This window comes from Oryctolagus cuniculus, chromosome 10 (genome assembly GCF_964237555.1).
Source record: "Oryctolagus cuniculus chromosome 10, mOryCun1.1, whole genome shotgun sequence".
In the NCBI taxonomy this organism is placed as follows: domain Eukaryota; kingdom Metazoa; phylum Chordata; class Mammalia; order Lagomorpha; family Leporidae; genus Oryctolagus; species Oryctolagus cuniculus.
In genome coordinates this window covers 98,678,187-98,800,082 of record NC_091441.1, presented here as the reverse complement: position 1 = coordinate 98,800,082, position 121,896 = coordinate 98,678,187, and the positions used below count along the sequence as shown (strand labels likewise).

Sequence of the window (121,896 nt, the reverse complement as noted above, 5' to 3'; positions counted from 1 at the left end):
AACGATTTTCTCTTTTCCCATTTACTAAACATTGATTTCCCCCCTCCTGCGCCTCTAATAGAGCAGAAACCAATACGTCTTTGTTTGCTTTTCTCGCGCGTTCGGGGTGCGGGCGGCGGCGGGGAGCGCAGGCTGCGGAGCGGGGCCGGGCCGCCGCTCGCTCGGCGCATGCGCGTCCGTGCAGGTGCCCCCACCCCTCGCGCCCTGCCCTTAGCCGCCGGGTCCGGAGGCCGGCGCCGCCAGGGACGTCCGGACAGGAAGTACAAGGGCTTCTGCATGAGGTGCCGGAGAGCACCTGAGGCTACATTCGGAAGAGGCCAGGTGGGGCTGGCACATGCATTCAGCCACCAAACCTGTCAGATCACCTGATGGGGAGGAGAGGAATGCAAGACAGGTGACTGTCCCTGCTCCAGGGTCTCTGACACAGCTCCCTTGCTGCTTTCTTCTCAGAAGGGGAGGGGGTGGAGGTAATCCTCAGCCTAGGGCTCACCCTCCTCCTGGGGCAGGAGCTCTCACAGGGGTGCGAAGAGCCCTGGGCTCAACACTGCCTCGGCTAAAAGCTTCAGGCTGCCCAGCTGTGAAGCAGGGTTGTAACAGCTCCTCCTGAATAGGGTGACTTTAGGGATCAAGTGTGGCCTGGACTAGCACTGAGGCTGCACAGTGTCACTAAAAGTCCCTTCCTGGCTGGCGCTGTGGTGTAGCAGATAAAGCCGCCGCCTGCAGTGCTGGCATCCCATATGGGTGCCGGTTCGAGTCCTGGCTGCTCCACTTATGAACCAGCTCTCTGCTATGGCCTGGGAAAGCAGTAGAAGATGGCCCAAGTCCTTGGGCCCCTGCACCCGCGTGGGAGACCCAGAAGAAGCTCCTGGTTCTTGGCTTCAGATCAATGCAGCTCTGGCCGTTGTGGCCACCTGGGGAGTGAACCAGCAGATGGAAGACCTCTCTCTCTCTCTCTCTCTCTCTCTCTCTCTCCCTCTCTTCTCTCTGTGTAACTCTGACTTTCAAATAAATAAGTAAATCTAAAAAAAAAAAAGTCCCTTCCCATCCTGGCCCTGCCTCCTCCTTGCCCTGCTGAACCCAGACCCGGGCAAGGGGGAAGGTAACTGCTGGTGGGAGGACCTCTGCTGCCTGTGACCAGAGAGGGACCGCACATTTTCCTGGCTGGCCAGTAGTGTAGTCTCCCCCTGCCGTATGGGATCCCATCTCCACCACCACCCCAACCAGAGTCCCAGCAAATGAAGCCCACGGTAGATCAGAATTCAATGTGACCACCGAGTCCCTAAAACCCAGTGAGGACTCCAGGATCAGAATGTAGAGGATTCAGAGGGGGGAGGGGCTGCCCAGGTGGGAGGCCCCAAAGGATGGGTAACCACAATGGCCCCTGGTTTTGTGGTTCCGTGTCCTTCCAGAACCCAGAACAGTGACGGGCCAGGCAGAAACTCATCTGTTTCTATTTAGAGATGAGAAAAGCAAGAGCCCCGAGCAGGGAAGGAGGTTGCCCGAGTCACACAGCAAGATGGAGGCAGAACTCAGAAGAAGGCCCTGGCCTTCTGACTCCGGGCAGGGATGGCTGCTGGTTGGGCACAAGGGCCTGGAGACAGGGATGTGTTTGCCATGGGCTGGGGCAGTGGAGGTCAGGACGTGGCCCCGGCGTGTTTGTGACCAAGTGAGATGCAGGAGAGGCCTCAGGGCAGACACCAAGGGAAAAGCTGAGGTTAGGGCAGATGCAAGAGGGGCCAGGGCACAGAAGGGCAGACAAAGAGACCCACAGACAGATGGGTGGCTGATGGACACATGGATAGACAAATGGACAGCCAGTTCCAACAGAGAGCAACGAATAGGAGTCAGCAGAGCCAAAGAAACAGGAGCACGTGTGTGTGAGCAAAGGCTCAGAGGTGAGTGTGGTTGAGTGTGACTTCTGCACTGGGGGCAGTGGCCACAGGAGGCTGGTGTCCTGTTATAGCAAATCTCAGAGGCCCAAGGCCATCAGCAAAGCAGGGCCAGGGTCCTGCACAGAAAAGGGGCCATTTTCAAATGGGTCCAGTCTTTCACATCCCCAAGGATGCCACCCCCCTGTACAGCCAGTGCCCAGCGTGTGCTTACAGGAAGGACCTGGATCCCGGTGCGTTCGCTGTGCAGGGGCTAAGTGTGTGGCTGACAAGACTCCAGGATAAGACTGTGGCCAAAGGGGCCAGACCCAGGGCAGGGGGCAGGCAGGTCTCAGCCAGCCAGGAGTTAGCCAGCCACAGCTCCACGCACAAGGAGCCTCACTCAGCAGGGCCTGGGCCAATTAGGAAGGAAGGGGAGGCAGCAATAATTAAAAATTAAAAGGCAACAAGACAGCAGTTTAAAAATGGAAGGAGTGAGGAAAAACAATTAGCAGACAGGAGGCAACGGGGCGGGCGTGATACAAATGGAGCCGGTCACCAAGCACTAATGGCATCGGGAAAGCTCATTTTGAGGGTGTCAGGACTGTGATTGAAGCGCAGGGTCTGCTCCCCTGAACCAGGTTGCGTGCTTGTCTGAGGGCGGCGGGACCTGGTCTCCCTCCATGCATCTCAGTGGGGCCAGGAGGCTGAGGATAGATGCCTGTGTGAGAGACTCAGAGGCTGGATGATCCAGGGGGTGTTGGGGGTGCAGAGCTGAGAGCCGGGGAAACTGAGGCAGGAACTGTCCCCCACCCCAAGTGTCCCCACCGAAGGCGGCTGCAGTGCTGAAGTCACAGTCTTCCAGTCACACGCACCGGTTGCCGCGGAGACCAGGGACCCTCCTGGCAGAGGGAGGCTGAGTCAGTTTGAGTAATGGCGGGGAGCGGTGCCGCTGATGGGGAAAAATACATCTTCATAACAGGGGGAACCTTTTGGAAAATGGAATAAGTAAAATAATTGAGAGAAAGAAAATTGAGTTTTTATTGCTTTTTAAGTGTTTAAGTGGCGGTTTCATTTAGGGAAATTATCGCTGCTTTTATTTTTAGCTGCCCTGTGGGGTGGGGAGGGGTCTGGGGGAGGCATTAATTTAGGGCGGGGCTCCAGTGTCCTGCCCCTCCCCCTAGGAGCTGCAGAGCACCCCCATTGCACAGAAGAGGGAAGGAGAGACCTCACCTCAGCCGAGGTGCTGCAAGAGGCCATGGTGCCACCGTGCTTCCTGGTGCCCCTTGCCGCCCTTCCAGGCTGGCCGCTGTGCGGCCTCTCGCTCTGCCCAGGGCCCACCCTGACCCACCTCCATGTCTTTGCCCACACAGGGACCTCCACTAGGAATGACCCCCAACCTGGCCCACCCTTGCTGTCCGGTGTGGGATGAGCGGAGGCCTCCCCAGGCTCTCCTGCTCCCCTGAGCCTCCGTGTGTTCCATCCTGCCCACCCCTACTGCTCCTGTGTCTCAGTCCCCAGCCCAGCCCCACAGCATGGTGGGGTGAGAAGGGGTCCCAGCAAACCTTGCTGATCAGCAGCCTACTGCCCCTGGGGTAGGGAGTCCTCAGACGCTCCAAGGGCCACATCCAGGTAGTGCCGGCTGAGCCGAGTTTACAGCCTCAACCACACTGCTCACCACCACACTCCCTGGCCCAGCCCTGGTGGTTACCTTTCCCCACCACAGGAATGGCTCAGGGCAAGGCCATTTGCCGGCAGCTCCCAAGTGGCCGAGGCGGCCTGCCTCCCCCTGTACCGGGCCCAGCTGCCCTGCAGGGCCGTCCTGGGTCTACTCTCCCATACTACCTTTTCCCCTTCTGGGTTTAGCCTCTCCCCAAGATATCCCAGACTCCCCACTGAGCCCCAGAAGGCGCCTCCTGGTACCAATCCTCCTCACTCCTCACAGGCCCCTCCTTCCACCCCAGCGCCCCCTTGCTCGGTTCCATCCCTGATCCATTTGCTCCCAGACCCCCTCGTCTCTGAGACAGACCTCCAGAAGCTCCCTACCCTGCTGCCTCCACTGAGCTCCCTGCCCCAGCAGTGTCTCAGTTCCTCAACAGCAGCATGGTTTTCTTGGCCCCAGGGCCTTTGTTTATGCTGTCCTCTCCAGGCACTTTCTGCCCTCAGGTCATGAATCAAGATGCAGAAACCGTGAAGTGGGTTGAGAGAAGTCCCAGAAGCTCAGTAACCTGACCAGTGGCTCCTGTATACCCGGAGAGGACCCCAGGAGACTGAGAAGGCACAAGCCCACCTTCCTGGCTGCCTTCATTTTTGCCCTCCTCCTCCTCCTCTCTGCCACCACCCACTCCCACCCTGGCCCCCTTGCTTATTGGCCTTGGCCAAGGCTCCTTTCCTCTCCCTTCCATTCTGGCCCCCTCCCCATGCATATCCCACTGCCGTCCTGGGCAGCCACCCTCCCATCTTTCCCTGCCAGCGCCCCACCTGCTCCCCGCTCAGCCTCTGTCCCTGGCAGCCCTGTCTCGCGGCTGCCACAGCTGCTTTGCTCTCCGAAGCTAAGTTGAATGGATCTGCTCTTTAATGGCCTCATGTGTTCATTACCTTGGGCAGAGGCGGGTGAGGTGGCTGGCAGGTGGACAGCTGGGACAGCTCAGCACCTTCTCACCTGAGAGTGCAGCAGTGCAGGTGAGCTTCCCAGGGGGTCGGGGAGGCAGGAGAGGCGATACACAGCTGCCCACACATGCATTCACACACACACACACACACACACACACACACACACATCTTGTTGTGTTTCTATATGTATAACATAGCCATGCCCCCACATCTCACTTGGCCAGTGGGGCATGCATATACACACAGGCATGTCCATGTGCACACACGTGCCCCATTGTCTCTCACACACAGGCTGTCCATACCCTCACAGCTGGAAGTACCTCCTCTGTCCTGGGCCCAACATACAAGGCCTCTGATCAACCTCAGCAGACGACTCCAGCCGCCCCTCCTTGAGGTGTCCCTGGATACGCTGGGGGCAGAGCAGCCTCGAGGCAGCCTCTACAGGCCCAGCCAGAAGAGGGCAGGCTCTCTGTGGCTGTCCGTCTGGCTGTGGAGGTTTCTGGCACCCTGGGGCAGAGGCTCTGAGCTCCCCTCTACAAACCTTGCTGATCCCGAGAGGGCATGTAGGGCTGGGCCAGGCCTGGCACTCACCCATCACCTCCCCTCTGCTGCTACCCTGGCTCTGGGCAGCACCTGGACTCCCACCCACACCTGAGCTGATCCCAGCCCTGGGGAAGGCAGGAGAGGGCAGAACTGAGAGGAAAACAAGCCCTCCCTGAGCACCTGCGTGTGCTGGTGCTTCCCGGCCACTGCTGCACCTGCTCCTCCCATCACCCTGTCCTCTGCCCACAGGTCCCCTCAAGCTCCCGAGGGGGCACCTTTTCCGTGTCACACACAGCCTGGTGGACCGTCCCCAGTGTTCCTGGGCTGTTTTCCCAAGGGCAGGGGTAAGTCTGAATTGGGTCTCTGTGGGTGTGTGGGGGACCCATTTTACAGATGAGGAAAAGTCAAGACTTTGGGAGTGCAAATAACTGTGAACTGAGGGCTCACAGATAGGAAGAAGCTGTGGCAGGAAGTGACCTTGGGTCAGGTTGCTGCCTGGGGTGGGCTGACCCCCACACCCTCCACACAGGTCAGGGGAGGGGTTAAAGCCCTGAGGTCAAGAAAGGAAGGCGCGCAGTGACCCTGAGCCCTGGAGGTCTTGTGCAGCCCACCTCCCTTCTCCCCTAAGGGACTCGTGAGACAGGTGTCCTGCTTGTGGGGTGGGGGTGTCAGTGATGATCCAGGGAGGAACCTAGCCCACTGCCCTGGTTTATTAGCATGAGCTCACACCCCCTTCCCCACCTGATCACGGGTCTCTGCAACCACCCACACCTTTCACAGTCTTGGCCCGAGAAAGGACCCAGAGAAGACCTAAAATAATGCAATTTTCCCTGGGTCTTTGTGTCCTGTAAAACTTAGGTAAAATAAAGGTATGCTTTTCTCTTACTCAGCTGTCTTTCGTTTTAGGGGGGTCGGCCATGGCCCTTGCACTGGGGAAGAGAAGACGCTGCCTTTTCTCCCCTGCTGCGTCCTTTCTGGAACCCGAGGCCAAAGCTCTCTCTGGACTGTCAGGGCCGGGAGCGGACCCTTGCAGACCGCAGCTGCGTCTGCATTTGGTGAACAACCCCCCACCCCTCCTGGCCTTCTATGTGTGGCAAGGAAACCACCGCCGGGGCCTCTTTCTGTCTGAGGTCAGCAGCGGCAGATTGGGATGTGGAAGGAAGTGGTCAAAGGGATTTTTGTCCAGCGGGCCTGACCTTGGACGAGTGAGCGCAGTGGCTGCTGTGCGTGGCCCCCCAGCGCCTCTCTCTCCTGGGAGGGCATTGGGAAGGAGAGGCAGGCAGAGAAGAGGGAAAAGGGAGGGCAGGGGAGGAAGGTGAAGGGGGTGGGGGAGGACACCCACCTGACCTGCGGGGAGGCTGCAGGGAGGGGGAGCCTGAGCCGCAGGGGAGCCCTGCAGGGCTGCAGGAGACAGATAAGGCTGGGGAGAGAGAGCAGCGGCTGAAGGGAGTGCAGGGATTAGGGGCTCCCAGGGACTGTCCTGGATTGCGGGTGGATCCCAGGGAGAGGGGAGGCTGGAGGAGAGCAGAGGGAGGTTCCCCTACCCCCTGCCATGGGGGAGCAGTAAGAAAGCCCCAGCACACTCCACCTCTGCCTCCCAGAGAGACGTCTCAGCACTGCAGCATACCCTGAACTCAGGGCTCCTCCCATCACAGACAAATCACCACCGTGGTCCAGCCCCCAGGGGTCTTGCTTATTCGCATCCTGATGCACTGACAGCCCAGGTATCAGCCTGGGGGGGGGGGGGGCCTGCCCTCACACAGGCGTCCTGTGCAGCTGTGTCCTGACCGGCTCACAGCCACACACCTAGCCTTGGAGCCCTCCTGCCTGGGGCTTCCTACCTGACCCACAACAGCCAGGGTAGGGCTTGGTGCCAGGGTAGGGAGAACCCTGTGCTGGGTGCCTCAATCTCAGGGCCAGATTTTCACCTCATCCTCACCCCGAGTGCTGCCTCCTGAGTCCAGGGCCCCAGGCCATCAGCTTGAGACGCTAGCACTGGCCACAAGGCTGGGCCTGGGGAGCACAGCTCTGTGTGGGACCCTGCTCTTGCTCCCCTGCTCACCGTGCCCAGCACGTAGTGGGCAAGTGGCAGGCATGCACAGATGTCTGCGGTGGGTGGAGCCTTAAGGGTTAGAAGCTGGCTGTCCCAAGGGCTTGATGGGAAGGCCCCTTGGAAGGCCCCTCAGGCCCGGGCAGCACTGGGCAGGGACCTGCCAGGTTTGATATTTCCGGGTATCTAACCGATGAGCTGCATGGAGGAAGGGCCACCCAGCCCCAGCCCCGCGGGCTGGGAGCAGCTGAGGGAGATAAATGGCTCCTGTCCCAGGTGGGGGTCAGGGCCAGGGCCAGGGCCAGGGGAGGTGGCCTTGGGCCTAATAGATGACTCCAGCTGGGCCAGGAAGTCCAGGAGACCTCCAGCAGTGGATCTGCCTGGGCGGCATGGACCCAGCCATGCATAGCCTGTCCTGGTGCCCTCCCTAAGGGCTGAGAGCATGGGCAGGGGCCGAGCAGGCCCAACCTGTCCCAGGAGAGGACACTTAGCCCTGCTGGGCTCTCACCTGCAGGAGAAGGAAGGTGTGGGCTTTCCCAGGTGTATTTGCCAACTCGAGGTGAGGGCGGGGCCTTCAGAGGGCCCAGGTCCAAGGCTGTGTTCATTCATTCGTTCATTTCCCTGCCAGCCCCTGCTGTCCTTTCTGGTCTGTGAGGAGCCCCTCTCCACCCAGCGAGGCCCAGCCCCCCTCCCTAGCACCTCCTTGTTCATTCTGCTCCCGTGCATCCACTCTTTTCTGGGCTGTGTCTCCAAGAGACCCCTGCTCCCTTACTTTGGCTGGCTTTTTTGTCCTCTGGGCCCCTCCTGCCCAGGTCCCTGCAAGGCTAGCAGCTCTGGCCACCAGGGTCTCAGCCCAGTGCCGCAGTGCCTTCCCTCCTTGGCCACCCAGGAGAAGATGTACCCCTCGGGTTTTACTTCCACGGGGTCCTGGTTTGTTTCTTTCAGAGTTTGCAAGCGTCTTGCTGATTGGTTCACCTGTTTCTAATCTGGCCTCCCAAGGCCCTGGCCAGGCCTCCTGAGAAGCCAAGATCTCAGCTGCTTTCCCTCTGGCCTTGAGTGCCCAGGTCTCCAGGACCACTTGGGTCTGGGCTGCTGCAGACTGCTAACTAGAGGACTGTGCCCAGAGCAACGGGCTGCCTGTGTCTGAGGGGCTTATGGCTTCAGATCCAGGCTGTCAGAAGGAAGCTAGACAGCCAGGATCTGGGGACCCCACACACCCAGAAAGCAGGTTCCCCAAGCCATGCCCTGGCTGGATCCTGCAGCTGGAGCCCAGAGAGTACACACGTGGACGTTGGCATCAAATCAGGGCACCTCCGCCCCTGACATGATGGAGACAAATGAGAGGTGTCTGGTGCTGTCGTGGGTGACAAGCCGGCTGGCGCGGCCTGATTGATGCAGGGCTTGAGAGGGAGACAAGATGCTGGGAGGATCCACAGAGGCTTTAGGGCACTGCCCCGTGGGGGGAGGGATGGGCAAGGCCATGTTCCACAGGTGGGAGAGGTGGCCCTGGGGTCCAGCTCAGCTTCAGCCCCTGCAGGGGCAGCACCAGAGCCTTTGGCATCACCTGCATGCCAAGCCCTGAGTGCAGAGCCAGGGGGCAGTGTAGGAGCCTCGGCCACCAGTTCTGGCTCCCCTCCCCACACACTCCACCCTCTTCCTCTTCCTCTGTGGCTCCAGGAAGGGTCCTCTCTGGCTGCCATCTGGGAATCAGCAGGTCTGGTCAGTGTGGGCATCTTGGTGGCCAAGCTCCTAAGACCCTGTTGCTTTCTGTGTGGTTCCTCCAGTCCAGCCGATTCCCTGAATGCTGGTGCTGGAGAGGAGCCACGGCCACAGGCTCCTGAGATGGAAGGTGGTCCTATGTCTCACAGGGGTGTAGCCCCATCATTCCTCAACTCCTTTTGGGTCCAAGGCTACCAGATAACCTCAGGATCTCTTTAGAGGTCAAATCCAGCACTCCAGAGAAGGGATGCAGTGAGGTGCAGTATGGCGTTCACTTCTGCCACCTGGTGGCTGAAAGAGGCAAAGTACGTAAATTGCCGCCTCCAATTCCAGTGGCCTCCTGGTCGGGGGGAGGAGGGAGCAGAGGGATGTGGGGTGCAATGAGGGGAGCCTCCACTGTAGTGAAGGGGAACCAAGGGCCAAACTAGAAAGAGGAATGGAGATAGGGAAGCAGGGAGAAGCTTGGGCTGGGATGTGGTGCAGCAAGCCAGGCCCTGCTGTCCTGCCCGTGCCTTGCTCACAGACGCAACTGGTCCTGTCTTTGCAGGAAGCTCGATGGGGCTCGCCACGGCACACTGTCACCACTGATGTGTGTCACCATACAGCTCGCCCTGCTCTGGAGCAGCTCTGGGGTCAGGGACAAGGGCAGCTTGCTCAGGACCCTCAACTGAACCCAGCAGAGAGTCCTCAGGAAAACACAGACTTCCTTTCCTGCCCACCCCTCAACTGCCCACCACTCTGCCTGCATTGCATCAAGGTTATGTCAAGGTCATGAAATCCATGGAAGGACTTTCAGTGTAGCACCCGAGTTAAACGTGGGTACCAAAAATGGCTGCTCCTGGATTCCCAAGGGGCTTTCCCTGCCCTTTCCTCAGCCTCCAGGAGGCACAGCCCGCCTTCTGCAGCTGCTCTCCTGCCTGCCAGACAAGGAGCCCTGCTATTCCTCCAGTTGTCCATCTCCCGGCACCTCAGCAATTCTGACAAGAATAACCTACAGAAATCACTGGATGATCATCTGGAGTCGGGGGAGTGAACTGGATCCCTACCTCACATCACAAAGCAAAAGCCGATTCCAGTTGGTGCGAGGACTAGAGGGACTAAAGACGGATGAAAAAAAATTCCCAGCAGATGACAAGGGAGCTTTTACACAGATTTGATGTGGTACAGCCTTTATAAAGCACAACAAAAACCAGAAAAGCCATGGAGAAAAAAAATGGATGTGTCTGACTACATAAAAATCAAACATTTCCATGTGGAAAATATATCAAAGTTTAAAGACAAGCAGCAAGCTGAAGGGGAAATTGCAAATTTCATAACATTTAAAGGGCTCCATAAGCCTTTTAAGGGAAGGAAAAGATCAACAATCCCGTGGAAAAATGGGCCAAGCAGACAGGCACAGGCACAGGTCAGACAAAAGGAAACTCAATCATCGCAACCAGGCTCAACTCACTCCTCTAAGAGAGAGAAGATTAAACAGGCAAAGCTGAGAACGGTTGATGCGCTTGCTGGTGACTCTGGGGAAAGCGGAAACTCAGAGCTGCCGGTGAGAAAGTCAATTGTGCAGGCTGCACGAGGGCATCAGCGGCGAGAAGGGTGGTCCTGTGTAGTCCCTTGGCGCCCCCCCAGTCCATCCTCCACCCGAGATGGCCACATCCCTCCCTGTTCAAAGCACTCTGCCGCTCCCTGCTGTGCACTAGATGGAGGTCACATCCCCCACACAGCTTTTATTTTGCTCTTTTTAAAATTTGTATTTATTCATTTATTTGAAAAGCGAAGAGATATAGAGAGGGGAAAAGAGAAAGATCTCCTGTCTGCTGGTTTACTTCCCCAAAGCCCCCCAACAGCCAGGACTGGACCAGGAGGAAGCCAAGGACCAGGAGCTGGGAAGCCCACCCAGTTCTCCCATTGGATGGCAGGACTCCACACACTTGAATCATTACCTGCTCCCCCCCACCCCAGGGTACACGTTGGCAGGAAGCTACAATCGGGAGCAGAAGAAGAACAAGAACTGAAACGCAGACCCCCGGTTTGGGGTACAGGTGTCCCAACTGGCATCTTAATCTCTTTGTTGAATACCCCCCAATTGGCTAAGTTTTTAAAAGATTTATTTATTTGAAAGGCTGAGTTACAGAGAGAGAGGGAGAGGGAGAGAGAAAGACAGACGGCATCCATCCACTTGTTCACTCCCCAAATGGCCACATTGGCTGGAGCTAGGCCAGACCAAAGCCAGTAGCTTCTTCTGGGTCTCCCACATGGGTGCAGGGGCCCAAGGACTTGGGCCATCTTCTACTGTTCTCCCAGGCACATTAGCAGGTAGCTGGATTGGAAGTGGAGCAGCCAGGACTTGAACCAGCGCCCTATGGAATGCTGCTGTTGCAGGCAGCAGCTTAACTCATCACACCACGATGCCATCCCCAGCCCCAGCCATTGGCTTTTGAGGGTCTGTTCCTGGCAGCCACACATTCTGTAAACTCTGACTTCTACCAAACCTCTGGTCTCAGTACAGTTCCCTCTGCCTGCACCCCTTCTCCCAACCCAGGGGCAGCCTCACAGGGCCTCCTTGTCCTGTCTGGCTACTGTGCTCCTGCCCTCACAGTGTCAGCCCTAGTGTAGTGCCTGCCTCGGGGCTGGGCTCTGCCAGAAGCCCACCCCACCCCAGTGCTCCTGGAATGCAGAATTTGGCCACATGGACAGAGGGAGGTTCCCAGGGCTCTTGGACTCTGAGACCCTCTGGGGGTCTCTGCTGCAGAACCCTGGAAGGCTAGATCAAAGCCAGCCAAGGAGGGCCCAGGGCACTGGTGCCTGGAGACCAAGGAGGAAGATCTGTGGCTGTGTGGAGTCAGCAAGAAGCTGTGTTTGAAAAAACAACACTGCTGTCAGTGGCGGTGAAACAATATAACAAATATGAGAAATAAACCTCGTTACCATGTAATGAGCTGCCTTATTAATGTGTTAAACTTGTAAGAAATGCTTAAGTGTTTAATTGGCACCTAATGAGGGTGCCAATTAGGGATCATTATACATTTCTTTAAAAACCCTCATTGGCAGGGGGCATTTCAATCAATGCCACAGGGCTGGTTCCAGGGGACCCTGTCCTTGCAGCCCATCTGCCTCTGGAGCCCACAGCCAGGTCAGGGCCACTTGGGTTGCAGTTGACCCCAAACCCACCAGTACCAGGACTCAGTTTCCCCTCTGCACCCTGATAATCAAAGTCTGAAAATGGACTTCTGAAATGGACTTCTGTGGGGCGGCTGCCCACTCCCCCCACCGGACGTGGCCTGTCCCGAGGCTTGGGAGGCTGGGGACGCCCCGAGGACCCAGGGCCCAGCTCCAGGCCCAGGAGCCTGGGTGGGCAGGTGTTTCCAGAGGCCGAGTGAAGGCCTGGCTGGGCTGAGGCTGCTGTGCAGGTGCGAAGTTCTTGGGGCTGGAGAAAGGCTGGGAGGCTGTGCTGCAGTGCATCCTGGGATACTCTCGGGGTCTCCCAGAGGCAGATCTGGGTCTCTGTCAGCTAAATCCCCTCCTGGCCACCCTGCCGAGTAGCCCTGGTGTGCCCAGCACCCTTAGTGATGGGGCTCTGGGTAGATTTGGGTCCTTGAGCAGAAAGCCAAGCAGGTGTGTTTTCCAGGCCAGGCCAGAAGAGGCACGTTCAGAGCGGCAGGAACATGATTAATCACCAAACTAACTGCCAAATTAATCACCTGGGTAATTGCCAGAGAGCTGGGAGGGGAGCAGCAAGGGAGGCTGCCGCCCACCATGGGCCGAGCACAGGCATGGGACCCTGGCACGGGCACGGGGCAAGAGGGCAGAGGCAGGAGGCTGGCTCTGCCCGAACAAATGGCTTGGGTCCAAGGGAGGTAGCAGGCTGAGGGCCTTGGAGGCCAGACTGGGGCCTTCTGGAGTGTTCCACAGAAGCCTTGCAGGCCATGAGTGGAGGGATGCGGGGGCAGTGGCAAGTGGGGCATGGTGGGGAGGCCCAGAAAAAGGCAGCAGGTGGTCCTTACGGTCATGGGGGCATGGCGGTGACCAGCCTGGGGGCTGGGGGTTGGGGCAAAGCCCTGGTTTCTGGCTTGGAGACTGAGAGGGCAGTGGGTGCCCCGAGTCAGCAGAGAATGAGTCAGGGCAAGAGACCGACCCCTCTCCTGCTGCTGGGTCCTGAGACTTCTTTGGGTGCCGCGCTAGGAGTGACTGGGTAGCAGCCGGAGAGTCTGTGCCATCCACGGGCTTTCAGAAGTCGCAGGAAGCTGAGGGACCCCACCCTTCCCAGCGGAAAAACCTCCCCTGGCCTTGTGCCGCAGGCTGCAGCTGGGAGCCAGATCAGAGGGCTCAGACCCCGCCAGCCTCCTCCCCTGCTCTAGCTGTCCTCACTCCTCCCTCCCAGATGGGATCCCAGCACCTGGACTCCGTGCCCAGGAGGCAGAGATCCAGCCAGGTTTGGAGCAGGGGACTGTCTCGTGGCTCTGACAGTGGACGATTCTGCTGGCCAGCGGCAACTTGAGAAGTTAGGCCACTGGGGAGGGTAAGAACAGAGGCTAAGCCAGGAGGTGTGGCCTGGAACCAGGCAGAGCTGGGACCCCTGTGTGCCCGGGGTTGCCTGAGGCTGAGTCTATGCATGGCTCAAAGTCCCCCTGCTGAGGCCCCGTGCCCCTGGGTCACCCTTTCGATGTTTACTGTGTGACTTATTTAGCAGGCATCAGCCTGGTGTTGCTGCTTGTCAGACACTGTTCTGGGCCCTAGAAATAGGGGCTCTTTTAATCCTCTTAAGTAGGGAACACCTACCCCACGTTGCAGGTGAGGAAGCTGCGGTGAGAGGTTCAGAGACTTGCCTGGGGCTGCAGGGTGGCTGATACCGGGCCTCGAGTGCTGGGGGCACTTACCCTGGGGTCCTTGGGCAGGGGTCTCTGGAACAACTGGCACAGCACCTCCAGGGGAAAGCAACACTGACCAGCCGTTGTCCTGCCTCAGACAGAACGTGGGGCCAGTCCCACCCCCCAACCCCCCGCCCCCCGCTGCACTTGACCACTAGTGGTTACTGCAGGAGCTGTGTGTTTCCTGCTGTCCGCCTTGTTGGAGGTGATGAGTGAGGAGGAGGTAGCTCAGCTCCCGCCCTCCCCAGTGGGCCTGCTGTGGAGACAGCAAATACCCCACCTCGCTTGTTCATGGTAGGGATGAAGGATCCCAAAGGAGGCGGCCCTCAGAGACGCAGGAGTAGAACCAGAGCCCAGGCCCTATATCCACCATGAGGGACGCAGGCATAACCCAGACCCATAAGACCTGGCCTCGGAGCCTAGCAGAGCGGAGTTCAAGTCGTGTGAGATGACAAGTCACAGAGCCTTGGCTCCTGGTGATGGTCTCACGAGGACTCAGTGGAAGGAAGCTGCCTCCCAGCGGGGTGGGGAAGGAGGTGGCAGTGAGCAGTTGCCCATCCTTCTGGGCAGATGCCCTGGGTGTGCACTGAAAGGCAAGGACAAGACTGGCATTTACAGCAGGGGTCCCAGGTGGGTAGAGGTGTGCAGCGAGAGGGGCCCTGTGTGGGGCTGGGGGATCCAGCCAATTCTGTGACCACCAAGGGAGGTGTGGTCCTCCAGCCAGGGGAGCCTGCCAGGAGCCAGTGCTGACAGGGACAGCAGGAGGCTGCTTGGTGGGGTCTCTTGGGGCCCAGTCCCCGTAACAACCTCAGCAACCCCCAACAGGCACCTGCTGTGCCCCAACCGCCCACCCACCATGGCTGCTGCATAAACTGGGTAGGCCTTGGGGTCTGCTCTTTGTCCCCCATGGAGAGAGGCCATCCACATCCCAGGTGAGGCCCACAGAGCAGACTCCCATGGCCCAGTGCGGGTAGGGGCCTCGGGGGTCCCTGTCCGCATTCCCAGAAGGCCACCCTCCATGACTGCAGCACAGTGACAGCATGCGTCTAGTGAAGGCTCTCCAAGAGCTTTGAATATGGCAGCTTGCTATGCTTCGAAAAGGGTGTGGCTCCTGCCAGACTGCCGGGACCACCCCACTGGGGACAGTGAGCCAAAGCAAACCTCTTCCTTCCTAAGAGACTCCTCCTGGTGTCTTGGTTAAAATGAAAGCAAGTGGGGGCTGGCGCCTGGCATAGTAGCTCAAGCATCTGCCTACAGCGCCAGCATCTCACATGGGCACAAGTTCAAGTCCCGGCTGCTCCTCTTCCAATCCAGTTCTCTGCTATGGCCTGGGAAAGCAGTAGAAGATGGCCCAAGTCCTTGGGCCCCTGCACCCATGTGGGAGACCCGGAAGAAGCTTCTGGCTTCTGGTTTCAGGCTGGCCCAGCTGCGGCTTTTGAGGCCATTTGGGGGGTGAACCAGCAGATGAAGACCTCTCTCTCTGTCTCTCCTTCTCTCTGTCTGTAACTCTACCTCTCAGATAAATAAATAAATCTTAAAAAAAAAAAAAAAGGCAAGCAAACACCCAGCTCATTTAATTCTCATCTGTTCAATCCTCCCTTCAATAAGGGACCTTGAACACCTACTATGTGCCAGGTTCCATTTTAGAGGCTCAGGCCACCGCGGTGAGCTGACTCCCGTACTCAGCTCATACGGGACCTGCTTCTTGTAGGAGGAAGCAAACAACTCCAGTGCAGGTGCCGCACAGAACCCCTAGACTGGCGGAAATTAAAGTCCCAAAGCCAAATTGCCTTCCAGGCCCCCGTCGGTCACCCGCCAGGCACACCCACCCAATAATCTGGGCCGGCACCGCCATCTGGTGGTCACAGTGGGAATGGCCCAAAGCGCCTCAGTCTGGCAAAGGAACTTAAGTCCACCGTACCTGGCTGGGAGAGACCTCTTATAGGGGGCTGGGAACAGGCCTTCTGGGCTCCTTTGGAGGGAGTGTGGATGGGTGTGGTCTCCCCGGGGGCATCGCAGAGCCGCACCCCACCAGCGCCAAAGGAGGAAGACAGGCGGTCCGTTTGCAGGGCTCACCTGGTGAGTGCTAGGCCGCCAGCACCCTGGCTGTGGAAAGTCCGGCCTCCCTTACCCCTTGCTCCCTGCCCCGAAACGTCGCCGTCACTTACACCAAATCCAGCGCAGGGCCCTGCCCTCCGGTCAGGGGAGACGGCTCCCCTTCTGAAGTCTCCTGTCCCCTCAGCCGGTGAGGGAGGATGTGTCACTGCCGTGGGTGCTGCTGTCACTCGGAGGCGGACTCTCCCGAGGCCGGCCCGCCGTCGGGGCGTCCTGGGCGCCAGAGCGCCGCAGAGGGGCTGACTGGAAAAGTTGGGACGGTTTGAAGAGAATGAGTCGGGGGCGGGAGCTCCAGCATGAGGGAATTCTTCCCTTCCTTGAGTCTTGGGAGGGAGCCCCGGGGTTCAATAGCCGGCGGTTCTGGGCCTGGGTTCCCCCAGCTGGAACAAGGAGGCACGAGGGGCGCCCACTCTGTGGTTGCTGGGGCGGGAAGCGGGCCCCGGTTCTGCCGGTGAGCGCCCGAAGAGGTTCACACCGGGGATTTGCGGCCGGGACCCCCGCTCCTGCTTCGCCAGCCTTCCGAGCGTCCTGGTGTCGCCTCCCTGTGGAGATCCTGCTGGTTCCTGGGTTCTCTCCCAGCTGCTCGTCGCCTCGGGAACTGGGCCCGCAAGGAGCTCTGGCCAGGGCGAGGCTTGTCCACACCGTTGCCGATGGGGCCTTCAGGAGAGACCGGGGCGAGGGTGAGGCGGGTGCGGCGCCGGCGCCGGCGCAGGTCGGGAGAGAGCAGCGCCAGCACCTGGGGGCGGCTGCGCCTTTCCACTCGAACCTCAGGCCCCTCGCTCCTCTCACCTCGTCCGGGTCCCGCCAGGTGAGCCCCCACCTCAGGCCTGTGTGGGGGCTGCTGTCCACACCGCGTCGGGGAGCGCCTGAGGGCAGCGGAGAACCCCTGGGCCGCCAGACTGGTGACCTGGCTAGGGGCAGCAGTGCCAGGAGCAGCCAGCGGGTGGCAGCATGGGCTGGCGTTGGAGGCCGGCAGGCAGGAGAGCCAAGAGGGCCCATCCGGCCCCCACTCCTCTGTCCCTGGGGCTTGTCTGAGGCGCCTTCCCAGAGCAGTGTGGAAGGGCCCAGCCCCTGGCTCTGAGCCCGAGGACTCTGGGTGGCTTCCGGAGGGGCCACTGAGGTCAAGCGGGATGCAGCAGGTTGCACCAGTCACAGATGACGGCAACTGGGACCAGGTTCTGGCCCTCGGTGTAGTCCAAGACCCGTCCTGCGCTCTCCTGTGAGGATGCCTGTGGATGGTGTTCCAGGGCCCGGCTCGTGCGGGGATGCCGATCCACGCACGTCTCTGGCTTGTGGCGTGCGCTCAACACATCACACTCCTGTGATTACTCTGATCTTGTCCTTGTTATCAACCCCAAGCCCTTTACAACTCTCCCACAACCCCAGCAAATGGAACCCAGCTCCCCTAGCCCAGGCCCAGGTCTCTAGGCCTCCAATAGAAGAGCACCCAGAGCCAGGTGGACAGGAAAGGCGAGATAGGCCCAAGCTCTCATTTCCTGTCTGACCAGTGACTGGAGGACAGGGGCCTGTGAGCCCCACGGGCTGAGGCATCTGCTGTCCCCTAAATGCAATGGGAGGGACACAACCCACCTTTAGCCACTGTGGGCATCAAAGATGGTGCAGCTGAGTCCTGGCCTGGAGCCTGGCTCCGGGTCCACACAGACAAGCCTGTGGTGTGCAACTCCTGCTGCAGGGGCTTGGGAAGGGCTATGGACACCCCGGGGGGCTGGGGGAAGCTGAGCAGCCAGTTCTGCACCCCTGTGCTTGTCCTGGCCCACACAGAGGCCCTGCCCACTGACTTGTCAGCGAGCGGAGCAGATGGGCCCAGCTAGTCTGGAGACACTGGCCAGGGGGTGGGGAGGAAGCAGCTGCCCCGACCAGCTGAGTGGCCACTGCCCATGGGAAAGCCCCCAGCTGCAGGAGGCTCAAGACATCCACCCAGGCCGCAGGACAGTGCCAGTAGCTCCAGCCACGGAGGAGGCTCAGTGGAGCAGGTGCAGGAGGAAGTTCAGGTAGAGACTCACAGACTGGCTTGGGGTGGAGAGAGAAGGTGGGAGGGTGCCCCTGGCAGTGGAGTGGGGCACAGGACCCCTTTGCAACATGAGCCCATGCTCCAGGTGAGGGCTGCTCTAGCTAGGTAGGTAAAATTCACACCTGGAAGAGTTGGCTCTAGGGGAGGGCCCACACCTGTGTCCCCTCCAAGTGGGAAAGCCAGTTAACATCCGCTGTGCCTACCTGACTTGGTGGGGCCAGGGAGCAGACTCGCTGTCCGAATTTCTGCCCAGCCAGTGCCACTACTGGCTGGGGACATGGAAGGGGCGCCCAGCCGCCTCACAGGCCAGAGAATGGGAGGCAGGCAGAGCTGGACTGAGCCCTCCAGCCAGCTGCCACCTCACTGGCCACACAAGTCCAGGAGCGAGACTTGGGGAACCACAGTCAGCAGGAAACCATGGGGGGCTTGTGGGCCCCGAGATCAGGTGAGCGGTGAGCAGGGTGGCCTCTGTTACTTGCTGCAGGGGGGTCCGGTTTGCTCTGTGCCTCTCCCTCCCCATTTGGACTGGGGGTGGGGCTCCTGTCTCTTCCATAGGCATCCCCACAAGCAAGGCTGCCTGGTCAGAAAGTGGCCTGGGGAGGTTGTGAATCACTTTCCAGGGTGCAGCTGTGTACTGGGAGCCAGCCCGGCTATGCCCTCCCGACCCTGCCATCCCTGCCTCCCAGCTGTGTGACTCCAGGGTAGGCCCACTGCCTCTCTGAGCCACCCTGTGCTTTCTCTTTCTAATGTTTGTCACAGGGATTATGTTAGATGGTGGGAGGCTGCCACACCCTGACCTGCAACCCTGGCCCTGGTGAGTCAGGCAGAAAGGGGAGGCAGCTGGTACCTTCCCCTCTGCCTCTTCCAGGCAGCCTTCCCTGGCTGGAACTCTTTGAGCTATTCAGACCCAGCACACTTGGTCCTGGAGGGCAAGATGTGCACCCAGGGCTTCTGAGCCTGGGGTCTGGGTAGCCCAAGAAGAGAAGGATGCCAGATCTCAGCATTATACCCTAAATACTCGGGCTGCAGGCCACAGCCCAGCGGGACTGATGGGACAGGGGTGGAGGCAACAAGAGGTCCAGTTGAAGGGAACCCAGCCTTCGACATGACTGCCGCCAGGACTCGGTCCCTGGGGATGGCACAGGATTCTGTCTTCGGTGGGCAGGATGTCAGGAAGGCTGTCTGGGGTGTGGAGAGGTCAGACCTGAAACCCTGGCACTGCCTTCAGACTTACCAGCGCTGTCTGATGTAGAGGAGAAAGGTGCAAATGCATCCCTGGTCCTGGCAAGGACTGGCACTGATGGAGGCAGCTGGTGTCTGACCTGCAGACCCGCCAGTCCTGGTCTGGGCCTGGCCAAGGCTGCAGTATGGAATCCTGAACCTGAGACCGCCAGCAAGGTGCCCAGGGCCTTGGGTGAAGCCTTGCCCAGGGATACAGGTCGTAGGGCTCTGCTCCCTCCAGGAGACAAGAGGCCTCCAGGCCTCTGAGCGAGCTCTCTGCCACCCACCAGACTAGGTCTCAGCCCTGGCCATGCCCTCAATGACCCAGGAACTGGCCTATCCACGTATCTCCCTGCCCCTTGGTGAATGTCAGCTGCTGTCACCTTGTAGGCCACGGTGGACACTGTGTGGGCCCACAGGAGCTCTCAGGAGCTCCTCTGGTGCTAAGAAGTTCACAAGTAAGGGGCCTCTGAGAAGCTTACAGGACTCTCGGGCTCAACAGTGGCTTCAGCCACTTTACCCCAGCACCCAGCAACCTCGCGCTATGTGACTCTCACTTGGCTTTCATGTTGAAGGTGGCTCCCTGGATTCTGTCCTAAATGTATGCAGCCCACCCATTAGAGCTGACCTGGCTCATCGTGGACGTGGCCTCCAACCTTGGAATAGAGGCTGTGTCTCCCCTGTTCTCAGAGAAACATCTGCAGACAAAGACCTGGCTCCCAGGAGGGGGTGTCTCCTCTCTCCTAATGACTGCCCTGAGCCCACACAGGAACAGGGCCACCACACTCACCCCCTCCCATCAAGTTCCCGAGGTCACCTTGCCAGCTAAACCCTGGGAGGGTGGCTCTTCAGAGCTGAGGGAGATCTGAGAAGCAGGCCGGCCCCTTGACAGGCTTCCCCCTACCAGGGCCTGGGAACTGGGAACCCTGCTCCCAGACAGGTCTCAGTCCCACCCACTCCTCTGCCCCTCCCATGGACCCTCTCAGAACTGAAGGCTCTGGGCCTGGGGCTTTCTCTGGGATGAGTGATCCCGACTTATTCCTCAGTCCTCCCTGCATGCCTGCTGTGTGTTCCCTGGTACCCTCAGGGATGTGTGTGTGGGGTTGGGGGTTGGGGGCAGGTGTCCCTGGGGAGCACTGCCAAGAAGCTCTGGCAGGGCAGGGGGTGAGAGCGAGCACCAAAGCAGACCCAGGCCCAGGTGGGATGCCACCCTGGTCACCTGCTGTGTCCCATCCGGGGCATCGCCACGCTTCCTCCCCTGTCTGCACATTGCTGCTCGCTTCTCAGCTTCCCTGGCCTGTGAAGGGTATGCTCCCAGTGACCACATTTGTCCTCAAACGCCAGGATCCCCCAGGGCTCTCCAGATTTCTTCAGCCGGCCTAGGGGTGCAGCTGCACTTGGTAGGGGTGTGTGTCCCCAACCTCTGGACACTCAGACCCCGCCCTGCCTTCTCAAACATCCGGCCACAGATATGAAGACAGAGACGTGGTAGGTACATGCGTGTGTGTGTGTCATGGGAGTACACACAGGGCCACCCCTTGTTTCCTATGTGACATCTTCCTCCTCCTCCTGGGCTGGACTTGCGGAGCCTGGGTAGGTTTGCCAGTGGGCGCTGGGCTCAGGACAGGGGCTGGGTCCTGCTTCTGGAAGGCGTGCACAGCAAGGGCAGCCCGCTTGCCAGCATTTCTCTCTCCCCCACGGAGGTTTCCTCTGCATTCCAAAGGCGTCCCCAGCGTCTGCCCGCAGCAGGCTCTAAGGTGCGCTACACTTCATTAAGCAAGGGGACTGCTTCCTTCGGAGGCGCCCATCCACATCCACCCTGGTGCACTCTCTGCCAGCGCCGCAGCTGCCAACCCCAAGGCCTGCTCGCTCTTCACCAGGAAGGATCACTGATGGGATCACATAGGTGTCGGACGAGGCAGCATTCCTAAAGGACCCTAACAGTCAACTGCAGGAGCCAGGGGCAAGTGGGCACCTCCATCCCACCCTGGGTGACGGGCTGGGGCAGCGAGGAGGGCACCAGTCAGCCACCAGCAGGACATGCAACAGGGCCCGTTCACCTCCACCTGCCCAGCTCCCACCCTTGGTGGAGGCTCCAGGACACGCTGGGGAACTGGTTTCCTCCAGGGCTGTGAGGAAGAGCTGGGGAGTGGGAGAAGGTGGGTGAGGGGATGAGGAGGGGACTGTGGGGGCACGAGAGATGAGAAAGCAGCCTGTCTGTCACCCAGGCAGGCCCACCCGTCAGGAGAGAAAAGGACAGGGGTCTCCCCGGAGCCTCTGCCCAGCCCTGGTCCTTAGGGGCCGGCCTCGCTCCACAGGCCCTGTTTCTGCAGTCCCTCGAGACCTGGAGCCGAGGGGCTCTACAATCAGGCAGAACACCTAGCCCGCCCACTGCTTCTCTCACCCCAGGCCCTTCAGGAATCCTCTGGTCTGCTAAGGGAAGGAGGCCCCTTCCCAAGACCAAGGTCATCTGCACCAGGCCTGGCCTTGACGCATGTGGGTGGCCCCTGGAGTACCTGCTGCTCAGCCTTCCCTCAGGGCCTGTCCTGCAGCCCCCACCTCCAGCCCAGCCCTCCACTGTGGAACCGGGGCCTTGCCCCTTCTTCCCTCCCATCATGCTAGCCTGAATGCTCCGCTGTCTGGGGAAGGGCACTCTTCAGTCCAGGCCTGTGGGACATTCACTGCGAAGACTGGGACAGTCCTGGGAAAACCACACGGTCACTCTGGGGTCACTCTTCCCCAGCCCTTCTGAATGCTGCAGATGGCCTGTGCTCCGGGAAAGGCTGCGTTGTCTTGTTCCTTTTTGTGTTTCAGATCCAGTTCCCTGAGGCACAAGATCACCCCCGGCCCCGGGGGCTCAAGTCCCCTCTTTCCCCATCCCACAAGGCCTTGTCTGCTTGGCCAGGGAGTGGCAGGCCTGCTGACCCATTCCACAGTTAAGACATGAGGCCCCCAAGCAGTCTGGACCTCGGGCCAGAGGCACTTCCTCAGTTCCATCAGGGCTGGGCTGCCACCTCCCAGCTGCCCTTCTTCCACACCCCCACTGCCACCCCCTGCAGCTCTCCGGTCCCCCCTGGGGTTTCACACCCTGAGTGCCACAGGCTACACTCTCCTCGTGTAAACATCTTAATTACATCTTTAATGTTCTCACATAGAGATGCTGTGAGTTAAATTACAGCTTTGTGCATCCCAAATTACCCACAGCCCTCCAGTTAGTGCAAGTACCAAAGTATTTATAGCATCTAGAGGAGGGAATAAATCCAGAACCTTCCCCATGGGGCCTCCTGGGCCCTCACCCCCTGACATGAGGTATTTGCCCAATGGAGGATCCACACATGCCCTCCCCGGGATCCCTGGCCAACCAAAGACAGTGATGTGACCAGACCACTACGCATGGCTGCGTGCATATGCATAGCCAGTGTAGCCCTTGGGGTCTGTCTCTGCCCAGTGCCTTGCCCTTGGCATTGGTCCCCAGCCTCCAGGGCTTAGTAGGAGGCCGGGTACAGAGGATCTTCTTCCTCACTGCATCAACACAGGGAGACTTTCCACAGATGGGGTGGAGGTGGAGAATTTAAACACAGACCAGATTTCCTAAGTCTTTGCAAGGAGCATCCCCCCCCCCCCCCAACCTTTCAAGCAGTCAGAGCTGCCTCCACTACTCTGTGGCCTGCAACTACCACCCTCAAACCAAGTCTCCAAGCCTAGGTCCTTAATGTAGTCCAGGACAAGAAGCCAGATGGAAGTGGATTGGCCTGCCTTCTGGAGCCCGCAAAGAAACAGAATGGACAGCAGGACCTCACCTTGCTTCCCTCTCCCTGTGGTCTCTGAACATTGAGGGCAGAGAAGGTGGCCTACCCCGATGCTCCACTTCATGCCATGGGGGTGGGGTAGACTCGCAGGTGGGGTCAGTGCAGTTTCCATGCTGCCCTGTGCTGGGATGGGCACACATCTGCCTGTGAATGCGCTCATGCACGTGCCTGGGTCCTTTCTGCAGACCTGATGGGCTGTATCCTCCCCATCTGAACCGCTACTTCCTTTTCCCTGAGCTCCCTCTGGGTCTGGCGAGCCGCTGGCTGTGGGAGTTGGGTGGCTGGGGCAGCTCAGGGCCATGCGGGTGGAATGGGCAGCCCTGCTCCTGACATCCTGCCTTTTGTGCAGTTTCAGCGCCATCCCCAGGCCTCTCCCAGTCTGTCACAGATGCTGGCCCTGGGACCCACATGGCTGCCTCTCCCCAGCCCAGAGAAGGCTCCAGATTTTAAAGCACAAGTCTCTCCCTGATACTGGGGAACCTCCAATTTCTTCCACCTCCTCTCTCACCCATGTCTCCCCTCCATTTCCTCCATGCCAGAGATGCAGACCTGGATATAAGCAGCCTGGACACGAGAAGAGGAAGCCAGCAGTGCCTCACAACCTTCCTGGCTTGAGGGAGGCCCTCCATGCCAGGGCCCGCAGGGCAGGAGAGGTCCATGGCCAGATTCCCAGCCTGGCCAGAGCCCCGGAGATTCAGCAGATGGGTCTGTAGAGCAGCTGGGGCCTGGTCTGGCCCTTTCCTGACTTGGCAGGGCAGGTCCTGAGAACAGATCTTGACAATCAGCGAGCAGGCAGCCCTACGGGCACCACGGTGGACGTCTGTCAGAGTTCCAGGCCTGTCCCCAGGCCACTCATGCTTGGATGGCGTTGGCTACGTCGGTAAACACCAGCCGGCTGGGCCTCTGCAGAGGGCCCTGGGAGGGGACAGTGGTCTGCAGTGAGAGAGGCAGGGACATCAGAGAACTCAACCAAAGCCGTGTCCTTTCTGACCTCCCCACCTGGCTTCCTGGTGCCTGCTTGTGCCTGACACCAGCGATGCCTTCTGCCTGAAAACTCATGCTAGAAACATGACCTGGCTCAAATGACTCCGCCCCAGCAGCTGTCCCCAGCTGGCTCTGTTACCTCCACAGCACTTGCGGTCTCAGGCAAGTCCAATCAACTGAAGCATGCATCGCTTTCTCCCAGCAGGGGGGCTCGGCTCTGGACCCCTGGACCCCAGCACGAGGGAGGTGCCCGGCAACAACTGTCAAATGATCAGTAGCCCCAGAGGTTGGGTGGACCAAGGTTCTTAGTGTGGGTTCCAGAGCAACCCAAGGGGATCCAGGTGACTCAAAAGTGGCAGAAAACCAAGGGGTCTCCAGACTCTCAGCCTGGAAACTTCCCAAATCCAGGCTGGGCAGGGCGGGGGTGGGGGACTCTGCATGATGCTCTTGGGGATTTGGGGCAATGGTGTCCAGGATGACCACACAGGTCCTCACCCCTTGGACACAGGAAGAGAATTTGGCTGGGGTCCCCATCTGCCTGGTATCTGTCAGTGACGAGGAGTGCTCCAGCCCATTCCAGCCCGAGTCTGACCCTGTCCATAACCCACTCAGGCCTGTGGACCCTGGAAGCAGAGGAATTTAGCTCTGACATGTCTCCCACCAGTCTTCTACTACTTTCCCAGACAGGATATGGGGGTACACAGGGCAAGAATTGGGACTTTGATTTGTGGGTAAGAGAATTGAGGCTCTAAGATACCAAGGAGCTTCCAAGATCAGCAGGCTATTGGGGCAGAAGCAGGCTGGAGCGTGGGGCTGCCCCTGGCCTGGCCTCACACAGAAAGTTTGTGCAAGGCCAGGGAGCAATTCTCAGCTTCTGAATAAACTGGGCCAAGCCCATATACCCAAGAGCTGCCCGCTGACCACCTGGCAGGTGTGGGCAAGCGGCATGGGAAAGGAGGGAAGCACGGGTGAGGGAGACATGAAGGGCTGCAGGCTGGGTTGGGGAGCCTGGCTGGTGCCCACCTTGCCCTGTACAGCCTGTGCAGAGGCGGCAGCCTGCATGGAGGCTGCGTCCCGCCCGTGTTCCAGCAGCTCCTGCTCCAGTTCGTCTTGTTCCTCCGTGGGGTCGAAGTTGTACATAGGCATGAGCTGGTGGCGTAGCTTCTCCAGCCTGGGGGTGGGGGCAGAGGCTGCTGGGGACAGGACACACCCTTCCCTCCCCCTAGCCCTCCAGACCTTGCCTGCTGTCAGCTGAGCCATTGCACACAGCCTTGTTTTGGGTCCTATGATTTCCCCTGGGACTAAATGACAGACTTTTTGCACTTGCTTTACCTGCTCTATCCCTCAGGAGGGTGACCTGGGAAGAAGCAATTACCCAGTCCTGGGACTGATTGGGGCCTTGGGCCACACAGCTGTCATCCATGGGGTCCATAAGGACTGCCTAGGCCAAGGCCTTGCTATAATTCAGGTTCTGGGGGATGTGGCAGGGGGTGGTCAGGGGCAGTCAGAGCAGGGCAGCAGGGCAAGGGTAGCTGGGCAGTCAGGTGGGGGTGTGTCCAGCCTACTTCTCCTTCTCCTTCCCCTTACCACCCTTCCCAGTCCCACAGTAATCCCTGGCTGGCTGGAATCTGCACCTGCCTGTCCTGTCTGTGAGGTCCTGGTGGAGCTCCAACCTCCCCAAGGGAAAGTAGTCACCCCCAACCCAGGGACAGCAGGATAAGCAGCCCCAGTGGTGGTGGCCTCTGTCTCCCTTCCCACTTGCACATGCTCCTGGAGCCCAGCCCAGCCCTGCCTATGGGCTGAGTGTTAGGTGGCAGCTGGGAATTACCTCTTCTTCTTCCTGATGTACAAAACCTGCAAGAGAAAGGGCAGTGTCAAATGGCAAAGCAGGGAAGCCCTAATCAACCCAGTGGTCCCTCTGGTTGGGGGATCCATTGAGGCTGAAGAATGGGAGATTTGTGGGTGTCCCCATACTCAGGGTCCCCAGCCTACACTCATGCCTCCCTTGGGTGTATTTAGATGCTGACAGCACCCAGACTGGGCCTGGGGTCTCAGAGGTAGGGACCAGCCTGCCCTCGAGCAGCCTGGCCCGGGAAGACCACACAGGTGGTGGGCTCCATTGTGCCGATATAGCCCCTGGAGCCTGCCTGTGACTCCTAACAGCCAAAGGGGCAGGAGAAGACACACAGCACCCCACCCCCAACTTTCTCCTGGCCCAAAGCCATGTATAGGTCAAAAAGAGCAGGAGAGAGGGGGAAAAAAAAAAGAGCAGGAGCTAGGGGGTGGTCAGATTTTGCAGGGCTGAGGCTTAGGCAAGGGGCTGGGCTGGGTGCTGGGCTCCTAGGAACTTGACGGCCCACAGTAGACAGAGGCAGGAGGTGGGGCCTGAGCCCCTGGATGCAAGCCCAGGCTAACCCCTGAGAACTCAGAAGCCCCTGAGCCCTTCCTCTGTGTGCAGGCTTCCAGGTGAAGGAGCGGGCAGGCAGAGAGGACATCTACAAGCTTCAGGGGGAGCAGGAGCGCGGACAAAGCACTGAGAGAGAGAAGAGAGGGTGAGACTTGGGCAGCCACATCGGGCAGGGATTCTAGGGACCACTGCCACTACCTGCCCTTCCCCAAACTGGCAGCTTCAGGGAAAGCCACATCCCTAGAGCCTATCCCAAACTCTCTGTGGCTCCAACACTCTCTGTAGTCCATTCACAGCTTCTATCTGGTTTGGCTTCCAGCTGGCCCAGAACTCTTCCTGGGACCCCGAAATTGGGAAAGAAAGTAGGGGATCCTTTTCTCGCCCATCCTCTCCAGGCAGCCCCATGTGGGGGTGCCCCTTGCTTTCCTGTGGGTGGGAAGATCTCTGGGGTCTTCTGGCCCAGTCCCAGCACCTTGTGTGTTGCTGCCCCCTCCTCAAAGCCCCTCCCTCTCCTGTGACCTTGGGTTCAGAAGGCTCCATGGGAAAGGCCAGGATCTGCACCAGCCTCCAGGCCTTTGCCCCTCTGCTCCGACTGCTGGCACTCGCCCCACATCTGCTTCTCCAAACCTTCCTTCCCCCACTTCTCACTGTCCATCTGCAGCCCCTCCTCCTCCAGGAAGTCCTCCTCCACTGATCCTGCCCACACCAAGCACTTTGCCTTCTGTGCAAAGCACACAGCCTAGCACTGCTTTGCTCCTCCTGGCTAGTGTGAGGGGAGAGGAAGTAGCAGTCAGTGAACATCTCCAGACTTGGTCCCCGTGTCCAGGAGTTTTTCCTGACCGTGACCCCCTACCCCAGCCTTTGTCCCACAACTTACCTACCTCTCCACCTGTGGCAAGCAGGCTAACCCCAGGGCCCCTGAATGTGCCTCTAAAACAAAGAGCAAGGAGCAATCCCAAGCTGCAGGGATGAAACCTTTCACAGAGAGTAAGGAGGGCAGGTTCCAGGTTCTGCTAGGGCCCTGAGGTTAGGGGACCTGGGTTTGCTTTACCAGTACATGACGCCAGGGCAAGCTCTGGCATTCCGCCTCCCCACCCCAGGAGACCTCTCGGGCCAGGCTTCAGCCTCCGTATGCCATGTCCAGGCCCTGCCTTCTGGCCGGCAGTTGGTCCTTGGCAGCCATCCCGAGCCTGCAGGGCCCATATGGTGATCCTGGTTTACCAGAGGCTCCAGCCAGGCCATGGATGCACTCTCCCCAGCTCTATCTGCAGGGTAACATGCTCCTGAGCCTGCGAGGTCCCCTGGGAGACCACCAGCACACTGCCCTCCCCCCATCTCAGTCTGCACAAGCTCCCGTGGTCCCTCAGTGACACTCTGAGTGTCTGTGTGTCCCCTGAAAGGATGAGACCACATCCTCAGGGCTGACAGCAGCTGGAAGAGCCCCCTCCTCCCCACAGTCCCTGGACGCTTTCTGCAGGCTCCTGGGTTTTTAAAATCTGTTTGCTGCTCACATTTCTCATAAGAACCTGTCTCTCCAGCCCCTGTGGGCTCCTAAAGGCCTGGTCCAGGGCAGGTACCCGTTAACTTATCACCACGAGAATAAATGAACACTGCTGCCAACAGTCCAACAGGGGCTGAGTCTGCCACCCAGACTCCACAGCCCACAGCCCAGCCTGGCCCTCTCCTGCCCTCTACTTCTGCTGCAGCCCCACAGCCCTGTGCCTCCTGCCTGCTGCTCACAGGAGCTCCCTCCGGCCTCCAAGACTCGGACCCGCCAGCACCCTCCATGGCGAACAGCCGCCTCCCCAACTCCTAGGAGGCCTCATGACCCAGCTCAAACACAGATCTTTTCCAATTGTTGCAGTCAGATGAATTACCCCTCTCAGCGGACAAATCTCTGGGGAAAGGGAGGACTGTGTTGTCATTAGCAGACAACTGCCTCCAGACTGGCGTCTCTGCAGTTCCAAACACTGACCCTCACCCCCCGACTAGGGGCCTCCTGGCCAGCCCCGGCCAGCCCCAGCCCACCCCGGCCCGCCCCAGCTCTCACCACCGCCACAGCCAGGCCAATCACCGTGATGACCCCAAAGGACAACAGCATGGTGCCCACGCCGGCTGCGCCATTGGCCACGTCAGGGACTCTGGTGTCATTAAAGCTGGTGGCTTCTGGGCTGAGGGTGGTGGTCTCAGAGGCTGGCCCACCTGAGGCAGGTGCCAGGCCAGGTTCAGAAGTGGGTGGGCGGCTGCTGAGCCAAACCCTAGCAGAAGGGATCCTGGAGTTCATGCTGGCGTGGAGGGGCCCTGACCGAGAGACTGCCCGTCACCAGTCAATTGGTCCACTCGCCTCGGACATCGGCGCACCCTAGCCGGGGCTTCTGCCACCCGTAGTGGCCACCTGCAGGGCCACCTCGTGGGTAAAGGGAGCTCCCTGCCTCCCTGCGAGCTGGAAAGAAAAGAATAAAAACATGTGAGGCTAAGGATGGGGCCTGGTGCTGAGAGGGGAAGTCCCTCTAGCTCGGAAGCTCCTGGGGGAGATAAAGGTTCAAGGGCAGGGTGTGGATACATTCAGAGGCCATCAGGACACAAGCTGGATGCAGTGGCAGTTCCTGTGCGGATTTAGGCACAGGGAAATGAAGCCTTGCCACCCCTGTTTGTAGGGAAGGAGATCCCAGTGATCACACCTGGAAGATAAAAAAGGGAGTGGGGAAGTTTGAAAGAGAAAGCCCCTCCCCTGTGTGATAAGTCCCCCACTCCCACCTCCTGACTCCCTGCCCCCCACAACCCTCATCCTGCTCAGGGAAAAAAAGTGCTGCAGAATTTTCCCTTTCCTGGATGGAAACACTTGCCTGAGAGTCAGGCCAGCCTGTCTTTGAATTCCAGCTCGGGCACCTAACGGGATGGCTCAAGGCAAGTCCCTCCGCCTCTGCCTCTCCGGGTCCCAGTTTTCCCTTCTAAGGTGGGGCTATTGGGATAGTGGGAGCAGCCCACAGGATCACAGAAGCACAAATGTGGGAATGAACAGCTTCCTAGAAAAGACTTGGCTCAGCACAAGCCCTCTCCCTAGTGAGCACCCAATAAGTGTTAGATCTGCTCTCAGGCCAAGCCAGTTAGAGAAGGGGGAGTCACAGGAGTCTCTGGGCCCAGTGCACCGTGTGGTCCTGGGGTGGAGAGACCAAAGACAGAAGGCGGAGAGGCTAAAGGTGGTCCTCCCACAGGACTTCTCTGCAGGCTCCTGGGGTCATTGGAGCTCTGACCCCTTCCCCTGTGGGAAGTTGGGGGCTTCTAGGGACAAGAGAAAGGTAAAGGAAGTGCCTTCCCACTTTGAGGTGACTTCTCCTTCCCTGAGGGGTGGAGGGGTAAGACAGGGTGGGAAGGGAACCTGGCTGAGCTACAGATGGACAGACCCACAGAGTAGAGGGCTTCGTAGTTCATGGCTGCACACGTACTGCACCCGTGCAGGTGCATGAATGTGTGTGTGTGAGGCAGGTGCACACACATCCATGGTGGCAGGGCAGGCAGAGGGACCGGAGGTAGGTGTAGGCTCTCCCTCAGACTACTCTAGGTCAGGGGGCCCAGGTTCTTTCCTTGGCTCTACCACTGACCCCAAGCATGACCTTGGGACAGACTCTTAACTCTTGCTCTGGGGCTCTACTGACTTGTCCACCCAAAGGAGCGAAGGAGCCCTGCTGACCACTCTCGGGGCCTGCGTGGGGGCCCGCAGGAGAAGGCAGGGAAAGTGGTGAAGGGGCTCGGCAGCGCGCCCTTTGAGAACCCGCATGCCGTTCTCCACCGGGTCCTGCAGTCCTCCCTGTCCCGATCCCCACGCCCGCCTCCGCGGCTCTGTGATGCCTCCATTTTTGCACAGAAGCAGCGACCTCAGCACTTACTTAATCCTCTCCGGGGCGCCGAGCTGTCAGAGAGTGTAAGAGTGGTGGCGACCGGCAGGAGGCCGGAGCGGGGCGAGGGGGAAACCCTCAGGTTCTGCAACCCTCAGGGCTGCAGGTACGACCTGAGGTCAGCGCTCGCGGCACACTCCGAGCCGCGGGCCGGGGCAGGTACCGCGCAGCGGCCGTAGCCGCAGCTGCAGCGGGTAGCGCCGGCTTTTCCAGCCTGGACTGCGGTGGGCAGGGCCAGAGTGGGCAGGGCCTGAGCGTCCGGCGGGGGCGAGGCCGCGCCGAGCAGCCTCGGGGGAGCCCCGAAGCTCCAGCACCTCACCTCCCGGCCGCTCCGCGCCCCCAGGCCTCGATTGGCTACCAGCTCTAGAGCCCGCCCGGTATTGGCCCGCTAGCCTGTCGCTCGGCTCCGGCCCCGCCCCCAGCAGGAGCCGGGAGCAGGGAGCCTGGATTTTGGAGCTAGGTCTTGGTTCCCCGAGACCACCTTTCCGCCCTGTGGCACGCGCCAAGGTCGGGCGAGGGGCTGTGGGGGGCCAGGCCCTTCTCGGTCCAGGACTCGAGACCAGCCCTGCGCCGCGCAGACTCGCGCTCCCAAAACACAGGCTAACGCGTGAGAGTCTTTCAGCCTAGGCTGAACTCTGGCCCGGCCCTCTGCTGACTTTGTAACCTTGGGCAAGCTCCCTGGCCTCTGCTTCCTACCGTGGTGGCGGGTCTGGTGTGGGGGCCCCTTGGCTAGAAGTGGGGAGTCTTCAGTCCAGAGAGGTTAGGCACGGGATGGTATTGTTATCTGGCTGGTGTCATCACTGGGCACCCCGACCCAGGCAGGCCGACATACAACCAACCCTTCACGATCGCTAACGTCCTTGGCGTGGTCATCTCAACGGCGAAGTCCTCAGAGAGCCTTTAATCCGCAGGTTTTCAAAGGCGCTTATGGGGATTACGGGGTTGCCAGGTAGAGACGCGGCTCTCCGAGGCTCCCCTGGTCCGGGACATAACACGGCGAGCCACGTGTTTAATAGTAGTAAACAGTGTTCTAGTTAATGGTAGATTCTGGTGCTTGGCGGTGACAAGCCACGCTTTGTGGGACGCTGCCATGAATTTTATAAGAGCAGCAACTGAGGCCCCGAGAGGACTAGGTACCTGGACAAGGCCTGGCGACGAGTCTCCAACTTTTAGGATTCGAACTCACGTCTTCGGCATTCGGTTTCCAGTTCCCTGCTCCAAATCCTGATCGGAAGTGAGCGGGTTAAAACCCGCCCCCAACTCGGGAACCCGGCGCACGGCTCGTTCTGTCGCACCGGCTACGCTAGGCCACGCCCCCGACGTCGCGTCCAGGCCCCGGATCGCCGGTCCGTCGGTGACACGCCCCCGTTCCGGCCAGCTATGGGGTTCCGCCAACACACTTCCCCCATCCCTGTACTTTTCGGCTTATGGGTTTACGGGTATGGTGGGCGTGGAGTTCACAGCCTTCCCACCCTCCGCTGGGGTCTCGGGGTGGGTGGGGGGAACAACTCAGCAGCAGTAGGAACCCTGGAGCAGGGAAAACGGGTCTGCCCGAGCCCTTTCTCAGCTTCCCAGCCCGGAAGCGGGGCTTATGAGGGAGCGCCCTGAAGACTACGCACATCCGGGCGCTTATCTCCGGGCCGGATCTCCAGGGCCGGTTCTCCCGGTGGGTGGGTGGGGCAACCCCTTTGACAGGTATGCATTAGAGTTAGGGATTGGGATGAGGGCTCCTAGACTGCAACACCCTTGAGACCTGTCTGGCTTCGTCCTCCACAGTACTGATGGGGAAGCAGCCTCAGAGCGGGGGAGGGGGCGTCCTCTGAGTCAGTGACGGTGCGGTGGCGCCGGGGTGTACAGCTCCGCGTCTGGAGTCAGGCGCACCCGAGTTCGTGTCCTACCTGGGAAGGTTTCTGGCGGGGTGTCCGCAGGCAAGTCGCTTCCCCTCTTGAGCCTTGCTGCCTCTGAGGATGTTGGCGTTTGGCAGGTGCTGCTGGGTAAATGCTGGTTTGGACCCTAGTCTCTCTGGAAGTAACAGGGACCACTGATTTTCAACCTTCAGTTAAACTTACTTGTGACACTTGGATTATAACATTCTCAACTTTTTTAGCTGGCAGTTTATGCCGATATTAGGTTAAGTTAAAGGGAAATTTCCAGCATCCAAACAGTGGCAGTTCATGCAAATGTCTGAAGCAAAGCTCCCCAGAAAGGAGAGCCTCCTGTCTTTTGTAACATTAGTTAAATTAGCAATGTTGAGTCCCTGCTATGTGCGGAGCTGGTTTCCCGGCCCCTGATATTCCTACTTTGCAACATGGCATCGGTGCTATTTCTGTTTCACGAATGAGGAAACAAATACAGCAATAATGGTTTGCCCCAGGTCAAGGTCACTTACACTGGGTCACATGCAGATCTATCCTACCTCCAAACCCATGCCCTGACCCACCACCAGCCTCTTTTTCAGCAGGTATTGAACTAAGGTTCAGTCCTCTTCAACTAAAAACTTGGAGAAAACAGAACTGGCCAAGACAAGAAGAATCAAGCAGATGGGTGAGGATCTGTAAGGAGTCAAGAGGTGACAGAGCAGAAGCGTGCTTGTCCCACACGGCCCAAGTGCTCACCCGCTTCTCCCCTTCATCCCTCCAGGTGGCAGCCGTGGCTGAGGAACAAGCCATTCTGGAGAGCCAGAGCCTGTGACTGCTCCATCCACCCCGCCGGGGCCAGGGGTCACTCTCAGTACTTACCTCAGCAGCTTCTAGCACCAGGGGGTTTCAGAACATGGGGGCACTCAGGAAAGCCCTTTCCTGGGACGTGAAACTTTGGGGCCGAGTGCTGAGGCCCCTGCTGTCCTGCCAAGGCAGGACGGGAGGCTCCCGGGGCAGGACTTGCAGCTCACGGCAACCCCATCCGGCCTTAGCTGGGCTGTTGAGTGCCACAGGGCAGGTCAGCCACTGGACGGAGGTATTTGAGAAGAGAGGCATCCCTGAGGCCCGGGAATCCAGCGAGTACATCGTGGCTCACGTCCTTGGAGCCAAAACAGTTAAGTGCACTGTTGGTAGGAGGGCTTCACTATGTGCTTAGCTGAGACGGGTGGCATTTTCTGAAGGAATGTCAGATATTTATTCAACAAATGAGTCCAGTGTGTGTGTGCCAGGCACCAGGGGTTCAGGAACGGCCAAGGTGACCAGAGCGGGGCCCGTAGGCATTGTCTGCATTCGGAACCTGGGTTGTGGCCTCTGGACCATGGGAGCCAGCAGCTCACCTTCTCTACGGGGATAGTTTCAGAGCCTGAAGCCGGTTCTTTGGACCCAGCCCCTGACCCCTTGGCAACTACAGCGCATCCAGGAGCTGTGTAGCCACCGATTGCAGAGGTGAGCATCCATGGGTCAGACCTGAGGGCTCTGCATGGGGAGCAGAGGCCCAGCCCCCCCCCCCAGCCCCTGCCAAATTCATGGTAAGGGAGGAGGATCATATCCAAGGGTTAGGGAGGTGTTGGGGCAACGAAGTGGCAAGAGGGGGGCCCAGCCTTGGCAGGGGTCTCAAGGCAGTGGGAATGTGGCCTTGCCAGACAACCTGTAGGCACAAATGGTATCCTGGTTCTGGCACTGATGACCACCCGGTTGCCCCTTCTGCAGGATGCCTGTGCAGTACATCCTTGGGGAGTGGGATTTTCAGGGACTCAATCTGAAGATGGCACCCCCAGTGTTCATCCCTCGGCCAGAGACAGAGGTGGGTGTGTCACCATGACGAGGCAGTGTCCTGCCTCAGATTTCCTCCAGGGGGCGCTGGGGCCACATGAGTGCGATTGTCCGACCTGGCTGGGTTGGTGACGCCAAGAGGACAGAGGACTCCTGTGGGGCCCCTTTACCGTCCCAAGTCATGGTCCTACCCCAGGGCTGCGAGTAGCCCAGAGTCAAGTTGTGCCACCTCAGTGTTTAGCTTGTCCTTGGCATTTCCTAGGAACTATACTGGGGGACACCATGGGAAATAATCTGCCCCAGCAACTTCTCAGGGGCATGGGAGGTGGAGAGGACTCCAGCTGGACACCAGCAGGTTGGCTCTGAGTTGTGTGACCTTGGGCAGATCACTGCTCCTCTGCACCCAGATGATGAGGGGGTTGGGCCTACAGACCACGGACTCTGTGATTTGGTGGTCCTCTCAGGCCCACTGGTCAGATAATTGCCTGTGTTGGGTTTCAAATGATTAGCATTGGTGCTGTCCCTTGATGAGACACCCTGATCTTGGGAGAGGCCCTTGTTGCACCTTCCCCTGACCTTACAGATGGCAGAGCTGGGAGCCAGAGAGAGTAGATTGAGGAGAGCATAGCCTGGTGGGCAGGCCAGAGGTGCGATGTTCTGAGACAGGAACCCAGGCACACAAAACACTCCTGGGAAAAGTCAGGTCCAGTCCTCCTGGCCTCGGTTTCTGTCCCCCAGCCAGGAAACCTTCTGACGGCTCTCTGGCCATGGCATGCAGCTGGGAAGCTGGGTCTTTTCCTCACTGCCTGGGGTCAGGACAGGCATCGTAGGGAATCTGAGGCCTTGCTGAAGTCACAGGGCCAGCAAGGAAGGGAACGTGAGGGCAGCACTTGGACTTCCTGTCTCCTGTGCGAGGCTGTGCCATTGAGAACTGGCACGATCTGGGATGCAGTGCAGACTCACAGCAGGATGTGGGCTGCCTCCTGCAGTCTGTTGGGTAGCCACCCTGTGGCTTCCCCAAACGTGCAACCTCTAGCCAGGAAGTCGCTTGTCATCCCCCTGAGACTGCCAAGGGTCATGACGTGGGAAGGCAGTTGTCAGGATGATCTTCAAGTTCCCCTCAGAACTGACCTTGCTTGCACCAGACGTGTGTTCTGGGATTCTGAGTGTCGAGGGTGGGTTCCTAGCTCCCATGTGGCCCCCCCTTTCTTGGACATACTGGGCCAGGAAAGCAGCTTTGCTGCGAAGAGTGGGTTGGGACAGGACTGTGTAGCTGGGAGGCCAGGTCCTCACCTAACTGTACAGACATTTCTGAGAACTCGCCAGGCTTGCTGCAGTGTGAAGCCACGTGGGGAGAGGCTGCCTTACCAAGAACTCAAGAGGACGTGGCCTGTGGCAAGAAGTGGGGAGATGGGGTGCAAGGGAGGGGTTGTGCTGCTGTGATCTCTCCATCCACTGTGAGGTAGTTTCTGATGATGGGTGCAGAAGTCTGATGCAGAGTTGCAGGTGGCACATGGCTTGGAGCATGGAGGTTTTCCTGGGTTGAGAAGGCAGCTCAGCTCTGGCCTGCCAGTGTGTACAGCAGGAAACCCTAGGATGGGGTATGAGCCATTCTGGCGCAGCCTGGTGTGGAGAGGCTATCAGGGTGGGGGTGGGGCCCAGGCTTTTATCTGTGATTGGTTTGGGGAGACACCACCTTCCTGGGGTGCTTCTCCAGGATGTGATCCTAGTCAAGGTGCCTGTGGCACCTAGGTCCGGGCTGACCTATTAAGGGATATGGAGTCCAGGGTGGGGCAGTGGCTCTAGGCAGAGCCAACAACTGCCTGCTCCCCACCTCCTTCTGGTACCTCTTTGTCCCTCCACCCCATCATGTTCTTGGATTCTTTGCATGTTCACCAGGAGGAGATACCTAGGACCTGTGACTAACTTGGTTATTAACTACCCCCAGAGGGCTTACTTATAAGCTGGTGGGGGGCTCTTCATCAGGTGAGGGAAGAAGTTTCTAGACTTCCTGGGGGTCTTCACCCAACCCTTCAGGTCCCACAATCAAGGTCAGCCTCCTGTGGTCTGGAGTGAGAGGTCACTGGTGGGGGCGGGGGAAGGGGAGTGGTCTATCAACCTCACACCTGCCTCAGGTGGGTAGTCTCTGAGACCAGGGGCCTCTCAGGGTGGCTGACCAGTGTGGCCACGGACAGGTCATCTCCAGCCAGAGGAGGTCTGTCTGTGGCCAGAAAACCAAGACTCACACCCTGACAAGTCTCAGTCACCCTGCCAGCCACCGGGCACATGACCTCACCACTGAGACCACAGGGTCTCAACCACAGCTCGGACTGCACACCCTGTGCTGGTCCCAACCCTCGACACCCACTTGCTACAAACCCCAATAGTACCTGGTGGTAGCTGCACAGCAAGCGATTGCATGGGGTTCCTGCAGGTGCCAGGCACCCTCTGCGGCGTGCAGTAGCTTCCAGAGGGTTTTGCATCGGGGAGCACTGGGCCTGCTGGCCAAGTTCTGCCTGCCTTGAACTTGTTACTTTTAGAGTGACTAACTTTGCTACTGGAGTTGGGAGGGCCCAGAAGAATGACATGCTTTCTGGGACTCAGCATGAGGAACTTATATGGAAAATGGGCCAGAGTCACCCAAAACCCTCTGCTCCAAAGCTGATGGCTTTGATGCCTTGTGTGGGCCTGGGAGTGTGAGACTTGGAGGGTTGCTTCCCGATGCCACAGAGAGCTTGTCTAGCCCATGAGAAGTAATCAGGAGGCCCCTCTGTGGGCCAAGCCCTGCAGGTGTGGGCCCATGTGACAGTCAGAATCCAGGTTGTGGACTCCTCCCATTGTGGAGTCTGGTGGGAAAGGCAAGCCCCCTCCCAGACTTTAGACCCCAGGTGGGGAAAGTTGCAGTAGGGCAGGCCTGACAAAGGGGTTGAGGAGGGCTTATGGAGGTGGGCCTCTTTTCAGATGGGAGAAGCACTCACTTGCTCCCCATTCACTCTATTCCCTGAGCCAGTCCTGCCCAGGGGGTGGAATCCCAGGAGTCCTGAGCCTCTGATGAAGCTCCTCTGCCCATGTCCAAAGGGATGGCTTTGGGAAGGGGCCACACTATCCTTTCCCTGCTCCACACGTGGCTACTCGGGCCTCCTCCCCATACTGGCTCCCACGCCCAGAGCCTGCTCCCAACAGATGGGAAGGTGGGACTCAAAACCTTCTTGTTCCTTAGTGACAATGTCTGAAGTGTTCTGCCACCATGGTAGATAGAGTGCAGTTGGGTACTTCCCACTACATCCGTGGTGTTTACTCCATGCTGTGTGTATGCCCAAGCCCCCGTTAGGAATCCCCTCTCACCCATGGAGGGACTTCCCTGTCTCTTTCTTGAGCCTGGGAGCCTCCCTGGGGACTCCCTAGCTCAGTTCTTTGAAAGAGCTTTGGCTGTACCAGTCCCTGATTCTTGGCTACCATGAGTCACAGGCCAGTCTCCATGGGGGCCTTAACCCCTGGGGTGCAGTTTCTTCCTGGGCCAGTTAGGAGGATCCATCAGATGGGACAGGACGAGGAACAGAGGGAGGCGTGGCCAGGTTTATCAGGTGTGGTTCTTAGCATTTCTGTGAGCACAGAGAAGGGTGATGTCTGTAAGGGCTTAGTTTACTGAGCACCCGCCTTGCCACAGGTATGGGGTCAATGCCTCATAAACGTGCTTCTATTTAGTCTTATTTTTTTTCCCCAAAGAAACTTTATATTTAAGGAACACAGACTTCATGCATTTCATAAGAACAACTTTATTAATATAGTGATTCTCCCCACCATACCCTATTTAGTCTTCATGAGTTGGGTTGTCCTCAACTGTGCTCAGTTTTACAGATGGGGAAACTGAGGCATGGGGCGGCAAGGGGACCTGCCCATGGCCCCAGCTGACATGCAGGACAGCCTGACTTTGGCCTCTCTCTACAGCCACACAGGAGCTGACTGTGATCCAGACCCCTCTGTCTTGCAGGAACTGGTTGAGTGGGTGCTGGAGGAGGTGGCCCAGAGGCCTTGTGCAGTGGGAGCCCAAGGCGGCCCCCTCATTCTGGAGGTGGGCTGCGGATCTGGAGCCATCGCCCTTAGCCTGCTGAGCCAGCTCCTGGAGGTGAACCCTGCTGCGCCCCTCTCCCCTACCCTGGCTAGACTGAGACTGACACACTCGCTGGCCTCCCGTTGGCCTTCATCCCCTCCCCTCACTAGGAGCACTTGGGAGAAAAATGACCAGAGAAGGGAGGATAGGGCTGTGCCAGCTTCCCATGGTCACAGCCTCTCCCTGTGCTCCCCATCTGCCTCACTAGACCCTGGCTGTAGAGAGGAAGAGGCTATTGGCTGTCTCCTTCTCCTGGGGAGGGCTGGAGGAGGGTCCCCAGGCCTGACACCCCAAGCACCCTGCCTCCTATGCACCCTCTGTTTCTTCTTGGGGCAGAGCCGAGTCATTGCTGTGGATCGGGAGGAGGCCGCCATCTGTCTGACCCACGAGAATGCTCAGAGGTAGGCAGCTGGGGAGGGGGGGGTGTCAGGTGGGAGAGTTAGACTTTAAGGCCTGGACTTGACCCTTATTCAAGTATCAGATCCATTGGTGTCTGCTTTCATTTCTAATCGGGAAGAAAAGGGAGTGGCCTGGCAGCTGTCCCACAGGGTTATGACAGGGCATGGGTATCTTGCAAGTCTGAGAAGGTTCACTATCCCTTCCAGTCCCTGTGACCAAGAGCAGGGGTCAGTCCCCCATGTTCACCCCACCCCTTCTTTGCAGGCTTCAGTTGCAAGACAGGATTTGGATCGTCCCCCTCGATGTGACCTTAGGTATCACCCTCCCTACCCCTATTGTCCCTGAGATGGGGATCCTGGATGCTGGTGCTGCTGGGTGGGTGCCACACTGGGGACAACAGGAGAACTTCCCGCTGCCCTCCCCACCTGCACATGGATACACACACACACACACACACACACACATGGCATCTGAGAGCAGCCCTGGGTGAGGACAAACAAGTTACTGTTGTTTCCTTGGCTGACCTGACCCAGGAGGGACCCGGCTTCAAGAACTTTCTTACTGTCTGAATTTTCTGTGACCAATGAGTTTCTCTAGGGTTTGCTTGTTGTCAAGAGATAAGCAGATGCTCAACAGGAAGCCTTTAGGACCAGAGTACTTGAGTGCCCGCCCTACCTCCACCTGGCTTGGGAAGGAGTGGCCCAGACACTGCCCCCTCAGCCACAGCCTCTACAGGGTCCTCAGGTTTCCAGCTTCAACACTGGCTCCATCACATCTGCCACAGGATCCTTGAGTTTTGATAGAGCTGGTGTGGCAGCTGGCCCAGGCGGAACCAGTCAGCAGCCATCAGGATCGGCTCACTGAGAGCAGGCCTGCTCTCTGCGCCCTCTCAGACCATGCTCGCTGTAGGGCAGAGAGTAGCAAGGCCAGGGGGATGCAGAGGAGAGAGGCTGTTGTTTTATCAGGTAAAATGAGAGGGCTTCCTGGAGGTGACACAGGAGCCGAGTGTTGCTTAACAAGGAGGTTTTTGGGGCCGGCGCCGCGGCTCACTAGGCTAATCCTCCGCCTAGCGGCGCCGGCACACCGGGTTCTAGTCCCGGTCGGGGCGCCGGATTCTGTCCCGGTTGCCCCTCTTCCAGGCCAGCCCTCTGCTGTGGCCAGGGAGTGCAGTGGAGGATGGCCCAGGTGCTTGGGCCCTGCACCCCATGGGAGACCAGGAAAAGCACCTGGCTCCTGGCTCCTGCCATCGGATCAGCGCGGTGCGCCGGCCGCAGCGCGCCGGCTGCGGCGGCCATTGGAGGGTGAACCAACGGCAAAGGAAGACCTTTCTCTCTGTCTCTCTCTTTCACTATCCACTCTGCCTGTCAAAAAAAAAAAAAAAAAAAAAAAAAAAAAAAAAAAAAGGAGGTTTTTGACAGGAAGAGGAGAGGGCAAGGACATTCTAGGTGCAGGATTGCCCTGTCTGGGAGTGCACAACTGTGGTTAGGCTGGGCACTGATCTGCAAGCATGGCTCATGAGGTCCAGAGACAGGCTTAAGGGGTGGCTTGTGGGGAGGAACTACCCAAGAGACGTGGTAGCCAGCGGAGCTGACACTCTCCCTGCCACTGGACCAGCTTGTGCTATGTGTCTGTTCCTTTGACCACAGAGGGGAGCTGGACACACCTTCTGCCCTGGGGTCCTGTGGACCTGGTCGTCAGCAACCCTCCCTACGTCTTCCACCAGGACATGGAACAGCTGGCCCCAGAGATCCTCAGGTGCTGGGGGTGGGAGGGGGGCAGGCTGGGAAGGCCCAGTGGGGTTGCCCTGTGCTGAAGGACCACACGGTCAGGAGGAGTGGGAGGCAGGAGCTGAAAGCGATAGCAGTATTGAGAGGGTACTTTCCAGAGCCCACAGTCCTGCCTGCATTCAGCTTCTGCCTTCCTGCAGACTGCTGGACAGCCGCTGAGCCTCTCTGAGCCTCTGAAGGGAAGTGGTAGTGCTGTGCAGGGCTGTGGGGAGGTCTCCAATGGCCCTGTAGAATCGGATGCAGGAGGGGCTTACAGATGGGGCATCATTTTACACAAGACTGAGGCTCAGAGAGGGGGGCACCTGTCTCAGGTTGTGTGGGAGCTTCGCTACCCTGCTCCAGCTACTCACTTGGTCATCATGCTATCACACAAGGGCTGAGAGCCAAGGCCTCCAGACAGGGCAGCAGAAGTGTGGGCTGGGGCGTGGGTTCCCACTTCTTGGGCTCTCAGGAGCAGTCAGGGCCAGTTCCAGACCCCTCCAGACCAAGAACCGGAGCAGCCTTGTTTTAGGCAGACATCCTTGCCTTGGGCTGGCAGTGGGATTCAGCAAGCTTGCCTGGCCCTGCCTGATGGGGTACTGCTTGCATGGGTAGGTGGGTAGGAGCTGCCATCTGTTCAGGGACTACCTCCTCTTGGTCCTCAGCCTTGCATCTCAGCCTTGCAGCATAGAGTGCATGTTCTGGGGAGTCCCTCTGGGAGAACCTTGTCTAGCCCCTCCACATTTCAGCTACCCCACACAGGTTCTCATCTCCCACTGTTTTCCTGTGCAGTTATGAAGATGCAGCCGCCCTGGACGGTGGGAAGGAGGGCATGGACCTTATCACGCACATCCTGTCCCTGGCACCCCGGCTCCTGAAGGACTCTGGGTATGGATGGGACAAATCTCCCAATGCGTGCCAGACACACCCCTGACACTCATTCTGCTCTGCCCCTCCTAGCAAACTCAGAAGTGCAGGACCCAGCCCTGCCCAATTTAGCTGACCCATTTCTCTCCCATGCAGAAGCATCTTCTTGGAAGTGGACCCAAGGCATCCAGAGCTTGTCAGCAGCTGGCTTCAGAGCCGGCCTGGCCTGTCCCTCAGTCTCGTGGCTGTGCGCAGGGACTTCTGTGGGAGGTGAGGCTCTACCATCCCCTCTGCCCCCACAGCCACTCAGGCCATCTTCTGCTCCTGCTGCGAGGGGAGTGTGCTGCGCCTGCTCCTTGCTCATCCCCTGGAGCCCAGGATATAGCCAGTTCTTCATTTCTGTCTCCTCAGGCCCAGGTTCCTGCATATCCGGAGATCTGGGCCATAGTGTGGCTGTTCTGCAGATGCCTGGCCATGGTTCTAGGCTGCACGACTGCCTGGCTGGCCCTTATTGGAATGCTGCTCAGGGAGGTGGGTCACTTTCCAGGACTCTGGGTACTTGTGGCATTTCCCATGCTTCTGTGAGTCCTGTGCTCTGTGTTGCTGGGAGGCCTGGGGTAGGAACAAGGCTTGAATGTTCTTCTGTGGTATCAAAGAGCAGGCCCAACCCATGTTTAGCTCAGGAGCTGGGCAGACCCAGGCTTCTGATCTGGCTCCGTGTATGTTAACGTGGCTGAGGGCAGATTCTTAGGGTCTCTGGTGGTGGAATTGCTTTGGGGAATTGGGAAATATGGACAGTAAAATATGGAGAGACTGACAAATGGTGACTGAGTCTCTGTTATTGTGATTTGTGGTTCCCTACCCCTCGCCCTCAGGCAGTGCTGGGGCTGAGAGCTTCCTTCTGCCCAGCAAGGTGGCTGTTAGTGCCCTGCCTGGTGAAGAATGTGGGAGGGAGTGTAGAGGAAGGCACAGGGGAGCTCACTCCAGACCTGGCAACTGTGGGCCTGGTACTGGGCGTCTCACATCCAGAGGCTGCCTTAGCTCCGGACTGCAGGTGTCATTACCTGCCTCATCCCAGGGTACACATTAGTAGGAGGCTGGAATCGGGATCCAGGCTAGGACAGAAACCTTGGTACTCTGATGTGGAATTTTGGCATCTTAGCTGCTATGCCAAACATCTGCCCCCATTTACTTTATAATCTTGTAACTTTAGTTACAACATCCTTCCAAGTTGACCTTGAGGTTTCAGATGATCCACCTGGCCCTGGCTGGGGTGGGGGGTAGTGAGAGGCTAGACAGTGGCTATGATTTTTCCACCCCAGCTATGGTCTTCGCAGACTCTTGGCCACCAGGACACTGAAAGGCACAGCCCTGGCCTCAACAGCAACAGGAAACCGGTACGTCGGTGGGTACTGGTGTGAGTTTGCATTGGCGTGGGGCCTAAGGAGCATGGCAGACCAGACTCATTCTGCCAGATATTGTCCCCTGTCCTGGTTCTTTCAAGGGCCTGACCCAGGGTGCAGCAGCCAGAGGCAGTGTAGTCCAGTGGGTAGCATACTGCGCAGGAGCCAGGAGAGCTGAGACCCAGGGCTGTGTCTTGCCGTGAGAGCTCAGGCAGCTCCTTTCCCTTTGAGAAGCTGGCTCTTTTAAATCCAAGGCCAACACAAAGTGGCAGCCTCGTTTTACTCCCAGTCACCCAAGTATCCTGTGTTTGTTGGCATCTGAATGCCCACTCCTCTCCAGGCAGGGATACCAAGGTGCCTGGCATCCCGTGTTGGGAGGTGGCCAGGAGGAGATAGGAAGGTTGGTCCCTGCTTTTGATGGGTCTGTATCACACCCAGCCTGATCACACAGCCACAGTTGGGGGGTGTTTACACTGGCACAACTATACTGTGGTTCCCAGGACCTGTCATCCTGCCCATACCCAGCCCCTACTGCAGGGACCCTGAGCTGCCCCCAGCTTCCTTTGAGGAGAACCCAGGGGCTTCATCTCTTGGCTGCGTCAGAAGGAAGCTGGGAAGGCAGGACTTGCTGAGACTCCCATGGCCTTAGACCTCTGCTCACCAAGGCCCTCATGGTGCCTGTGCCCTTTGACTCTTGCTGCCTTCAGTGGCATCTCAGGACACCAGTGCTGACCTCAGAGCAGTAAGTGGTCTCTTTGTCCATCAGCTTGGGCTATGCTTAGCCAGTGCTGACCCCTGATGGTTTCAGCCTCCTGGCCTCAGGCCCAGTGCTGAGGGAGGGCTGGTGAGCATGTCAGTGTGGTGCTCAAGAAAGTGTGGTGATGGAGAGTGACAACGTGGGGCAGCCGGGGTCATTGGAGCAGGAGCCACCTCTATGACAACTTCTTTCCAGAAAATGTGGGGCTTGATTCCCCTGGGAAAAAGGCCCCAACCAAGTGGACTGGAGGGCTGAGGCCTCAAGACTGCAACTGCAGGCTGCACTTGGCTGTCTCTGTGGGGCTCACCAGGTTCCTTTATTGACTTTGTTATCCCCCCACGCCCCGCTCCGCCGGGATCTGTGTTGTGCAGCAGTCCTGCTCTGAAGAGGGAAGATGGTGGTAGGAAGGGCTCCGGAGCTGTCGTCAGGACCCAGGGCCCACTGCTGACAGACCTGAGGGCTAGCGGCCCAAGCTGGGGGACCCTGTGACTTCTTTAGACCTGCAAGTTTCCCCAAGCACCCCGGGATGCTTTTCTCTACTGCGTGGACATCAGCCCCCGGACAGGACTCGCCATTCGCCGTACACACCTTCCCTTTGCCCAGGTAGTGCTTCTATGAGGATGCCCTTGCCTGCCACTGCCTGTCTGAGTCATCCCCTCCTTCAGTTTTCAAAGCAAATGCTGCCTCCTCTGGGACACCTGCCCTGACCTCTGTGTTCTCTCCCTGCCTGCCCATAGCCCACATCACTGCCAGCGCCGATGACATTCTGTCCCATGCATTTGCAAACTTTCCCGTCTCCTTCCATCTCTCTGGACACCCTCTGAGTCTGGCATACTCAAGTTCAGTAAATGTCTACTGATATACTAGCGGTATGTTCATACTCTAGAACAGGGCTGGAACTTCCCTGTGGCCCGCATGTGAGTGACCTCGGCTCTCACATATTCTAGTCAGCAGGGTGGGGCAGCCGTTTGAGCTGAGCTGTGGTCACTTCAAGGGCTCCAGTGCACGTGATCCCTGTATGCTACCACTCCAGAACAAGCTGTCCTTGGCAGCAGCAGGGGCAGGCACCAGGTTTCCTGGAGCTCTTGTCAGCTAGCTCCCAGCCAGGGTATTGGCTAGGGCAGTGATCCAGTCCCCCCTCATGAGTCCTCTACCCTGGTCAAGCTCCCTGGACTGGGCTTGGGACTGGCAAAGCAACCTGCCCCCCTGTGGTAGGCAGATAAATGCCTCCCAAAGATGCTCCTGTCCAATCCCTGAACCCGTGACTGAGTTACCTTCTGTGGCAGAAGGGACTTTGCCAACGTGATTGGGATCTTGGGATCGAAAGGTTATCCTGGGTTCTTTGGGTGAACTCAGTGCAATCATAAGCGTCTTTAAAAGAGGGAGGCAGGTGGGTCAGGGAGAGAAGACTGAGGATGGCAGCAGAGGTACCAGGCGTGCAATTGTTGGAGGAGGGATCCTGAGCCAAGAAATGTGGACAGCCACCTCTCCCCTAGAACTTCAGGAAGGAACATGGCCCTGCGACACCTTGATTGTTGAGCCCAGTGACACTGACTTTGGATTCCTGACCTCCAAAACCTAAGATGATAAATTTGTGTGGTTTTCAACCACTACCTGTGTGGTAATTTGTTCCAGCACCCCTAGGAAGCTAAGCCAGGCGTCTGTGCCTGAGGTGGAGTGCTCCTGTAACAAACACTGACAAGTGGGAGTGGCTTTGGAATCGGAATGTGGAAGTGATCAGAGGCTGGAAGGATTTTGAGACACATAATGCAGTGCCTTGAATACTTCTCCCTGGAGGGTGATGTGGCTGGGCGTGGAGGGAGGGGAAGCTGAGTTTGCAGGCCTGGGCTACCCAAGTCCCTCACCTCAAGTCTGACTATATTGCTAGGGAGCTGAACTTCTGGGAGCAAGAGGACTGGAAAACTTACTAGGGTAGACCCCAGAGAGGCTGGCCTAGGCCCTGGGAACAGGTGCAGAATAGAACTGGGCTGAGAAGAGGATGCTCAGTGCTGGCCTCCCTGGCACTCTTCAGTGGCATGGGGACCCCCTAGGCCTTCAGAGAGAACCTCGGAGACTGGCCCATCTGGTCCTGTGCCCCCATGGCTATCCAAGCCACACTGAGTATGTGAGAATGAGCAGGGGTCATGTACCCTCTGGGTTGCGGGTACCATGTCTGTGACATGAGCCCACATCCTTGGCTTTGTTTGGCCTGACCCCTCCATGTAAGCTGCGGAAGGTTGAGCTCCTTCTAGCCACCAGGCAATGCCTAGCTTCTGCCAAGGGATGTGATAGGGCTATGTTACCATTCTTTCACTGAGGTGGATTTGGGTCATCCCTCGGGTTCGTAGCCTCTTGGTCTCCAGAGCTGAACTGGCCAGTTGGTGCTTTTGGCCCTGTCCTTGTCTAGCACCCCTCATTTACCGAGGGGATCTTGGCAGCACCATCTCACCTGGCTGAATCCTGGCACTCATGAAACCTGGCCTCACCCAGGAGTCACAGGGAAAGCTCCTGGGAAGCTGGGCACAGGCCTCATTCTGGATTTGAGTGCCAAGAAGCCAAGGGCCAGCCCATCTGGACTCTTGGGCCCAAGGGTCAGCTTGCCCCAACTACCCCAGATACGCTTTGCATGAAGCCAAGAAGGTCTGTTTGTCCTGGAAGGGGTGGGTCATGCCAAGACTCAGGCCCAATCCCTGATTCGCCCTCTTCCCAAACAGAGGGAAGAGGCTGTTTGAGGTCAAGCCCTTGTCTCAGGACTCCTGGTCCAGTGTTCTCTGCCACCATTATTTCCAAGGGCCCATGGCCATTTCATTAACTGGTACTCAGCAGGCTCTCCATGGAGCTCCTAAACACAGAATTCTGGTCCATGAAGCTCTCAGGTTCATGGCTGAGTTCAGCTGCGTTAGCCCATCAGTGGTCCCTGGGTGTGTGAACAGATCTGGGACCCATTTCAAGCCCTGGTACCTGTAAGAATAAGTGGACATCTCCGTCTTTGAGGAAACTTGCTATGCACCCCAGCCTCCAGCCCTTGGGGGATTCCTGAGGTATCTGGAAGGCTCTTAGGGCATCTTTGGTCTTAGAACCAAAAATCAGAAATGTGACAGCTCCAGGGATTTACTGTTTTCCAAAGATTCCCCCACTTCCTGCCCCTGCCCTGTCCTGCAGGAAGATGGTCGGGCATGGCCAGTTTTACAGTGCACACAGAGAGGGCACAGGGAGCCCAGCTTGACCTCCCTGGGAACCCTAAACGGAGCTCTGCCTCCTCACAGCTGAGATGTGGCCGATGGGGAAGTCAGATATCCCACCCGCTGAGCCCAGGGAGATGATTGCAGCTTGAAGCCCCACAGAGGTCCAGGTGCTGCAGATGAGGAAGCTGAGGCACCACAGGGCGGGTCTCGTCTCTGGCTCCTAGCTAGTAGTCCTTCCTCTGCCAGCTGAAGACCCCCACCCTGTCTTACTTTCCAGGAACAGCCCTGCCTGCTAGGAGAGTCAGCCAAGTCCCTCTGTCCTTCTTGGAAGTCAGCATGAGGCTGAGCTACACGAGCAAACACAGCGAACCCCGAGCTGGCGCTCACAGAGCCTTGCTAGCCTCGGACCTTGCGGCTGGGGAAAGGATTCAGGCTTCCTGCCAGACCTGCCTCCACCTCCCTGCCTCTTGAGCTCCTGCTGGGCACTGGGCTCCAAGCAGCTGCTTTATATTTATGAATTTTATATTGCACGCAGCTGCAGATGGGGTTTTGAATCATCCCCGTGTTGTAGCTGACACCAAGGCTCAGCGGGCTGCATGCATGGTTCAGGTGGCAGAGCTGGACTGGAAGGGAAGACTAGGTAGCCACTGGTGCCCATTTGACTGTCAGAGACACTGAGGCTGGTCCAACTAGTTCCTGTGCTGTCCCCTGCAGAGTTCAGTGCAGAGATCCTGTGCACCCTCAGAGCAGGAGCATGGGTTGCCAGGGATATGCCCAGAGGGCTTTCTAGAAGCCCAGCAGCTTCTCTGATGGGCCCTTCTCCTGAGGCATGTGCAGCACAGGGCCAGGAATACAGATTCACAAGTCCTACTGTGTGCTAGGTTCCAAGGGACAACCAAACAGCAGGGCTTGTAAAATAGGGAACTTGAATAGTGTACCCTGAGCCAAGTGTTTCTAGGATATCCTTTTTTATGCCTTGATTTTTATTTATTTATTTTTGCTTATTTAAAAGGCAACAAGAGTGAGAAGGAGAAAGATAGCTTCTACCTGCTGGTTCACTCAGCAGATGTCCTCAACAGCCAGGCCTGGGACAGGCCAAAGCCAGGATCCTAGAACTCCATCTAGATCTCCCACACGGAGGGCAGGGATCCAATCATTTCAGCCATTGCTTACTGCTTCTTGGGTTACACATCAGCAGGAAGCTAGAATTGAAAGCTGAGATGGGGCTTGAACCGAGACATTCCAGTATAGGATGCTAGCGTCCCAAGTGCTGTCCACAAGCCCACCCCTGGATTATCTTAACCCTCATGACACACAAGATAGAGGCATTGAACCTCTCATTTTACTCATGAGAAAGCTGAAACTGAGAAAGCTAAGGACCTGGCACCCACATGCTGTCTGAGCTGATTCTGGCTCAGGATGAGTGACCAGGGCCTGAGGCCTTGGTCATCACACCAGGCCTGAGGAGGGGAGGATGCAGGATGGGGATGTACCTGGCCACGGGCCTGAGCCTGGAGGCCTGAAGGCAGGGAAACGTAGGGGTATGGTAAGGGTTGGGGTACCCTGGGCTGAAATCTGAATGCAGGTTTTTGCTCCCTTGACCAGGTGGGCACTGAAGGGGTTCTTGCTGGCTGGGGCAGAAGGCTGTACCTATCCAGGTCCTGGAGGTGGCTGGGGACTACACTGGTGACATCAGGCGTTATAGAACAGAATTGACTCATAACCCTTGCTGAAGGTTGGATGTGGGTTGGCCAGGACCCATGATGGGGCCAGGGTTCTGACTGGGACCTAGGTTGCCAGGAACCACTCTGAGCTAGAGACCAGGACACCAGGGACAGTCAGGATGTGAGTTTGGGAGTGAAGGAAGCCCTCAGGACATCCCAGATCCAGATGCATCCATGTGAAGACATAGCCCAAACTGAGCCCTTACGGTCGAGTTGGGAAGACCACCCTCCCAGCTCGGGCACTGGCAACAGCAACCGGATGTCTGCCGTGTGACAATCTCTGCTCACTGCACAGATGAAGAGAGCGAGGCTTAACATACCCCAGGTCACAGGCAGCAAGTGGCCATGCTGTGGTTTGAAGCTAGTCCTCTGACATCCAGCCAAGGAAGGCTGAGCAGGCCACGGAAGCCAACTGCAGCCCAGGACCACGACTTCCAGAGGGGCCCCAGAAGCTGGTTAGGGTGGTCCCAGGGCTGACGTGGGCTTCCAAGACAAAGGGGAATGTAGTGACCCAAACACAAAGTGCCAGACTCAGGTGAGCTTCCTCCCAGCCACCTCTGGGCATCCAACCTTCACATCTTCATGGAGGGGCCAGGCGGAGAACCCTTGGTGTGGGGGAGGGGATGGCAGTGACCGTGGCTGCTGCTGGAAGGAGACTGATGACTCTGAATGTAGGGTGGCCCTGACAGCTGAGGGGGATATGGAGCCTGCATTTCAGGTCCAGAGGTCTGGGGTCTAAGGAGGAGGCACCAGTTAGGTGTGCCTAAAAAACCTTGAAGGCACCCACAGCTCAAGAATTGACCATGGTTCCCCGCTGTCTGCTTGCGCTGAAACCCACTGTCTCTGCCTCATTCTGCCCAGCCCCCTTGCCCCAGCCCCCTAGAGGATGGAGCTTGTTCTTTGAAACCATGTTTCAATGCGGAACTCAGATATGAGGGAACTCAAAAGGTTCTTGGAAAAATGAAGTTGAAAGATAATATACATTTTCCATGAACTTAGATTTTAAAAAGATAAAGGCATCAGCTTATTAATATATTTTACAAGTTCAAATTCTTAGCATAAATCCCATCGAGGCCGACAGCAAGATGAATGTGAACGTTTTACTGGAAGCCAAGCTGAGAGTTGCAGCCTCCCTTGGCCTCAGCATCCAGTCACTTGCAGAGTTTGCTTTTGGCAGCGAGAACCCCGGCTGCATTCTCATAGATCAGTGGTTGCGAGGGCAGCAGTGTTCGTGGATGCACACGCAGTGTCTTTGATGGACAGGGACAGCAGGGACAGCCTTGTTCCGGGCTCAGCAGCAGCCCTGTTCTCTGAGCGTGGGCAGAGGACTCTAATGTGTCATAATTTGGGGCTGTGCCCATTGGAGTCTGGAGTTTTTTCAGTAATTAAAAACATTAAAGAAAAAGAAGGAAAGAAAGAATGGAAAAGAGAAAGGAGAAGAAGGAACTCATGGATGGTGGGGCCCCTGGGCAAACTGAGGCAGCCCCAGGACCACTTGCTCCCTGGAAGCCTGCCCTGCCTGCTCCAGTGCCCTACACGGGACTCTCTCTCGTTGTGTGTGTGTGTTTTGACAGGCAGAGTTAGACAGTGAGAGAGCTGTGCCGATCCGAAGCCAGGGTCCAGGTGCTTCCTCCTAGTCTCCCGTGCGGGTGCAGTATCCAAGCACTTGGGCCATCCTCCACTGCCCTCCTGGGCCACAGCAGAGAGCTGGACTGGAAGAGGGGCAACTGGGACAGAATCTGGTGTGCCCAACCGGGACTAGAACCCTGGGTGCTGGTGCCACAGGTGGAGGATTAGCCAAGTGAGCCACGGCGCCGGCTGGGACTCTCTCTTACCCAGACCTGTCACAGCAAGCACATTTGGTCCACATACCCCTGAAAGGTCCCTGGTCCCACAGCCCCGACCTGGCTCATAGTGGATGCTCCAGGCTGCCAGTCACCCGTCAGAGCAGGGGAGAAGCCCCAAGCAGGAGACGTGGGGCAGGGGCTTCCCCAGACCCCAGGCAGAGCGTCCAAGGGTGGGAAGACAGGAACCCGGTGCCTCTGAAACCCAGAACGTCTCTGGTTCTGGGTACCTTCGTTTCTGGGAACTGACTGTGCTTTGGAAAGAGTGAAATGAGAAGCAAAACCCTCGGGCCCCAGCATCACCCCCCTTCCTGCATTCTGTCTTCCTTCCGCTGAGTCACAGCGAGAGCCGAGCGCTAAAGCTTCACTGAGGGCTACTTGGGTAGGGCAGGACTCAGGGTCAGATGAGGACACAGAATCTAGGATGAGTCCCTGTCTCCTGCCAACATGCTCTATGAGAGGCCCTAGGGTTGCGGAGGGCTGAGACAACCTCCTCAAACTTGTGGAGAGGGTAATCGGAGCCCTCATCTGTCCTGATGCCCCTCCCTTCCCCAGGCGCAGCGTTCACCCACAGTCACTTTCTGAGAACCTGTGGTAATCTAGGCCCGTGCGGTAGATGGTTTGGGGGGGCCTTGCTCTTGGGGAGCCCATGGACTTGGGCATAGATGCCTCCTGATGGGCCCCAGTAAATGGCTAGGTCCTCAGGACTGCATTTGGTCGGTGATGGGATAGCCACAGGGGTCATTTGACGCAGGGGAGGCCAGGCCCCATCATGCATGCATGTCACAGACACCTGCACACCCCTACACTGTCACCCACAAGTCCAGGGTTGTGGGACTTGAGCACTTGGGCTGGTGTCTGTGGTCACAGGCGTCTCTGCAGGGCCTCTTTGATGGGGAGTGCCAGGTCCCGGGAAGAGGTCAGGGCTGTGTGTGTGTGTGTGTGTGTGTGTGCACGTGCGTGCATGTGTTGTCATCACCCTATCTCAGAGGCTCAACCCTGAGCCGAGGGATCTCAACACTGTACTCCTGTTCATGGGACAGAAGGCCTAGAAGGCCGAAGCCCAGAGAAGGCTCATGACTTGCCCAGTGTCACACAGCATGTTGGGGCAGGCCTGGGAGGGGAATGAGCCAGACCCGAGCACCAAATCCATGCCTCTGACCTTTCTGGTTTGGTACCTGGGGCTGGATAGCCCCCAAGGACCATGCTTCATCAACCTCTGGGAGGTAGGGCTGCTGATTCTCCCAGTAAACCCACCGAGTAACCAACCACAGGATACTCTCAAGCCTTACCAACCCCTTCCCAGGATTTTCCACACACCACACCTTTGCTTGGACTGTCCTGGCCACCAGTTTCTCTCTCTCTCTCTCTCTCTCTCTCTCTCTCTCTCTCTCTCTCTCTCTCTTTCTCTCTCTCTCTCTCTCTCTCATCCCTCAAGGCTTTCCAAATTCTACTCAAATGCCTCCACCCTCACTGAGCCCTGAAACTCTCGGGTCTCTTATGTTCCCACGAACTTCTGACCACCTCATTCCTACACTCTGGTCCCTCACTCAGTAAAGTTGCAATTGACCCTTTGAGCTCTGAGCTTGGGCAGAGGATCTTCCAGGCTGGGGAATCTGGAGCCACAGCCAGCCCAGCCCAGCCCTTCAGACTTTACCAGTCACACTAGGGTGAGCCCCGGAAACCTCTGCCCCCCAACTCTGCTCCTGCAAAGGCCCAGCTAGGCCCTCTGCAGCCTCTGAGAGCAGGAGAAACTTGTGGCTGCCAGAGAGGGCAGGGGTGCTGCCACGTAGGCATGGTTTGGGCCGTGATGTTTACTGTTCCAGTTTCATTTATTCCTCATACCATGGCACCCCTCACCTGTATGCCAGGCCTGAACTGCTTGGCAAGGTAAGGGTTGGGGCCAGATAAAGTGTAGAGAACATGCAGGTTTAGTGGCTGTTGCTATGTCTCTAAAAGGTCCCAGACCCAGTTCTCCATTCTTTGCACAGAGTCCTCCCCTTGGAGAGGGGCAGAGGGTTGCCTTTACCTCCTGAGGCTCTGAGCTCCACTGCTGTCTGGCTGCCCTCCGTCCCTGTTCGCCCACCCTCTGCCCTAGTCCTGACCAAACCTGGGAACCTGCTGCCACCACCCTTGACATCACTTTGTCTCAGGGGATGGACCCAGCAGCGCACACTCTGGGATAGCCAGCTTGAGTCCAGCCCATGGCAGAGAGGGGTCAGCTCAAGGAGGGGCATCATCAGGACCTGGCTTGGGTGCCCTGGAGAAGATTAGGGAGGGGGGACGGGAGGGTAAATTTCATAGCCAAGAGGAAGGTGGCTTTCCCTTCCCCACACCTCATTTTCTCCTGGCTATGGCAGGCCCAGGCCTCTGTGAAAAGTGAGCTTTTTCTGCTCATCTAGTCTCAGATTCCTGTTTTGTTTTCTATCACACAGAGAGATGGCCTAACCGGTTCTTGCTGGTGCATGGATGAGCCATGCCATCTGCTGGTTCACTCCCCAAATGGCCCCAACGGCCAGGACTGGGCCAAGCTGAAGCCAGGAACCTTGAGCTCCATCCATGTGTTGCAGGGGCCCAGGGACTTGGACCATCTTCTACTACTTTCCAAGGTACATTAGCAGGGAGCTGGATTGGAACCAGTGCTCCAATATGGGATGCTGGGGTGGCAGGCAGAGGCTTAACCCACTGTACCACAATGCCAGCCCCTTTGTGCATTTATTTTGTATCTGGCTACCTTCTTGGCTTCTGTTACAGGATTTGCTATTTGTTGCTTCTCTTGGACTTTTTTTTATTAACATTTTACCACTGAAAATGACAGAACTGTCTTTTCCTTCGAATTCTTCTCGCTTTTATTTAGTTTCCTTGTTTTATAGCTTGGCTAAGACTTCCAGTATAATATTGAAAAATAATAATAACCAGAGCATTTGTGTCTTGTTCTTTCTCCCTGGCCATGCCCTAATAGCTGCCTATCAAGTGTTCTGGCTGCTAATTTTGGATAGACAGCCATTCTCTAGTTAAAGATGGCTCAGCCTAATCCTGGCTGACTCAGGATTTGTTGGTTTATTTTAGAAGTTTATTTATTTGCATCTTTCTTTTTTTAAAGGCGGACTTTACATGAGTGAGGTAAATTTGTCTCTGGTTGGAAGTTACTTTTTTTTTTTTTAAGCAGAGTTACACAAAGAAAGAAGGAGAGAGGAGAGGCAGAGAGAGAGAGAGAGAGAGAGAGATCTTCCATTCGCTGGTTCACTCCCAGTTGGCCGCAACAGCTGGAGCTGCACCGATGCAAAGCCAGGAACCAGGAGCTTCTTCCAGGTCTCCTACATGGGTGCAGGGGCTCAAGGACTTGGGCCATCTTCTACTGCTTTCCCAGGCCATAGCAAAGAGCTGGATCAGAAGTGGAGCAGTCGGATCTCGAACTGGTGCCCATATGGGATGCCAGCACTGCAGGAGGCAGCTTAACCTGCTACACCACAGTGCTGGCCCATATTTGCATCTTTCATTCATTCATGCAACAACCCTTCAATGAGTGAGGGCTGATTTCCAGGTCTACACTTGGTTCTGGGTGTAAAAAAGAAAATTGACACAGCCTTAGCCCATAAGGAGCTCATAGCTCAGTGGAGCGGAGGCAAGTCAGTAGGCCCTGGACCCGGGGCCGTAGGCATGCATTTGATCACTGTCTGTGAGTACTGTGCCGGGCAGGGGGGATGGGCAGTGTTCAAAGGCCCTGCTGATATGCACCTCACAGTCTGCTAGCATTCAGGTTCCCACACAGCAGCTGTGATGCTCAGCGAGGCAGAGGCCAGGTCAGGAAGTAACCAGAAATGCCAGGGAGCTAACGCCTTGCAGCAGCCCTAAGCCAGTGAGGCCAGGAGGTCTGCGGCTTCGTGTCCCGTGTTCCTCACTGTTCCGGTGGAACAACCCTGATCCTCAGTTGCCTGCAGCGGGAACCCACTCACTAACATGCCTGCTTTGGCTATCTTTCCTTCCTGGTCTCACTTCCTCTCTCCTTTATGTCAACAATGTATGGGCTAAGATTTACCTGATTGCATGCTAACAAGTCAGTCCACCATGGTCTCGAGGATGCTGGCAGAAGGTACAAACTGCCGGTTAAGAAACAAAGAATGGATGGGCATTTGGTATAGCCATCAAGACATTGGGATGCCTGCATCCCTGAGTAGAATCCCATCTCTGCTCCAAATTCCAGCTTCCTGCTAATGTGCAGCAGGTGATGGCTCAAATAGTTGGGTTTCTGCCACCCATGTGGGAGACCTGAGTTAAGTTCCTGTCTCCTGGCTTCAGGGTGGCTCAACCCCAGCTGCTGCAGGCATTTGGAGAGAAAACCAGAGCACAGAACACGTCTCCCTGCCTCTCTGCCTTCCAAATAAAAAAATTTTTTGAAAGTTAAGAAAGGTTGTTTTCGTGGCAACAGCAGTAGCCAATCAGCATTTTCTGCCACCACTTCCCTGCGCCCCATTCCCCAAGGCTGCACTGAAGGCCAGGTGGGTTGCATTCACAGAAGAGCCTTGAGTTTAGGGGACCTGGATCTTTTCTAGTCTCTGCAAGCAGACTTGCCCAGTAGGGAGATGATATCTTAGTGTATTGGACAGTAAACGAATTTGCCCTTTTCCCTGGAGGAAGACACAACATTTATCTTCTTCTTTTAAAAAAAAATTGAGAGGTGGAGAGACAGAGACAGAGACGTCCTCCATATGCGGATTCACTCCCCAAATGCCTACAGCCACCGAAGCTGAAGCTGGGAGCCAGTAACTTAATCCAGTCTGCCATGGGGGTGGCAGAGACCCAAGTGCTTGAGCCCTCACCTGCTGCCTGCCTCCCACCGCTGCACCGGCAGGAAGCTGTAACCAGGAGCCAGGGTTTCAAAGCCTAGTACTTCAGTATGGGATGAGAGCCTCCTAACCTGTGTCTCAACTGCTGGGCCCAACACTCGCCCTGCCTCTGTCCTCCGAGGCTGGTGTCCGTTATAATCACTGTGGTGAATTCTGTTTGGAAGAAGGGCAGTCAGTGCCTCTCCTGGAGGGGGTGCAGAAACGGGAGCGAACCACAGAGCATTCCAACACCCTGCCGGTGCTTCTTGGCGTCACTTCCCAAATAAGCGATTTGCCTTTGAATCCTTGTCTGAGTCTGATTCTGGGAGAAAACTCTCAAAATGGGGAGACAATGCTAAATGGACATCAATGGATTTCTGGAATTTCACCCTCACCAATCCCATCGTCCTGTAAATATGCAGGCAGCCCTGTGAAGGAAGCTGGCACCCAGAACTGTTCCTGCTGTGATGCTTGGGCGAAGGTTTCTAAAGAATGCCTAGGGTTTCCTTTTTAATGTTTAAATATTTGTTCACCTAGAATTTATGGTAGTGGCAGATGTGAGGTAGACACTGGACTTTTTTTTTTTTTTTTTAAGAGTATTTATTTGAAAGGCAGAGTTACAGAGAGAAGGAGAGACAAAAAGATCTTCCATCTGCTGGTTCACTCCCTAAATGGCCTCAATGGTCAGGGCTGGGCCAGGCCAAAGCCAGAAGCCTGAAACTCCATTTCAGCCTCCCCTGTGGGTAGCAGGGGCCCAAGTACTTGGACCATCTTCCACTGTTTTCCCAGGCACATTAGCAGGGAGCTGGGTCAGAAGTGAAGCAGCCGGGACTCGAACTGGCATTCATATGCGATGCTGGTGTTGTAGCCATCAGCTTAATCCACTGTGCCACAACACCAGCCCTGGAGTTTATTTTTTTTCCAAATTGTTTTGGGGTCAGCACTTTGCCGTAGTGGGAAAAGCTGCTGCCTGCAGTGCCAGCATCCCATATGGGCACTGATTCAAGTCCCCAATGCTCCACTTCCGATCCTGCTCTCTGCTATGGCCTGGGAAAGCAGTAGAAGATGGCCCAAGTGCTTGGGCCCCTGCAGCCATGTGGGAAGCCTAGAGGAAGCTCCTAGCACTTGCCTTCAGACCAGTGTAGCTCTGGCTGTTGCAGCTATCTGGGGATTAAAACAGCAGATGGAAGACCTCTGTCTCTCTCTCTCTCTCTCTCTCAAAACAGCAGATGGAAGACCCCCCCACCCCCGCCTCTGCCTCTCTGTAACCCTGCCTTTCAAATAAATGAATAAACCTTTAAAAAAGAATTACTCCAATGCCATGTATTAGAAACTGCGCCTGGGGCCGGCGCTGGAGGTTTGACACTCAGCATCCACTCCGTAATGCTGTGTGGGCCCAGGGAGAAGTGTGGCGGCTGTGCCCCTACTCAGCTGCACAGCAGACAGATCTGCCCCCCCGAGGATTTGACTGTGGATTAGGAAGATTTCTTCCTATGAAAAAATTTAACAACTTTAATAAACATTTCAAAAACTGAAGTCAAATTTCAGTTTTAAATATTTCTAATTTAAATGTTGACAGTTTATTATAAGCTGAAATAGTCTATTTTGTCTGACTTTTTGGAAATGTTTAAAATGCTCATACTTTGAATTTTAAATGTCTTTTGTTTGATTTTTTATTTTAATATTTTAAATATTACCAAGAGAAGAGTAGTTGTGTGAAAATCTTGATTATGATAGCATCATCAATTGTTTAACTGGAATGAAGGCAAGGACAAAGAATGTTACAGAATAAATACAGAATATCTTCTGAATTAGGCCTGTCTCTGTTCTCTTTTTTTTTTCTTAAAGATTTTTATTAATTTATTTGACAGGTAGAGTTACAGACAGTGAGAGAGAGAGAGAGAAAAAAAGATCTTCCTTCCATTAGTTCACTCCCCAAATGGCCGCCATGGCCGCTGCTGCGCCGATCTGAAGCCTGGAGCCAGTGCTTCTTCCTGGTCTCCCATGCATGTGCAGGGCCCAAGCACTTGGGCCATCCTCCACTGCACTCCTGGGCCACAGCAGAGAGCTGGACTGGAAGAGGAGCAACTGGGACTAGAACCTGGCACCCACATGGGATTAACCAAGTGAGCCACGGCGCCGGCCCCTGTCTCCGTTCTCTTAAACCTCAGGCCCATCTCCAAACACATAGACAAAAACAGTCATAATTAAGTTCAGGATTCTTTCATAGTTGCTGGCTTTGAGATATATAAAAACAACAGAATTATAGATGTTTTCTTGCTGTAAAAGTTTATGTGTGAGTAGGAGGAGAAAACATGTTTTATTACAGTTTGATTTATGATTTTTCAATATTTAGATTTTGGTATGTGGGCCTCCACTTGCCTTTCTCCGCAGAGCACTGCCAACATCGGATCGGGGCCTCCGCTCCAACAGGAAGGAATAGCAGCCGTGAGCACAGGTTCTTCCTGCTGCAACAGGAGCCAGAGAAGGAGGGCTCCTGGTGCTCTTGTCCATGTGGGCTCCTGGCGAAGTGGGAGCCAGAGGCGTGGGTGGGGCCCGGAAGAAGCAGCACTCAGCAAGTCTACACACTCACACCTTGTGATTAAGGTAAGCGACACCATCATCCCCACTTCACAGAGTGGGGGTGAGCTCCCAGAGGGCTCATGATTTGCTCGAGATACCATGTAAGTTGTGAGGCTCTGGTACCCCCTGTAACAGGGCATAAGGGTCCTGTGAAAACCCAGTGGATACCACCCAGCCACTCTTTTCACGCTGACTATGTACCAGGGTACCAGGTCAAGTTCTCCCACAGTTGAATTTTCTGCAGCCAAGGCCAGCCTGACCAAGGCTGTAAGTGGCAGAGAATGTGGCATTTCCGTCAGCTGCCCCCAGTAGCCCCTGAGAACTGGCTGCTCCCTGGGCTGCCCCCACTGCCATGCTACAGTGGTCAGAGGACCCCGGTGCCCAGCTGCACCTCCCATCTGTCCTCTGGACAGAGTCCCAGCCTTTCTCTCCAGGACTGGGCCCTGCAGGATGGTGAGCTGGGGATAGGTGGGTGGCAGTGAGGGCCACGGAGTGACCTGAGGGCATGAGCCTGAGTCCCTGCCCGCACCCCTGTCCAGCCTCGGCCAGGGGAATCCTCCTCTACTCCAGGCAGACTGGTGCCGAGTGGTTAAACGGCTGCCCCAAGGCCTCCCAGCAGGACGGAGGCCCTCCCTTCCCTTCTGTGCTGACCTTGACTTGCTCTGCCAGTGCCCCAGCTGATGGTCAGCACACTGACGGCCACCACCTGGGAGAGTGTCCAGACCCTAACCCAGCCCTAGGTCACACCCTCCACAGCCTCCTGGGAGCTCCAGGAGCCAGGCATGGGCTCATTGAAGCCTCCCATCTTCATTCTACAGGTAGAGACACAAAAACTCCCATGGGCATAGCAGGGCCATGGTGCTGGGACTACTCTGGGCAGCTTGATGCTGAACCCGGGGCCGATAGGCCCTGCTGTGGGACAGGGAGTGAGGATAGGGACAAGGCTGGCCTGGAGAGTCAGAGCTGGCTGCCCTTCAGCAAGGGGGCTCAGTGAGCAGGACCTGGCACTGCTGACCCTGCTGACTGTCCTGCCTACTCTCCCTGGGCCACTCAGACTCCAGGTGCTTCCCACTCTGGGGCAGCTCGGTCACACCTAATCTCTCACCACACCCACACACTGCCCCTCACAGGCACCTGCACCCCTTTTTTCTCTACCCACACACCCATTTCTGACTGTCCAGTCTATGTCCCAGCCTGGGCGCTGGGCATTGCAGAGGCTGTGCCAGACCTAGGCCTGCCCTGGCAGAGCCTTTGGAGTGGCTCAGCAGTCCCCAAACTGGGATGGGGGAGTCTCAGGGGGTACCTGCAGTCAGGGAGGGCTTCCTGGAGGTAGAGACCCAAGCTGCGGCCTCAGCACCCTCCCCCACCCCACATCACTGGCCATCCTCGGCGCCTCTCCCTGGAATGGCCAGCAGGTTCCTGGAAGCGTCCCCTGGCCCTGCCGTGCTGGTTCCAAGAACTGCAGCTCTTGGCAGCATTTGCTTGGGATCCTTTCCTGGAACCTAGGCCTTGCCCTGCCGCGGTGGCTGAGGTCGCACAGGGCAGCCAGTGCAAGTCCTGAGGCAGGGAGCAGCTTGGAGGGGCCTCTGGAGGGAGGACACTCCATGGGCCAGACACTGACAGGTGGGTCCAGGACAGGGTGGAGGACGGGAGGTCAGGGAGGTGTAAGTGCTTTGGCCCCCAGTCAGCCATAGGGACAGCCCCATGAGTTCTTGTCCAGAAGGGAGGCCCCTCCCTGGGCCACAAGTGGACTCACCCTCCACCCCCAGCCCTGACACCAGCCTTCATCAGATTAACTCTGGAGGGACAGGCCAGGGGACAAGGGATAGGAGTGGCAGCTTGTGAGCAGGGAGGGGGGATGGGACCCTTGGAAGGTCAGGACACCTGCGTTATTAATCCTGTTATGATTGCACCTTGGGTGAGTACAACAACACTCAGTCACATGCACCCCGCCCCCGCAAGTTAGGTGATTGGGGGCCAGGCCCTGATGAATGGGCAAGGGCAGGGCCCAGCTCCCCTCAAGGTCACCAGGCCTCCTCTTCTGGGGTGTGTTCTCTACCCCCACCACTTCTGATCTGGCACCAGGCCTGCCCACCCGCCTGGGACCTGCCAGATCACGTTGAGCAACCGGTTCCTGAGAAGCAAGGCTGTTTAGTTTAAAATTAACTCCCCCGCTCCCCTCCCTCCTGCGGCCTCCTCTGAGTTCTTGGAAGAGACGCTCAGCTCTTCCTGGGAAGAGGCCTCCAGCCGCAGCAGCTGCCACAATTCTGGCGAAAACACCTCACCCAGGGTGGGGGTGGGGGTGGGGGTGGGGCGGGGGGTGCCCGCACCAGGCCCTCCTGTCCTCTGCCAGGCCCTGGGATCCTCTAGGAGCTCGGCACCCCAGGTTACCCAGTGAGGCTGAGCACAGAAGAGGGGTGATCATGCACACTGGGAGGCGAGGCCATTACCCCTGCTCCCAGCCGCGAAGCCCACGGCTCGCAGCCGGGCACTGCTGGCTTAGAGACCCTGCCTGGGCACCTCTTGGGTAGGAGAGGGAACTGATCCCGTTGGCAGCAAACCCAGGATCTTGTCCTACTCCAGGTGGCTCCAAGAGAGAAAGCAACCTTCCCTGCTTCCCCGGCTTTGTCTGCCTGTGCCCAGCCTGCCCACCCACGAGGTACCCGGCTGACGAGAACCACCTGTCAAGGAGGCCCAGGGCACACGCTGTAGGCCCCCATACACCAGGGTCATGGTGCTGTCTGCCAGAGGTCCCGTCTGCCCTCTCACCCAGACCTGCAACTGCCTTTGGGCTCCATCTCCTTCTGGGTGAGCCTGCGGTTTCTGGAGCTCTTGAGCTTCGTGGCTCTGAGCTGTGGGATGAGTTCGCTGAGAACCCACTCTCCCAGTAGCTCCTCCTACCACATCCCCTGGTAGAAGCTGAGAGAAACAGAGGAATGCTGGCCAAGTGGAAAGGTTAACACACTCAACACACCTGCAGGTGCACACACACACACACACACACTGGGGTGTGCTTGGAGGCAGGGCTGATGGGAGCGGGGAGCTTAGAAGTGCTCAGGGAGGAGGCAGCTTTGGTCACGGGTGCGGGGAGGGTCCCCGGAGCAGGGCTCTGCCCCGGGATACCATTCCCCCTCTGGCCACACCATCAGGGCATCATTGGTACCAGTGTATTCATTGGCAGTGGGGACTGAGTGGGTGGAACAGTCCTGGAGTTGTGGCAACCCCAAGTTTCCTCAGCTTTCCATAGCTGCCCGCTGTGCTCTGGGCCCCGTGTATTTCCACCAGGTCTAGGTCATGGGAGCAACTGTCTTTCCACTGAGCAGAAGCCCTGGAGGAACCAAGAGGTTCCCCCTGCCCTGGGCCTGTCCTTCTCCTGCTCAGATGAGCATCAGCCTCCACTCTGCATCCCCCAAAGCCAGCCCAATCACCTTCCAGCCACCCTGTGGCTCCCATTTGGGGTAGAAGGCAGCCTCCAGGGACTTGGTAGACAGGGGGAGCCCCATGGAGTGACCCCTGCTGTTTCCAGGCCGGCTGGGGAGAGACTTAAATTCCTGGTGCAGCTCAAATCTTTTACATTGAAACTGGTCTAACAGGTCGGGGTGAAAGGGCTGCGTAGGCCTGTCTAGGCTCTGCCTCTCCTGGAGCAGGAGGGCGTTGGGGAGGTCCCTAAGGCCCAGAAGCTCTGTGCACAGCCCCTAAGAAGGCTTCAGGCCCCTCACCCTGTCACTCCCTGCCTGTGAGCAGCCACACAGCGCAGGACTCCACCTAGGATCCAACTCCAATCCCCCTGCCCTTGGCCTGGTGGAAACCTGCAGAGCCCAGCCCCCTTTTCCAGAAAGCTCCCCCTGACCCTCCCCACCCCTCCACGTGGCCCCCGAACCCTGTGCATGCTGTGCCGAAGGTTTAGCGAAACAGTCTGTGGAGGCAGAGAGAGCTGTGGTTACAACAAACAAGATCTGGGCCTGGCTCTGCCTCTTGTAAGCTGTGTGGCTCTGAGCAAGCTGCCACCTACCTCTCTGAGCCTCACCCTCAGCTGTACATGGGGACAAACCCTGGGAGCACAAGCCCCACCAGGGCCCCAAAGCTGTGACCCTCAGCTCCTCTGCTGCTCACTTCACAATAACCCTCCCAACCCTGTACCTCACAACTCTCTGGCCATCTGCCTCCATGTCCTCATGTAACCGTTCCCCCCAGCTGACCAGATGTCCCTTAGGAATGGGCATCAGGTCACGGCTCTCCCTGGCTAAACTCTGCAGGGGTGCCCCTGTCCTGCCCACCCTTCTGAGCAGCTACTGTGGATGCACTGGTGGTCAACTTCAGCTAGGACCCTTCCCCAAGTCACCTGCAGGGCAGCTCCTACTCTATGCCTGGGTCCCTTGGCTCAGGGCCACCTGCTCCAGGGCTTGCCCCACCCCCTGCTTTGGTTGTCCTGTGTACTCATTTGTCCCCTTGTTTACTGTCTCTTGCACTGGCCCCTGAGCCCCATGAGGCTGGGGACTGTCTGCCTTGTTCCCTGACGTGTTTCCAGAGGGAGTCTGGCCCATTTGGTGTCTGAGGAGCGCGGTCAAAGGTCTGTTGTTGTCTATGTGTTGTGCTGGGTCCCATGCACCCAGGTAGTGCTAGCAGGGGGTACCCCTTTTTCTAGTCAGGGATCCCCCGGGGGGAAACATGTTGGCCAGAGGATTTTCACCTTTGTTAGACTGGGTCTCTGACTTGGGCCTGGGCAGAGCTGCCACTGCCCCTGTTCCAGGCAGGCATCACTAACTGGGAAAATGTCAGAAGTCAGATGGAGCATGCAGCCTCTCTCCAGGACAGAGCCGGGCCCTGGCTTGAGCTAGAGCAGAGGTGAGGGGCTGGGACCCCACTGACCAGGCCATTGGCTCCAGAGTTCTCAGCAGGCAGGGAGAGGGAAAGGAAAACCAGCATCCAAAAGCACCTTGCCGGAAGCCATCTCCCTGGCGCCCGCTCCTTCCACCTCCCATAGGGACCCTGGGGTGGGCGGCAGTCAGAAACCCTCAGGGTGAGCTCTGCTTTCTGTCCCGCTTACTAGGTGACCACAGCCAACCTCTTGCCCCTCTGAGCCTCGGGTTCCTCTGCGGAGCGTGGTAGGATTTGGAGCCCACACTCGGTGTGGTGAGTGCCTGGCATGCACCACGTGATGTCCCCTGTGTACGGCGAGGTATTTCCTTGCTACCTCTTGCCATGGCAGCCTTCTGACCAGGCCATAGCACCCAGTGGGGACAGCCTGCCTCTGGCCCCTCTGGGTCCACTACCTGGCCACTAGGACACTCAAATCTAGGAGTGGAGCACACAGAGGGGTCACCTCAGGGAGCCACCAAGGAGCTGATTCAGGACGAAGGAGTAGGGAGCTGTAGACAGCCCTGGCAGGGTCACGGTAACCCCAGGGGGTAGAGTGCCAGGCCCCACAGCCAGCCAAGGGCCCAGGCTGCCACCAGCAGCAGGGACGGTGCCAGGCTGGACATCTTGGCCTGGGCACCACACCAGGAAGGGCAGCCCTCCCACACCAGTCTCCTGCTCACTCTTACCCAGTGGCATTCCCTTTCTTTGCACAACCATCCTCACGGCCTCAGGCCTAGGCTTCTGGAGTCCTGCTGTTGTTCCTTTCCTGCCTTCTCCTGTCACCAGCCAGTGCTCCTCAGCTCTTCCAGCGCTCAGCCCACCAGCAGCTGCTGCTTCTCGTCGGCAGCTTGGGAGGCAGCATGGTGAGAAGTGTCTCCGGAGGCCGGCGCTGGGCTAAGCCTCCGCCTGTGGCGCTGGCATCCCATATGGGCACCAGTTCAAGTTCCGGCTGCTCCTCTTCCCATCTAGCTTTCTTTTATGGCCGGGGAAAACAGTAGAAGATGGCCCAAGTGCTTCGGCCCCTGTACCCACGTGGGAGACCCAGAAGAGGCTCCTGGCTCCTGGCTTTGGATCGGCTCAGCTCCTGCCGATGTGGCCATCTGGAGAGTGAACCAGCAGCTGGAAGGCCTTGCTCTCTGTCTGTAACTCTACCTCTCAAATAGTTAAATAAAATCTTTTTTTTTTTTTTTTTTATAAAGTGTCTCTGAAGGAAGGTTGAGGAGCTATGAACCAGGCCCACGGGTGCTTTCCTGCAGAAGTTCAACACAATACAGGACCCAGCGGGAGCCTATCAGTGAGTGTGTCCCAGAGTCAGGCCATTAACTGGAGGGAGGGGGCAGGCGTCAGGTGCAGGACCCTGAGTGGGAGGATAGGGTCCCCCAGCCCTACCATCCCCATCTGTGGCCAGAACCTATCAGCTCTCTGGCCACCATCCCCAACTCAACTGCACCCCTGCACAGAACGAGCCCTCCCCAGGCCTCCTGGCGTCGGGAATACGAGGTTCCCAGTCATGCCTCAGCACCTTCACCCTCACTGGCCCTGCCTTTGCTGTTAGTTTGCTCAACTCAAGAGACTCTGTCCCCAGGAGTGGACCACAGCACTCGCCCCGCTGGCCCTCTGAACTGGCATTCCCTTGTTTACACACCTGGGTCTGGTGCCCTTCTGGCACCCCACCCCACCCCCACTTGGCAGGGGCCTGGGCAGTGATCCAGCTGGCTTTCACCTCTGCCTCCCATTCCTCACGGGGAACAAGAAGAGGTGAGAGAAGGGCTGCTCCTGTGTCCCACACCCCTGACCCCCCCAGCAGGGACTGCTCAGCCACAGTAAGTCTCTGGGCCTTGGCTAGCCCAGAGGTAAAACGGGGTCAGGATAACAGGATCAAAGGGGAAAAGCCACGGACAGAATTTCAAAGAGGCCCCCGAGGGCTCCATAAATGAAAGGTACAAGTTTATTGTCATTACAGAAAAATCAGTGGAAGAAAAAAAGATCACTAAACTGGTTTTTGTGTCATGATAATTATTTTATAAAGTCTCATCAGTTGCGTATTTCTCTCCCTCTCTCCTGAGCACAAAGCAGGTGCAGCAGCACAGCCCTCGCACCAGCACCCTACTTCCCGACACAACACCCACACCCGCACAGGGCCTGCGCCACAGGAGACCAGCTCTGTGCAGACAGGGCTCTGCCCTGCCCGGGGGTGAGCCAGGGCTCTGCTGGGGACCGAGGCCCTGGCTCCGTTTCCCACATGCCCACCCTCCCAAGACAGGGCTGGGGCGAGAGGGAGAGGACACATTCACAGGTGAGTCAGTGCCAGGACACCCAGGACATGTCTCAGGAGGGGCCTTGTCTGCGGGGAAGAACCAGGAAGCTGGCATGGAGCTGGGGTCTCTGGACCACCTAGGGCTCAGGGCAGAGAGGCAGGGTGGCTCAACCCTGAGACCACCCCCATGGAGAATAAATAAATAAATACTGTTGAATTGTGCAGCCCCTCAGCCTGGCCCACTCCCCGACAAGGGGGACTGTCACTCCCACTGCCCTCCCAGAAGCAGAGGCTGGAGGTCAGTAGGGGCCTGCCCCAGCCTGTGGATTGAGAAACCAGGGCTGGACAAGTCTGCACAGTTCAGGTGGCTGGGGCAGGCCAGTGAGTGGGGGCCTGGGCCTGGTCCACAGGGTGAGACAGGTCCTGCCTGCCTCTCTCCTCTGACACAAGGCTCACCACAGTGGAGCCACAGGGGCCTGGGGATGCCGGCCTCCAAGCTGTGTGACACCTCCCCCCACCCTAGCCCCTGGCTTGCTCCCTGCTGGCTCTTCCTGGTGTAGCTGCCAGATGCACACAGGTACCGGGGGGGCTGGAGAAGGGACAGCAGGAACCCAAGACCAGCTGGGGCCAGTGTCCCCTCCAGCGTTGTGGCCAGGTGGGGCGGGGCAGGTGTGGGCTCAGTCAGAGCCGGAAGGGGTACTGTCGGAGGTAGTCAGCCATGCGCTGGGGCAGCGGCAGGCAGTCCACGTCGGTCACCAGGCGGTTGATGACAAGGCGACAGAGGTGCTGCAGGCTGCGGGCGCTGCTTCTGCGCACAAAGGGCTGCACCAGTTTCAGGTGCACGGCAGTGGCCACGGGGGCAGGCAGCGCAGGGTCACCGGGCGTATCTTCCTTGGGGACAGGCAGGGCTGGGCCGGGAGCAGGATCAGGGCTGTCACTTCGAGTGTCAGCAGCACAGGAGGCCACGTAGTGCTGCACAAGGCTGACCACGTCTGGGAAGGCCAGGATGCGTGGCCTGGACAAGCAGTTCGAGTCCAGGCGGAAGCTGGAGTCGGCATACTCAATGCGCACGTTGGTGGGGCCGCGGGTGGTCTTGACTGACAGCGTGAACAGGTAACTGGGGTGGGTGCTGTCTCGAACTAGGAACGTGCCCTCTGGCATCTTCTGCAGGTGTTGCCGGGCCTCACTGGCCGTAATGGAACCCCAATACCAGCCTGGGCAAGTGGAGAGGAGGAAGAGGGCCTGGTCATGGGAGAAACTAGCTGGGGTACCAGCCCCTCCTCCTTTACACTTCCCTGGAGTGCACTTTACCCCTCCCATCACACATTCCTGGGTAGGGCCATGCCTCCCAAGTCAGCCTCAACAGGCACAGCTTCACGCCCCTCCCAGACCTCCCAGGACTGGCCTGCCTCGCTGGCGACTCACCAGATTCCCGAAGGTAGGAGAAAGTCTTGGCTATGCACATCAGATCCTCCTCAGGGTCCAGCACCTTTGATTCACTCTCTGGCTGGGCTGGGGTCTCCTCTGCCACCTCCTCCAGGAAGGCCACAGCAGGTAAGGGCTGCATGGCTGGTCCGGGCAGCTCCAGGGACCGGGCCCACAGGGGCCGCTGCCCGATCTGCTCCACAGCCAGCAAAGGACAAGGTCTAGAAGGAAACGGCAGCAATGAGTGGAGGCCCCATGCTGCCCCATGTCCAGAGATCCCTAGGGCTGCAGACCAGCTGCACTCCTGTGGCCAGCACTCTCAGCTCCTCTGCATCTATTATTTTTAAAAAAGATTTATTTATTTATTTGAAAGGCAGAGTTACAGAGAGGCAGAGAGAGAGGTCTTCCATCCGCTGGTTCACTCCCCAGGTGGCCACAATGGCTGGAGCTGCGCTGATCCGAAGCCAAGAGCCAGGAGCTTCCTCTGGGTCTCCCACTTGGGTGCAGGGGCCTAAGGACTTGGGCCATCTTCTACTGCTTTCCCAGGCCATAGCAGAGAGCTGGATTGGAAGAGGAGCAGCTGGGACTTGAACCAGCATCCATATGGGAGGCCAGCACTGAAGGCAGCGGCTTTACCCACTATGCCACAGTACTGGCCCCTCCCCTGAACCTATTAAAACACTAATTAATCTCCCTCTATTTTGTATCAAATTAGACCACAGCTTATTCCCTACAGGTACTTCCAATGCCCTGGACATGCTGACCGGGATCACCAGAAGTACTTCACGCTGCCCTCCTGGCCGAGGGAGGCTGATTAAATAGCATGAGTCCTGGCTGAGCCATAGGACGGGCCTGCAGGGAGTCCTCTGGGACGGCCCCAGAATTACAGCAGGAGGCCCGAGGCCACACTCTGCCCACCATGGCCTGGTGTCTGCTGGAGGCACCCAGGACAAGATGCCTTAGAGACTCGAGAACCCTCTAGCCTACAGGTACAGCTCCCAGCCTGGCTCCTGCTTGTCCCAACTGAGGCCTGGGGGGGAGGGGGGTGGCCTCTAAAGGTGCCTCCGAGTCTCACCTCCCATACATATGAACTCGCACCAAAGGGCAGGGTACTCAACCCCCACTCCAGCCCTCCCAGGCTCCCTGACCTTGTACACAGCTTGCTCCTCACCAGGCATTCATACCCAGCCCAGCTGGGTCCCCCAGCTCAGTTCAGGGGCTCGGCAACTCCACATCTTAGATGGCTAGGGCTGGAGAAGCCAAGCTTTCCAAAATCTGAGCAGCAGCTGTCTCCTCCTCGGGGAAGCCCACCAGCACGGTGACCACCTGCAAGTGTTGCAGGGATAGGTCCTGCTTTCCGAGGGAGGGAAATACATCCCAGGCCGGGGCCTAGCCCCTGCCGGGCCTCAGGACCCCTAGATAATCAGCCCAGAAGGAGGGCTGGAGGGAAGCCCCGCAGGCACCGAAACAGCACGGATAAACTGCCAGTACTGCCTGTGGGGCAGCAGGCAGGCGGAGCCAGACCTGACCATGGAGATTACAGGTGACCCTGAGAAGGTGCTCCCAAATCACAGCCCTGTGATCGCTCACAGCGAGGAGGGGCCTGCTGACTCTGGCCCGTACAGCCTGCAGAGGACTTTTCCACACCCGCCCTGGCTGTGCTGAGAGCTCTGGGATACTGCTCAGGGGGCCAGAGGCTGGATTTTTAAACATTAATTTATCTGAATCACTTCTCAGCATAAAAATCAAATTACTTGAGAAGCAGAAACAAAGACAGAGGGTCCATATGCTGGCTCACTCCCTAAATGCTCACAACAGCCAGGGCTGGGCCAAGGCCAAAGCCAGGAGCCAGGAACACTATTCAGGACTCTCCTGTGGGTGGCAGGAACCCAGTTCAACTAACTTAGGCCAGCACTGCTGCCTCCCAAGACCTGTATCAGCAGGAAGCTGGAATCAGGAGCCATAGCCAGAGATCAAACCCTGGTATTCTGATGTGGGATGTGAACATCCCAACTGGTGTTTCAACTGCTGGGCTGCATACTGGCCCCACAGGCCGAGTTTTGAGGTGACCCACCTGGAGCCCAGAGCTTGGCCCAGGCTCCTGTGGTCTGAGAACATGGTAGGTGGCTAACTGCTTGGGCTGCAGCCTCTGGGGGTAGCCATGTTCAGACAGCTCAGCAGGGCCTCTGAAAAAAGTCCCCTGTGTGGGTGTGGGAACCTCTGGGGCCGGTGTGTTGTCTGAGTGTGTGAATGGCTGTTCACCAAAGGCTTCTGGTGAACCACTGTGTATCTGGGTGTGTCCATGGCTGTGTCATCATCAAGGTGGGGGCAGTGGTTGGTGTGTTCCAGGTACATGTGTGTGCCTGCTGTAGAATCCAGCCAGTGAGTCCTGCCTAGAGACACATGCCAGAGGGGTGAACCCAGCCCAGGGGTGGGGGGTTCCCCAGCTGCTCTCCACCCCAGGAGGGCACTAGCTGTCCTGTAGCTGTGTGTGGGTGTGTGTGTGTGTGTGTGTGTGAGAGAGAGAGAGAGAGAGAGAGAGAATGTTAAAAATCTTGCTGACATCCAATACTGGTGCTGAGGTTTACAAGGGGGGCCTCAGCTAGGGGGAAGGGAAAGGGGCTGTGGGACCCCAGGATTGGGGCTAGGGGGCTCCTGAGGAGGAAGGCAGTGGTTGGGGGAGGTGTTCAGCAGCCCCAGAGTCCAGCAGGGAGGAAGGAACACACCCAGGCAGCCAGGGAGAAGCAGAGTTCGTGGCACCTCCACACCCCTTCCCTGGAATGAGGGCTGCTCAGAGCAAGGGGCACTTCAGCCTGGTGCCACCTCTCATCCTTACTTGGCAACATGCCAGTTCTGATAACAGCAGTTACTGGGCCACTCTGCTCACCCTTGGGTGTGGGACACCCAGTGGAGCCGCCCCCTCTCCTTGAAGCCTCCTGAGCTCAGTGTGGAGAGCACCCAGCCCTTTGGCTAAAAGGGGATGCTGAGGGTCAGGCAAGTGGGTGTGTGAAGAGGGCACAGGCCAGCCCAAGACTCTGTCCTATCAGCATCCCCTCTATCGTCCCCCGCCCCAAGTCTATGAGAAACCTGGAGAAGGGAAGTAGAAGCCAAGGTCATTCTCACACTGGGATCCCAAACTGAGCAGAGAGGAGGGGTGAAGCAATTGCAGGGGAGCCCCAGGCAAGACCAAGCCAAACCCAGGCTCTCCAAAGAGCCGCTTGTTCTCAGGAGCCAGCCTGCGGCAAGGATCTCACGCTGGCTCCCCAAGAATTGACAGTTTCGCGGCAGGGAGGGGACACTTAGGCACAGTGGGCAGGGCTCTGGGCTGGCAGGACTAGGGCGCTCTGGGCCCTGGTCTGCGTTGGGAAGCCACGTCTTGGGGGGACCCTGCCGTCTGAGAACCCAGGCTGAGCCCACTGTACTCCTCGGTCGCCAGCCGGCCCCTCCGTTTCCCACCACTGTGTGAGCATAGGGGTGGGGTGGGAGGTCGCGATCCCGACAAGCGCCGCACTCGGCCACCTTCTGCCCCGCCTGGGCCTCCCAGTGCCCGGCAGCTGGCTCTAGGCCCGCGCGATCCGGCGACCCGACGCACACGCCGGGCGGAGACGGAAAGCCGCGCTTACCCCTCAACGCAGAGGACCATGTCCCGGCGGCGGTGGCGGAGCGGCGGCTTGGGAAGGGCTCCGCGGGGCGGTAGCGCGGGCGGGAGCCAGTGGGCGCGGAGCGAGCCCGCGGGGCAGCTCCCGGGTAGACGGCGGCGGGCAGGAGACTGAGCGGCGGCGGAGCAGACGGCCCGGGAGGGCGCCGGGGGAGGGCCAGGCGCGTGGGGCGGGGCGAGCCGCCTCCTAATCTTTTGTCCGCCGAGCCCCAGCCCTTCCCGGAAGCGCCCTCTTCCTAGAACCGCAGGCTGTGCGGTGGGGCCCGGAAGGTGGGGGAAGGGCGCAAAGTGGGGAGGGGGCCGCCGGGACGGGTATCCGGTGCCGGGCGCTGCGAAAGGAAACACCTTTGACTAATTTCCAAGAACTTTCCAGGAAAACGGGGCGGGGCCCCGCGAGGTGACCAATAGCAGAGCAGGGGCGGAGCCGAGTGGCCCGCGCGAGCCAATTGTAGCGCGCACAGCCGGGACTGACGTAGCCGAGAGGGCGGGACCAAGAGAGCCGTAGGAAAGACCCGGTGGGGGAAGTTAAGGAGCGGCCGAAGCTCGGGTTCCCAGAGCCTGCTTTCCCCCTCTCTGGGTTTGGACTCCCTTATCTTGCAGTCGAACAAGTGACAGCTCTGGGCGGGGTTGTGGGCCAGTCCTACTTGCTGGCATCAACTTCCAGGCGGTCTGTGGGGTTGTGCAAGCGCCTCCAGTTGGGCCACGTCTGTACTCCGGGTGTGGGTGTCGTAGGGGGAGGTGGGTGGCCCATGGTGGGGTCTGGAGAGAGACGCAGAGGGGGCAGCGGGATCAGACGATGGCCCCAGAAATAGGCAGGTCAGCTGGGGTCGAGCCTGCGACCACCGAAACCAGAAAGATCCAGGCAAGAACTCTGGAGGAGGCACATCCCAGCCCTTTGTATTCGGCGGGGCCGTGTAGGCTCGGCTCTGCGTTTGGCCTCTGCTGAGGCAGGAGAGGAGCCTCTGCGCCCAGGCGGCTTTGGTGAGCCACAAAAGGTGCTGGGAGAGAGACCAGGAGCTCCTGAGCTCCGGAGATCATCTGGGAGTTGGTGACAGAGGCAGGGGGTGGAGCTGGGACAGCTGACTCCCCACGGTGCTGGCGACATTGGATCCTTGGACAGCTGGTACCGCCACCATTGTGCAGATGAGATGATCGGGCCGGAATCAGATTCCCTTGCCTGTTCCTGGCGAGATGAAGTGGGTTGCTAGGAAAAGACAGAGCCAGAGCTTGACCCTAGCTCACACCCTGACCCCCTCCTGCATTTTTAGTTTACTGGGGAGTACTCTAAGGCACTGTGGGGTCTGTGCAGGCCTCCCCCAACCTCTAGAACCAGGACTGGGAAGGGATGGGACTTGGAGTGGGCTAGGTTGGCTCCCTGGCCCCGTGCCCAGTGTGTGCCCTCAGGTCTCCTTGGAAGGAGGTGAGCTGTGATGTGCAGGGCAGGGATGACAGCCCCGGGCAGTAGTTAGAGGCCTGAGTGGCAGTGTCCGGGCTTTCCCCGGGCAGACAGGGCTCAGCTTGTCCTGTCCAGGCTGGGGCACAGGACAAATGGGACCTTACCACAAAACCCTGTGAAACGGGAAAAAAAATGATGAAGATGAGAAGTTACTCTAGGGGACCTAGTTCTCTGTGATTTTGCTGATGGGAAGCCAAGGGTGCGGTGGGATGGATGCCTCACCCCCGGAGTGGGGCCCTCCCTCTGCAGTGGGAACGGTCCGCTGCCCTACGACTATGAAGTCAAAGGCACTCCACACTTGCTGTGCAGCAGAGCCGTGGGTTTGAACCTGGGTCTTTGTGGGCCAGATCCCCAGCTCCACCCTGGGACTCCACCGTCCCCTCTCTGTGACCGCTTCACTGAACACACTTTCCATGCCAGTCTCACTTCATTGTCGCAGGTACAAGCAAGGGAACTGAGGCTCAGAGAGAGTACAGTGTACCCTGGATCTCACGGCTACTGAGTAGTGGGGTGGCATTAAGCGACCCCCCCCACCCCAGACTTCCTCTCCAGGTGTCCGTGACGTCCCTGCTCCCAGGTATCCTTTAGGTGTCAGCTTTGGGGTCTTCCATGAAGCTTCCCTGGGCGTGACCAGTCAGTGTTGGAGCACCAAAGGTGTCCCCTTGAAAACATCCTCTCCAGGGGGCCGAGGGTAAACCAAAGGGTGCCAGGGGCTTTGGCCTCCATCCATGTTTTGTGACTTTGACACCTGCCTGCTAGGAACAGCGTGCTCCTCTTCTGCCTTAGCTGCCCGCCCGCCGGTCCTGTGCGCCTCTCCTACTGGATCCTTGTCACCTCTTCTGCCCCACCTGTGCCCCGGGAGCTCCCACTCTGACTGCTGGGCCTGCACTGCCACCCTGTGGCACTCCCTCTGGTGGCCTCAGCAGCGGAACCTCCACAGACGGTCTCTTCCAGGAGGACCCCTCTGCACAGCAATGCCTTCCGCATCTGGTCTCTGTCCTCCTGCCAGTGCAGCCCGCCTTCTCTGAAGGGCAGTCCACGTGGATGCATGGGGGGATTCAGCCCCTCATTCTGGGGCTCACTTTCTGGACTCCTTTGTCACTACAAGCTCTTCCAAACACCTTGCTCTTCGTCCCCATGGACACACAGTCATCGTGGAGGCCCGGTGGTGGGATCTGCCACCACGACCCCTCCTTTGCCCAGGCCCAGTTGTCCACGGACAGACTCTTCCACCATTGGGAAGGTGGGTGTGGCAGGGGTTGCTGGGACGTGAGCATGGAGGGGACGCCACATCTGAGTGTCAGTGATGCAGGTGGATGCTGCAAAACAGCCATCTGTGATGGACCCCCGTGAGGACTGTGCGCAGAGGGGCATCTGTCGGCACTGTTTACTTTTTACATTTCTGTGCAGTTTGAGTTGATCACGCCCAGCAAGTTTTACTTATGTGATTACACATTTTAATAAAAAAGAGACTAGCTTAGCAATACAATTATACAGTCTCAAGAGCAGTTGTAATCTAATTCTGCTTTAAAGAAAGAAGACATCTCTGAGCGTGCTCTGAGATGTTCTTGGCTGAGAGAGGGAAACAGCCTCCACCCTCAGCTCCCGAGCTCATCACCTGTGGGACTCTAGCCTCACGTTCGCTGGACTCCAGCCAGCTGTCTCCAAAGGGCAGAGCCTTCTCCAGCCCCCCAGCAGTATGAATGTTTGGGTCACAGGGTTTCCCCCAGAGCCGTGGAATCTAGATCTGATTCTCAGGCAGGGCAAAGGGACACTAATGCTGGGGACAGCTAGGCATAAATGCAAGTGAGAGTGTATGCATGTGTGCGTGGGTGTGTTGTGTCCACGTGTGAGCATATGTGTGCATGCCTGCATGTGTAGATGTGTGTGTGGAGGCAGGGATCAGGCGGGGAGCCCATGGTTTGAGGGTAAGAGCCTGGCCCCGACGTTGTACTTGGGGTTTGGAATGGGGGCACTGTCAGGAAAGCTGCTGATTTCAGGTCTGTCCTCCCTGCTCTGGTCTCAGTGGATTCACGGAGGGTCTCAGCAGAGCCTCTGGTCTGCAAGCAGGGTTCAGTGTGGTCAGCTGAGGCTACTGCCTAGGGTCCCTGGCTTCACAGAACGCTGCTGGCTTGGAGGTTGCCTGCGGGGACCGGCAGGGCCATCAACCCTGCACACCGTGGCTACCCACCAGCAGCGGCTGCTCTTCACTCACTTGCTCATCCCCACACTCAGAGGGGTCATCAGGCACAGGGGAGGCGGTTACCTAGGCAGAAGGGCACCAGGTTCCCACTCACAGCCCGGTCAGAGTGTGTCAGCGTGTGTGTTGGGCGGAGGGCAGGGAGGAAGGCGCCCGTGGATTCGCAATTCTAAAGCTGGTCGAGGACAGGAGACAGACACCTTTGGGTAGAAGTTGCAGTGCGTGCAGTCCTGAGAATGGCCTGTAGATGGCGGCAGAGGCCCGCGCAAAGACCCTGTGCCGAGCGCGTCTCCTCCCTCGGGTTCTCGTCCAGTTTGGGGATTGGGGTGGGAGGTCCTGTACCAAGAGACAACCACAGCCAGGCTCCCTGGGGCTCTAGACAAGATATTTTTCCTCCGGGGGCTTTAGTTTCCTTTGTAAAATGAGCGTTGGTCTGTGTTGAGAACACCTGCTCACAACAGGCCAGGTAGTTTAAGCCGGGATCGGAACGCTGCAGGGCTAGCAGAGAAATCTCTCACGGAGGAGGGGGCGGCGAGCAGGGGTGAAAGGCTGTGGGTCTGAGCAGATGGTAAACCAGGATTTACTGTCCCCAAAGGCCATCGACCGAGGTGGGCCAGGAGCCAAGGGTACGGAAGGGGAGGGTCGCCAGAGCGGGGGGGGGGGCACCTAGGACGAACGAAACAACCAGGCGCTGCCCGCCACTTCGCCGGCGCTTGGTGGAGCCTGGGGAGCTGGGCGCGCCAGCCGCCTGCCCGCCAAGGAGGGCGGAAGCGGCCGGGCCCTGCTGGAGGCCGCCTGGCGGTGTGCAGAGGAAGCACCGGCCCGAGAGAGAAACGAGACGTCCGGCACCGGCCCTTCCTGGGTCTCGGGCAGCCGCGGCGGCCAGCACAGCTGGAAGCGCACGTGCGAAGTTCTTCCTGGACGTCCCGAGGAGGTGGCCGCCCTCCACGGGAAGCCACGCCCTCGCTTTTGTCCCGGCTCCGGGGCGGGGCTCGCCCGGGGACTCCCGCCCCGCCGCGCCCAGCCCCGGCCTGCCTGGCCCTTTAAGGCTGACCTAGCGGGGCCCCAAGTCGGGATGACGCGCGGGGAGGGGGTCACGTGGGTCGCCGGCGGCGCGACTCTCGGCCCAGGGCGCCCCTCGGCCGACCGCTGCCTCTGCCCCTCGCCGGAGCAGCCGCCAGGTGCACCCCCAGCAGGCACGCCCTCGCCAGGTACGACTAGCCTGAGTGCCTCCGCGGCTCGCTCCCGGGACCTCGCGGCCACTTCGGCCGCCCGGCCCCTTCTCTTCCTGACACGTGCCCCGGCGGGACTGAGGAGCCCGGCGGCGCGACCACCGCCCCCTGCCGCACGCCGATCCTCCCAGGCCGAGTGCCCTGCGTCCCCAGCCTGTCCCCCGCCTGCCGCCTTTGCCCGGCTTAGGGGCTCCAGGGCTGGGGTGTGTTGGGAGAGCGTGGGCGGGACTCACTCTTCCCCCTTCCCTCAGGTGCCGCTGGACGGGCCAGGCTGGGGCCGCCTCTGAGCGCCCCGCGGGGGCCATGGAAGTCGAAACCGCAGAGGAGCAGGGGGGTCCTGCGCCCCCGCCAGGTGCGCCCGGCGGACCCGGCCTGGGCGGGGCTCCGGCCCACGGGGGACGGCGGGAACCCAAGAAGTACGCGGTGACGGATGACTACCAGTTGTCCAAGCAGGTGCTGGGCCTGGGTGTGAACGGCAAGGTGCTAGAGTGCTTCCATCGGCGAACGGGGCAGAAGTGTGCCCTGAAGGTCAGTGACCGCTCCCTGAGCCCCGGGGTGACCTGGAGGGCCTGTCAGAGAGGCCTGTGGGGGGCACTGCTAGGGCCAGGGCCCCAGCCAAGCCTCCTGTGCTTAGCGTCCTGTCCCCAGAGTCCGCTATAAGGTCAGGCCGATGACCTTCCCTGCTTTACTGATGGGGAAACTGAGGCTTAGCCTGGCTAAGTGAGAAAGGGGTGGAGCCAGATGGGCAGAGCCGTGGTACCCGGAAGCAGGGGAGGAGTAGCTCCCCGCTCTGTGGTTCTGGCCGGGTCACTGTATTCAGGCAGAGGGTTAGGCTGGGTTGCCCCTTCCACTTCCATCTGGAGCTCCTCTGAGGGGGGTGGGGCTGCTTCCTCCCCGCAGCCCCTGCCTGTCCCGGCTGGAGTGAAGGGAGCCTCCTAGTGCAGGGCATTGCCGATTGCACCTGTGGGCGGGAGGCTGCTCCTGATGAGTCACTGTCCCCATGTAGGAAGGGGCAGGCCCTGCTCCAAACCCCACCCACCCTGCTTCCTGGCCAGAAGGTGGGCCACCCATCCAGCCATGGGGCCTGGCACTCTGACACAGGTGGGATCAGGGGATGGTTTTTGGAGTGGCTGATCTGGCTACCTGATTCTGGCCTCAGGTACACAGTTCAAGGCCCAGGACCCTGCCCCAATACCCAGGATTCCTTGAATCTGTTATCTCAGAGAACTTTACTCACCTGCAGCCTGTGCCAGTGGCTACCTGGATGGAGTGGATCGTGGCAGTGAGAGCGGTTTCTGAAGCCACAAGTGCAGCCAGGGATGTTCCCATTTTACAAGTTGCCATTATGAGGCCCAGTGCAGAGCCCTACTGATGTGCTGTATAGTCTCTGCCCTGTATTTGCCAACTCTGTGACCTTGGACAATATCCTGGATTCTTAAAGCCAAATTTCTGCCTGTGTTCAGAGGAAAAGATGAGTAGCTGATGTGAGCTTGAAGGCAGATGACGTGGGCGGAGGACTTGTGCGGGGCCCGATGCTGGCCTGGAGAGGCTGCAGGACTTGTTTGAGGCACAGGATCTGCAAGTACCCGAGCGGGGACCTGGGCCCAGCTCTCTGCCTTTTCCAGGGCCACTAGGGCTTGTAGAGGTCATATCCCCGGGGGACCCTGCGAGGGACCAAGCAGGTGGGGCTGGAGGAAGATCTGGGCTGGGCTGTAGGGGCGGGGCCCCAGGTGTAGCGTCTGCTTGCTAACTCAGAGTGGAATGGGACTGGGGGTGTTTTTGGAGTCCCGGACAGGAGAGTCTGGGAGCCCTTTAAGGCAAAGGTAGGGGAAGGGGATGAGGAGTGGAGTCGGCCTCTTCCTCCCCAGCTCCGTGCAGCTCTTCCACCTGTGCTGGCTGGAGGGCCTGGTGGGTAAGGGGCTAGCTGAGGCCAGAGAACAGCCTCGCAACCAACGCTTCGGCCGTTTGAGCCAGCTCTGAGCTCTTCCGTGAATGAGGCAGGGATGGTGTGAGACTCGAGTGGTGGGAGGCCCACGCAGCGCCCCTTCCCCCAGGTGCCCTGGCTCATGGGTCACTTGGGGGCACTTCTGATGCGGCAACTTACACAGCACCTCCTCTCAAGTCCAGGACCCCAGTGCTCTCCCTCTTCTGGACTGGGCAGGACCCCAGTGCTCTCCCTCTTCTGGACTGGGCAGGCATGGGCACCTTCCTGTTCTTGGTCCTCCACGCCCCCTTCCTGACCAACCTAGAAGTGTCTGCCCAGGCAGGCAGCCCTCACTGCCGTCGAAGATGGGGCTAGAACAATCACTGGCACAGTCATTGTGCCTGTGAGTGGTGACTGAGGCAAGAGGAGGTGTCCCACCTGCAGCTTCCGCGTCTGCCAGGATGGCCAGGATCCAGGGTCTTCAGTGCAGGGGCAGGCCTGGGCCCAGGGAGCTCAGGCAGCTCATGAATGGGTCCCAGCCTTCTCTCTCTCTCTGATTAACTCCTCCCACCCCCACCGAGCTGCCCTAGCTCTGCCTAGATGAAGGCCATGGGCTCTGTGTCTTTCACTTAACAGGCTGGACTGTTCTTGTCACTGGGACTTGTTCAGTCTGTCTTTGTCCCCCTCACTCCATGCTTGTCTTCTAGCCCTGTCGCCAGAGATGGCAGCCCGTGCTGAGCAGAGTCTGGAATGCAACAGGCACTCTTAAAACAGGAAGAGCTGTGGTCGCCGTCCCTGTAGCTGTTGTGTGAGGGCCAGGGAGCTGGGCCTCTTCCCCTTTCCCGCAGCTCCGATCACCCCACCCGCTTGCCCCAGCTCGGCCTCCCCCACACCCAGCGGCTCCTCCCTGGACCACCGTGTGCTTCTTTGACCCTTTGTTCCACCGCAAGTGTCCCCTGCCGCCCTGCTCTTAGGAACCGGGGAACTGCCTGTCTTCCAGGAGTCCCCGCTCCCTGGGCTTCCTGCTCACCTCTGGCTCATGCCCCCTCCTAAGCCCCTCCTGGCGCCTGTCAGCGCTACCGCTCAGGGGCCAGGCCTGCAGATGTGTCACCCAGCAGTAGCTCCACCACATCCATGACTCTGCCCCCCAAACCTTCTCACATACGTGAAGATCAGAGGCCAGAATTCCCTGCCCTCTTCACTCCCTGTCTGTCCTGCGGTGGCCATCAGCTTCCCGGCAGGCAGAAGTGACCAGAGCATGTAGTACGTCTAAATGAAAAGCCTTGGGGAGACGGGATCTGCACAAAGGAGGAGAGATGGGCTCGTCTTTTCTGCTCCTGTTCTCCGGACTGCAGTCCTGGGGCCCCTTCTCCTCTGGCTGCTGGGCTCTGGTGTCATCTTCATCCCTTCTTTGTCGAGGGGAGTGAATGATAGGGTGGCGTATGTGCATGCCCCCTGGTGGAGCCCCTGCAGTGAGCATCCTCCTCCTGGCCTGCTGGGCTGGATCGGGGGAGGTTGCAGGGGCTGCCTTGCCCAGGGCGGTTCACGTCCGCGTGGTGCCGGCCGACTGCCGTGAGCCAGGCTTCTCTGAGTGGTGTCCTTGGCGTGGCATTGCAGTGATGCCCCGAAGTGCAGCATCTGAACGGTGGGGAGTGGAGCCCTGGTCCCACGGGGCTTGAGGACTTGGCTGAACACATGTCAAGCCTCCAGCAGTGGCATTGGAGGCCTCTGCAGTGCAGCCCACCTGCCTTTTCTACCCCAGGTGATGTCTTTGCTCCTGCACTGCCGAATCCTTCCCATCTGTCAAAATTCAGCCCCAGTGCCACCTCTTCCAGGAAGCTGTCCAGTGTCCCTGGCTTTTGAGCAACTTTTTGGAAAACTCCCTAAAGCCACAATAACCCATTTTGGCTCAGATCTGTACTCAGGGTCTTGCCTACGTTAGGCGCTCTTGATTGGCTCCTCTGAGCTTTGGAAGGAGCAGTAGGAGCGGGACCGTCCCAGGTTCTCCTCCTCCCCAGGAGAGAGTTCTGGCCGTGGGGAAACACTGCTCCCAGAGGCATCTAACAGCTCCTCTGCCTCCAACAGAGCTCCTGCGGAGGGCGTGGGGAGAAGGGCAATGCCTGTTCACGGACCCTCTCTGCCCCACCTGCCGTCCCGAAACACATAGGGAGGCTGTCTCCTGCCAGGATGAGGAGGACGGTAAAATATGAGTCTGTTGCAGAGAGGGGGGCAGTGGACCCAGAACCTGGACCCTGGAGGCCGTGCCCTGCCTTGGTGGGGGACACGGGGCCCCTGGCTCCACGGGCGGGGCCAGCCTGTTGAGACCCGTGCTTCTGAGCTGGGTGTGGGGCCAGGTGGCAGCCGCTGCCGCCGCCTCCCCTCCCGTTTCTAGACCGGTCTGATCAGCTGCTGCGGGGTGCTTGCTACTGAGTCAGCCACTCAAGGGGCGCGTGGGTGAGGGGCTGGCAGCTCTGTGTGGTGGCGCCCCTGGGAGTGGTTTCACGGCGTTCCAGGTTCTCCCCAGGCCATCCCTCACCTGCAAGGAAAGAATCTGCAGAGTGCGAGGGCTGGCACACCGCGGGAGCCTTCTGTGCTGCCAGGCGTGGGCAGTTTGTTTTTCACAAGAAGATCCTGAGGAGGGCATCAAACCCTGTGAAATGCAAACGGTGGAGTTTTAGGTAGAGCTTAGCTGTCTGAGATGCTTCCTACAGTGCCTGGCTGGCCTCCCTGGTGACTTGGAAGCTGAGCGCACAGCCTGCTCCCAGGGTCCTCTCTGCAGGTACTGTCAGGGTCTTCTGCATCCTATCCAGGAGCTGATGCCAGAGATCAGGCCCTGGTGCTGTCCTTCCAGAGTATTCTACGTGGCAGACCCTGTCCCCAGTGTACAGCAGGCGGCATCGCGCCCAACTCTTGCTCTTCTGTCTTTGGACGAGGGCACCGGGGTTCAGAGAGATGGGTGATGTGCCCAAGGTGCACAGCTTGCGGCAGCAGCGCTAGGATGGGAGTGTAGGCGGTGTGATGTCAGTCTCGGCTTCGAGGTCACTCCACCCTTCATGTAAGGCTGCAGGGGTGCGGCAGGGACTTGGGACTTGGCCCCTGGAAGGATGGGCCCCGAGTGATGCCACCAGTGCTGGCTGACACCTCTCCAGTTCTCACCGTGTGGAACTCTGCCTGCGAATGGACAGGGGCTGGCCCCACAGGGTCAGCACACGAGGACCAGCTGTGGTTGTGGGGCTTGGCTGGGGCCTCGTGACTCACACAAGTCCAGCCCAGCAGAGCGCAGAGCAACACAGACAGGAAGTCAGACTGGTGAGTGGGCGGGAGGAAACTGGGCTGGGCCAGCCAGGGGAGCCTTCCTGGAAGAGGCTGCCAGCTCTAGTCCAGACCTCTGGTGTGAGAGGGCTGTGGATGACAGCAGAGAGCACAGTGTGAGTGACAACGAGCCTGGCTTAGACACTTGGCACCTGCTGTGGAGTGCCACTTCCCCAGGTGTAGACTTGTGTCCTGACGGCTGGTGTCAAGTTCCCAACAGGCCCTGGAAACCGTGGAGGGCCTTGCAGGGGAGCGCCCTTGCCAGGGGTGCTGCAGGAGCTCCTGGGTCACCTGAGCTGCTGCGCAGACCACGTGGGGGAGGGCCTGGTCTCCATGACAGCAGAGGTCTCTGTCACATCGCATCGCAGTTTTGTAACGTGGGAAGTGATTTTCCTACTTGGATCCCTTGTCTTTCTCTCCTTGGGCCGTGGGATGTTGTGGGGTATCGGGTGGGGTGGGGGCGGGGAGCACTTGAGTAGCAGCAGCAGTCGGAGCCCTCCTTGATCCCAGCCTGATGGCCGCCTGCATGTGTTCAAGGGTGATGGCCAGCGCAAGAGCTGAGGACGGGTCCTCTCCAGGTGCGGCGGCACGCCAGGCGTACCTGAGGGAAGGACTGTGCACCAAGCGCTTCCCCAGAGCTGACTGCTGCTTCCAGGGCGGCGACACAGTGGCCTGGGTGCTTCCCAGGAGGGCGTTCATTCTGCTGTCCCTGATCCGTCTCTTGGAGAGCTCGTGTGGCCCCAGATGAGACACTGCCATCTGCGAGAAAAGCAGGACTCTGAGCTTAAAAATCCTTCCTGCCGTCTTCTTCCCAAGTGGCTTGGGAATCTTTTTTTTTAAGATTTATTCATTTATCCAAAAGTCAGAGAGAGCTACACAGAGAGAAGAGGGAGGGTTTACTCCTGATCGGCCACAGCGGCCGGATGTGGGCCTATCTGAAGCCAGGAGCCTCTTCCGGGTCTCCCACATGGGTGCAGGGGCCCAAGGATCTGGGCCATCCTCCACTGCTCTCCCAGGCCACAGCAGAGAGCTGGATTGGTTGTGGAGCAGCCGGGTCTCAAACTGGCGCACATATGGGATGCTGGCGCTCCAGGCCAGCGTGTTAACCTGCTGCACCACAGCATCAACCCGGCTTGGGAATCGTGTGCAAAACCATGGTTGTTATGGTGCTGCTCAGCCCAGGCTTGGCTGTGCGGTGGGGAGCAGGCTTCAGTCCGAGCAGCCTGCAGGACTCCCAGAGGGCCATGCTCTCCTTTGGGGTGGCCTGGGTGCATCTTTGGTGACACCTTATTGACCTTTATGAGGACTCACCTGGAGTCACCCTGCACCTGAGCAAGCTCCACCACCCCCCCACCCCCCCCCAGCTGGAGGAAAGAGCCGCTTTCGGGGCTAAGTGGATTAGGCCAGCTGCGTGGGAATGGGGAGGTTTTGCTGAGAGCAGGACTGGGAGGCAGGAGAGGTGCCTGGGGGAGGGGGAGGGGGAGGGGCAGCCTTGGGAGGCCTTGGCAGCGCTGGCCAGGCCCGAGGTGCTGCGAATGTTGACACTGGCACTCGCAGGTTCGCTGTTCTGGCTGCCTTTTCTTTCCTGGGCTTTCTCTCCAGGTGCTGTCTCTGCCTCCCTTTCACGTTCGTTTCTCCTTCCCACCCGCGTTCCCGCTGTCACTTGGTCCATCCTCTCTCTGGCCTTGCCACTCTGCCTGTCTCTTCTCTTTCATCCGAGGCTCTGTCTCTTGACTGCGGCCGGCAGGCAGGGGGCAGATGCTGGGGGCTGATTCTAGTCAGCCTGCTGCTCCCCTGTCCCCAGGGCAGGAGCGCCACCCTCCCGTGTCCCCTGCTGCTGCTGGCCTTGACCAGGTGCCGCACCTTGGCAGTGGAACCAGTGAGTCAGGCGCACTTGGGCTGAGCTGTAACCTGAGACATCCCCTGTGCAGTGTGGGCAGTCGCTTCAGCTGTGATTTGGGTCTGAGACTGTTGCTTGGGACAGTGATATGAAGCTGGGCACTTTATGACCTCCATTTCACAGAGGACAAACACTGAGAGGTGCCCACACCAGCTGGAACGGGCACCCACGCCTCAGGCCTGTGCCCCACACCTGCCGCTCTCAGCTCAGTAAAGCTCAGAGGCTGTTTTCAGGGGCCTAAGGGGTCAAGGCCCTGACTTGCCACAGGCATCGCCCCATTCCTAAAGGTTTGGCCTCCACAAGGCACCTGCAGCTTTCTGCGTGCATTCTCTCCACGCGCAAACGGCCCACCCTGAGCTGTGCAGAGGGCCCGGCAGGTTCTCTCCATGCTCTGGCAGGCAGTGGAACTCTGGCTGAGTGCTCCCTCCATGCTGAGCACAAGCCCAGCAGGACCTGAGAATGGAGTGTCACTCCCATATCGTGGGTGCAGAGACTGAGGTTCAGAATAGCCAAGTAACTCACCCAGGTCCCATTGCAGGGACAACCCCAGGCTGGGCTGGACCCTAGGCCTGGCTGGCAGCCAGGTCTTGGCTTTCTGCCATCCTTCCCTGTGTGCCGGCTCAGCTGGGGATCAGGAACATGCTCTGCCCATCTGTGTACTGGGGGTCGGTGCTCTGCTTGCAAGGAGCCTCCCTTTTGACGGTGCAGATACTCTGGGTTGGCCGTGGCCGTGGAAGTGCTAGGGAGGCAGGCAATGAGACTGCTCCTGCAAGTAGGGCAAGGGTCGGCCTATCTGCAGCCAGGCACAGGTGCTTTGCTGGTAGAACAGGGACCACGGTGACACCACTGCAGGGTCTGCAGTCTGCTCGGGAGAGTTCTTGAACCTGAAGGCTTATGACTCAGGTTTGAGGACTCCTCTCCACCATACCCCATGGCTCAGTTAGACGCTTGCATCAGGCTGAGCTGCTCTCAGAATGTGTCCTTAGCCCAGGGAGGAATGAGAGAGTGGGGCTGAGCTACAGCCCATTCCCACCACAGGGCCGTCCCTCATGGTCAGGGCCATGACCTCTCCTCCTTGTGTCTGGGCCCACGTGGCTCTGTCAGAGTTGAGCAATGTCTTCTAGGGACCAGCTAGGGGCTGGTGCCTTGGGAGCCTTCTGGCTAGACAGGAGCAGGGAAGAGTAGCCTGGGACCTGGGAGCTGCAAGCCTGGACATCTGTTGTCCCTGTTGTCCCAGAGAGGAGCCCAAGGAGAGCAGAGGTTGACTGTGTTCACCCAGGCCTCCGCTGGGGGCTGCAGGGATGTGGATGAAGCCAGGAGTCGAAGAAGAGGTGGTGAGCAGACACAATGGAGGCTTCTGGAAGGGCTGGAGTGGGTGGAGTCTGAAGGATCCCTGGGGTCTCTGTGCCATGCTCTGAGTAGGACTCAGTCCCCCCCCCCCCCCATTTTATTCCTTTGCCATCTCTGTGACATTTCCGGTAGGGGAGAGACACCAGCTATCACTTTTTGGAGAGCTAGAGGGTCTTGGGTCCCTGCCTTCAGAGCTGGCCTGTTGGATTTTATTTGCCCTGGTGGCCCCCTGTGTGGGGAGGGTCCATTCCCCCGGTAACCCATGCCAGCCGCGTGGGCATTGTCATAGCACAGCCGGCTCGTAAGGGCCTGTGGTGCGGTGTCTGCTGGGAGACCCCCACAGGGACTTATTTCCGAGGTTAGGACAAAACGTTGTGTCTGCCAGAGTTTTCCAGCCCTAGGATGGAGACGTCCTACTTTTGCACTGCCACGGGGGCAGTAGAACCAGGATAAGGTTTCACAAATTGTGGAGCTGATTTTGACAGAAGAATCTTCAGGAGGGTAATGGGCCTGCGTCCTCCGAGCGTGTACTCGGGGAGCTCCCAGGGGGTCTGTGTGGCCTCTCCCTGGCTGCCCCGCAGGAAGGCCCCGAGTGAATGTTGGGAGCGGCCCCAGTGGGGCAGGGGGAGTTACCGTTCTTCCATGTATGCCCTGTGACACCTGGGCGAGAGGGAGGAGCCCAGGGTTCTCCCACGGCCTCATTCCCACCTGTACAGTAGGCCTACGTATGAGGGCGTGCAAGCCCATCGCCTAGAGGGAGCCCTGGAGCACAGAGAGAAGACAGGACTGGGCCAGATTCTCACTCTTGGTGGAGGGGGCCACTGCTCAAAAGGACACTTGGGGAGCCTAGGGGTGTGAGTGTCTGCCACTGGCTACCAGAGTGGGGTTGGGCCCCTCCTCTAGGCCACCAGGCTGGTGGTTGGTTTCCTGCCTTGGCCCCAGGTCTCCGCAGTGTTTCCCGCTACCAGAGTCCCTCCCCAGATACCAGGTCCCCTCTTCCAGCCCTAGAGGCCCCGCCCCAGCTTCCTGAGCCTTTCCCAGCACACAGGGTCTGTAGACTCCTGATTCTCGGTTCATCTTTGGGAAGCCCAGCCTGGCCCTGGCTCTCTGAGGATCTAGACCATTTCCGAGAACCTGCGGGGCTGGAGGGATCTGCCCTCCTGGGACCTGTGGGGCTAGAGGGATCTGCCTTCCTGGGCTTCCAGAGGCCGCACCTGGATTTCCCTGTGTTCAGGGGAAACAGAGGGGAAGAGCAAGAGGCCGCTGCAGGGCAAGGCCCACGGGATTCCTGAAGGCAGGGTGCTCCAGCAAAGCTGGAAGCCGTTCCCACCCGTGACGCCGGTCGCGCCTCCGTAAACTCACTCTGTGACGTGTCACCGTGCGAATCTGAGCTCTGTGCGCGGGTGCTCCTTTCATCCTCATGGTCACCTGGGCACAGGAGTGGTCACTGCCTCCACTTTGCAGATTGAGCCAATGAGGGTCTGAGACGTTGAATGGCCTTCTCAAGGCCATGGGTGAGTCAGAGCGGGAACTGGCCTGTGCAGCTCAGTCTGCCTGACCTGGAGCCCTGTGGCCACAGCTGGTCCTGCTGTGAATGCTCCCTGGCCGGGGGGCGGAGGGGGGGCACTGCTGCTCCCTGGCCTGCCCCAACCAGCACTCCTGTTCCCACTGCCCCCGCCCCAGCCTAGCTTCCTCTGGAAGCTTCCTCCCGACTCCTCTCTCCTCCCCCTGCCCCACCCCCGGAGACCTGGCACTTCAGCTTTTGTTTCCAGGCTGTCTGGGGCTGGCAGGAAGCAGACAGACTGAGGCCATCAGATCTGAGCAAATTGGATTTCGCAGGGTGTGTGGCCAGCCTGCCAGCCGGGCTCCCCGGGAGGACGGGGGCTGCAGCCTCTGCTGCTCCTTCCTCTCCCAGACTGGTGGGTGGTGGTCAGGGAGGTCCCCAGTCTGTCCCCTGGCCCCCCATCTGTTGTCCCAGCCTTGTCCTAGAAGGGACCCTGTCTGCTCCTGGGTTTCCTCAGAAGGGGCTGACCTTCCCCAACCTGCCTGCTTTGCCAGGTTCTGGCTCTGGGAAGAGAGGATGGGGCGAGAAGAGGAACCAGTGTCTGTCGCCCTGGACCACATCTGCAGCCAGCATCCCAGGGGCAGTAACTCATCTGCAGACCCCCAGACCCTTGAGGACAGAGAGCCTGTGGCAGGCAGGGCCAGTGAGCGTTGGCAGGAGTTGGGAAGGGATCAGTAAATGGACCAGCATCTCTGGATGGGAGTTGAATCCTGGTTCCTAAGAAGCTGTCAGACGTGGAGGTGGCCGTGAGGGGACCACGTGACCCACAGAAGCCACAAAACTTCCTTGAGCCTCAGTGTCCTCAGCTGCAGATGGTGGTTAGCAGTGTGGTGGTTGGAGTGGGGGCTGTGACGCATCTGGAAGGGGCCGGGGCACGGTGCACCGCGGCCCTATTGTGGTTGCCACCAAGAAGCAAAGCCTGGTTTAGATGCAGGGACGTGCGGCCAAGCTGGGAAGGAGCAGCTGGGCTCTCCCACCATGTCCCACTTCCCCCAGGCTGCCTCGAAGCCAACGGGTCTGAGTTCGAGCCGTGGTTCTTTTTATGCAGCTGAGTGACTTCGGTGGATCTCTTAACCTCTCAGAGTGCCAGGGTCCCCTCTGTTACAAGCGTGCTGCTAGGGGCTGGCCCCGGGCACAGCAGTTAAGATGTTGCTTGGGAGGCCTGCGGCCCTTAGCAGAGAGTGCCTGGGTTTGATCCCAGCTTCGTTCCTAATTCCAGCTTCCGGTGAATGTGAGCCGGGGAGGCAGCAGGTTGTGGCTCAAGTATGTGGGTCCCTGCTACCCATGCAGTCAGGCTCGGATGGAGTTCCTGGTTCCTGGTTTCAGCCTGGCCTTGGCTTGGCCTCGTCCTGGTTTCTGGAGGTATTTCAGGAATGAACCAGTGGATGGAAGTTCTGTCTCTCTTTGTCACTCCTCCGTAACTCTGCTTTTCAAATAACTCAACAAATCTTTTTTAGAAAAGGGGGTGCTGCTGGTCCTTCTCGGGCCCCGAGGAGCCCTGTACGGGGTGATGGCAGCACAGCACTGGGCGCCGGGCAGAGGTGGTTGCTAAGAGGCGGCACTGACACTGACACGACTCCATCATCCCCTGGGCAACCAGCTGCGCCTGGCATTTGGGGTCATTGGCATCACGTGAGCCTCCAAGGAGACACAGTAAATGGGCAGGGCAAGAAGGAGGGCAGGATGTGGTCAGAACTTAATGAAGCCAGGTCGGATCTGGCGTGAGGCCAGCTAATCCACAGCTGTAAAATTGGTTCCATTAGCTTCTGTAATGAGCTGTGCGAGCGGGGAAAGTGAGCGCATGTGAGAATAATGGCGCATGTCTGAGGCTCTGACTTTTCTGAAACTGTGGCTCCGGAGTCAGACTTGACGCTGCTGCCAGCTCTCCAGAGAGCACCGGTGCCCTTCGGGGTAGGGAGGGGGACGCGCAGGAGCTGCCTCCAGCTTCACCAGGAAGAGGCTGAGGCATTCAGCAAGAAATACCTGCTGCTGAGCCCTGAACTCGGAATCAGTCCCATCTCTGACATCTGCCTCCAGCACACAGGCTGGAGCTGTGCTCCATGCTGGGAGTGGGCAAAGCAGCCAGCGAGGGTCTCCCCACCCCCTCCTTGGTGCTAGCAGCACCCACTGTTGTAGTGGGGTCTCTTGTAAAGCTGGGGATGTGTCCCCATTGAAAAACAATGCCAAATAGCTGTGGACTTGGGAGCTGGAAGACAAGGTGGAGATGACCATGTGAAGACTTCTCAAGGGAGGGTTATGGTAGGCTCAGGGTCTTTGGGCCCTTTCTTATCCATTGCCTCCGTGAACAGAGACGAGAGGTTCTTTGCAGTGAGACCGACGTGAGTCAAAACCCAACTTTTCCTGCTGTTCGCTTCTGTTGCCTGATGTTTGACATTGTAGCCAGGAATTGCAGCTCTTCCACATTCTAGCCTGTCCTCCCTTCCCTGAGGTGGGCAAGAGTGCTGGAGAGACAGACCGGTCCTTGCCGGCTCTCTCGTCTCCACCCTCTGGCACCAAACAAAGCCAGAATCCCAAGAAAGGAAAGGGCCTGCGGACGCTCTCGGCTCCAGGGCTGCGTGCAAGAGTCCGAGTTCGATTTGTTCATCTGCGTCTTCCTGTGTCCTTTGCAAAGTGGCTGCTGAAGCTGTGGCTGGGAGGGTAGACCCCCCCCCCCCCCCGGTCGGGTGAGGGTTGCTGCTGAATCCCTTGTAGAATTCGATCTTAGAAAAGTTCAGCGAGGATCTGTGCTTCTCTGATCAAAGGGCAGAGCCCACCTGGTTTCCTTTTTTGCCAAGACTTCCAGGAAGCTCCGGATTAAGATTTGTCCTCATTTGCAGTTAGGATCTAAGTGGGTTTCGGGTGCATTTCATCTTTTTCTTCATTCTGAAGAGAATCTGCTTTTTGTTTCTATTTTTAAAAATGTGGCTTCTGTCGTGCTTAGGAATGGTAAAAATGCCTTGAATCCTGGTGTCTAACCAGAGCTTGTGGGAGGACTCAGCCTCGGGTGCCTCTTGGGGCTGTGAGAGGAGCTGGACGTTCCTGGGCTGTGGGGCTGCTGGGCTGGTGCTGTCAGGAGATCCAGAGCTTCAGCGTCTTCACTTGTCCCTGCTTGCTGAGGGGAGAGGTTATAGCGCAGCCCTCCGCCCCCGGGAGGAGGGGGTGTTCTGGAGGAGCCCGCAGAGCAGCCTGGCGGCGGCTGTACACACACTGCTCAGCACTGGATGCTGGGCTTTAGGTGTGGTGGAGTCGGGGAGGCCGCTTGTCTGGGCTGGTAGTCATGGCACCTGCTGTGTGAGAGAGACAGAGGGGGTACCGTGAACACTCTCACTGGAGAAGAGCCTGGCCCTGGGCCGGGGTTGGGGAGAGTGGGGACACTGGCTATGTGGGTGGGCCCGTGCACCTAGGTAGGGGACTCCTCCTGGTTTGGGAGGTGGCTGCAGAAGGGGACTGGGGGCTGATTTCCCAAGTGTCTTTACGGTGTCGCTGTGGACACCCAGCTCTGTCTGACAGAGGGTGCTTTTGGAGCTCTGAGCGGTGAGAGGGGCTGGACCTTGCTCTGGGAAAGGAATTCTGAATGAGGCATCCGGGCACGGCCACTTCCACGGGCAAGGCTGTCACAGGTGGAGCTGTGGCAGCAAGGCCCACAGTCTCGGGTGGCTCTCTGACCAGTTCTCTGCTGGGCACTTCAGGATATAGAAAGTATTGGATGAGTAAATGGACAGGTGACTGAGTTCCTTCTCTGGGAGTTCGAAGTCAACATCACAGAGACTGGGACACAGACATGTCTGTGGGCCCACATACTCACCCCTGCCCACACCCCTGTACTACCACACATGTACACACCACTTTGTATACCTGCACAAACTATGCAGCCGCACACACACAACCCACACACATTACTACACATGCATGTGCACATATGAACACGCCACCACAATGCACACACATGTATACATATGTCAGTGCACAACCAACACAGCCACACATATCACTATGCATTGTGTGACACATGTGTTATATGTCATGGCATACACCGCTAAACACATGAGCACACAGCTGTGCATTGCTGCACATGCATGTACACATGGTTGAACACACCCATGCAGCCATACACACATTTGTTTCATAACAAGCGCCCTGACTCTTGTGCAGGTGGTGGCTTTAGCCAGCACCTCTCCACCTTGGGGCCACCCCTCCTCTGAGCCCCTCTGGGGGCGTGGTCTGGATGCTGTCTTACAAGTTCTCTTCTCCCTCCTCCAGCCTTGCCATCCTATAGCCGAGAAGCCCCAGGGCAGTGACCTCATCCTCCCGAGCCTCGCTCTCTGCTGTCTGCGCGCTGGGGCTAATGACCCCCACCCTGCTGGCCTCACAGGGTGGCACCCAGCATTCCTGTGAGATGAGGGACAGCAGAGTGTTTTGTAAACTGCAAACTGTTTTCCAGACAGGCAAAGGTTGCCTTTGTTTACCCAGCCCCGGAACTCAAGAATTCCTTCACCCACATGCAAGCCCTGTCCTTGGGTGGGAAGCATGGGCATGGAGGTGGTGAGGGGCACGGCCTCCTCTGCGGTTCCCCTGCCCACCTGGGTTGCCAGAAGGGCACGGCCAGTGTCTGTGGGGCTCACTGGCTGAGGTGCTCAAAAGGGGTCTTCGTTGCCAGTCCTAGGTGCAGGTAAGATAATTCGGCCGAGGAAGGTAGAGACCAGGGACCCTGTGCAGGGGTCCCTGCAGCTTCACATTGGGTAAATACAGGCCCAAAGAGGGAAAGGCAGAGGCCCAAGCTCATGCTGAGAACAGAGGTGGAATGCGAGTCTTCGGTGCCATGCCTGGGGCGATGGAACTGTTGTCTGGGGCATCTTCTGTGAAGGACGTGTGGAGTCATGTACCTGCATGATGAGGCGGATTCGTAGCTCTGAGCTGAGCAGTCCTGTCCTGGTAGGCTCCCTGGAAGAGGAGGTCCAATCTGGTTCACCAGAGAGGATGGGTGAGGTACAGGCTGCCTCCCGGCAGTGGGGAGCACGTTTGGCCAGGGTGTCATGTCTACTATTTGTTGAGTCTCTCTGGGGACTGCTCCTTGTCCTCACGATGCCATGTATTTTCCCCTCCTCCTCACATTATACATTTGTTCATGCAACCTACAAATATTCTCTGAATCAGTGCTCTGTGCCCAGCTTGGGCTCCAGTTCTGAGACCCGGATGTGGCAAGGCACATTGGGCCTGCCCAACAGACCCCCAGTCTAATAAGGGAAATCGTATGGTGCTGGCCCGGCTGGGAGCGTAGCTGTGTGATCTGGGACCAGCAGCTTCCCCTTTCTGTGTCTCAATTTCTCATCTGAAAAAAATTACTAATGGGGGAGGGCGGGACTGTGGCATAGCAGGTAAAGCCACCGCCTGTGATGCAGACATTGCATATGGACACTGGTTCGAGTCCGGGCTGCTCCACTTCTGATCCAGCTCCCTGCCAATGCCCCTGGGAAAGAAGCAGAAGATGATCCAAGTGCCTGGGCTCCTGCACTCCTGTGGAAGAAGCACCTGGCTCCTGGCTTTGGCCTGGCCTAGCTCTGGCCGTTGTCGCCATCCTAGGTGTGAACCAGTGGATGGAAGAGCACCCTCTGTCTCTCTCTCTCTCTTTCTATAACTCTGACTTTCAAATAAATAAATGCATCTTTAAAAATACAATAGTAACAGGACAAGTCTTTGGCTAGCAATCAGGCTGCCATTTGCAGTGCCTGCATCCCAAATCACGGCGCCTGGTTTGAGTTCTGGCTCCACTCTCCATTTCCACTTCCTTCTGATGCTCACCCTGGGAGGCAGCAGGTGATGGCTCAGGTACTTGGATCCTTGCCACCCGCATGGGAGACCTAAATGGAGTTCTCATCTCTGGCTCTTATGGACATCTGGGGATTGAGTCAGTAGATTGAAGATTTTCTCTCTCTCTCTGCCTTTCAAATAGATAAAATAAACAAAAACTATAAATATAAATTGGTGATAATGAAATCCTTTCCTCCCAATATTTGCAAAGTGCTCTGAGCAGAGCCAGGCACATTGCAAGTGCAGGATCTGTATGTATGTTTGTTTAAAGCGTTATCAAAGGGACAAGCTAATTGCAGGTTGTGAGCAAGTGCTGCACAGGAGGTAAAAAGGGCGATGACGTGGGAGCATTGTGGGGAGCTGGGAATGTTTTTTGTCTTTTTATCAACATTTATTTATTTATTTGAAAGGTAAAGTGATGGCGGGGAAGAGAGAGAGGGAGAGAGAGAAAGAGAAACACAGAGAGATCTTCCATCTGTTGGTTCATTCCCCAGATAGCTGCAATAGCCAGCTCTGGGCCAGGCACTCCATCCACGTCTCCTACTTGGGTGCAGAGACCCAAGCACTTGGGCCATCAGATGCTTTTCCAGGCACATTCGCAGGGAGCTGGATTGGAAGTGGAACAGCCAGGACTCAAACCAGCACTCATCTGGGATGCTGGTGTGTGCAATGTCAGAACTCGCTGAACTGGACCCTTGATACCATGCAGACTACCGGATGTGGGTTGTACCTCTGCAGAAGTGTGTGTACCACACGAAGAAAAGCCAAGTGTGAAGGGAGAGCGAGAGACTTTAAAAGTCCTTTTAGACCACAGTGAGGAGCCTGGAGCAGGAGAAGGCCGTGGGGAAAAGAGGAGGAAACCGAGGCTCTAGGAGGTGTGGGGCCATGTTCAGGGTCAGGAAGCCAGAAGAGGTCCTGGCAGCTGGGCCTGGGTGGATGCCCTGTAGAGGAGCCAGCTGGGGCATGGATTGTATTTTCTGGAGAGAACCTTCTTCTCTTGCCTTGCCACTTGCAGAACTATTTGATTTTTTTTTTTTTAAGAAATCTATTTATTTGAAAGGCAGAGCAACAGAGAGTGAGGGTAACACACACACACATACACACACACACAGAGATCTTCCACTGCTGATTCACTCTCCACATGGCTGCCACAACCAGGCTTGGGCCAGGCTGAAGCTAGGAGCCAGGAGCTTCTTTTGGCTTTCACATGTGGGTGGCAGGGACCCAGGTACTTGGACTATCTTCCACTGCTTTCCCAGGTGTGTTAGTAGGGAGCTGGATCAAAGGGGAGTAACTGGGGCTCAGTCACTCTGATATGGGATGCTGACAACTCAAGTGGTGGCTTAACCTGTTATGCCATGATGTTGGCTGCAGGGCTTTTTTTTTTTTAATTAAAGCCTTATTTATTTATTTGAAAGGCAATTACACACACACACACACACACACACAGATTTTCCATTCTCTGGTTCACTCCCCAACTGGGCTAAGCCACAGGAGCCAGAAATTCCATCTGGGTTTCCCAGTCGGTCAAAGGGACCCAAGCTCTTGGGCCATCCTCCACTACCTTCCCAGGCACATTAGCAGGGAGCTAGAATGGAAGCAGAGCAGCCCAGACTGGAACAAGTGCTCCAATATGGGATGCCAGTGCCGCAGGGGATGGCTTAACCCACTGTGCCACAGTGCTGGCCCCAGGACTGTTTTAATGCCTGTGGAAAATGGCCCTAAGTATGAGCTGAGTGGGGCAGGAAGTATGGAGGCTGCAACTAAGGGCGGCTCCACCGGCTCCTCCGCTTCAGCAAAGCAAGGCTTCAGGCCCAGCTGTGAGCTCCCTGTCCCACCCCCACCCACCCATCCACCTCCCTCTTTCCCTGCCCATCCCCTGCCCAACTTCCCCATCCTTTTTCGCTCGGGAACCAGTGTTTCCTGTTGGGTTGCAGCCAGGGAGCCCCAGCTTCACCCGACTTGCCTGTGCCCTTGAGCTGTTTGTGGCTTGCTTAGAGGAACGGGAGGTGGCAACGTTAGGAGAGGCACTGAGAGGACTTTCTTTGAGTGGAGGCATCGGAACGGAGCCCAGGAGGTTCCTCCGAGCGAGGGAGTTGACCTAATGGGGGAGGGGCTGGGGCAAGAGTTCACTGTCTGCAGCGGAGTGGCCTGGGGGTAGACATGGGCGCCTGAGAGGGCGAGGCCTGTTTGAGAAGAGCTAGGGCATCATTCTGGCCGGAACAGAAAGGGATTGGGAGCCAGGGTGGCAGGAAATTCAGTGGGAGAGGGAGATGATTCCTGGCTTCCAGGGAGGAGCCGTAAGTGGTAGAGAAGGGGCAGAGTGGGCAGGGCTGAGGACCCCATGGAGAGCTGTCCAACTTGGGGCTTGGAATTTTAGGAGAGGACAGAGAAGGCTAGTGTGGGGGTGAAAAGCCACAAGAAGGTCCAAGAGCCACCGAGGAGGCTGGGGAGGAGGCCAAGGTGAAAGAGGTACAGGGAGGGAGGGTGGAGAATCTTGGGTACTCCTGGCTCCCTCCTCCCCCCGTTAGGGGAATGGAGCTGGTAGAGGGACTTCTCCAGCCCCAGATTCCCTGTGCATTCTCCTTGCACTGCTGTATTCCCAGGCGGGGTTGAGGGGGATGGTTCCAGAAGTAGAGGGACCCAACACACTGCCCCATCCCAGTTTACCTGTTCCTGGGGAGTTTGATCCTCCAGCCTACCCCACAGTGCCCCATCCTGCAGAGGAGGAAACTATGGTAAGGCCAGGAGGGGCCGGGGCCTGCAGGTGCTGAGCAGGGCTGATCTGTGCCCTGGTCCAGGCGTTGACCCTGATCTTCAGTCCTCTGCTGTCAGGGTGCTGGGCCTTGGGGGAGCAACCATGCTGGGGGACGGCTTGCCCTGCTCTCCCTGCTCTGGCCATCTCCCCCTTCATGCTGACTCCCCAGCCTCTCTGAGCAGAATCCCCCAGGGCCTTGCTCATTTCTGGGGCTGGGCCCTGTGGCTGGCAGTCACAGCCCAGGCTGAGTTCACCTGAGAGATCCTGACCCCCTGCCCACCTGCTGCCTGACTTGCCCCAGCGACTGCGGCTGACTCTGTCATTACTCCGACTTAGAGAGTGTGGGCGTGACCAGCAGCCGTGAACGTCTACCTGAGGTCACACCGAGTCACTGGAGGAATCGAATCCCAAAGCCAGCTCTCACTCCACCCGACCGTCCTCTCCCTCAGCCGGGGTCTTCCCTGGCCCTGGTCTCCACCTCTGGGTCATCATGTGGTACCTGTAGGCAGGGATTGAGGGTGGAGCCTGGCAGCCAGGTGACCTTGGACATCCCAGCAGTGAGGCTGGCATGGTCACCCTGCTCCCACACAGCGGCCTCCAGGGAACCTGGGAGCCAAGGACTGGCTGGGAGGTCGTGACCAAGCCGCTTGTTTTAGAAGCACTTTTCTTGGTAGTGACGGTTTTATTCCTGTACCTGCTTCTGGAGGATGGGAAGTCTTAATTACCTCGGCTCCTGCAGGAGTGTGGCCTGTCCCCCTGCACTCTGAGCTGGGTTCTGTGGCGAGGCCTGGGCTGACTGATGCAGGCCGCTTCCCTCCACTTTCACAGTGAGGTGCAGGTGAGGAGCACAGGGGAGCTGCTGAGGACCTACTGTGTGCGGGATGCTGTCCTGTGCACCTTGTGGGCACACTTCCCAATCCTGGCCTGGGCCACACAGCAGCTGTGCCATCCCCATTGTAAAAATGAGGCCCAACGGACCTGTGTGGCCCTGGCTTGGGACCCCCGGCGTGTGTGTGATTTGACTACAAATCACTCTCTGCCATTTTGCTTGCTGCCCCAGAGACGGGAAGCAGCAGCAGCTTTGGCCTCTGAGCCCCTCTCAGGACCTCCCAGAGCTACCAGCCACATGGGCTTGAGCCAGGGGTGACCACCCCAGTACAGACACTCATTGGCCCACAAGGCAGGGGACGCTGGACTCGAATCCTCATTCTGCCCCTTGTGAGCTGTGTGGCCTCGGGCAGGTCACAGGCCTCTCTGAGCTTCCATATCCTTGTCTGCCAAGTGAGAGCAGCAGGCTGGGAGCCTGACGCTCTGTGCCCACTGCCCGCAGCTCCTGTATGACAGCCCCAAGGCCCGGCAGGAGGTGGACCACCACTGGCAGGCCTCGGGCGGCCCGCACATTGTGCGCATCCTGGACGTGTATGAGAACATGCACCATGGCAAGCGCTGCCTGCTCATCGTCATGGAATGGTATGCCGGCCACCCTGCCTCGGCCCTGGGCGCCCTGCTGTCCTCCCGGGGCTGCCTCTGTTCTTCGGAGCACAGCTCTGGGTGCCACCCCAGCCCCTGCAGGGTGGGGAGCAGGCAACCACAGGCCCTGGATCTGGCCTCAAGGGTGGGAAAGAAACTACAGGGGCTCTAGTATGGCCTCCCCGGGGATGAGTTCTGTTCTTGGAGGAGCAGCAGTGATGCTAGAGCTGTCAGAGAAGGCTGCCAGGCCTCGGCGTGTGGGGGCAGGGAGAGTGGGATGCACACGGTGCCCCTCGCGTCTTCCTTCCTCCATGAGTTCGTGCTCCCAGGGCCCCACGGGATGCTGGCTGACGGAGACTAGAACCAGGGGCCAGGGGCCTTCTCCACCCTGTGCTTCTCCCGCCAGCCCTAGGGCTCAGCCCCAGCCTTGCTCAGACCCGGGACCCAGGTCTGAGCCTCCAGCTCCTCCCTGTCTGCCCCCACCTCCACCTGGTTATCCAGCTTCTCGGATTTGGGGTCCAGACCCTGGTTCTGCTGCCTACTAGCTGTGTGACTGCGGGCAGCTGCTAGCCTTTCTGAATCTTCGGCAGTCACAAGCAGAAGGCGGAGGAAGATCTGAATGTAGCAACAGCCTGTGCTTGATTCTACTCTGAGTGCACCCATGTGTATCACATGCAGTCTTCATGACTGTGGCATTGGCACTATTATCCCTGTTTTACAAAAGAGGTAGTTGCACAGAGAGGTGAAGGGATAAGCCCAGGTCCCACGGCAGTGTGCTCGAGTGGCAGAGCCCAGGACATAGCGCCCAGCAGGTGCTCAGAGAACAGTGGTCTTGCTGATAGTAATTGACGTCTTGTTCTGCATTTGGGGGAAGTTGGGACTTGGATGGGGCTAGAGATGCCCAAGGTCTCATGGCCAGGAAGGGGCATTGCTCACCACTCTCCCCTAGTTGGGAGTTCAGTTCTCCCACCCAGGCTGGCAGCCCACTGTGTGCTAGGTTCTTGAGATACAGGAAGGTGACTGGGAAGGAGCACTGGGCCTGATGATGCGCGCACGGGCAGGCTGGTGCCTGGTTCTCCCCATGCTCACAGCCGTCTTCTCTTGCAGCATGGAAGGTGGTGAGTTATTTAGCAGGATTCAGGAGCGGGGTGACCAGGCTTTCACCGAGAGAGGTACGTGCATGTGGCTGGGCCAGAGGGGGCCCTGGGAGATGGATGGAGCAGAGGTGCTGTGTGATTCTGGGCCAGTCCTGCTCCCTCTCTGTGCCTCAGTCTTCCCAGCTGAGCAAAAGAGGCTGGGACAGAGGGTTTCTGTGAGTCCATGAGGGCATCTATGAGTCCATGGCTCCTTTCTGGAGATGGACTCTGTGTGGCCGTGAGATGGAGGCCTCAAAACCTCCTGGCACTGACTAGGAGTTGAGCAATGAAGAGGTAGCCCAGGCCCAAGGAAAAGGGTCCAGGTGAGCTGGGGGCATTTGTGCTGAGAACTGGGGTGTCTGGGCAGGAGTGCTGCCATCATCCTGTGTTGTCCCCAAAGGCTGTGCCTGGGGGTATGATCAGGTGGGGATCCCCAAGTCTCCTGCCTTTTGACTGGCATCACTGACACCCCCCTCCCTCCTCCATGTGTGCAGAGGCTGCAGAGATAATGCGGGATATTGGTACTGCCATCCAGTTCCTGCACAGCCAGAACATCGCCCACCGTGATGTCAAGGTGAGGTCCAGGACCCAGCCTGAGGGGCAAGGGAAGGGACAGTCACACTCCACGAGCCCAGATGGCTCCCAGGATGGAGGCCAAGTTCAAAGCCTCTGCTCCCTGGCCCAGACTGCTCTTCTGTGCTCTAGCCAGGGGCTGTCCTTTTCCTTTAAACACCATATAATCTCAGGAGGAATGAGAATAATTGAGTGCTGACCTGGATCCACCAGGCCCTGACAAGCAGCTTGTTTAATCCTCACCCAGCACTGTGAGATATTATGGACGAGGAAACTGAAGCTCAGAGATTAAGTGGCTTGCCCAAAGCTGTGTCCTTGTGGCACTGGCGTTCATTCATTTGTTCACTAGTTCAGCAAGGAATTTTGTGTCCATGCAACGTGCCGGGCCTCAGGCAGGGGCTGCCTGATGCTGTTGGGTCTTCTGTGAAGTCCCAGCCATGATTTTACAGAGTAGGCCCTGGGACACTGGCATTTGAGGGCAAAGAAGCCATTTTCTGGCACTGGAGAGAGGGACCCAGGAAGTCCCAGAGGCTGGCCTGCAGGGTGTTCTGAAAGCTCGGCTCTCTGTGCTGGGAGGACTGGGTCTCAGAGGATTTTGGGATCAGGTGGATGGAATGCAAATTGGGGCTGCCCTGCTGCACGTGCACAAGTGAGTGTGGAAGTGTCAGCCGCCACCGGGGTGGAGTCTGCTCCTCCCCAGCCCTCTGCCCCAGGCCTAGAGCGTTACCCACCTTGGCTTATGTCCTCCCAAGTCTGGGCAGAGGGGAGCTGAGAGTCAAGCTGCTGTTGTGGATCCTTCCTCTGGCTTCGTACTGCCAGCCCCTAGAGTTATCCTTTTATTTTTTTTTTCAATTTATTTTATTTATTTGAAAGACACACGCACATACACACGTACATCTTCCATCTGCTTGTTCACTCCATACCAGCTGGGGCTGGGCCAGGCTCCAGCCACGAGCCTGGAACTCAGGAACTCAGTCCTGGTCTCCGGGATGGGTGGCAGGGACCCAGCTACTTGAGCCATGCCCTGCTGATCCCCAGAGTATGCATGAGCAGGAAGCTGGGATGGAGAGCAGAGCCAGGATTTGAACCTGGACTCTTCAATACGAGAAGCAAGTGTTCCAAGTGGCCTCTTAACCCCTCGCCGAATGCCCTGCCCTGCGGTTACCCTTTGGTTCTGGATGCATGTGGAGTCACACAGCTCACCTCTGACTCCTTGCTTTACATTGGCCTCCCCCCCCCCTTTTTTTTTTTTGTAAGAAGAGAAAAACCTTCTGCAAGAGAATCTCCGGCATAGACTAAACCTGCTTCTCTGTTTTTATCCCAATCCACGGCCAGATGACCTCAAAAAGAACCTGAGAAATAGCTTCCAGAGCTCCACCCAGCATCCCATTGTTCTGCCCTGACTCTGTTTGGAGGTCCCTCCTGTTTCTCTCCGTGGGCCTGGAATCCCACCCGTTCATGAGAAGTCGGCTTCAGGGCTGCCTCCTCCCCTCTGTCACTCTGCTTTGTAGCCAGGAGGAGCTGCCTCCCTGCAGTCACTGGGGTCTGAGTGGCGGGAGTGCTCTCCCTGGAGCCACCCCGGGCGGGGCTGCCCTGCTGGCCCTGCAGGCTCCATTCCTGTCTTGGCAGCATAGGCTCAGGAGCAGTCTGCCTCCCCTCATGCCTTTATGCTTTCGTGTCAGATGCTTCACGTACCCAAGGTCAGAAATCCCTGCCTCTAGACTCTCGATGGCACTTAGCCATTCACAGCCTCAGCTGCACACCTGCCTCACCTCCCCACTCTGTGAACCAGGGTGTCACTTCCTAATCACCTTGGTCTTCTCCATGGGCCACATTGTTGATGGCAAGGGCCCATGTACTTAGAGGGTGGACCTGCCCCCTCCTACACTGGAGGTGGGGAGCCCAACCAGATATCACCTTGGGGCTCTGTCCCCAGGTGGTCCCTGATTGCAGACCAATATTTTCTCTCCCTGGCTTAGCCTGAAAACCTGCTCTACACGTCCAAGGAGAAAGACGCAGTGCTTAAGCTCACAGACTTTGGCTTTGCCAAGGAGACTACCCAAAGTGCCTTGCAGACGCCCTGCTACACTCCCTACTATGTGGGTGAGTCCCTGGGCCTTGCTCTGTACCTCCCCACCGGCACCGGGCACTGCTGTGGCATGGAGCTGCTGGTGGGTTGCAGAAACCAGAGGGTTAAAGCTCTGTGAGGAGGGGGGGAGTTCTGTCTGCATGGAGGCGGGTGATGCTGGGTGGCGGTTGGGGGGGGAGGTGGAGGCTGCAAAAATATTCTCCCAAACTTCAGCTTCTGCTTTTGAAAATAGATCCAGGAAAATTCTGGCTGTGGCCTGTGAGCTGAATGACATCACAGCAGCTCTAAATATATACGTGATAAAAGGCTGCCATGAGCTCGGGATGGAGCCCAGCCGCGGTTGTTTTTCTCCGGTTTTTATCTTCCTGGGATTCATACTCAGAAAGTGGGCAGGCCTTTGGAAAGACGCAGGGCACTGGGCCCCTCACTTGCCCTGTGGGAGAGGATGCCTCTGTCCTGGGCACGGATGGGCCCCAGGGATGTGCGTTCATTCGTGCTTCCCGCAGGAGCTGCCAGCAGCACCTGCCACGGAAGAGCCCCTGCTGCCGACAGGGCCCCTGCTTGAGAGCAGGCTCATGGCAGAGGGCTCTTGTCCCTCAGAAAAGGGCTTCCCAGAGGGCTGCTCAAAGCAGGGGACACCCCCATGACATCAGAAATGACACCCTGCCTACCAGGACATGTTCTGCCTTACAAATCTGCCCGACCCGCCTCATTGCACAGATGGGAAGACTGAGGCCCCATGGATTGGTGGCCATGCTGGCCAGAATGCTTCTCCTTGCCAGTGACCTGAGCTGTGTCCCAGAAGGCAGAAGATGCAGGGCAGTTGGTGGGCTGGCGCCCTCTGGCCCATGGCAGCCCCTACCCTACCCGCCCCCCAAGCCCTGAACTGGCCTTTTCCTTCTCCTCTCAGCCAAGTTTGAGCCTGGCAGAGGGGCTCAGGCAAAGGAGCTAGGGGCTGTCTGAAAGCAGAGTGTGTTTCCCGGAGCAGTTTTCCTCCCCCAGTGTCACACACTTGCCTGCTTCCCAGAAGGTGCCAGACACCCGTCTGCTCTTTCCCCCCATTCCCAACCTGGGCACCTGCTCCCCACCTGGCCCAAGCATCAGGCTCCTGCCTGTGCTCTGAGACTTGTAGGACTGAGAGCCTCCTTTGCCCCCTCGCCTGGCAGCCCCTGAGGTCCTGGGTCCAGAGAAGTATGACAAGTCATGCGACATGTGGTCCCTGGGCGTCATCATGTATATCCTGTGAGTACAGCCTTGCCCCCGCCCCACCAGATGCTCTCAGGACCACTTCCGCCTCCCTGTCGTGGTGAGGGGCTTGTGTGTGCCGCTGCATGTGCGAGCCACCCTTCCCTTCTGCTCATGGGACACCAGACTTCAGGCTGCCTGAAGGTCCCTCTGTGCCAAGGTGTCCCTGGGATGGACCTGGGAGGCCAAGGGCTGTGTTGCAATGGAGTGGCTACCTACCTGCCCAGTCAAGGGTTTAGGGCAGACAAGGAGTCCATTCTGGCCCCCCACCCCTATGCCGAACGACCTCCTCCCGCCCCCAGCCTGTGTGGCTTCCCGCCCTTCTATTCCAACACGGGCCAGGCCATCTCCCCGGGGATGAAGAGGAGGATCCGCCTGGGCCAGTATGGCTTCCCCAATCCTGAGTGGTCAGAGGTCTCTGAAGATGGTGAGTAGACCCCCCCTGCCCCCGGCCTGTCTGCTTGCACCCTGCAGCCTTCATTCTGGGAGATAGCATTTTGGAGTCAAGCTGCCCTGTCTTCAAATCCTGGCTCCCCTCCTTCCCTGCTGTGTGACCCTCGGTGAAATCACCCACCTGTTTTACAAGCCTCAGTTGTGCATCTGCCAAATGGGCTCATAGCTTCGCTCCTCAAAACTCCACCTCGTGTTTCCTGTTCATATTTTACCTGCTGGGGTCTTGTCTTTTTTGTCTATTGCTGCTTGGCAAATTACCCTGGACACTGAGTGCCTGAGAATAAGGAGCCATCCTTAGCTCACTGTTTCTGAGGGCTCAGAACTTGGCAACACTTGCAGCCCTTGCCCCAGCCGAGCCTGTGCTTTACAGGGAGGAGGGGACCAGCTCCCAGGAGCCCTGCGACCTCACCTCTCGCCTCTTCTCCCTGGCCTCCCTAGCCAAGCAGCTGATCCGCCTCCTGCTGAAGACGGACCCCACAGAGAGGCTGACCATCGCGCAGTTCATGAACCACCCCTGGATCAACGTGAGCACCTCCTGGCCCAGAGCAGGGCTGCCCAGCAGGGGGTGGTGGCCCCAGAGGTGCGGGGTTGGAGGGGGCCCGTGTACACAGGCGATAGTAGCACCCCCGCTCCAGACTGACTTTGCACCTCAGCTTCCCCACAGAGACTAGGAAAAGGGGGCTGGCTGGGGGGAGCCGACTGTGGTCCACAGTTCTCCAGATGCTAATCCGTGGGCTTGGGACCCCTCCCAGCAATCGACGGTGGTGCCGCAGACTCCGCTCTACACCGCCCGGGTGCTGCAGGAGGACAAAGACCACTGGGATGAAGTCAAGGTGGGTGGACTCTACCTCAGTCTCCCTGCAGGCTCCATGGCTTTGGAAAAAAGAACTCTAGGTAGTTACACACGATCTGAGTCTTTGTCCCCTTCCCCATACCTGAAGCATAGGGTGTTAGTGGCTATCTCAGTGGTCCAACCGTGATACTCAAACCATTGGGCCACACTATTCCATTCAGGGTGGTGCTCCTGATTCCCCAGCCCCCACTGAAGGAGTGCTTTGGACCAGGGGCTCAGCTTTGGTCCCAAATGGTGGCCATAGCCTCTATTATGACCAACAACACTAGGGGCTAAGTCAGCCTGACTTTAGACTCAGCAGAGGCCACGTCTGAGCATAGCGGGCAGCAGCTCATAGCCCAAGGACACCAGGGTGTGATCTCCTAGCCCCTGTGCCCTGCAGGGCCAGGGAGGTCGTATGCTGTGCGGATCTTGCGGTTCTGAGCAGGTGTCGTTGCTCGGTGCTCTGTCCCATTTACCCTTGGTGTGGTCCAGAGATCCTCTCCCTGACAGCCTGCTCCACAGAGGACCGTAGTAAGGATTACCCGACACGAAGGACTAGGCTCTGTGCTGGGCGAGCAGTGGGCACTTGGGCAGCACAGGCTGTCACTGCCATTATTTTATTTTTAAAATATTTATCTATTTGAAAGAGAGATGGAGAGAGAATCTCCCATCCTCTGGTTCACTCCCCCGATGTCTGCCCGGAGCCCAGAACTGAATCCAGACCTCCCACTGGGTGGCAGCGACCCAAGCCTTGAGCCATCATCTGTTGCCTCCCAGGGTGCACATTAGCAGGAAGCTAGAATCAGAAGCCGGGCTAGGACTTGAACTCAGACACTCTGATGTGGGTTGCAGGCATCCTATGTAGCAGCCTAACCGCTGCACCCAATGCCCACCCCACTAATATTATTAAGGGGCTGTCAAGGCAGGAGGGTCCTGAACTCTTAGGCTCCCACTGTATCTGTTCCCAGGAGGAGATGACCAGTGCCCTGGCCACCATGCGGGTGGACTACGACCAGGTGAAGATCAAGGACCTGAAGACGTCTAACAACCGGCTCCTCAACAAGCGGAGGAAAAAGCAGGCAGGCGGCCCCTCAGCCTCACAGGGCTGTAACAACCAGTAGCTCGTGGGATCCGGACAAGCCAGGCCGCTCAGCCTGGTATTGGACTGGAGTATGCAGAAGCCCTGGCCAGGAGGGCCCAGGGCCATCCTTTTCACAAAAGGATTATTTTATTGTGTTTTAAATTTGTCACTTGGGACTTCAGAATGGAGGATCCTGAGCCCAAACCTCCTTCAGAACCCCTGCCCAGGCTCGGACCCAGGAGAAGGCCAATGCCCAGGGCTGGGGAGCACCTGCTGCCCCTGCAGCACCTCCTGAGTGAGGCCTCGGCTCTGTCCTACCCTGGGGCATGCCTTTTACCTTTGGGCCACTGGGAGTTGTGGCTGGGCTTTCCTTCTTCTAGAGAGACACCCCACCGAGGGCTGGGCAGATGGGCCTGGCCTTGAGAAAGGCATTGGCCATTGGTTGCCATGGTGACCAGGGGACTGTGTTGCTGTCTGTGAATGCTGAGTGTGGGAGCAGGGGAGGGAGGAGGGCCCACCTCTGCATTCTGCAGGAGGCTGCTCCTCTCTGCTCCCCTCTTTGGTCTCCCTGAGGCCACACGGTCCTGGCTGTTGGCTTCCCTGGGTGGTCTAGCCGTTGCCCAACCAGATGGCACTCGGAGCTCTTTCCCCAAGGAGTCCCTGGTCCCAGCACACCTGTCATTACTCCTTATCCGAAGGGTGGTTTCAACTCCCAACTGAAGGTGGGGAGTCATTTAAAACCCTTTTCCACTATGGAAAATGTCACTGTGACACAAGTCATTATACTTCCCCTACCCCTACTTGCTCACCAGATCCCAGGCCAGGAGGCCCCCTTCTGTTTATGGTAGGGCTGCCTTTCAATGGTCTTTGGTGAGTGCATGGCTGGGGGCGGGCCAACAGGCTCCCATGAACCAGGGGTCTCTACCCTGGGTCAGACCTGAGTGATGCTCACAGCGTCTGCTCCTGGCTTCGGCCTGAGTTGGAGCAGAGCAGAGCAGACCCCTTCCTGGCTGATCCGGGTAATGCAGCCCCACCCTGCCCAGGGCAGCCTCGGGCTGCTGAGTGCCTGATTCCAGTCCTGAAAAGTGCCTGACACCCAGCCGAGTTCTCAGTTCCTGGCCCCTCTGTCCGTGGCTGGGAAAGCCCAGACCATGGCAGATGGGACAGCGCTCTGGGTTTCACATCCAGATAGTAATAAAGGCCATTTTGGCATTCGCTGCTGGCTCTCGGGTTTCTGTTTGTCTGCATGAGTGGACCATAGTGGCCCAAGGGCAGCTGGTCACACCCACTGGTGACTTCACCCTGGCTGGAGAGGGTGAGTCTGGCACACGTGACCGGCTGAGGCCTCCCTAGGTGTGAGAAGGTCAGAGGAACTGAGCGATGGCAGCTGCCACATGCCCCCTCCCCCGCCCCCGCTCTGTGCCGCCTCTGTGCACTGTGTGTGTGTGTGTGACACTCACCCCCGGCCCTGTGTGCGCCAGCGTCTGCCCACAGTGGCCACCCCTGCTGCGTGCCAGCCTGCTGAAGGGCGGGCAGGGTGCCTGCTGCAGCGCTGAGCTATTTTCAGGAGCTGCCAGATTTCATTTGGCAGCGAGAATATCGGGGAGGGGAGGAGCGGGAAGCTGGAAAGACTGTCTTTTGACTATTCCAGAGCACAGCGCCCTCAGCCCTCGAGGGGAGCCCTAGCTGTGCCCCCCCACCCCCCAGCTCCAGCTCCAATCTTGACATCTCCCAGTTTTCTAAGAGCTCATCTGGCGCCCTCCTCTGCCCCCATTCCCTCAGGGTGTGTGGGAGACGTTAGAAGGCAGGGACAGACAAGTGCGTCTGAGATTTTCCGCTGCTTCCCAGCGCCGTGACCTTGGACGAATCCCTGGACTTTTGCAGCCCCAGTGTCCTCAGCTGTGAGCCCAGCAGTGGAGGGTCTGGGGAGACTGTGTGAGAGGCGCTTGGTGGGTGCCCAGCACCCTCAGCCAGGAGGAAGGCGAGGAGGACCCGGGGTGGCGGAGCAGCCCCAAATGTCTTAGGGGTCTCGCTCCATGGGTCTGCCCTCCAGGGCTGCCTCCTGGGGCCTCCTGGGCCTCCAGGGGTGGGACCAGATTAGCTCTCAGGGCCCCGGGGGAGCCTGTGGTGCAGGCCAGTCTGCCTGGGGTCCTCTGGATGTCTGGGGACACTGGGTGCACGCGGAGGTGGGGACTGTTCACCCGCTCACAAAGCTGCAGAGGTGCTGGGGGCACGTGGCTCACCTGTGCTACTAAGCAGCTACTGGGCCTGAGTCCCGCAGGGTGCAAGAAAGGCAGAAAGGAAAGCTCGAGACAGGGGTCTCAGAGTTTACGTTCCCGAGGGAAAAGGACAAAACGTGGCACAGGTGTGGGCTGGACCACAGCCGGGAGCAGCCTGCGAAGGAAGATTTGGTCGGAGGAGGCGGTGGCAGCATCTTGGGGCAGCTTGACCCGGAGGGAGAATTCTTGAACCCCAGTGGCTAGGAAGGGTGCCTGGTTGGTTGTGGGGTTGGAGGCAGGGACTAGGGCCCCGGGACAGAGGGACCCTGTGTTCCAGGGCCTGTCCACATCTTAGCCCTCCAGTCTGTGTGTCTCCCTGGGGCTAGCCTTTAGCCTTGGCTGCCCTGGCCTTCAGATGCAAGACCACAGCAGCAGAAGCCCTGGGGGGAGTGTGTCATCTACTCAGGTGCCTGCATTCAGACCCAGGGAAAGCTTCTCACTGGTCATGTGCAGCCTTTTCCTGTTGTGGGGGAGGGGCTGCAGGAGAGGCAGTTTGCACAGGACGTATCTGCTTGGCCACTTCCAAAGGCCCAGGAGGGCCTGGCCGGCAGTCTGTGGCATTACGTGTTGCTCTAACAGGTCGGGGCTGGGAGGCTGAAGCTTGGCCAGGTCACATTCCTCTGGAGGCCTCAATGTCACTCTCTGTGAAATTGGAGCAAATTTCTGACAGTCAGCTGCTGTCAGGTGAGCTACGAAGCCAAGGGCCCAGCATTCACATCAGCTAGCCCCGACACACATTTGCCCAGGCTCCCGGGGGGCTTCCATGGGAGCTTTCAGTGAAGAGCTACATACGTGCACATGGACTCACACACATTCGCGTACCACACATGTGTGTATTTGTGTATGTGAGAGAGAGAAAGAGAGGGATGCTGTGTCTTCAGAACCTGATGCTGGCTGGCTTCCAGCAGCCTGGCTCATTGATATTCTATGCCAGCCCCTCTCTGCCCTCGATTCAGCCTCAAAATGCAGCCCGCTGCAGCCTCTGCAGGGGTCTCAGTGTTTGCAAGCCTGCTTGCAACTCTGCCCCTGGCAGGCCTGGGGTGGGGCGGGCCCTGTGTGGCTGTCTCCAGACCTAGCTGCCCTCGGCCAAGGCTTTGCATCCCCGGTGGGTCTTCCCAGCTCCCCCCAGCCCAGGGTGGTAGAGTTCTTCCTGTTGTCCTGCGGGGCTGCCAGCCGCTTAGCCCTTGGAGTCAGGATCAGCAGGCAGGGAAGGGCCTGGGAAGCAGAGCTTTCGGTCTGTGTGTGGGATGGGGAGGTGGGGGATGTTTAGGAACCTGAGCTTTGGGCAAGGCTGTTCTCATTTTTGAGGCTCTCCATCAGTAAAAGACCACGGTGAGCAAATAGGACCAGATGATTGCAGTGTCTTTGGCAGACACGTTACCACCACTAGAGGGATTGTGAGGAATGCTCTGTGGTCTCAGGTAAACCATGCACTTTACTAGACCTCAGTCTTCTTACCTGTTCAATGGGACTAAACCTCACAGTGATGAGGCTGGGCTTTGGTGGAGAAGGGGAGGGGGTGGCCAAACTCACAAATACAGGGCAAGCATCTGGTAGGTGACGGGACAAGCTGCCCAGCACTCTGAAAACTCTGTCCTCTTTGTTTCCCCTGACCAGGCGACTTCAGGGAACCACTTCCGAGGAACTGGTAGCCTACGGGACAGGTTAATTGGAGTGTGGGGCCATCTGCTGGTCACTTGGGTAAACATTTGGTGGACACCTACTGTGTGCCAACATGTGAAGGAGCTGTGGGGTGGCAGACAGACCCTAAAACACCAAAATGAATAGCTGCCATTGATGAGTGCCTACTGTTTGAGGGGACTGGGCTGGGCCTTTACACGGATCTGCTCAGTTTCCACGTTCCCATTTTGCAGATGGAAAAACTGAGCCCCAAGCTTTGTGCCTCAGCTGCACTGTCAGAGAGGGATTGCTGCATTTGGCTAGGGACAATCACTGAGGGCTTCCCAGTGGTGGTGACAACAAGGGCAAGCTAGATTTGGGTAGACAAAGACTTAGAGGAAGGGGATTCCGGCTGGTAGGTACAGGGTTCTGTGTGAAGAACAGAGAATGAGTCTGTTCAACAGGTGGGAGGCCATCGTGGCAAGGCAGTCTCCCATTTCCTCACCCTGCCTGCCATAGGAAGTCAGAGTGGGGTGAGACAGTGGGCACCGGTGGCAGCTTCTCCCTCGAGAGCATCCTCATGTATGGCCCATCCAGCTCCCCTTGGCCACCTCTGCCTCCTTGGAGACTCACCCAACTTCGGATGCCAGTTTGCCAGGTAATCCATCCACCTGCTGCTGCTGTGGTATTTGTAGCTAGCTCCAGTGCTGGCTGCCCACGTTGGCCCCGGGTGTTTCCACATGGGACTCCCCGGACCCTCAGGATATGGCAGAGCAGTCCTAGGGCCTCCCACCTCTGCTTCCAACAGAGCGATCCTATAGCCTGGAGTTTCTCCTGAGACTTCATCTGAACTAGAGTGTACATGCTTGAATTTGCTTATGGGCCACTGAACTAGACATGAACAGCATTTATCTCAAATCCTGCAAGGTAGGTACTATGATCCCCCGTGGACATAGGGAAACCCAGGGCAGGATGCGGGGCTCTGCCATGGTCAAATGGCTTCCAGGCTTATCCTTTCTACTGCTGTTCCTGCCCTCAGAGAGGGAAGGCTCCTCAGGGATGGGCAGAGAACAGCGGCCTATGTGTCTGGGAGGATGGCTTCAGCCGTGGAGCTGGCCTGCTGGTCATGGCCATCCCAGGCACTGGCAGGCTGGCTTTCCCCTCTCTGGCACAGAGAAAGCTGGGGCAAAGAGGAGGAGATGTGTGGGAGGAGGCATTGGGGCGCCTGCCTTATCCTGCAGAAACTGCCCCTGCTGTCAGGGCTGTGTCGAAGCAGACTGGACCCCACTCTTGCCCTTGGCCTTGCTCTGTGTTCAGACCTGGTAGAGATCCTCTATGCACATGCCAGTGTGGGGGTCCCCCCCAGCTCAGCCTCCCTTCCAGATGATGGGATTTTTTTTTTTTTTGACAGGCAGAGTGGACAGTGAGAGAGAGAGAAAGAGAGAAAGGTCTTCCTTTGCCGTTGGTTCACCCTCCAATGGCCGCCGCGGCCAGCGCGCTGCGGCCGGCACACCACGCTGATCCGATGGCAGAAGCCAGGTGCTTCTCCTGGTCTCCCATGGGGTGCAGAGCCCAAGTACTTGGGCCATCCTCCACTGCACTCCCGGGCCACAGCAGAGAGCTGGCCTGGAAGAGGGGCAACCGGGACAGAATCCGGCGCCCCGACCAGGACTAGAACCCGGTGTGCCGGCGCCGCAAGGCGGAGGATTAGCCTAGTGAGCCGCAGCGCCAGCCTGATGATGGGATCTTGACTCATGGACCATGGGTTTCTAGAGCAGGTGGAGGGTCTCAGGGCCCACTGAGAAGGACCCAGTGAGTGAAGGGCTGGGCTGCTCAGCTTTGGGCCTGGCCTGCTCCAGTGACACCTTGAGCACCTAACATAGGCCAGGCATATCTTGTACTTGACCTTGTTTACGTTTCTGCTCTTTCAATAGCCTGTTGGCGGCAGAAACTATGCCCATCGTACAGATGCGGTCACTAGAGCCTGAATGGCATCAGGAGACTGTGCCCAGCTCCTGCACGGGGCACATGGCAGGACCAGGGACCCCACTTCCCTCCCCAGTAGGAAGGCTGTCACTGCTGAGTTGAGTGTTGCTTGACCCCTGGCTGACCTGCCCCTCCCCTTGCCAGATCTTCTGTGCCCCTAGTTGCCAGAGGAAGGAGCCTGGGGGGGGGGGTCTTCCTTGGCCCTTGGCCCCTGGACCTGGGCAGGGGGTGTCCAGCACATCTCAGGATAGTTGAAGGTCACTGTATCTCCCTACAGATGAGACAGCCAGAGTCTGAGGTCCTCTTTTGACTGCGTTTTGATCTTGGACATCTGCCTGGCTCACTCTGAGCCCATCTCCTTGGTACGTGGTGACAGCCATGCCTGTCCCCCGGACTGTGGGGCTGGGAAAGGCCAGGCACCGCATTCTGCAGAGCTCCCAGCACGTCATGGGTCCTGAAAAAGCTCACCTCGCCCAAGCGGCTGCGTGGGGGCCGGATGGCTGGCGTTCAGGGAAGTGTTGAGTCACAGGTGAAAGCCTTCCGAGAGGAGGCTGTCTTCCTGGGGGAGGCTGCAGTTAGAGCTCCTGTCTGACTGAGTGGCCCACCTGCCCTCGGGGCTGCTCTCTCCCGGAAGGTCAGGCCGGGCCGGGGCCTACCAGGCTGTGTGGTGGGGCTGCCCAGGGCTGCTGGAGGAACAGGCGAGGCAGAGGGGTGCTGCCCAGTGGTCATGGAGGGAGCCAGGGACTGTGGGGCACCTGTGCCGGCCACATGAGGGGATGGACTGGCTTGGGGCGCCCGCTGTGGGCAGGTCTTCCTGTGCTGTTGGCAGGGGCATGCTAAGCAGACAGGACTCCTTCTCCAGTGGCGGAGCCCACAGCCAGGGCAGGGTGACAGGCAGGAGCCTGAGGGTCAGGAAAACCTCTGAGGAGACGAATGACAAGAAGAGTGAAAGGAAGAGCATCACAGGCAGAGAGAAGAGCCTGAGCAAAAGCCCTGTAGCTGAGAAGGCCTCCGATTGCCTGAGGAGCAAAAGCAGGCGCAGCCTACCTGGAGAGTGCCGGTCTCCACCAGCCTCCCCTGCAGGGAGTGAGCGTGTGGGCAGTCTCAGCGGAGCCTTAGAGGCGCTCAGGCAATCGGGCTTTCTGCAGGTGCCTTTCTCTGATTTCTGCCTCTGACCATCCGGAACAGGGTCTGATCCAGGGCTTAGGATGGCTTGGCCAGAGGTGAATTGGCCCTTACCTGGCCCTTGATTCTACGTATTGGACACCTGCACCTGAGAGCTTCAATACTTACATGCTCGGTCCCTCGTGTCTCTTAATTAGGCTTCCTCTTTCCTCTGGGGGGAGAGAACATAGGTGACTGGCACTGGACGCAGGTGTAAGGAGGCTGTAGTACAAAGAGAAGGGCAGGTGTGTGGGGAGGCAGGTGCTGGGCAGCCAGGGCCCAGGCAGTCTGGTGGCTGAGGGAGAGGCAATTTCAGGCCTCATTCCTGCCTTGTGCAGGCTCTGCTGGAGCCGGGGGCCCTGCAAGTCTGAGAGCCCTGGCTTCAAAGGCTGACTGTTGATGTCACCTTCTCTGCCTCTCGCAGGACTAAAACTGCCCAGGAGCTGGACACACACAAGGGATTTCCTGATCACATCCCGAGACTGGGGCAGGTTGCAGCTGCATGAATGTTGGAAGCCATGGCCTGTTGGAGTTGCAGTCCCTGCCCTCTGGCTTGGGTCGTGGCCACTCTCTACAGGCTGTTTGGCTTTAACATAGTGTAAATGCTGAGTCTGGGCTGGAAAATTAAGTGCCAGGCTGAGTATGCACACTGCCGTGGCAGCAACAGGGAGCCATTGGAGACCCTTGGATTAAGGCAAAGAGAGTGGTTTGGGGCAGCTTTGCCTGGGGGTGGGCAATAATGAGGCCCAGGTGGGTGTCTCCTGGACTCAAGTGGCCACGTCTCAGGCAGGCATCCGTTTCCCAGGGTGACAGGCAGTGTGGCTGGATGCTCAGGGGCATCCCAGGGTGACTCCCACGTATGTCACCATCAGCCCCCCCATTGGAGTCTTCCTTAACAAGCCTTCCACCCCTCCCCCAACCCAAGCCTTTGGTACCTGAGCCTCAGGTGTTTTCCAGGCAAGCGGAGGCATTCTCATGCTGTCAGCCCTACGGCTGCCCCCCTACCTGGGACTTGAGTCCATAAGAGGAGGAAGGATGCTGGAACTCTGCTCATGCAATCCTGGCAGCTCCCTGAGAGATACCTGCATTTCTCACTCAGTATCTCCTGATAAAACAAGGGCCACACTGGTCCCTTGGCTCTGCCCTTCTGACCCTGTCGAAAGCTCCCTGGGATTTCGACCCTGAGAACCTGCCTCCTCCCGAATGGTGCCTGTATTTACCACAGGCCCGCTGGGCAATCTCTTCACAGCTGGGTTCGGGGACCTTGGCCCCAGGTGCTGCCCCCCGGCGGTCTCTCTCTCTCGATTAGTGGCTGGCAGTGCCAAGACCACTCTCATGTTCCCCACTGTGCAAGAAGCTCTTGGGATCATCTGTGCATCTGGACCAGGGTGCAAAACACAGAACATGTGCTGCAAGTGGGCGGGGAGAGGGGGAAGCCTCTCTCCTCTCCCTCAAGTGTGTTCTGCAGCTTCCAGCCCTGTCTTCATGGAGTGTTCACTGCAGGTTCTGCAGAAGGTCGAAGGTCAGCCCATCAAAGTCTGTGGCCGCTGCTCTCTCGGTACGGAGTGGGAGAGTTTTGCTGTTAGGGGATGCCTGGAGCTCTGGGACTGGCTGATGTTTGTGTTCTTGAGCAAGGCTCTTCCCTACTTTGGAATCAGATTCCTGTAGTGTGGTCATGATGATGCTCAAAGGGTTCTTGGAAGCCTTTAGTATGAGAACACCTGAGAAGGCACCAGAACTGCAGAATCCGGTGCTCCAAGAGTTGAGTTGCTCCAGGTTGGAAGCTGTCAGGGGCCCGGGGACGCTCCCAGGGAGAGGAGAGGAAAAGGATCCCGAGGGAAGGTAACATCTGATCTGGCAGCGAGGGCCAGGGCAGTTAGGAGTGCAGAGGCACCCAGGCCCTTTCACGGGCTCTCCTGTGCAGACATTGAGGGTGGTCTATGGCTCATTTAGAAGAGCTTATGACAATCAGAAGCTTGGGGTCCAGGGAGCCAAGAGCAGTGTTGGCCACCAGTGATTAGGCCCGGGGGCGGGGGGAAGAGTAGATGGAGGGAACAGGAAGTGCAGTTCTCTTCCCCAACGGCTACTCTCACTCTCAGGAACTCAAGTTACCTCTCAGGCCTTGGGTGGTGAGGAATCAGCATCCTACCTCCTGCCTAAGACTGGTTCATAGGATGAGAAAGCCTCCCAAGCGAAAGATAAATGCCAAGGACACTGCCTGGCTCCAGGCCCAAGGAAGGCAGTCATTCAGTTCCCTGTTTGAGCCTTGTGCCTTGTCAGTCCTGGTCTATTTCACTGTACAAGAATTTCATTTCTTTTTTATTTGAGAGGCAGAAAGAGGTAGAGATGATAAATATAGAGTGCTCCCATCTGCTGGTTCATTCCCCAGATACCCACAATAGCAAGGGCTGGGTGGGGCAGAGCCAGGAACACGATCTAGGTCTCCCACATAGGTAGTAATGACCCAGTTACTTGAGGCATTGGCCTTGCCTCTCAGGGTCTGCATTTGCAGGAAGCTGGAGTCAGGAGCAGGAGCCAGAAATAGAACTCAACTGCTCTGGTGTGAGATGTGATTGTCTTAATTGTTAGGCTAAACACTCCCTCCTGGGCCAGATTTATGAGCCCAGAAGTCCAGGTCTGTTTTTTTTTTTTTTTTTTTTGTCAGGCAGAGTGGACAGTGAGAGAGAGAGACAGAGAGAAAGGTCTTCCTTTGCCGTTGGTTCACCCTCCAATGGCCGCCGCGGCCGGCGCGCTGCAGCCGGCGCACTGCGCTGATCCGATGGCAGGAGCCAGGAGCCAGGTGCTTTTCCTGGTCTCCCATGGGGTACAGGGCCCAAGCACCTGGGCCATCCTCCACTGCACTCCCTGGCCACAGCAGAGGGCTGGCCTGGAAGAGGGGCAACCGGGACAGAATCCGGCGCCCCGACCGGGACTAGAACCCGGTGTGCCGGCGCCGCTAGGCGGAGGATTAGCCTATTGAGCCGCGGCGCCGGCCCAGGTCTGTTTTAAAGCTGGTGAATGAGCCACATAAAATACATGCCGTACGCTCCGAGGCATGACTTCTGCACTTCCCAGACTGCCTCCATGTGGGGAGCTACAAAACATTCATGCCTTGCTTCCTGCAAACAATAGTATTCAGTGGGTCAAGTCTGTGATTGATGGGCTCTAAGAACAGTTCCATAGGTTTCCCGATTGGCCACTGTTATGCTCTGAGTAGCTTCCAAAGGGTGGTTTTTTTTTTTTTTTTAAACATTTGCTTATTTGAAAAGCAGAGTGAAAACGAGAGAGGGAAGGGAAAAACAGTGAGAAAGAGATCTTCCATCTGCTGTTTCACTCCCCAAATGGCAGCAGTGGCCGGGGCTGTGCCAGGTCAAAGCCAGGGGCCCAGAGCTCCATCCAGATCTCCTACATGGGTGCAGGGGCCCAAGTACTGGGGCCATCTTCTGCTGCTTTTTCAGATACATTAACAGAGAACTGGATCAGAAGTGGAGCAGCTGGGACTTGAACCAGTGCTCATATGGGATGCTGGCATCGCAGGTGGCAGCTTAACCCACTGCACACAATACAAGCCCCCAAAGTTTGTTTTTAAGGTATAATTTACATAAAGTGCAATCTTAAGTATAAACTTAGATACCTTTTACCTAATGTCTATACCCATGTAACCAAGATATCAGCCAAGCTATAGGGCATTTCTCTCAACTCAAAAAGTTCCCAATCACCCTCTTGCTGCACCCCGCAATTACTTGTCTGATCTTTGCTTATTCTAGAAATTCATATAAATGGGATTTTGCAGTATCTAAGTATGAGGCTTCATGTGCCTGACTTCTTTTGGAGATTCGTTCATGTTGTATTAGTAGCTGTTTCCTTTGTCTCATTACTTCTCATAGCCAAGTAGAATTCCATTTTATAAACAATCACAATTTGGAGGTCACTGAATTGTTCCAGTTTCTGGTTATTATTGTAGAAATCTGCTATGAACATTCGCGTGCAAGTCTCTGTGTTGACATAAACTTTTTCTTCTGGGTAAATGTCTATGCCCGGAATGGCTAGTAAATACCTAGAAGTGAAATTTCTGGATGTACATTAAGAAAATGTTTAACTTTTTAAAAAGCTGCCAGATTTCAGAAATGGTTGTAGCATTTTCCATTCCCTCTAGCAATCTCTGATACTTTTGCATCCTCACCAACTTTTGTTATTATCCTGATGCTTGTGTGATAGTATCTCATTACAATTTTAGTTTATGTTTCCCTGGTGACTAATGATGTTCATGTGGTTATTGGCCATTCATGTATCTGCTTACATCTCTAGCCCACTTTTAAAATTTGAATTATTTACCTTTTAATTCCTGAGTTGTTGGGCATTCTCTAAACATTTTGATTTCCATCCACTGTCCTAGATATATACAGGGAATATTTCTTCCACACTGTGGCTTATCTACTCATTTTCTTAACAGTACTTTTGATGAGCAGGAGTTTTTAGTTTTTTGTAGTTCAGTTGATGTTTTTGTCTTTTATGTTTAGTTCCATGTCCTAAGAAATATTTATTTATCCCAGGGTCACAAATATACCCTTTTAGGTTACTTTTTTTTTTAAAAGATTTATTTAATTTTCTTGAAAGTCACAGTTACATAGAGAGAGGAGAGGCAGAGAGAGAGAGAGAGAGAGAGAGAGGTCTTCCATCCGCTGGTTCACTCCCCAATTGGCCACAACGGCCGGAGCTGCACCAATCCGAAGCCAGGAACCAGTAGCTTCTTCCAGGTCTCCCATGAAGGTGCAGGGACCCAAGGACTTGGACATCTTCTACTGCCTTCCCAGGCCATAGCAGAGAGCTGGATCGGAAGTGGAGCAGCTGGGTCTCAAACCGGCGCCCATATGGGATTCCGGCACTGCAGGCTGTGGCTTAACCTGCTGTGCCACAGCACCAGCCCCCTTTACAGGTTACTTTTTCCCTCTCCTAGCATCTTATAATTTTAGCTTTTATATTTGGGACAATGATTCATCTGCAATTGATTTTTGTGTCTGATGGGAGATCAAGATTGAGGTTTATATATTTCCATATAGATACTAGTAATTTCAGCACCGTCTTGATGAAAATAAGTATTTTTCCCCTGTTGAATTTCTATGACAGCCTTATTGGAAGTCCCTTGACTATGTGTGTGTGTAGGTCTAGTCCTGGACTCCAGATTTGTCTGTTGATTGCCTGGTTGTCTGTTTGCCAGTACCATAGTGTCTTGCTTACTTTTATTTCATGAACACAGCACATGGCCTATTTATTTAGGTCTTCTTGAGTTTTTCTCAGCAATATTTTATGGTCTCCTATTATTTTGTATTTTTAGTTGATATTGTAATGGGAATTTTAAAAACTTAAATTTTTAGTAGTTTATAGAAATGTAATTGTTTATATATATATTAATGTTGTATTCTGTGGGATTGATAAATTATTTGCTCTAGGAATTTTATCTTTTAAAATTTTTATTTATTTGAAAAGCCAAGATAGAGTATACATAGAGATGTCTGAGAGAGAGAGAGAGAGAGAGAGAGAGAGATAGGCAGACAGAGAGAGATCTCCCATCTGCTAGTTCACTTCCCAAATGCCTCATACAAACAGGGCTGTTTTTCTCCATGGTGCCACCCAGGGTTTGCATTAACAGGAAGCTGGAATCAGGAGCAGACCCAGGCACTATGATTTGGGATGCGGGCATCCCAAGCGGTGTCTTAATCAGCAGGGCATACACCTACCATGCTCTAAGCTTTCTACATACACAGCTATGTCGTCTGTGAATGGAGACAGCTTCACAAAGACAGCTTTATGCTTTTCTTTCCCGTCTTTATGCTTCTATTTTTCTTGCCTGGTTACACTGACTGGGATTTGTCACATAATGTAGAACAGTGGTGATGAGAACAGAGTAAGGCAGATGCAGTAGCTGGGGCTTTGTTTCTGGAGAAGTCATCCCAGAGTTTTGACCCGAGGAATGACAAGCTGTGATTTCTACTTAAAAAAATTCCTCTGGCTGCCTGGGAGGAATCAGGGTGGGCAAAAGTGGAAGAAGGGAGACCCACAAAGGAGGTTACTAGATTTCCAAGCGAAGAGGAAGAGGGCTTGGCCAGGGAGGATGGTAGACATGGGATGTATTTTGAAGTTGCAGTCACAGGGTTCCCTGTAGAATGGCTGTGTGTGGGGAGAGGAGCACAGGGATGACTGCTGGAGGACTGCCTTGAGTTCGTTCCCGGGGAGTGGAGGTGCTGGATCTCAGGATGAGCAGACCGGGTGGAGGCAGCTTGCTCACTCTCATTTTAAGATGCTGTTAGGCATCCAAGGTGTCAGGAAGGCAGCTGCAGCGATAGACCTCGAGACACAGTTCTGTGAGACATCACGATTTAGGTGGAGCCCAAAGCCACAGATAAGAGAGAGAATGTGGGGAGAGATGGAAAACTGGCTCAATCCTGCGGCAGGGGCTCAGCAGATCTGAATGAGAGGGTGCAGCCAGGAAGGAGGAAAACCGAGGAGTGCGGTTGTCCCTAGGCATCCGTGGGGACTTGGCTCCAGGACCCAAATCCACAGATGCTCACGTCCCTTATATAAAATGGCATAGTATTTGCATATAACCTACACATAGCCTCCTATTTACTTTAAATCATCTGTAAGTTACTTAAAATACCTAACACCATGTAAATACTACATAAATAGTTGTTTTACTGTGTTTTTAAAGGAATACTGATAAGAAAAGGATCTGTACATGCTCAGTACAGATGCGATCTTTTTCAGCAATATTTCAGTCTGCTGTTGGTTGACTTCAAGAATGCAGAGCCCACAGATATGGAGAGTTGACTGTGTAGTTTATTGGAAGCCTCTAAAAACGAGTGTTCCAAGAAAGGGATGGCCACTGTGTTAGATGCTGTTGATCAGGAAAAGCAGGACAAGTACAGAGAGGCTGGCATCAGATTCACCATCACAGACATCCTTGGTAGCCTCAGCCCTGGACTTTCAGGACTGGAAGCCCAACTGGGAGGGGTGGGAGCGGCAGCCAGGGAGGCAGAGGCTGTGAGCAGCGTGAAGGCAGTGGCAGCTTTTCTCCCCGCATTCTGAGCAGAGCCTTCAGGAGCTCTGGGCTTCTGTTCTGAGTGACCAAAGCCCTTACCTTCCATAGATAGAGAATAATGGACCCTGTGTCCTGAAAGTCAGGGTCTGAGCTGGCAAGGGCATTGAGCAGATAAGCCAGGTGGGGGAGGAGGAAGCAGATGCAGGCCTCTGTACTCAGCACTCTCTGGGCTCTGTATTCTGAGAGCCCACCTTTGAGAAGTCCTCCCTGCTCTTTACCAGGAAGGGTGAGCCCCAAGGAGGGTAGGATGTGGCTCCATTGCCATCCAGCTCCACGTCCTGCCTACGTGTGTTACTCTCCTGGCAAAGCTGCATTGCTTTATACAGGTGAGTTTGTCAGAGAGGCAATACGTAACCACCGGGAAATTGCAGAAAAGGAGGAATTTTGGTATATTTTACTTTAATTTGTATCTACATGCATTGGTTCTTGCATAATTATAACCACACTGTGAGCAGTTTTCGGCTTGATTATTTTTCACTGAATGTTGCATAATATATATTCTTCATATTGATACATGGCTTTCAGTGGTTGTCATTGTTTGCATAAGATTGCATGGAGTAATATCCTTTATTCAATCAATTCATTCCCTACTGGTGATCATGTGGATTATTTCCAGTATTTATAGATAGTATTACATTGAATATCTGTGTAAATAGAACTTGCCCTGATCCATTTTAACAGGACTTTTTATTTTTTGGTTTCTTGACACCCACTTGCTACAATGGCAGTGAGTGGGTCAGCTAAACCCACTGAACTTGGAGCAGGCAGCATATGCTCACACACCTGCCTGCCCTCTGTCATTTAAAACTTTATTTTATGAGCTAAAGAAGAGCGCTCATTGAAGCTCTGAGTTGTCTTTCTTTGGTGGTTAGAGAAGATGCTCATTTTCCCAAATGTTCTTTTATGGATTCTATTTTCCTTCATGGAAGGAAGCAGCTCCCACTGGATGACTAAATTTGTGCCTTCCCCAGTGGACTCTGAATGGCTCACCAGGTCACTCTCATGCTGGAATAGTCCAAGGTCAAATCTTCGTGTCCAGAGTACCTTCCCTGAAGGCCTCGCAGCAGCCTCCCACTGACTCTCCTCTAAGACATCATCAGCTTTACCCCCAGCCATGTTCTCTAGACCTCAAAGAACCTTCAGAAAATATCCTGGACCAACTGACTAATCTAGTCCCTACTGATTGCCTTGAATTTTCTATCATCTGCTTCCACCCACCTGCCTCCACTGCCAAGGAAATATTGGGCTCTGGTCACATTGACCTTTGTCCTGCTTCCTTTATACCTGGGCTTCTTCCCTCCTCTGTGCCTTGGTTTATGAGACTTCTTCCAAGAGTGTCTCCATATACTCCTGGGCCATGTCATATTAAACTTATCTGAGACCAAACCTTCCTGGGTTTTTGCAGTCCACTCAGCCTTCCCTGCTTTTGAGTGTCTGAAATATTCATAGTGTATAGGAACTCTCTGAGAAGACCCCAATAAATAGTTTCCTTTTCCCCATGCAATTTCTGAACAAGTTGAGAAACACAAACCTGGATGCAGGCCAGAGCATCACACAACTTGTGTGAGGTCAGATAGGGCTGTGAATGTACCGCAGAATTAGGCCCTCTTTCCCTTTCCCCCAGTCTCACTTGCTTTGGGTGAGAGAGGCTCCGTATGTTCCACAGTCAGGAGAGACCCACACGAGGAAAGGAACATTAAGAGTGAGAAATCCACATGCTTTAGCTGTGCCTTGAGCTCCTGAAGACTGAAGATATGTATTTGTTTGTTTCTTAAAGGGGGAGAGAGGGTGAGAGTGAGAGTAGTATCTCCATCCTACTAGTTCACTCCACACATGCCTGTAACAGCTGGAGGTGGACCAGGCCAAAATCAGGAACTAGGAACTCAATCCAGATCTCCTTTTTGGGTGGCAGGGACCCAATTACTTGAGCCAGGAGCAGAGTTGGCATACTTGAACCCAGGCACTCTGATATGGGATGCAGGCATCCCAAGTGGGATCTTGAGCTATGCTGAATGCCTGCACCTGTAGTGTTTCTTTACAGTGCCTTTGAGTAGATGAAGACGACTCACTCTTAGCAAGCTTTCCTACTTCATGAATGCCCCAACTCGACCTAAGCAGAGTTGGAAGCATTTTCATTCACTCAAGCTCCAGCAAGAGGGTGACAGGTCCTTTTCTGAAACAGGCTTCTGTAGGGGTGCAGAGCAGGAGGGCACTATTGCCTGGGATCGAAGAAGACCCAGAATACACAGACATCTTTTTCTTAACTTACAGTTGCGCCAAGAGCCTTCTTTGGCCTTTACTAGACTGATGAATGAATGGTTGGATCTTGTGTGGTGTGGGGGATTAATTATTTTGAGCTGGACACAGGAGTCCAGGGACAGAGCCCAGTAACAAACCCCACTGCTCTATGGACTGCTGCTTTCTAGAGGAATTTGATCCCTTACGTAGTGTGGAGCCCACCTGGTAGTGCCTGGATTCCAGAGCTGTGGGTGCGCACACATCATTGCACCATGTAGAGTTAGAAAAAGATTTCTCTAAAAATAACCACTGAAGAATATTTAATTTGATAGCAAGACTGTGACTAATCCATGAAACAGAGAGTCTGTGTGACAAGACACAGTACAATAATGGGGAGAAATTCATGTTTGACCTTTAAGCAAGTGCAAAATGAAACAGATCTATGCCTTGGTGGCTGAGGATCCCGTGGCTGTAGGGAGAGTCGCTCTGAGCAGGGGATTTGATGGTCACGGAGAAGATGGAATATGTAATTCTCAAGGGTGCTGCATCATGGAAACAGCTGGGGGAAATCAATACCTTTTGGTGTTAAATAGAAGAGGCTGGCGCTGAGCTAAGTGCTGGCTGATAAGAGGCATACACGAGAGTCCAGCTCAGCTGGGCAGGGGTGACCACCAGCTCTCCCTAGGCTGGGAGGAGAAGCAAACACAAGGAAACAAATTTCTGGGAAGCAGTCTGAGTTGGTGGGGAGGGGAGTGAGGCTCTAATGTTTAGCAAACATTTGCCCTGTGCCAAGCTCTGTGCTGAGAGCTTTGCAGGTATCATCTTCACCAGCATCCCTGATATAGAAACTGTTAGGACTTCCTTTTGACAGAGGAGGAAACAGCTCAGAGGGGTTAAGCTACTTGTGTAGAGTCACCTGAGGCTGAATGTGAACCCAGCTCTGACTCCAGAGCTCTCAAGTGCTATTCCTAGTTGCTAGGGTCCTTGAAACTTGAGAGAGACCAAGGCTGCCAGTGGGCTAGAGTGACAGATGGAGTTAGGACTGGGACAGGCTGGGTGCAGGTGTGGTTTTGGCAGGGTTCACCCAGTGGTGAGTTCTCAAGAAAAATTGCCATGGCTTCTGGCCCTGGCAGGTTTCTGAATAGAAATCATCTCTGTTCTGTAATTCGTGGCTGCACATCACAAATTCTGACCCATCACCCTCAGTGCTAGTTGGGGAACTGAAGGATTTCTCATCCTTAGCAGTGATCGGGTGACTGCTATTCCTATTGCTCCAGGATAAGGACCTTGTGTCTTCCAAGTACACGTCCAAGGTGTGCTCTTGTGCGAGAGTGCTCGAAAGATTTTTTTTTTCATCTTCCACTAGATGTTCATCAAGGAAGAGATTAGCAATTTTCCTTGATCAGGTTAGGACCAATGACTTCCCAGTATGCTTGGCAACACTCCTACCCTGGTCCCTTTGCATGGGCAGGATTGTGGGTGATGAGCAAGGTGTTGCGGCTGGCTGTGAAGCAGTGGGTCCCAGCACCCCTCACAGATGCTGGAGAGTGGGCTGTGCAGGGAGGTGAGCTGCTCTTCTCCCTGGGCCTGGGCACAGAGGCACCATCTTGAGAATAATGGATGGGCTCTAGAAGGAGAGTGAAGGTCGGCGTGGTCCTGGGTGAGGAGTGGTGCCGGATGCTCTTGCACAGCCTTTGTTGGTGCTCAGAGAATTAGCCAGTGTACAGAGATACCTCTGAGCCCAGAAGTAAAGGGGCTGGGCGCTTTCCTATCGTGCGCCTCTTACCCACTGCTTGCTGACTCCAGTAGCAACAAGCCTGGGATCTTGTTGTGAGACCTCATGTTAGGGACTGTTCTTACTCATGTCTCTAATCTCTGATTCTGATCCAAGGCCTAATAATAGTTGGTGGCCCCCCAGGAGCTGGCCCTGCCTCCCACCCAGTCATGGCTGTCACGGCTCTGCACTTACTTGCTTCTTATTCTTCACATCTTGGTCACACAGGCCTTTCCACTCCTTGGATGCATCAGGTTCCTTCCCCGTCATACCTACCTTCCCAAATGCTGCTCCTTCTGTCTAGAAAACTTCCCCTCTTTTTTTTACTTGGCTCCATTGTCAGGCAGTTTCAATATCATTTCCTCCGGGAAGTCTTCCTGACTTTCAAACTAGATCAGGCCCTCTGGCTCAGGAACCCTCTGTATACTATTTTCTTCTTTCTTGGTACTTAGGTCTCTTGTTAGAGATTTGCTGTGTGATAATTTGTTCATTGTATCTTTCTTCCCATTAGATGGCAAACCCTGTGTTGGGAAGGACTGTGAATTTTTTTGCCCTGTACCTGAACTGTAATAGGATCTTCCCTCATCCCCAATATTTATTTATTTGAAAGTCAGAATTAGAGAGAGGGAGAGAAAGAGTAAGAGATCTTCCACTGATGGTTCACTCCCCAGATGGCTACAACAGCCAGTGCTGGGCCAAGCTGAAGCCAGGAGGCAGGCATTTCACTGGATCTCCCATGTGGGTGGTAGGAGTCTAAGCACTTGGGTCATCTTATGCTGCTTTTCCCAGGCATATTAGCAGGGAACTGGCTCAGAGGTGGAGCAGCCTGGATGTGAACCAGCACCCATATAGGATGCGGGCATCAAAGGCAGTGGCTTAACCCCCTACACCACAACACTGGCCCTCGTAATAGGTTCTTAATACATTTTTGGTGAGTGAATGATTTAAATCTCTCACATTTCAAGATGAATAGTATAGAAACCTGGTGTGTGGGGACCAAGTCAGTCCCTAGCAATTCAGAGATGAGGTAGGTGGTGCTACACCGAATAAACAGGCTTTGTTTTGCATTTAAGTGAATTAGGGAAGGCATTGTGATTGGTTGCTTTTTATGTGTAGAGAAATTACCTCTGTCCTGATTTGCAATATCTGTTCTATTTTGGGCTGTTTTTCTCTTTTGGGACTATTTGTATTGGAGCAATAATTTCACCATTTGGCTACACAGAGGCCCAATTAATATTACAAATATGGTCCCATAAAATTCCCTTCTTGACATTAGAGTGTTTTGTTACTAATTACTCTCCAAGGTTTTTAATTTCAATCCCTCCTTGGTGAGTTGGTGCAGAAATTCAAGGGCACGGTTATTTCTCTCAAAGGGAAAGGAGAACTAAGTAATGCCAAGTTTCTATCCATTTGCCCTTCCTTCCAGGGGGCATCTTGTTTTTGATTCTATCTCTTCCCTTTTTCTTGGCCAGGAAACAAACAACAAGCAAACAAAAGCCTTATTGGAACAAAGATAAAAATCTCTGGAACAACAGGAGGCAGGCATCTGACACAGTGGTTAGGATATCACGAGGGGCACACGTGTGTATCCTGTATTGGGGTGCCCGAGTTCAAGCCTGATCTCACTTCTGATACTAGCTTACTGCTAATGCACACCCTGGGAGACAGCAGGTAATGGCTCAAATACTTGGATCCCTGCCACACATCTGGGAGACCTGAATTGAGTTCTTGGCTCCTGGCTTTGACCTCACCCAGCTCCAGCTTTTGCAGGTATATGGAGAGTGAACCAGTGGATAGAAGAGAAGTCTCTGTATCTCTATGTTTCTCTGCCTTTCAAGTAAATAAATAAAAATGTAAAATTTCTGGAGAAA

At 57.1% G+C, this 121,896-nt stretch overlaps 4 protein-coding genes across 34 annotated transcripts; 2 read left to right on the top strand and 2 right to left on the bottom strand.

The window, feature by feature from the left end:
• Positions 1 to 22,144: 22,144 nt before the first annotated feature.
• Positions 22,145 to 32,153, bottom strand: C10H3orf18 (chromosome 10 C3orf18 homolog). 12 transcript variants are annotated; one of them, XM_051852409.2, is made up of 6 exons: positions 30,114 to 30,774; positions 28,790 to 28,907; positions 28,277 to 28,669; positions 25,648 to 25,673; positions 24,843 to 24,990; positions 22,145 to 23,768 (listed from the first exon to the last, which is right to left on the bottom strand). In XM_051852409.2, exons 3-6 carry the CDS (start codon positions 28,508 to 28,510, stop codon positions 23,688 to 23,690), a joined length of 489 nt encoding a protein of 162 aa, XP_051708369.1. In that variant the 5' UTR covers positions 28,511 to 28,669; positions 28,790 to 28,907; positions 30,114 to 30,774; the 3' UTR covers positions 22,145 to 23,687. The 12 variants fall into 12 exon arrangements, with proteins under 12 accessions (XP_051708369.1, XP_051708370.1, XP_051708368.1 ...); XM_051852410.2 differs by lacking the exons at positions 28,790 to 28,907; positions 30,114 to 30,774 and adding an exon at positions 32,021 to 32,153; XM_051852408.2 differs by lacking the exons at positions 28,790 to 28,907; positions 30,114 to 30,774 and adding an exon at positions 30,819 to 31,447.
• HEMK1 (HemK methyltransferase family member 1) lies at positions 31,444 to 64,149 on the top strand. 19 transcript variants are annotated; one of them, XR_011379519.1, is made up of 15 exons: positions 31,704 to 31,817; positions 32,763 to 33,155; positions 33,396 to 33,487; positions 33,752 to 33,845; positions 37,806 to 37,940; positions 38,262 to 38,326; positions 38,589 to 38,638; positions 39,971 to 40,079; positions 40,883 to 40,978; positions 41,114 to 41,227; positions 41,369 to 41,488; positions 52,306 to 52,479; positions 56,568 to 56,822; positions 57,091 to 57,303; positions 63,339 to 64,149. XR_011379519.1 is itself a non-coding variant. In XM_051852387.2 (12 exons), exons 3-12 carry the CDS (start codon positions 32,895 to 32,897, stop codon positions 41,403 to 41,405), a joined length of 1,053 nt encoding a protein of 350 aa, XP_051708347.2. In that variant the 5' UTR covers positions 31,712 to 31,817; positions 32,584 to 32,666; positions 32,763 to 32,894; the 3' UTR covers positions 41,406 to 41,778. The 19 variants fall into 19 exon arrangements, 5 of the variants coding, with proteins under 5 accessions (XP_051708353.2, XP_051708350.2, XP_051708356.2 ...); XR_011379514.1 differs by lacking the exons at positions 56,568 to 56,822; positions 63,339 to 64,149 and adding exons at positions 32,581 to 32,666; positions 62,871 to 63,312 and having other exon boundaries at positions 31,720 to 31,817; XR_007921907.2 differs by lacking the exons at positions 56,568 to 56,822; positions 63,339 to 64,149 and adding exons at positions 32,584 to 32,666; positions 62,871 to 63,312 and having other exon boundaries at positions 31,723 to 31,817.
• Positions 64,066 to 72,630, bottom strand: CISH (cytokine inducible SH2 containing protein). 2 transcript variants are annotated; one of them, XM_002713219.5, is made up of 3 exons: positions 69,445 to 72,630; positions 65,822 to 66,042; positions 64,066 to 65,610 (listed from the first exon to the last, which is right to left on the bottom strand). In XM_002713219.5, the coding sequence occupies exons 1-3, from the start codon at positions 69,462 to 69,464 to the stop codon at positions 65,078 to 65,080; spliced, it is 774 nt and encodes a 257-aa protein (XP_002713265.1). In that variant the 5' UTR covers positions 69,465 to 72,630; the 3' UTR covers positions 64,066 to 65,077. The 2 variants fall into 2 exon arrangements, with proteins under 2 accessions (XP_002713265.1, XP_017199331.2); XM_017343842.3 differs by lacking the exon at positions 69,445 to 72,630 and adding an exon at positions 68,115 to 69,407 and having other exon boundaries at positions 65,822 to 66,060.
• Positions 72,631 to 74,214: 1,584 nt separating this feature from the next.
• MAPKAPK3 (MAPK activated protein kinase 3) lies at positions 74,215 to 103,082 on the top strand. The gene is made up of 11 exons (XM_051852385.2): positions 74,215 to 74,346; positions 74,619 to 74,895; positions 94,314 to 94,453; positions 95,561 to 95,625; positions 96,084 to 96,163; positions 98,142 to 98,265; positions 99,418 to 99,493; positions 99,799 to 99,923; positions 100,388 to 100,473; positions 100,702 to 100,782; positions 101,753 to 103,082. Exons 2-11 carry the CDS (start codon positions 74,671 to 74,673, stop codon positions 101,903 to 101,905), a joined length of 1,155 nt encoding a protein of 384 aa, XP_051708345.2. The 5' UTR covers positions 74,215 to 74,346; positions 74,619 to 74,670; the 3' UTR covers positions 101,906 to 103,082.
• Positions 103,083 to 121,896: the final 18,814 nt, after the last annotated feature.

Bases quoted from the DNA above. Each gene is read 5' to 3' on its own strand.
- CISH (XM_017343842.3), bottom strand. From the start codon at position 68,386: ATGTCAGCAAGATTTTTAACATTCTCTCTCTCTCTCTCTCTCTCTCTC. The intron at 66,061-68,114 runs CAGATACACAGT...CCTCCACTCATT, and splicing joins GACACAGCCATGGACACACC to GCTGCCGTTTCCTTCTAGAC. The intron at 65,611-65,821 runs GTGAGTCGCCAG...CCACTTGCCCAG, and splicing joins CTCCTACCTTCGGGAATCTG to GCTGGTATTGGGGTTCCATT.
- HEMK1 (XM_051852393.2), top strand. From the start codon at position 32,895: ATGGGGGCACTCAGGAAAGCCCTTTCCTGGGACGTGAAACTTTGGGGC. The intron at 33,156-33,395 runs GTTAAGTGCACT...CTACGGGGATAG, and splicing joins ACGTCCTTGGAGCCAAAACA to TTTCAGAGCCTGAAGCCGGT. The intron at 33,488-33,751 runs GTGAGCATCCAT...CCCCTTCTGCAG, and splicing joins TGTAGCCACCGATTGCAGAG to GATGCCTGTGCAGTACATCC.
- C10H3orf18 (XM_051852410.2), bottom strand. From the start codon at position 28,510: ATGAACTCCAGGATCCCTTCTGCTAGGGTTTGGCTCAGCAGCCGCCCA. The intron at 25,674-28,276 runs GTGAGAGCTGGG...TTTCTCTTGCAG, and splicing joins TTGGCCTGGCTGTGGCGGTG to GTTTTGTACATCAGGAAGAA. The intron at 23,769-24,842 runs GTGGGCACCAGC...CTCTCACTGCAG, and splicing joins CACAGGCTGTACAGGGCAAG to ACCACTGTCCCCTCCCAGGG.
- MAPKAPK3 (XM_051852385.2), top strand. From the start codon at position 74,671: ATGGAAGTCGAAACCGCAGAGGAGCAGGGGGGTCCTGCGCCCCCGCCA. The intron at 94,454-95,560 runs GTATGCCGGCCA...CTTCTCTTGCAG, and splicing joins CTGCTCATCGTCATGGAATG to CATGGAAGGTGGTGAGTTAT. The intron at 96,164-98,141 runs GTGAGGTCCAGG...TCCCTGGCTTAG, and splicing joins TCGCCCACCGTGATGTCAAG to CCTGAAAACCTGCTCTACAC.